Genomic DNA, 144,179 nt, shown 5'->3' with positions numbered 1-144,179 from the left:
ATTTCTAAAAAAACGTGAAGTCTCCCAGGTCTTTGTATCCATGACCCCCGGAGAACTTACCCTATTGTTTTAAAAACACTCCTACCTGGAGCTCTATGGTCTTCAGCGCAAGGCCCTCTTGTGTTTTTTCTGATTCAATTTTGTGAGCTGAAACAATGTTAAAAGAAAGATTCAGAGATATGTTCGTTTTATTTAAAAAAAAGAAATCTCTGGTTCTTTCTTTTAACATTTTGCAGACCACAAACTGCTTTGATAATAAACACTATGAAAATAAAAAGACTCACAGACATGATTTTCTTTTAAATTAAAACCTTATTAAACATTTTTGTAATTAGCACTATTATTAAACATTGCAGTGTGTGAATTTCTGAAATATAGATTTGAATAAACACATTAATGATTTTTGGAGAAGGATGATTTATATATCTATTATGCTATATATGCATTATGTAGATTTATATGCTCACCCCTTGATGAAGCCAATAGGTCCACATATTTTGATGTTGTGACTCTCTTTAACAAAATCGTTAGTCTACCTGAGTGCACCCAGGACATTGAGATGAACGGCTCCCTGCATGTGCCAGAAGGTCGTGTATGGGGCGGGGTTAGCTGCTTGCATGGGGTTGGGTGCAGGGCCTGGTCACATGCCACCCTTCAGCCAATCTTACGATGTGTATGGCAAAAGGTCATGTGTGGGATGGGGCTATACTTGTATGAGAGGGGTTGGATGCAGGACCTGTCTGCCAAACCTCTAACTTAATAACCGTGTGCATGGGGGTTGGCTGCCCTTTGGGAGTTTAAGGCAGGGCCTGGCATCAGAAAAGGCCCTGTGACTGACGACACGCACAAGCAAAGGCTGTGTGCGGCACGCGCAGGCTTTATGTATTATATTAAAAGATAATCCTTTATGTTAAAAAAAAACCTAGAAATTCTCTGAAAAAAACAATGGGTAAAGTGACGTTACAGTTATGAGTTGTAATAATATCTTTCTTTACATTAAAAAATGCCATAAAAATTCAGGGGAAAAAACAAAGGTTAAACTGACAATTTAGTTAGGTGAGAATTTCAGTGACAGTGTTGCATTTCAAACTGAAAAAAACACTAAAACTCACCAGTTATAATTATCCTTAGTAACTATAACTCGTGCCCTAAAGTAACCATAAGTCAAACCCTCCACATGCACAGCTAATTACCCCACATATTACATCACTCGTGACCTGTTCTGTAACATCATTAATATCATCGCTGCAGTATTTCAAATGAAATCATTGATACCTGAACTGTGCATGGCGGCCGTGGGTCACTCATATATTATTAAAGCATCATAAAGTAACACACGTCATTTACAGGCAACACATTTACTGACCACTAGATTTGCAGACAGCTTTACTGATAAAGGTGTCTGGCACACAAATTATAATGTTGGAAGTCGGGTTTCAGTGAATATCCTTTGTGCATCACCCAGTAAAACTGTCTTGATTTGTTTTGATCCTTTTAAAATCTTTGTTCCAATCACGCTTCAGAATTGCAAAATAATGGATTTCATTTTGCTTTCAAAACTACTGATATATTCTGAAATAAATCAGCAGTTAAGAAAGGTAAGATGTTGTGTGTTAGAAAAAATTACACCCTATAGCCTTTCCTTTCACACTCTATTCACACCAGCGAGATTTAAACAAAGTTCACTTTAAAAACACCAATCGCTTTGGAATCAGAGTAAGAAAAGTAAACACCAATCCCCATGTTAACAGCGTAAGCAGGAATTTGTCAGAAGACATAGCCGTGATTTTAACCTATGCCTTTAAAGCACAGTAGATGTGATGAGATAAATACAAAATGTAAAGGCACCGTCATTTGTTACTCTTTCACGATACCCCAAAAATTAACTGGCAGCCCACAGTTAGGGGAATGCAGTTCTATGATATTGATTGATCTACTTATTGGAATATACATGAATTCTAAAATAAATGTTAATCGATTAATTTACTCAAATTCTGTCAACTCTTCTGTGATTTTCTTGCTTTTGGAGTGAGAGTGCTTGAAATATATGTCTACGTGCCTCCTCATCAGGAACGTGTGAGGGACCCGATGTACCACTGTTGGTCCGTCAAAGCTTAAAGTGGTGGGCACAGAGACTCAGCTGGAGGGTTTCAATATCATACCTGTTTATCAATACTACTCATCCTCACTGACTGAAATAAGTGACAGGATCAGGTCCCCTCCTCCCTGGTCCACTAGCGGGGGGGGGGTCAGTATCATACCTGTTTGTCAATACTACTCATCCTCACTGACTGAAATAAGTGACTGGATCTGGTCCCCTCCTCCCTGGTCCACTAGCGGGGGGTTCAGTATCATACCTCTTTATCAATACTACTCATCCTCACTGACTGAAATAAGTGACTGGATCTGGTCCCCTCCTCCCTGGTCCACTAGCGGGGGGGGGGGGTCAGTATCATACCTGTTTGTCAATACTACTCATCCTCACTGGTTGAAATAAGTGACTGGATCTGGTTCCCTCCTCCCTGGTCCACTAGCGGGGGGGGGAGGGGGTTCAGTATCATACCTGTTTGTCAATACTACTCATTCTCACTGGTTGAAATAAGTGACTGGATCTGGTCCCCTCCTCCCTGGTCCACTAGCTGGGTGGGTTCAGTATCATACCTGTTTATCAATACTACTCATTCTCACTGATTGAAATAAGTGACTGGATCTGGTTCCCTCCTCTCTTGTCCACTAGTTGAGGGGGGTTCAGTCTCATACCTGTTTATCAATACTACTCATTCTCACTGATTGAAATAAGTGACTGGGTCTGGTTCCCTCCTCCCTGGTCCACTAGCGGGGGGGGGGGGGTTCAGTATCATACCTGTTTGTCAATACTACTCATTCTCACTGATTGAAATAAGTGACTGGGACTGGTTCCCTCCTCCCTGGTCCACTAGCTGGGTGGGTTCGGTATCATACCTCTTTATCAATACCACTCATCCTCACTGACTGAAATACGTGACTGGAGCTGGTCACCTCATCCTTGGTCCACTAGCTGGGGGGGGGGGGGTTGAGTATCATACCTCTTTATCAATACTACTCATTCTCACTGACTGAAATAAGTGACTGGATCTGGTCCCCTCCTCCCTGGTCCACTAGCGGGGGGGGGGGTTCAGTATCATACCTGTTTGTCAATACTACTCATTCTCACTGATTGAAATAAGTGGCTGGGTCTGGTTCCCTCCTCCCTGGTCCACTAGCTGGGTGGGTTCAGTCTCATACCTGTTTATCAATACTACTCATCCTCACTGACTGAAATACGTGACTGGAGCTGGTCACCTCATCCTTGGTCCACTAGCTGGGTGGGGGGGGTTCACTATCATACCTGTTTATCAATACTAATCATCCTCACTGGTTGAAATAAGTGACTGGATCTGGTTCCCTCCTCCCTGGTCCACTAGCGGGGGGGTTCAGTATCATACCTCTTTATCAATACTACTCATCCTCACTGACTGAAATAGGTGACTGGATCTGGTCCCCTCCTCCCTGGTCCACTAGCGGGGGGGTTCACTATCATACCTGTTTATCAATACTACTCATCTTCACTGATTGAAATAAGTGACTGGATCTGGTCCCCTCCTCCCTGGTCCACTAGCGGGGGGGTTCAGTATCATACCTCTTTATCAATACTACTCATCCTCACTGACTGAAATAGGTGACTGGATCTGGTCCCCTCCTCCCTGGTCCACTAGCGGGGGGGTTCACTATCATACCTGTTTATCAATACTACTCATCTTCACTGATTGAAATAAGTGACTGGATCTGGTTCCCTCCTCCCTTGTCCACTAGCTGTGGGGGGTTCAGTCTCATACCTGTTTATCAATACTACTCATCCTCACTGACTGAAATAAGTGACTGGATCTGGTTCCCTCCTCCCTGGTCCACTAGCTGGGGGGTTCACTATCATACCTGTTTATCAATACTACTCATCTTCACTGATTGAAATAAGTGACTGGATCTGGTTCCCTCCTTCCTGGTCCACTAGCTGTGGGGGGTTCAGTCTCATACATGTTTATCAATACTACTCATCCGCACTGATTGAAATACGTGACTGGAGCTGGTCACCTCCTCCTTGGTCCACTAGCGGGGGGGGGGGGGTTCAGTATCATACCTGTTTGTCAATACTACTCATTCTCACTGACTGAAATAAGTGACTGGATCTGGTTCCCTCCTCCCTGGTCCACTAGCTGGGGGGTTCACTATCATACCTTTTTATCAATACTACTCATCTTCACTGATTGAAATAAGTGACTGGATCTGGTTCCCTCCTTCCTGGTCCACTAGCTGGGTGGGTTCAGTCTCATACCTCTTTATCAATACTACTCATCCTCACTGACTGAAATACGTGACTGGAGCTGGTCACCTCATCCTTGGTCCACTAGCTGGGTGGGGGGGGTTCACTATCATACCTGTTTATCAATACTACTCATCCTCACTGGTTGAAATAAGTGACTGGATCTGGTTCCCTCCTCCCTGGTCCACTAGCTGGGGGGTTCACTATCATACCTGTTTGTCAATACTACTCATTCTCACTGATTGAAATAAGTGACTGGATCTGGTTCCCTCCTTCCTGGTCCACTAGCTGTGGCGGGTTCAGTCTCATACCTGTTTATCAATACTACTCATCTTCACTGATTGAAATACGTGACTGGAGCTGGTCACCTCCTCCTTGGTCCACTAGCTGGGTGGGTTCAGTCTCATACCTGTTTCTCATCCTCACTGATTGAAATAAGTGACTGGATCTGGTTCCCTCCTTCCTGGTCCACTAGCTGTGGGGGGTTCAGTCTCATACCTGTTTATCAATACTACTCATCCGCACTGATTGAAATACGTGACTGGAGCTGGTCACCTCCTCCTTGGTCCACTAGCTGGGGGGTTCACTATCATACCTGTTTATCAATACTACTCATCCTCACTGGTTGAAATAAGTGACTGGATCTGGTTCCCTCCTCCCTGGTCCACTAGCTGGGGGGTTCACTATCATACCTGTTTGTCAATACTACTCATTCTCACTGATTGAAATAAGTGACTGGATCTGGTTCCCTCCTTCCTGGTCCACTAGCTGTGGGGGGTTCAGTCTCATACCTGTTTATCAATACTACTCATCTTCACTGATTGAAATACGTGACTGGAGCTGGTCACCTCCTTCCTTGTCCACTAGCTGGGTGGGTTCAGTCTCATACCTGTTTCTCATCCTCACTGATTGAAATAAGTGACTGGATCTGGTTCCCTCCTTCCTGGTCCACTAGCTGTGGGGGGTTCAGTCTCATACCTGTTTATCAATACTACTCATCCGCACTGATTGAAATACGTGACTGGAGCTGGTCACCTCCTCCTTGGTCCACTAGCTGGGTGGGGGGGGGTTCACTATCATACCTGTTTATCAATACTACTCATCCTCACTGGTTGAAATAAGTGACTGGATCTGGTTCCCTCCTCCCTGGTCCACTAGCTGGGGGGTTCACTATCATACCTGTTTATCAATACTACTCATCTTCACTGATTGAAATAAGTGACTGGATCTGGTTCCCTCCTCCCTTGTCCACTAGCTGTGGGGGGTTCAGTCTCATACCTGTTTATCAATACTACTCATCTTCACTGATTGAAATAAGTGACTGGATCTGGTTCCCTCCTTCCTGGTCCACTAGCTGTGGGGGGTTCAGTCTCATACCTGTTTATCAATACTACTCATCTTCACTGATTGAAATAAGTGACTGGATCTGGTTCCCTCCTTCCTGGTCCACTAGCTGTGGGGGGTTCAGTCTCATACCTGTTTATCAATACTACTCATCTTCACTGATTGAAATAAGTGACTGGATCTGGTTCCCTCCTTCCTGGTCCACTAGCTGTGGGGGGTTCAGTCTCATACCTGTTTATCAATACTACTCATCCGCACTGATTGAAATACGTGACTGGAGCTGGTCACCTCCTCCTTGGTCCACAAGCTGGGTGGGGGGGGGTTCACTATCATACCTGTTTATCAATACTACTCATCCTCACTGGTTGAAATAAGTGACTGTATCTGGTTCCCTCCTCCCTGGTCCACTAGCTGGGGGGATCACTATCATACCTGTTTATCAATACTACTCATCTTCACTGATTGAAATAAGTGACTGGATCTGGTTCCCTCCTCCCTTGTCCACTAGCTGGCTGGGTTCAGCAGACATTGTAAAATCCAGTTTTCATGATGTAAACAAGGATGTACCATGTTACAACGCATAACGTTACAACTACCTACCATTACAACGCGACCATTACAACGCGACCATTACAACGCATACCATTACAACGCATAGCGCTTTGAGGTGCTGGATAGTGGTAAGTATAATTTACTATTCTAACTCCAGTCCCCGTGGACCCTAGGGAAGGTGTTGGATAGTAAATTATACTTATTCCCTATCCTAGAGCGCCCCCCAGCGCAATGCGTTGTAATGGTATGCGTTGTAAAAGTCGCGTTGTAATGGTAGTGCGTTGTAACAAATGCGTTGTAACAGGTGTATACCTATGAAGGGATGTACCATGTTACAACGCATACCGTTACAACTACCTACCATTACAACGCGACCATTACAAATATATCTCAAAGGTTAGTTAAGGGAGTGAGATATGGGGCCACATTGGGGTAGGAGCAGTGCAAAGTGCTGAAAACTCTTTCCTGTGATGGGCCCTTTCTGTCCCACAAAGCACCCGGTTAATGTTGTGCACGAAGAGTTGGGGATGCCTTTCCTCTCAGTTGTACTGGATTTCCGTCCCCTGGCTTTGTGGCTTAATATTTGGGCTAATTAAGAAAATACACTTAGCAAAGATGTCCTACAGGAATGCCTTTCACTTGACCATGTCTCAAGCATCCGATGGCTCCAGTATAGAAGAGTTGGCCTCTCCAGGGTAGGTAGGAACTATTTGCTAAACCTGAGCGCATATGCAAGAGGGACCTTTCTCTGGTCAAAGAGTGTTTTTTAAAGAATGAGCTGCTGTGATAGAGAGGGAACTATTAGCTGTGTAAGCCTAGTGTGCGTAAGTACATTGTGTAAAAACTGTACCAACCACCGAACCTTATCTTCTAGGGCTTAAAAGCATTCATGATCGTTTTCTATTGATCCGGTTTCGGCTCAACATCTTCTATTACCTCATGGCACACCCTCGCGGCTTCCACAGAGGCCAGTGCCTCATGCCCTGTGGCTGCAACGGTGACTCTCCTCAGGAAATGATTCACTTTTTTAATGTTTTGTAGTTTTTATGCTGTCCCTAGAAAGTTATTTATTATTCCAATTCTCAAAAAAGCGGGTTTTAGGCGGGTGAGACCAGCTCTTATCTTTTACAACTGCTCTCTAATGACACTGCTTTGCATACGCTTAACTTTTTATGGGTCGCTGTTAGACTCAGGTCAAGCTGCGTTTAACTTCTGTACTGTAATTCATGAATTTTTATCTTGTGTTCTGATTAACTTGGACATAATATAATTGTCAATCTGTAACTTGGAAGATGTTTTATCATTTTATGTATGAGTTTTATGATTTTCTTATTATGAAACCGAATAAATACAATAATCACTAGGGGATTCATTTAGAGGGTAGCATGGTATCCCTCACAATAACTCCAGGAGTCACAGTTCACACAATGTACATGTTTGGTTCCGCCTACTTCCAACCTTACATGTATCCCCAATCACCTGCCCAAACCTCTCCCTGCTGATGCTAATGTGGTCCTCCGTCATCCCGCAGACCATATTTTTGGCCCCTTTCAAAGTGCCCCTACAATAAAAATGCTGCAGTTGTAAATACATATCAACTACCATTTGTTGTGATTGAAACATTTTATTGAATAATAAAACCTAATAAACATAAGCTGATTATTAAAGCAAAACAAAGCATCAGTTGCCATACACATAAGAGACAAAAGTAGTACATAAAAATCAACATACTGTAACACAGCAAAGTTATGTAGAGCACAATTCCTAATTTCGGGCAATCTTTAAAGTTCAACGATAGAAACGTTCATAAAGAACAGGAAAGGAAAGAAAGAAGGTGGGATACGGTGATTTCATTAATGTAATGCTTCCTAAATATAGAAAAACAAATACTATTATTTTCCTTAAGCAATAAAGTCCGCACATTAAAATACTAAGAGAAAAATATTGAACAAAGAACATTTCATGTGTAATTAGAATTCAATTTGAATATTGTAACCTCCTCAGCATTATTTGACTCGTGATTACAACCTGAATGCTTTCTGGAAAGGAACCGCCTCATGGGGTTCAAAATCACATATTTTCCAACAACAGGATTCAAATGTTAAACTTGAATTTCAATTCAATTTATTGATTTAGGCCTTTTTGGAGATCAACAGTTTTAAATATAAACAAAATCCACACGCTTTTGCAAAATTGTCACCTAAACTTTAATTCAATCCACTTTCTGATTAAACACTTCTCATTCCAGCAAGCATCACAGGATCACTTGTTGTTATCTTCCGAATTAGTAATAATGTTTCGGATGATTTTGAGGGAGGAGATTATCCCGGCCTGGCTAGAACTGTTTAGGTTTAAAGTATTTTATTGAAGCAGGGTAAGGAAGGAAACAACAGAACTACATAAAAATTAGGAAAACCACAGGTGCCCTCAAAATCAGTGCGTATGGTACATTAGATACATCAAAGCAGTTCTTTCGCCACAGTGGGCACTATCATGCTTGGAAACATAGCTCGCGCACCTGTGGATGGAGACAAAAAAAAAAGGGGGGGGAAGGGAAGGAAAGGGAAAAGAGGAAAAAGAAAAAGGGTGGGGGAAACAACCCTTCCCCATTTCTCACCCAACCAACTGCCCCCCAACTCCCACACCCCGTCCCCACCCCCTGTACTGTGCCGTCAACCACTCGCTCTCCCCTCGTAGCAACCTATCGTTTGCCCCCACCACCAGATGCCGGCTTAGACCAGTCAGTTAGGCGGGTCTGGCGGCGGTGTCAGCCGCAACAGTCTAAGATACCTAGGGCAGGTGATTTCTTTGAATTCAGAGCATAACAGAGTATGGAAAGGTGCCCACAGTTCCTCAAAAGTATCTACGTCTCCTGCCACCACTAGAGACAGCTTCTCCATTCCAAGGACATGCCACAATCTGTGCAGCCAGCCGACAACAGCGGGGAGCGTGGTGGAGCGCCAGTGTATAAGTATGTTCTGTACAGCTGACCCCAAAGCTATCGCTATCTGTCTACCCCTTTTAGATCTGAGAGGGTACATCAATCCATTCGGCAATCCCAATAGGACATAGGCAGGGAAGCGGGGTAGCTCTATCCCGAAACATTTGTCAACCTCATTGAGGACCTCCTCCCAGTAAGAAGCCAAAAGGGGACAGTCCCACAAGATATGAGTAAGCGTGCCATTCTGACCACAATTACGCCAGCACGTCCCAGGTATTGAGCTATCCATCTCATGTAATTTCTCAGGAGTGCGATACCAATAGGTTGAAATCTTGGTGAAGGTCTCCGTGAGCCCCGTGTGATAGGCAGAGTGGCGCGCCCGATAGGAGATGTGGTCCCATTCAGTATGACTCAGCACTCGACCAAGCTCCCGCTCCCAGCGCTCCCTACCCGGGTTGTGGATATGAAAGGGGGGGGGGCTGCAGCATCTTATACAAATCGGAGATGAGCTTAGCGTCCGACGAGCGCGTGATCAGCCAGCGCTCGTACGCCGTGATCTCCCGGTCTGCCGTCGTGCGCACTTGAGGCTGTAGCGCCCAGTGGCGCGCCTGCATATACCGCATGCGTTCCGTCTCGGGGATGCCATAATCCCGACGCAAGTCCTGGAAGGGGACGACACCCTCTGGGCCATATAGATGATACAAGGCGCAGCAACGGGCCGCCCGCCAGTGATCGTAGGCGCCAGGCTCCATACCCGGGCCAAAGTCCGGATTGCCAATCAGTGGCGTAAAGGGAGAGGGAAAGGTAGTGAGTTCATGCCTAGTAGCCACTGAGTCCCACACACGAAGCGGGACCCGCATCACAAAAGAGGCATAAAGGTTAGGGGGCCGATGGGCCCGTCTCAGGAAAGGCACCTCTTGCAGCGTTCTGCCTGCTACCGCCTGATCCTGAAACAGCCAGTGTTTCTCCGACTCCCACCGGCTCCACTCCACCACATAGCGCAATTGGGCGGCCTGGAAATATTTCTGCAAGTCTGGTATCCCTAGTCCTCCAGACTCAGGCGCCAGCGTAGCTATGGTCCGTTTGATCCTAGGCCTACGGCCCTGCCACACAAAACGTGCGATGGCCAATTGAGTCTCCGCGAGCCATCCTTTGGGGGGCTGTAGCGGGAGCGCCCTAAACAGGTATAGCACCTGAGGTAGAAGGGTCATCTTCACTGCGGCTACCCTGCCCAGCAGCGACAACGTGCCCTTGTCCCACCGGGCCAATTCCTCTCTGATTTTCGCACTCAAGGCCGTGTAATTGGCCGTGACCATCGCGGGGAGTGAGGGTGCCAAGAGGATCCCCAGATACGGTATCAGGTCCCCAGACCAGCTCAGAGGGAAAAGCCTCTGCAGGTCAGCTCTGGTGGCGCTAGTCAGCGAGATATCGAGGGCAGCAGACTTCCCGAGGTTCACTTTGAAGCCCGCCACCGTGGCAAAGAGGTCTAATTCCGCGATACATGCAGGCAGGGACCTCCGCGGGTCATCGAGTGTCAAAATGACATCATCCGTGTAGAGGCTAAGGGCATGGTGAAACTCTCCCATCCTGACCCCTGTGATATCGGGGTTCTGGCGGACCCTTTGAGCTAACGGCTCCATATAAAGACCGAAGAGCAGAGGGGACAGTGGGCATCCCTGTTGTGTGCCACGTTCTATTGGAAAGTGCCGAGAGCTGCCTCCATTCACCCGGACCACCGCGGATGGAAAACGGTAGCAGTTGAAGATCAGGTGCCGGAACTTCTCACAGACCCAAAACTTGCCCAGGACCTTCTCCAGATAGGGCCAATGCACCCTATCAAACGCCTTTTCCGCGTCGATGGAGAGGAGCATGCGTTCCCCGGGAATCCTGGAGGCCTTCTCAAGAATATGAGTCACCCTCTTCGTGTTGTCCACTGTCTGCCTGCCTGGCACGAAGCCAGCCTGATCCGAGTCGACCATGCCCGGGAGATGAAGTGCCAGACGTGCTGCTAGTATGCTAGTGAAAACCTTCAGGTCCGTGTTCAGTAGCGAGATAGGGCGGTAGGACCCGCAGGCAGTCCGGTCCTTGCCCGGTTTCGGGATCACGGAGACCGTGGCCTGGAGAAATTCGGGGGGATGGCACCCGGCTCCGAAAATGTATTGAAGAGACGCGTCAATAGAGGCGCAAGTTCCTGACAGAAGGTCTTATAAAAAAGAGGGATGAAGCCATCCGGTCCTGGGGCCTTACCCGTCTTAAGCCGGGAGATCGCCGTAACCACCTCCTCGATCCGAATCTCCCGCTCCAGATACTGGGCCTGATCAGGCGTCAACGACGGGAGCGACACTGATTCCAGATAATCCGCCTCCGCCTGTGCGGAGGGAGCCTCGCCAGTGTAGAGGTCAGCGTAGAAGTTACGGAAAACGTCCGCAAAATGCTCGTCCTCCGTGACTGACCCCCCGGCAGGAGTAATCAGCTCTTTCACCCGGTGCTGTTGGTGTTGCACCCTGAGCTTGTGCGCCAAGAGCCGGCCGCACCTGTCTCCACCGGTGTAATACTTGTGCTTCAGGCGAAGCACCGCGTACTCCGCCCGGTCTGTGTCGAGAGCAGACAAGAGTTTCCTGGCGGCCTTCAACTGCCTCCAGACTCTGGGGGCGCCCGTTCGGTGATGTACCTGTTCCAGCTCCCGCACCTGCCTAGTAAGCTCGTCCCTCTTGAGCTGGCGATCCTTATTCTCTGCCGGAGAGATAGCGATAAATTCGCCCCGGAGCACAGCCTTTAGGGCAGCCCATGCACGCGCGGGTGGTGTCGTCGTTGTCGTTAACTCGCTGGAAGTTTGTTATGGCCGCGCGAATCTGTTGCACCGTTGATCGCCTATGCAGCAGCGTGTCCCGAAGACGCCAGACCCCTCTCGGACGAGTCACCGGGGGTAGACTGAAGGTACCCTCCACCGGCGCATGGTCGGAGAGAGAGAGGACCCCCACGTCGGCATTCGAGGCTAGTGCGAACATCGGGCCCGTCACTAGAAGATGATCCAGTCTTGCGTAGGATTTGTGTGCATGAGAGAAATAGTAATATGCGCGGGTCGCGGGGTGGAAGCGGCGCCACATGTCGTGCATATCAAGCTCCTCCAGTCGGGTACGAACCGAGCCCGAAAGCTCTCCCAACTGGTGGCGCCGTTGCACAGACCTGTCCAGAGTCGCATCAAAGACCAAATTCAAATCTCCCCCTAGCACTATGTGCCTATCAGAGGTGGATGCCACGTCTTCCAATGCCCTGTGCAAAAATTGGTCTTGATGGTCATTGGGGCCGTATATGGAGCCTACAGTCAACACCAAGCCCCCCACCTTGATCCTATATGCCAGAAGTCTCCCCTTCTGTTCCGCCACCTTCTGCAAAACCTCCCCTCTGAACCCTCTAGAGAACAAGAGCGCCACACCTGCCGTTTTAGAAGCACTGGAGGAAAAGAGTTGCGTGGGGAACTTGGGGGTGCGCATTCTGGGACAATCCTTGGCCAGCAGATGGGTCTCCTGCAGCAGGCAGATGTCGGCCTGAAAGTTCTCTAACAGAGACAGGACGGCCCGTCTTTTAACCGGGCTATTCAGGCCCTTCACATTCAGAGTAACAACTTTAAGGGCCATCAAGGAGGGGAACCCCAGAAACGCACATGAAGGCGGGCAAGGCCCAGCGGGCGAAACACAGAGGCCACAACAAAAAACCTCAACTCACAGCGAAAGCAAACATCCCTACGGCACAGTACAGTCCCCGAACCCCAAAACCCCCCAACTAAGTGGACCCCCCCCTTCCCCCGGAACTTCGCACACCCAGCTCCACACTGCCCCCAACTCCCATCTCTCCAACAGACCCCCCAACTCGAAACTGTCCCCTGCAACTCCCCTTCCCACCCCCGCTTCTCAAGCAATTCCGAAAAGTCATTGTCCCAGTCCGGTCCTTATCGGACAAGGCCGTGGAAAGTCGATTGAGTGGACGTCCAGCCACCAGCACCCCCGTCTCCCCTACCCCCAGAAACCCCGCACCTGCAATGATGAAAAGCTTAAGTAGACTCCCCCCGGAGTAAGTTCAGGCCGTCAAGGCCACATCACTGTTCGTTGTCGCCCTGGAGGCCTCCTGGATAGCGCTCGACATGTCCGCCCGAATCGTGGGCGAGTCAGGCCGCTCAGGCGGTGGGGAGCGCCTCTCCCCGATCTGCTGCCAGCCGTCTCGAGTGCTTCGCCTGCGGCGCGGTGCCGGGGTGTCTGCATCCGAAGCCGTGATTCCCAATACTGCGCAGACATCCTGGAGGGACCGAAGCTGGTGCAATGTCCCATTCCACCGGAAGATCAAGCGGAAGGGGTGCCCCCAAGAATACTGCGTTTCATGCTCCCGAAGGAAGTCCGTGGCAATTTTGAAAGATTTCCTCTTCTGCAGCGTGACCGTGGATAAGTCTTGATAGAGAGCCACCGGGTGATCCCTGAAGCGGAAAGGCTGCTGCCGCCGCGCCTCGCGGAGAATCCGCTCTTTCAGGGGGAAGTCCGGCAGAAAGGCCAAAATGTCCGGGGGGGGGGCGCCGAGGCTCTGCGAGGGCGGCCCACCCTGTGCGCCCTGTCGATACGGACTTGGAAGTCCTCTGACTCCCCCAAGATTGCGCGGAAGAGGGCCCCCAGGTAGGCGGCCACGTCGTCACCCTCCTCGTTGGACGGGACGCCCCGGACCCTGATATTGTTCCGCCTGGACCGGTTTTCGAGGTCTTCGGCGTGGGCCTGCAGCTCAATCTGTTGCTCCCGCAGCCGCAGGACCTCCTGCTGCAGGTGGGTGATCTCTTCATCTCGGGAATGACCAGCCTCCTCCACAGTGTTAACTCGCTCCCCCAGGGAGTCCACTTCTCTCCGGACTTCCCGGACCTCTCCGGCCACCTCCTGCTTCAAAGTCTGAAAATCCTCTCTCAGGGAGCTAAACAGCGACTCCAGGAACGATCGAGTAACCGGGGGCTCTCCACCGGCAGCGCCTCTGGAATGGGCCGGGGAGCTCGGGGCGGCCTGGCTCCCCCCGCTGCGCAGGGCACCGCGTCCCAACATGTCCGGCAAAGTCCGGTCGCCTCTCCTCTGAATCGCCGATCTGGAAGCACTGCAGCGCAGAGGCCCCGATCAAGGCTGCGCGGCCGGTCCGAGGTCTCCAAAATGGCCGCCCGTTACAGTCAATGGGGCCAACGCCCAGGGAACGAGGCCGACCTCCGTCACGGGTCCTCATGCGATACACACAGTCGAAGGGCAGGCCCGCAGGGCGGTAGGCAAATAGGGTCGGCTCGCCTGGATGTGCAAATACTCCGGAAGCACGACTCTACTCCGCCACGGCCAGGGGTGGGCCGGAGCAGCCACGTGGAGTAGGCCTTCTCGAGCCCCGGTCTCGCGTAGTCGTCGTAGGCCGGCTACGCCTGCGTCGCCTTCTTCCGTTCCGCTCCGCCGGCGAAGGCCGTCTCGGCACCCCCTCAGTCGCTGCGGCGCAGGTACGCCGGCAGGCCACTCGCATTCGCTGGATCACGCCGCCGGGATCCCAAGCCTGAAGGTCTCGCGGCTCTCGGGCCTCCCACAGGCCGATCAGCGGGCACCGTCTCAGTCGGTTTCCGAGCGGAATCACCACCTCGGTGGGACATCTGAGGCTCGTCGACTGCTCTACACCACCACGGGGATCACCAGGTGTGGGTACCGCTCGATCCGGGGGAGATCAGCGGTTGTAAGCGGTGCAGGGTTTCCAGGGGCTCGGGAGCTCATGGCAAGTGCGTCCTCTCAGCCCGCCATCTTGGCCACGCCCCTAGAACTGTTTAATGGGATCTTAGAAGGTACATCTCGCCTGCCTGACTATTGGAGTGATGCAGTTATTGCCCTGATTTTAAAGCCAGGGAAGAACCCAACTCAATGTCTGGCTAGCATTTGTAGTGATGCCTTATGGATGGGTTCAAAGGGCCCTTTCATCAGTTCTGTTAGGACAAAATTTAGGTTCCATGCCGGCGGCGGCATCCTTTTAGGTGGTGCGATCCTTTTCACCCCCTCTAGAATCTCTTTACTGCTTGTGAGGTAAAGAAACTCCTTCCTGTCTCTCCTCTAGTGTAGGCCACTATCGCTGCTAGGTGTACCCTCAGTGAGGATGAACTCAGCTTTGCTTTCAGCAGGTGTGTGAGATACCTTAGCACCGTTGATTCCTTTGTTATCTTTCTGTGCAGTTTTTCCTTATTGCACCATAGTGTGAACCTCCTCCATTTTGCCATATAGCACTTTCGTGTTGTAGGTCTTCTCGCCTCTCATATCACCCGCAGGGTGCTCTCTGGTAGTCTTAGATGTGCAAATTCTAAGTTTTCAGGAGATATGCAGCTAGTCTGAGGCTCTCTGGCTCTGGGTGCAGTTCTTCTCCGTTCTGCATGAAGAGTAAGTCTTTTCTTTTCCCGAACTTGTGGGGTGGCCCCTTTGTCATTTCCATTATTTTTGAGTACCACGTCTGCCTTGCCCACTGTGGTGCCACCAGGATCAGTGTCATGTTGCTGGTTCTACACTTGTTGAGTACCCTGGGTATCAGTGGTATCGGGGGGAAAAGCGACAGCAAATCTTTTTGACCAGCTTATCCATAGGGCATTTCCCTGGGATTGTTCCCCTGGTTGCCTGGATGCGAAGTGTTGGCATTTTGCATTCCGGTGTGTTGCAAATAGGTCTATCGTCGGTGATCCCTAGCTTCTGAATAGCCTTAGCGTTTCCTGTGCATTGAGCTCCCACTCATGGGATGCTGATGTCTGTCTGCTGAGCCAGTCTGCTTCCACATTGTCCTTCCGTGGTAGGTTTATGGCTAGCCGGTCTATCTTGAGTGGGATGGCCCATCTCCATATCTCAAGTTTGATAGTGGTGCTGATTGTGTTCCTCCCTGCTTGTTGATGTAGAACATCGTTGGTGTGTTGTCAGTTTTTATCAACACTCTCTGGTTGTACAGTTTTTTTTCTGGAAGGCCTTCAGGACAAGGAACACGGTCTTCAGTTCCAGGTAGTTGATATGTTTGACCGCATCTGCTGGAGTCCACAGACCCCTCATCCTTAGCTTGTTCATGTGTGCCCCCCATCCCTTCTGGGATGCGTCTATGGTGATGGTCACTGTTGGGGTTGGTGGTGTTAAAGGCTTCCCTCTTGTTATGTTCTCCTTGTTCCACCATGATATCTCCTCCTGCACTGCGTGCGTTACAACAACTAGATCTTTCCAACTTCCTGTAGCTTGTGATCATTGTTCTTGCAGTCATTCCTGGAATGGTCTCATGTGGAGCCGTACATCTCGGACTAGGTGTATGCAGGACGCCATCATCCCCATGATCTTGCTCGCTGTCCTCACTGTCAGAGCTCGCCCCTTCTGGTAGTGGTGTGTCTCCTTCAGCAGAGCCAGTGTTCTCTTGTCGCTGGGGAACACTTTGCTCTGTATGGTGTCAATCTGTGCACTCAGGAAGATCTTCACTTGCTCTGGTTCCATTGCGGATTTCCCCCAGTGAATGGAGAAACCTAGGTTTGTCAGTGTTTCTGTCAGTGTTTCTGTCAACCGATGTGAGTGTTCCTTGCACGTCCTGTGTTGCCTTAAATAGCCAGTTGTGGAGGTAAGGGTATACATGAATCCCTTCCCTCCGTAGGTGCGCTGCCAATGCTGCAAAGCATTTGGTGAAGACCCTTGGTGCAGATTTTAGTCCAAAAGCTAGGGCTGTGAACTGGTAGTGTTCTTTGTTGATTTTAAATCTTAGTAGATGCGTGTGCCGCCTGTTCATGGGAATGTGCAGGTAGGCATCTTTGAGGTCTATGGTGGACATAAAGTCTCCGTCCCTTATCTGAGGGTTGACCTCTTGTAGGGACGTCATTTTTAATTTTTGTGCCTTCATGTACTTGTTTAGGAACCTTAGATCCAGGATGGGTCTTAGCGTTTGGTCCACTTTTGGTACTAAGAAATAGGTTGAGTACACTTCCTTGTTCCTTTCTCAGTATGGGACTAGTTCGATGGCCTCCTTCTGGAGGAGTTCTTTCGCTTCCTCTAGGTGTAGCGCTAGCTCTCTCCCTGAATACGCCTTTCTTTTTGGTTTTCTGTTTGACTGTCTCTTTTCCAGTTCTATGCAGTATCCGAACTGTATGATGTTGAGTATCCATTTGTCTGTGGTTATCTTCTTCCACTCCTGGAGGAAGTGACTTAGCCTGCCTCCTACTGGTGTTACATGCTCTTTGATGTTTTGTCCGTGTAACCCTCTATTTGTCTTGTTTTGCCCCACCCTTGGAGGTGCTGTGTGGGTGGTCACGTCTTGCGTGACAGAGTCACTTTGAGGTGGGTTGTTGGTCCCCTCTTCTAGTTTGTCCACGTCCATTCGCCCTCCCGCGAAAGGACTGGCCCCTAGGCTGGTACTGCCAGGTTTGCCTTTGCTGTCCCCGTTGTGGTTTCCTGTCTCCCTGGTGGGACTGCTGGAATGTCTGGTGTGACGTTCCTTGCTGGTTTCCCTCTCTTCCGTTCGGTCTCCGTGTCAGGGTACCCCTTCTCTTCCCCCTGAATTGTAAGGCCCCCATGGACCTTGCAGTTTCGTTTTTTTTCTTCAGCTGGGTGAGCTTTTAATCCACCGGCGCCCCAAACAGTGTCTCTCCATTGAAAGGGGTGCTCAGAATGTTGTGATGTGCCTTTGGTTTGAAGCCTGAGATCCTGAGCCAGGCCTGCCTTCACTCCGTGATTCCTAACATCATCAGCCTGCTGGACGGGTCAGCCCCATCCAAGGCTGTTTTGAGGCAAGAATTCGCTATATTCTTCCCCTCCTCCACAAGGTGTGAGGCTCTTTGTTGGTACTGGTCTGGGAGGTGCTTGAGCAGCTGTCCGATCTCATCCAGAATTTGGTACTGGTGCCTGTTAAGTAGGGCGTTTGAGTTAGCCATGCGTCAGTGCACCGCTGCATTTCTTCAATCAATCAATCAATCAATCAGAGTACTTGTAAAGCGCGCTACTTACTTGTGAGGGTCTCAAGGCACTATGCGGAGGAGGGGTGCTGCTACTGCTCGAAGAGCCAGGTCTTGAGGAGTCTTCTGAAGGCGAGTAGGTCTTGGGTCTGTCGTATGTGGGTAGGGAGGGTGTTCCAGGTCTTGGCGGCGAGGTAGGAGAAGGATCTGCTGCCGGAGGTCGTTCGTTGGATGCAGGGGACAGCGGCGAGGGCGAGGCTGGCAGGGCGGAGCTGGCGGGTGGGGGTGTAGAAGCTGAGTCTGCTGTTCAGGTAGGCTGGTCCGGCATTGTGGAGTGCTTTGGGTGCATGGGTGAGGAGCTTGAAGGTGATCCTCTTGTCGACGGGGAGCCAGTGTAGGTCTATCCGGTGGGGGGGGGGGGGATGTGGCTGCGGCGGGGGACGTTGACGATCAGTCGGGCGGAGGCGTTTTGGATGCGTTGTAGTCGACGTAGGTGGTTGGCTGGGATTCCTGCATAGAGTGCGTTGCCGTAGTCCAGTCTTGTTCTGACGAGGGCCTGTGTCCCCGTTCTTCTTGTTTCGGTAGGGATCCACTTGTAGATTCTGCGGAGCATGCGGAGGGTGCTGTAGCAGGAGGAGGAGACGGCGTTGACCTGCTTAGACATGGAGAGGGAGGAGTCAAGGATGAATCCTAGGTTGCGTGCATGGTCAGTGGGTGTTGGTGCTGTTCTCAGTGTGGTCGCCCACCATGAGTCATCCCAGGCTGAGGGGGTGGGTCCGAGGATGAGGACCTCCGTCTTGTCCGAGTTCAGCTTCAGACGGCTGCTCTTCATCCAGTCGGCGACGGCCTTCATTCCCTCATTGAGGTTGGTTTTGGCGGTGTGTAGGTCCTTGGTGAGAGAGAGGATGAGCTAGGTGTCATCGGTATAGGAGATGATGTTGAGGTTGTGTTGGCGTGCCACTTGTGTGGGGGGCCATGTAGACGTTGAACAGCGTTGGGCTGAGAGATGAGCCCCGGGGGACGCCGCAGATGATGTCGGTGGCTTCGGATCAGAAGGGTGGGAGGCGGATGCTCTGGGTTCTGCCGGAGAGGAAGGACGTGGTCCAGTCAAGGGCCTTCTCTTGGATTCCGGCTTCTAGGAGGCGTGTCTTTAGAGTGCGATGGCAGACCGTGTTGAAGGCGGCTGACAGGTCCAGGAGGATAAGGGCCGATGTTTCCCCGTTATCTAGTTGGCGCCGGATGTCGTCTGTGGCGGCGATGAGGGCTGTCTCGTGCTGTGGTTTTGTCTGAATCCGGACTGGGACGGGTCCAAGATGTTGTTGTCTTCCAGGTGGCGGGCCAATTGCATGTTGATGATTTTCTCAATGACCTTTGCCGGGAACAGGAGCAGGGAGATGGGCCGGAAGTTCTTGAGGTCCGCCTTGGGCTTCTTGAGGAGGGCGTTGATTTCGGCATGCTTCCAGCTTTCCGGGAATGTCGCTGTTTCAAATGAGATGTTGATGACCTTCCGTAGTTGGGGTGCGATGGCTGCGTCTGCTTTGTTGAATACGTGGTGTGGGCACTGGTCTGACGGAGGTCCTGAGTGGATGGAGTTCATGACCTTGCGTGTCTCGTCGTCATTGACGTTGGACCAGGAGATCAGGCGGTTGGCGCTGGAAGTGTTTACAGGGGAGGTGGAGTCTGGCGTAGTCGGGGTGGTCGTGGTGTTGAAGCTGTCGTGGATGTCAGCGATCTTGCTGTGGAAGAAGATGGCTAGTGAGTCGAACAATTCTTGTGAGGGCGGGATGTCGTTGGCACTGGGGTTGGAGAGTTCCTTTACGATGCTGAAGAGCTCCTTGCTGTCGTATGTGTTGTTATCCAAGCGGTCTTTGAAGGAGGATCTCTTGGCTAATCTGTAGAGGTGGTGATGTCTGCGGGTGGCGTGCTTGTGAGCTGCATGGTTGTCCGGTGTGTGTTCGTGGAGCCATATCTTCCCCAGTTTCCGGCATTTCTTTCTATCTTCCTCCCGGTTACGTCGATCCTCCTGCTTTCTTTGTCTGGTGGTGGGCCTGATGTTGTCAGCACAGTTGCCCTTTTTCTAGTAGTTGCCGCAATAATGGAGTCTACTGTGACGGATCCTTGGATGTACGGGGTTCTTTGGAGGCGTGCTTGTACTTCTTCTCCGTCCTTGGCGTGACGGACCTGCATGTTACTGGGTCTTTGAAAGCCTCCCTCCTTTGGTCCACGACACTCTGAAACATGGGGAGGAACTAGCTTCTGGTCTGAGTGGGGAGCAGGGTCTCCAAGAGGAAGTCTGCCTTTGGCTTTTCCTCCTCCAATCTGACTCCAAAACCTGTTGCCGCGTTCCTGATGACCATATTATAGGCTCCAATGTCTTCTGGCGGCGAAGGCCTCGAAGGGCACATGTCCACGGCCTCTTGTGGCCTTTCAGTTGCGAGGTCCTGCCATTCCAGGTCCTGTGTCCCCGAGGATGCCGAGCCGAGGGTTGTCCGCTGGTCATCGTCCAGCTCCTCCTCGTAGTATAGGGCCTCCTCCTCTAGGTGTTCCTGGGGCTTGGGAGTTTTCGGAGGCCCTTCGGCGTCAAACTCCTCTTTTTCTTCTATTTTGACGATCGGCGTCTACGGCTTCGACAAAACCGTGAACCTCTTCATTTTTTTGTCAAACTCTTTTTTCCTTTGCAGGTGCTATCCATTTCGGCCTCGAGCCGTCTCTTCCTCCCCTGGAGCTTGGCGGCCTGTTCGGCGTCGACCGTTTCGGCAGATCGTTTCCTCGCCGCCATCAGCGTCGGCGTCGACCCGGTCTTCGGGTCATTCTCTCTCGACGTCGAGCAGTCCTTTTCGGGGACTTGCTTCGATGACCTTGGCATTTCGCCGGTCTTCGCCGCCTGGGAGTCCTTTTCGAAGGATCCATCCGCTGGGCTGTTTGTCCTTGGATGCAGCTGCAGCCGTCGAGATTTTCGGCGCCAGTGCTCCCTTTGAGGACTTAAGACTCTGTTTTTTGAGAGTCTGACTCAGACCTTCAAGGGTCTGTCAGGGGTTTGGGGGTCAATGACTCTCCTACCTCTTTAGAAGTGTTCTTATTGGACTCACCGACCGTGTAGTCATTGGCTTCACCGGTGACGTTATCCTCCTTATTGCTGGAGAGTCCCAGGTCCCGAAGCGACGGCGGTTTGCCCTTGCCTTGCATGTTGTAGTTGGCCCTTCTCTGTCTCTATCTAACCCGGAGAGTCTTCGGTGAGAAGGCCGAGCAGGCGTTGCAGTCCTTGCTCTCATTGTCGACAGGCAGGCAAGGTTATAAACCAGGTGCTGCTCCTTCTGTGCGTATTTGTGGTAGCAGTTATGGCAGAATTTAAAGGGTGTCTTGTCCATTCCTGTGCTCAGGGGGCCCCCTGTGTGCGCATTCTCCGTTGGACGTCGAAGTTCTCCTTCATCGTCCCGGCTTGGTGGTCTAGTCCCTTGTTGACTTCTCCAAAATTTTCAGTTGAAAATTCGCCTTTTCTGCGTCTTCTTCCCTCCAAAAATTCTGGAGCTCCTAAGAGACGATCCAGACCCAACGGCGGAAAATAGAATCTGAAGATGGCGCCCAAAGGTGGGAGCTTCCGCAGGAAGCAGGCCGACGTCACAGGAAGTAACACCAGAAGGTGGGACGTCAGCGCCCACCTGGGCTACAAAAAAAAAAAAAGAAAGAAAAGACTACGATTCCGGACCCAACCACTAGACCGCGGAATAATGCACAGCATAGTGAATCCAGAAAGATTCACTCTGGAAAAATTGTAGTTACCAGACAGCTCAAGAGCTCTAGAACGAGCCGAATCTACCCTCCAAGACTCTACATAAGAATAAAATGGAGTTAGAATAACCAAGTCCTTTTCCATTCCACCCTACCCCACAGCACTGCCACCAACTCCACCACAATAACCTTGAAAACCATAGCTCCTATCCCCAAAGCACCGTCATCTGTTCCCACAAAACACTGGCCCTTTCTGCTTGTCCTAAAGCTACTCCCCCACACTGCCACCTACCCTCAAAAGAATACATGGCTACACTGTCTGGATAGATGTGTTGCAGCAAAGTTTGTACTATGTTGTGACTTGGACACCGCCAATCGCTTTGGTCAGGCGATTGACATGAGTGTGGAACTTCGATGCATTGCCTGGATTAGGTCTATATGCTTCTCTAAAGATACCCAAGCATCGTTAATGGACAAGCTATTTGATGGCGCTCGCCTTTTAAGCAAGAAAGTGGACTAGGCCCCAGACAGATTCCTTGGGTCTGTCTGCCTCCGCCACGCAATTTCATCACAAATCTCATCCCCTTTTGGCTACAGTAGGGTTTTTCAACTCTGCCAGCGACAGACCCTGCTACAAACCCATCAGGTCTCCCAGTTCTTTCATGGCCATGGCACACAAAGGCAACGTCCAAGACATCATGCAACTGAGTGACCTGCTGCTACAACTGGTGCAGCTGCAAAACCTCGTGGTGTCCTTCCAGACACTGACTCACCCTATTGTAGGCAGTATCCAACATTTTCTCCAGTGAATTAGATTATGCCAGTGGCAGACCCCTCTCCCTATTCCACTCAGACTTAACAGTGGTGACGGATGTATCACTTCTGGGTTGGGAAGGTCATATGGGAGACAGAGATTAGGGAACTCTCGTCACCGACAGAGCCCCAACTCCACATCAAGCTGTTGGAGTAGGGAGAATTTCACTTGGCGATGCAGGTCTTCTGGCCCACCATCACAGGAGGGCTGGTGCAGCTTCTCACAGACAAGACTGCCAATGACGATGGTCTCATCAGGAAATGTCACACAAACGTGTTTGACAGCGAGCCGAGGATTCACTGGCTGCAGTTGTTTGGCCCGACGAACGGGCGCTGGAACTGCTTAGTTGAATTTGACTTCCTCCCAGGTACACTGCCCGAAGATACAGAAGAATCCTTACTCTGTTGTATTGAATATAGTTGAGAAGCATATGGGAGAGACGGCGATCTACCATCCTGATGAGACCATGGTAATTAACTGGAACGGTCGAAACATTGACTATACAGGGATTATGTCTTCTGAGAATCGCCTTTGCTTAACTTGTATTGTACAATGGTAATTTACAGCCCTGCTTTTGTGTACAAAATGTGGATCGGACTGTTTTATCATCATATCACTTTCATCTTGAGCACTGCGCAGTCATCACTCAACAATTTATATATACACTTGCTGCTGAGAATACAATTAGAATTTTGGGAAATGAAAAGGCCTCATCAGAATTCTAATCATGATAAAAAAGGTGTATTAATATCTGCCCAGGACCTGCATATGTGATACAGACCTGTGAGATAATGAACTCATAGACCTCTATAGTTGTTCACAGTGCTCTGGGAAGTGCTGTTATGCGTCTACGCTTGTCACTTCTGGAGCACAATGACGTCAACACTGAGCTGCATGATACCTCCTGCGTGCAGCAGGACTGCTTTAAAGTTTGAGGATTCAGTCTGGCGTGTGGGAAATATTCATAAGGTGAGGAATCTGCAGGTAAAGGAGTATCCACCAGAAAGAGCGTTACAGACGGCAAGTAACTGGTTTGTTATGTTTTCCTGCTGTTGTATTTTATCTAATTCCGGGTGGTGAACTCCGCTCGCAGAGATTTCCATACTCCGCGGAGCTTGCGGAGTTCCTAAATAATCCGTACCGTGAAGCGTAGCAAGGTTTTTTTCCACACCCGCGCTCTTCAACGTCATGTACTGGAGTAAGGAAAATCCACCTCCTGATGAGATTTTTCCTTACTCGCGATTGCCAAGGTCTAGTTGGCGAGCAAAAGCATCTTCCTGGCGAGATTCGTCATCGGATTTCTCAATGCAAGTGGTAGCCGCAGGTCACAACCACTCGCGTTGAGAAACTTTCCTTCGCATTGACAAAGCTGCAGCTCAAGTAGAAGCAGCTGCACCCTCTTGCACTACACATGGTGCCATTCACGATAAATTTTACAGGGCGGGACAAACAATCGGAGATTAAAATCACCACGAACGGCATGACCCTAACGCACTCCGCTGCTCGTAGAACTCCGCATAGTGCGGCGCAGTTTTTTGACACTTCGCAGAGTTCTTCATTGAGGACCACCACCTAGGCTTAATCTTATCATGAAAATCTAGATTTCAGTCATATGTTAAGAAACAAGGGTGAGTAGAAACCTTTTGGGTGGAGAAAATTTAAGACATTTATATTGTGAATGTTTTGGTAATTAGTTGATTTTTGCAAGTACTAACACTTCTCTTTGTAAAATAAATACCTTGAGATTTTTTAAACTTTCAGATACTCAAATTGTGGATTTTGTTGCAATTAAAACATGTTCGAGGCCTGAAATATCTTTGGAGGTTGCATGCTGGCAGCCTAAGTTATCCTGCAAGAGTTGCTTGATTAAACCACAATATGTGCTATCTCATGTAGTCAGGTTGTTAGAAGCTTTTCTGCAACTCAAGATATGCCTTACTTTTCGCCTGGTTTGGATGCATTTCTCATGTTTAGTGAGATTTTCTTTCTGAGTATAACGTTTCCGGCTTTCCCCTCCTGTAGAAGGCTTTAGTCCAGTGTGAATTCTCTCATGTCAAGTGACATTGTATTCATGATTAAACCTTATCTGACATTCAGAACACACATAAGGCTTTTTTCTCCCGTGTGAGTTCGCTCATGACAAGTGAGAAGTAATTTGCAAACAAAACTTTGCTTGCATTTCGAGCACTCATAAGGCTTTTCCCCAGAGTGGGATCTCTCATGAAGCATAACACTGTCTTTCGGATACAAGCTTTTATAGCATAAGGATTCTCTCCAGTGTGGAGTTTCTCATGGTAAGATAGCGTTTTTCTCTGCAGCTTTTCTGTCATTCAGAGCACTCATAAGGTTTTTCATCAGTATGGAGTCGCTTATGGTTAGCGAGGCTGTGCCTATCAAATAGGAATTTCTGGCATTCACAGCGTTGGTAATGTTTTTCCCTGTGTGCGTCTGCTCATGTAGTGTGAGATTGCATTTAAAATTGATGCTTTTCTGGCATTTGGAGCACTAAATTATTTTTGATGGTGAGTTTTCTTATGATGCATGTAACCATCTCTACCTCTGAATCTTTTCTGACATTTAGAACACTGATAATGTTTTTCCCCAGTGTGGATTCTCACATGTGCAGTGAGATAATATTTTTGGCTGAAACATTTTTGGCATTCGGAGCACTGATAAGGTTTTTCCCCAGTGTGTGTTCTTATATGCTGAATGAGACGTCTTTTTTCACTGAAACATTTCTGGCATTCCGAGCACCTATAAGGTTTTTCCCCAGTGTGGGTTCTTACATGCTGAATGAGACGTCTTTTTTGACTGAAACATATCTGGCATTCAGAGCACCTAAAAGGTTTTTCCCCAGTGTGGGTTCTTATATGGTGATTGAGACTGATTTTTTCACTGAAACATTTGTGGCATTCAGAGCACTGATAAGGTTTTTCTCCAGTGTGGGTTCTTATATGCTGAGTGAGATAGCATTTTTCACTGAAACATTTGTCGCATTCAAAGCACTTATAAGGTTTTTCCCCAGTGTGGGTCCTTGTATGTTTAATGAGTCTTCTTTTCTCAGAGAAACATTTCTGGCATTCAGAGCACTGATAAGGTTTTTCCCCAGTGTGGAATCGCACATGTGCCATTAGAAGTGATTTAACTTTGAAATCTTTTGGGCATTCAGAGCACTGATAAGGTTTTTCCCCAGTGTGGAATCTCACATGTGCATTTAGAAGTGATTTAAGTTTGAAATCTTTTGGGCATTCAGAGCACTGATAAGGTTTTTCCCCAGTGTGGGTTCTTATATGCTGAGTGAGACTGAGTTTGTTTATGAAACATTTCTGACATTCAGAGCATGAATAAGGTTTTTCCCCAGTGTGGGATATTGTATGTCGAGAAAGTCTTCTTTTGTCACGGAAACATTTCTGGCATTCAGAGCACTGATAAGGGTTTTCCCCAGTGTGGTTTTTTATATGCAGCGTGAGATGCCTTTTTTCATTGAAACATTCCTGGCATTCAGAGCACTGATAAGGTTTTTCCCCAGTGTGGGTTCTTATGTGCTGTGTGAGACTACTTTTTACACTGAAACATTTCTGGCATTCAGAGCACTGATAAGGGTGTTCCACAGAATGGGTTATTGCATGTCGAGAAAGACTTTGTTTGTGACAAAACCTTTCTTGGCATTCAGAGCACTGATAAGGTTTTTCCCCAGTGTGGATTCTCACATGTGCAGTTAGAACTGATTTAAATTTGAAATGCTTTGGGCATTCAGAGCACTGATAAGGCTTTTCCCCAGAGTGGATTCTTGTATGTTCAGTGAGTCTGCTTTTGTAAATAAAACATTTCTGGCATTCAGAGCACTGAAAAGGTTTTTCTCCATTGTGGGTTTTTCTATGATGAGTGAGATTGTTTTTGTCAATGAAACATTTCTGGCAATCCGTGCACTGATAAGGTTTATACCCAGTGTGGGTTCTTCTATGCCGAGTGAGACTGCTTTTGTCAATGAAACATTTCTGGCAATCCGTGCACTGATAAGGTTTTTCCCCAGTGTGGGTCCTTGTATGTATAGTAAGTCCTCTTTTGTTACTAAAATATTTCTGGCATTCCGAGCACTGGTAAGGTTTTTCCACAGAGTGGGTTAATACATGTCGAGAAAGATTTTGTTTGTTACAAAACCTTTTCTGGCATTCAGAGCACTGATAAGGTTTTTCCCCAGAGTGGATTCTCATATGGTCAGTGAAATAAGATTTACGGCTGAAACTTTTTTGGCATTCAAAGCACTGGTAAGGGTTTTCCACAGAGTGGGTTAATACATGTCGAGAAAGACTTGGTTTGTTACAAAACCTTTTCTGGCATTCAGAGCACTGATGAGGTTTTTCCCCAGTGTGGATTCTCATATGCTCAGCGAGATAAGATTTACGCCTGAAACTTTTTTGGCATACTTTGCACGGAGAGTTTTTTCCCCCAGTGTGGATTCTCATATGCTCAGTGAGATAAGATTTACGCTTGAAACTTTTTTGGCATACTTTGCACTGAGACAGGTTTTTCCCAGTGTGCATTCTCTCAAATTCAGTGAGATGAGATTTATGGCTGAATCTTTCTTGGCACAGGTAACTTTTTTCCCCAACTTGGGTTATTTTGCTTTGATTGAGGTGGGTTTGAACACTGAATTTGTTCTCACAGCCCGTGTTTTTATAAGGTGTATTCATTGAGTTACATTTAATTTTCTCTTCCTTATATGCCACGGTAAGAGTGAACCCGATTTTAGAGTCGGGCTTGTTTAGATAATGTTCAGTATTTTTCTCTAAAAGAAATTGTGTGTTTTACACTTGAATTGAGCAAAATATGTCTGGAAGCAGCCCTGTAACACCTGTCGAAATGTTTCTAGCAGATAATAGTCTTTTGGTTATAGCCTCTCTGGCAGCAACTTATTTTGTGACTGACGTTTTTCTCAAATCTATTTGTATAGGTGCTTAGCAATACAGTAATAAGGTGTTAGTCTGATATTTAATTATTAAACTGAGAAGTACCTTTTTGCACTGATGTAATGGCAGTAACCGAGAACATTAGAACATGCACAGTACTATTGTGGATCACCAGTCACAGAACATCAGTTCCTTTTACCCTTTTTATGTTTGGTGTAAGGTGTAGTTCTGAAGACGAGGATTTATTTACATTAGCAATAGCGCAACGGTGCTCATTTAATCAGTTTTTATACATCACTCCTGCACAGCAGATAATGTCGAGGCGATTTACATAGAATTACAGAACAGAATACATTAAAAAGGAAACATTCTGAGATGGTCATGAAAACAATAAAGTGGTAGATTTTTAAGGTTTTTGCCAGAGTGAGCAGAGTGGGTCGTGGTGTTCTATCCAGAGGCAGATAGTCTCAAACTTGCGTAACTGGTTAAAAACGGTTGTTGAACAAATGTGATTTTCCAATCTTTTGATTGTTTGCTTGTCAGCTTTGGAGTCTTCTATTAGCGTCTTTTCTTTGATGGTTTGCAGAAGAAACCTTTTGTTATAACTTTCTTGTATGCAGTGTCTGCTTCCCCTCTGGAATTACATGATGCTTTAGATGAACGTTATTCTGTCATGCTGAGGCAATTTGTCTTTCTGATAATATTTCAGATGAGGATGCTGTGATTGGTCTTTCTGGCATTATTTCTGATGCTGTGTGCACAGATATGACTTTGCTCTGGGTTAATGAAATGCAAAATTAGAGACTTCACTTGCAGGTATAGTACTTTCCTCAGCTCCAACTTCCTCGCCACACCTAGGTTTTGGAAATTGTTTACACTTAGAATGCTGGATGTCCTTCAGTTTTTCAGAATAATCCTTCTTATGGCACTAACATTCAGTTGCCTGGTGCTAAATCTTGCTTTCTTCATGCGTAATTTCAATCACCTATAGTATTAAAATTAAATAGTTAATACATGTAGATTTTCCCAAAAATAATTTACAAGCAATATCAATGCAGAATTGCAGAATTTTGAAAATGTGAGCTGTTCTTCAGACAGAGCAGAGGATAGAATGGTAGCCTGAGAATACTTGGATGAGTGAGGATTTGTAGAATTTATTAAGCTCAAAAGGATACATGCACCCTATGGAGTTGTAACATAGAATCCCAAAGGCAGACATTAAAGTCATATGCACTGGCACCAAACAGATATTTAAAAAAGAATACTATTAATTAATTTTTAATGTAGATTTCTGGGATGGGAATTTCTCCTCCACGGACAACAGGCGTTTGCCTCTGCCCTGAGTTACCACCTACTTGTATCTGATATCCTGACTTTTGAGTTCTGTCCTCTGCCGCACGCAAATCTATTGTGTATTGCGAGGACTATGCCTAGACCTATCCCTCAACTATGGTCCTTAGTATGAATCAAGGGCAATGAAATTAAGGCGTACTTTCATGTGTTCATTTTATTCCACCTGATTATCAGTTGTTAGGTTTTTCTGCACCTGGATGTACCGGGTGCAGAAAAAATAGGACACCCTTTTTTTCCAGACAGAAATTTTTTACTGAAATGACCCACCAGACTCTGGGTGCAGCAGAAGCAGCCAAGACTTATGCTGTTTTTTTACTAACTGGGGGAAACACACAATTCTTCCGGGAAACAGGAAAGAGACCCAGACAAGACTGACTCATCCTGTGAAAGGGTAAGACGCTTATGACAGAGCATACAAGCAACGGGGTGACTGGAGTGACAGAACTGCACCTATACTATATTCATGATACTCCTAAATGCCCCAGAGGCACCTGTCTGCAGCACATGGTACTCTGGCATGCCAGACTGTCCATAAAGATGATTTCAGAGCCGCTACGCACATAGCAGTGGGAATCACAGACCATTCGCTGGTGGAGGTGCAACTCGATAGTCTGGTTGTGGACTTCATGCTACCCCCAAGGGTTGATCTGTGTTATTTAAAAGACGTTCAAAGCTCGTATGAGAGATGGAGCAGACTTCTATTTTAAGGGGAACAGGCGGCATGTTGAATCAGCTTGCGTGCTATAGGATGAATTCAAGCCAGTGATCCTTGAGGACACTGACTACAAGGGGACAGAAATAGTGGGAGAGACTTCCTGAAAGACCTGACCCTGCCAATGCTAACGAATGAGGACCGAGACGCACTAGACCACGACCTGACAGTAGACTAAATATATAAGACAATAGGAACCTTGCAAACAGGGCACGCGACGGGGCCTAATGAGCTTCCCTTAAAATTACATAAAAGCATGATGGATGAAATCAGTGAGTACCTCCAGAGTAGGTTTCAGACTGCCTGAAAATAAGGGTGTCTCCCAGAGGACCAAAGAACGTCTGAGGTGGTGGTCATCTCAAAAAAGGACAAACCAGTAACTGAGTTTGGGTCTCATAGACCTACTTCCCTGCTTAATTTTGAGACTAAGGTCCTTGCATAGGCCCTAGCGATCTGCCTGCGGACAGTAGCTTTATGCCACACGAGGGAACGCGCTTAAATCTCTGACACCTTATTGGAGTACCACATGCAACAGGGGATTCCTTTGCTGAACCAGTGGCGCTGCTGTCATGCTCTTGTATGTGGCCCCTCTAGCATGCATGCGCGTCAATAATACAGTCTCCCGAGTCTTTGCCGTCCGACAGGGATGCTCCTTGTCTTCTATGCTCTTTACACATGTGTAGGTTCGCCAGGACCTCTCATATGGGGTATTCCAGTTGATCAAGAGTGGGATGAGAGAATCTCCCTCTACGCTGATGTTTTGGTGTAGGATACGTAATCAGCCTTCTCGAGTGAACAAATCCTACAAATCTTTCACATATTTGGAGATTATTAAGAATATAAGATCAATTGGAAGACGTCCTTAATATTCCTGCTGGTGGCAGGGACCCTGCGGCTGGACTCTACGTGCACAGTTAGGGTGGCACTACATGGCTTTAAATATTTGGGCGTGTTCATTTCAAGAGAGCCACAGGCAGGAACATACTCCTGAAATTAGACCGGCTTCGCTGGGATGCCCCACACTTGCGGACGCTCCCGCTCTCCTTACTGGGCCGAGTGGCCCTATTTGAAGTGATGACCCTCCAGGGTTTCCTGTACATCGTGCAAAACACGTCCTTTAAGATCCCACCAGACATTTTCTTTTAAAAGGTAGACTGAGAACTTCGGCTCCTGTTGTGGGATGGTGGCTCTTCAAGCTGAGTAAGGTGCAGAGGGGAGTTCAAGGTGGACCAGCGGTCCGGAGCATTCGCAAGCATTACTGGGACACGCAGCTGATGGCAGTCAACAACTGGGTTTTTGCGGACCGTGAGGATCCTTCTTATGGGGTAGATAGATTGGCCATGGGCAAGAAAGGTTACCCCACACCAGTGCAGTATCGAAGAAAGTATGAGTGCACCCTACCTACCCATACCCAAACAGTGGTAAGGGTGTGGAGAGAGGCTACCAAGTGTTTAGGCTGAGAAGGTAAGCTGACTGAAATTACTCCACTGTATGATGGTGATCTTTTAAGTGCAGTGGGAGGATTGCAGGGCTTAACAAAATAGGGACTGATTAGCTTAGAACGCCGGGCGATGTGTGGAGGGGACAGGCACTTGTGTCCTTCACGATCCTACAACAAATGTATATTAGGTGACTAAAGACGGTTCTGACATTTGCAGGTGGGTCATGCTCTGCAAATGTAAATGTAAATGTCAAGGTATTTGTAGAGCGCGCTGCCACCAAGCGGTTTCCTGGCGCTATCAATCATACCGCTATGGAACCCCTCCTGGCTTTCCCTGTGAAGTGTCCACTCGTGGGCACCCCCAGGGTGAAGCCAGGCATCCTAGCGCTGTTGGGGCCGGTGTAGAGGTTAAGCAAGCTATTGCCCAGAGTTGCAGCGAGAGACCCATGATTAGACAAGGCACGAGGCGAGAATTGTCAGGTCTGAGGAAATTGAGCCCAAGACCCGCCGATGCGGGAATTGAACCCTGGTCCCGGGCCAGAACTCTGCATCAGGGTCTGCCGCTCTAACCATTGAGCCACACTCCTCCGAAAAAGCAATCTCAACCATCTATAGGAAGTTGATCTACAATTCTCTGGATCCCTTGGGGATGTTTCAGGCGGCCATTCACCAACGTTTGTGTTTTTCAAAAACAAGCTTTCAAAGCTGGAGTTGATTTTTAAAAACCAATAACTAATCACCCTCACACCCCTGGAACTTTCTCCCTGATTAATTTACTCATAGGAAGTGGGATTCATTTAAAAACAAATTCTCATCATGACTGCCAGGTATTCCCTGGTGGTCCTGAATAAGAGAAAAATACATCAAACAGCCTCATCTAGAGAGGAAGGGCCGTCCGATGTATTTACATCAATGCCACTCAAGTAAGGCTGGACAAATGACAATCCAGCTGACTTGCATTAGGTCAGGCAGACCATCCGTTTGTTGGACATGATACTCCACCACGCTTGTGAAGGAGTACCCAGCTCACCAAACTCTAAATCAAGACCTTTATCTTGTCTGTGCTATGCATGTATCTATAGTTCTGCTTCATTATGTCCATCAGTCTTTGTATTAGTTACCTGGTATTGAGGCTTGTGTGTTTAGTACAGCGTAATCTTACGGTGTGTGGGTTTATTGGAACCCTGCGGTTTAATCTGCACTTGTTGTTTATGCGGTGTTATCACACCCTTGTAATTATAAAAAGTATGTTACAGGCGGCCAGGGATCTCTTGCCCGTGACTTCTGCGGAAGTAATGGTGCACAGTTAACAGCAGCAACATTGCAAAGTGTTAAGAGCCTGATTTAGAGTTCGCTGGCAGGGTTAGTCAGACACAAACGTGACGGATATCCTGGCCGCCGTATTACAAGCACCACTGAATATAATATATGAGAGCCTCATTTCTTTCTTTCGTACTTTCTATTTCCCTTGTTTTTATTATCTTTACTAGCTGTACCCGGTCACGCGTTTCTGTGGCTCAGTCTGGTTAAATGGAAAAGAAAGAAAAGGACAAGCGCATGTTTCTAATATGTTTAATTTCACAATGCTTGTGGGTATACAATATTTTTTGTTGTTCCATTGTCTGTGCAGATGTAGAGATTGTCTGGTTTGCCGACTCTAGACCACACAACATATAATTGTCCCTGTGAAAAGCAATCTGTGTCTAGATCTAAACCGCACAATTAAAAAGATTGGCCCTGAGCTTTTTAAAACATTTTTTTTAAACAAACTGTATCGAAAACCACAGTTTGTAGTACATGTATCATAGCAAGTACGCATTTTTTTTTGTTTTTGCTGCTTGTTATCCAGTTTTTACCGATATCAATTTGATACATGTTTAAATCACATCACATCAGTTATTATAACAAAAACAAACAGTACAGATGGTAGCTTTTGGACGCATCCTTAATATATAACATGTAACAGAACCGCAGGTCGCGGTTTCATCCTGTTCTTTTAAAATATGTTGCCAACTGAACCAACTCCTCCCCCCTTCCTCCAACCACTTCACGGTCTGCCATCCTGACACCAACTGTCCATCCTAATATATGTAGACTATTGTCTCTATGCGTCCCTTGTAGTTGTTGCGCATCAACCAAATCAATAAGGTCTGTTCAGGATTTCGATTAAAAACACGCACATATTCGACACACGTGTATTTGAATCCAACGTTGTGCATATAAAAACACGCACGTTTTGAAATCCAACGTTGTGTCAAAATTTCAAAGCAATCAGTGGAGTACTTTCGGAGATTTTAGATTTTGAACAACGAACAGTTACATTTTTATTTATATAGATAGATTTTACTTTTTTTTGTCCTCTTTCTTATTTCTTTTTCTGTTTCTCTCTATTCCTGGCTTATCTCTCATTCATTTCTTAATTTAAGAATGCTTAGCCTCCTAAAGCATTTTATTAATTCATTTGTATTTCTTCTTTCCTGTCATGGGGATGACTGCACAGATATCCTTACAAGTAGGATCTTTTGAATTCTGCATGAACCTGTTTACTAATGGTCCTAGTCGAAGGTGTCATTTAGAAGTTAATTATATGTTTCTTATGTGAGGTAGGGTGGGTATGTGTGAGAATGCGTGTGAGTGAGAGAGCGTGTGTGTCTGTGTGTCTATGTTATGTTATGTTATTTGTACTTGTAAAGCGCACTGCTACCCTAGGGTGTTCTGCCGCTGAGTACTGGTGACCTGGGGAGCATCAGCTGTTTAGTGGGAGAAGAATCATGTTTTCAAACCCTTGCGAAAAGAAAAAAGGTTTAGCGCATTTCTGAGATGGCACGGAAGTTCATTCCATGCTTTGGAGACACAGTGGAGAAAACTTCTGCCTCCCCAATTAGTTTTCTTAAAGGTGGAGGTTTGGACTAATTTGGATCCGGAGGAACGTAGGAACATACCATGTAAGTCTGGTTTTAAGAAACTCCGGACCAATCCCATTAACCGCCTTAAAGACGACACAAAGTGCCTTGAAGCGTGATCTAAGTGGAACTGGGAGCCAATGCAGTTTCTTAAGTTCTCCTTTGACCGAAGCAAACCTACGGGTTCCCGTCAGCATTCTCTCTGCCGCGTTCTGGACCAGTTGCAACTTGTTCATATGTTGTTTCTGAACATTAAGATAGAGGCTGTTGCAATAGTCCAGATGGGACATAATGAGTGCAGTGACAACCGTCCTTAGGTTGTCTGCCGATAGGAAGAACTTGATTTTTTTGCTGAAGATACCTGATTCACTAGGTCCCCCATGGTGAGCTTGTTATCCACCATGACTCCCAAATTCTTAGCTTTCCTAGAGAGTGTAGGGCACGATCCCAGATCCTCCGGCCACCAGTCTGGGGTCCAGACCCAGGGATTATTGCAAAATTTTAACACCTCAATTTTAGCTGAGTTGAGTTTTAAACAGTTGGACGACATCCAGGTGGACATAGAGCTCATGCAATTATAGAACCTCTCCCCCGCCTCCCTTTCCGCACCCTCCATCAGTGATAGCACAATTTGTGTGTCATCAGCGTAGGAGGTGAGCTGGAAACCAAACAACTTGATGACACTGGCCAGGGGTACCACTTAGATGTTAAAAAGCGTAGGGCTCAACGCCGAGCCCTGTGGCACCCCACAGGGAAGTGAGGAGGGTTCCTAAGTGTTGCCATCTAAATCTACTGTCTGAGCTCTGTCAGACAGGAAGGAATGTAGCAGTTTCCATATTGAGCCCTTCACACCAATATCAGAGAGCCTGTTCAGCAGGACCCTATGGTGGACCGCATCAAAGGCCTCGGATAGGTCCAGGAGGATTAAGATGGCATTACCTCCACTATCGACGGCTTCTCTGATTTCCTCGGTTGATTTTTATTAAAGCCAATTCCGTTCTGTGACAAGCTCTAAATCCATATTGCGATGGGTCCAAGGAGTTATTGGCAGAGATAAAGTTGCTGATTTGGCTATTTATTTCTTTTTCCAGTAATTTGGCAGGTAGTGGAAGCCTAGAGATAGGACGATAATTATTCGGGTCCTTAGGGTCAAGAGATTACTTCTTTAGAAGAGGAAGCACAGAGCCTTTTTCCAATTTTTGGGAAAAATTGCGGACTGTAAAACTGCATTAAGCAGGGGTGTGAGAGCCGTTCCAAAAGTTTCCGGAATTTGCTTAGCAATTCCAGCAGGACACGGATCACTAGGGCCACCCGATTTTAGCACAGACAACAATTTGACCAAATCTGCTTTCTCAATCGGGGTGAAATGCTCCAGTAGTTCTGCCGCGGCACCTAAGCTTCATGATTCTGTTAGAATGAAATCAGTCTGAGTATCATTGATTAGACCATTGAGTGAGGTAAAAATTGTTTCTACTTTGGTTTTAAAAAAGGCAGCTATTTTATTACAAAATTCTGCATCCCCCGGTTTCTTTGGAGCGGCAGGGTTAGCTAGTTTAGAAAAATCATTCCACTTTTAAAAAAGCCTTCCTTGGAGTCATCAGACCCGAATAACTTTCGTCCAATTTCCCAGCTTCCTTTTCTGGCTAAGGTTACTGAGGCATATGTGAAGTCAGTCCTGGCACAATCTGTCGAGCATTTCAAGTGGTGGAACCACCGTTTGATTCTCACACACATGCTATTAAACACGGGGTTCCTCAGGGCTCTATATTGAGCCCTGCACTTTTTAACATCTTTGTACAGCCCCTAGTCCTGCTGGCAAAAAGCAGAGGGTTGTCATTGGTTTCATACGCCGATGACTCCCAGCTAGTCATCACTTTTTTCGAGGAACTGCCAAGACAATCTCATCACATTGAAAGAGGACTTGGTAGCTATCTCTGACTGGATGGCAGCTAGTTGTTTACTGCTGAATGCTGCCAAGTCAGAAATTCTAGTGCTGGGTAGAGACAGCTCCCTTTGGTCAGAACAGTGGTGGCCTGTCAAACTTAAACCTGCACCCCAGCCAAAGAAGGCTGTAAAATATTTGGGCTTTTCGATCGATAGCGAACTTTCATTTGATGTGCAATCCAAGGCCCTGTCTGGATCCTGCTTTGGTCTCCTAAGAGGGTTGAGGCCCCTACTTGGCTATTTTACACCAAAAGTTCGCCAAATCATCCTTCAGGCTACAATTTTGTCAAGGCTGGACTATGGGAACTCCTAATATTTAGGCGTCAACAAGTCCTGTATTGTCCGCCTGCAGAGAATCCAGAACCCAGCAGCTCGCGCCCTGCTAGCTTTGCCCAGATCTTGCTCAGTCTCGCACCTTCTGCCTAAATTGCACTGGCTACCGATAGCGAAAAGAATCCAGTTTAAGTCTTTGTGTGTGGCTCATAAAATATTGACCTACCAAGGACCGCAGATTTTGGCGAATCTGCTGGCCCATTATGTAAAGAACCGCCTTTTGCTTTCGGCTAATGCGGGCTTGGCTTGCACTTCCCGTTTTCTCAGACCTAGAGCGGGCAGTCGACCATTTAAAGTTCAGGCGGCACGCCTCTGGAACTCTCTTCCTACATCTATCAGAGGACTCCAGAACCATCTGGCCTTTTGTAAGGCGTTAAAGACCTGGCTCTTTCCAGCTTAGGCTCTTCTTATTCCTTTGAAGTGTTTCAGCCATGGCTTAGTTAGCGCTGGGATACCCCGTCACTGGGCAGCTATGCGCTTTATAAAACTTAAAACATTAAAAATAGTTCTAAACAATGCTTTGGAATTGGATTCGGCAATGGTATTTTGTAACGAGAAGTACTCTTTTTTTAGCTTTCAAAAGAGCTTGCTTGTAAGTGAAAATACAAGTTTTGTAATTCTCCTTCTCTGCTTTGTCATAAAATTTCCGCCAATTCACCTTGTAGCAGGGTTTCCGTTCTCCCACAGAACTGTGCACAGAGATCTAGAACCTGGGTGAGTGAGGGTGACCCACTACTCACCTTTGTTTCAGAAATCCCCTTACCAAGCTAGCTACAGTGTCTCATCGGTAGTAATAACTTACCAATGACTTAGACAATCCAGAACATGAACTTAGAGTACCTCAGGTATCGTGGAACACATGAACACTCTTTCGTTATATTATCACTCCAAACCGAAACTGGGAGGCAAAGAATACACGTGCAAGTTTGAAATGTTTATTTTTCAATGCAGCATTCTCAAACGCAGTATCTTGTATAATATCAATATACATATTATAAAAATCAGAGTCAGCAGCATAGTCACTAATCCATAGTAAGCAAAAGGTGATAGCATTTTATGATGCAAAAATCTATAGAAATCTGTATCACCTATATTTCGCGCACCCTAATTAGCATATTATATTATATCTAAGAAGGTCTCATCTGGGTTCTTAGCAGGGCGGACCCATACCTCTAATTCTCAGTAGGAGGAGATCACATCAACCGCTACCAGCTCTCAGCATGCTCAGCATCAAGTGTGTTGATTCATTCCCTGTAACTATATCTTAAACCCACGTAGAGCCAAATGTTGGCACAAACATTATTTGTGTTATGACTAACGTGGTGCGAGGATCAGGCCTTCAGCAACCTTGTGTTAGGTTATTCTGAGAGTGTGCAGTTCTCAGTGTGCAGACAGTTGTACCAAGTGTACCAAGCACGACTGATACCAGGGCAATAACATATTATTCTCAAATAAATCACATCTTTCGTCTAGGTTGAAAGCTACAATAACAATTAGGTGTCATGTGCAAACCGAAGCAGAAAGAAAATATGGCGTTTTAAACATTTAATAAGCACATGCTAACTTAACACAATATATAGAAACGTAGTAACCATATGACACCCCCCCCAATGATCCGAGGACGGTTAAAAGAGAAAAATATAAGCCAATACTCTATGAGAGGCAACACATGAAAGCAGAGTTCAATGATATTGAGCCAAGCTAAATGTATTTAAATGTATGTAAAATTTAAAAACACAAAAATGTATGTATGAATGCCTATAGTGGCCACACAAAATATAAAAAGTCGAACTTGAGGCCTACTTTTAATTAATAGGCCTAGAACATCTGAAAAAATCGAATGTTCGTATTGAAAAAGGCACCATTCAGAATTACTAAAAAGTCACGTGCCATAATGATGGAAGTCTTCAGAGTCACTCATCGTTGAATGAATATGCAAAATAGGTAGCTACAGCTTCCAACATGAAATCACTGCCATCATCCGAAAACAGTTCAGCCATCCAATTAAGCAATGGGAAAGAACATACGTGCTCCTCCAACACCGATTCCTCTAGCAACCTCAGAGGACAACTCAGTGGGTTCTCGAGAACACTCTGTGCCAGAAAGTCATGCGCCGCTGCGAATATATCCCACTGACCCATTAGTCCATGCATCGCTGCCACAGCCATAACCCTTCCGCCAGAACAGACCAACTCGTGAGCCACTAAGGGGTTCATCAGCTGATCAAAGTTGACGTCAGGAGAAGTCGGTAAACAGAGACACAAATCAATGGCCCAGTCGAAATCACAGCTCAGGCAATGAAACACGGGCTGGACACATGTGAAATAGGAAAATCTGAAGGATAATCCAAAAGCCGTGCTTAATGTCGCAAGCGGCAAGGATCCATAATAATCAAGCATCCGGTTGCGAAACTGCATCAGTAGGGGCTGAGCGTTTCCTTGCGCAGGATGGGCATCCATGTTTTATAAAATAAAATATCACCAGAACGCCTGCAGCCAAAGCCAGCAAAACAGGAAATCCGCCAAACAGGCTAGCGAATATAGAATGAAAGATAATACCAAATACTTTTTCAAATGTAGTCACGAGACCACTGCTAACCATTTTAAAAAAATGAGCCAGGCTCGTTGTGGAGGAGGCATTGAAGATTTGATGAACCAGCTCGCAAAAATGAGACGGCAAATCAGTACTTAAAAGTGCCTGTACTTCTGTGCGTGTGTTTGCTATGTGAAGGACATAAGTTTCGCGGGCAGAGCTCAGGGCCACCTGCTTTTGAGACAATAGGGCTCTTATACGGCCTAAACCATTGAACTCAGCTCTCAAGGTTGGTATTCTTGGCCAAATTAAAACTTCTGAATTCCCATGCGTGGGTGGATACAACACATTCTTGCAGCAAACCACCCTTTCTGACACTGTAACCACATAAGCGATACCAGCCTCTAACCCACAACAAAGCTCGTTATTCAAAAGTAAATAACTTCCGTTGGACAACAAAGTGAACGTGGGAACTATTGCCGGAACTGGTGTCCCTTTCAAAACACAGGCCAAATTAGGTTTGTCCTGATTACAAGAACCATGCAACTGGATGTGTCTGCATATTAGTGAACGGTCAGGCGACTGTGTACATTCTTCACCATTCAGATTCACTTCATTTCCCTCCTTTAGACATCTGTAAGTGTATGGTAAAGACCATGTCTCATGGAGGAAAGCGCTGCCTAATGGTTCATATCGCCCAATGGCTATATATTTCATACAATTTGTAACTTTATACAAAGCAAATGGTAACGTTATAACACCATGGATAAGCCATGTAGCAGCAGTCACTTCAGCCACTGAAAATGGCAGGGATTCTAATTTTTCAATATGTAACATAGAAAATGTTGCATCTCTCATTGATAGCATGCGCTGTTTTTCAGTCAGATTAAATGGGGCAAATAGTGACGAGACGTTCATAAAATTCCATGGCACTCGACCAGACTTAAGAGTCTGTAGTGTCCAAGCAAACTGCATGACAGAACGCAACTGATTTTGACCATGATATAACACGGACACTTCATCATGTACAATGTCAACAACAGAAGACACAATATTGTTCAACGTGTAAATTCCGGAAGAAAGCGTGTTAATGCTGTTATCCACAACTGCAAGCACCTTCTCTAAATTTGCTTGATCAATAGCTCTCAGGCGTTTAGCAGCCTCAACCTGGGTAACTTTCCAAATTTCATTGTAAATTGCATACAGCCATCGTTTAGATCTACCTTTAGCCGGGCCTTGTATAAAGTCGTTCAAATCCACATTATCATTTAATAAAGACAGATGTAGTTTAACTGCAGCTAATGTGGAATGTTGTAACCAATTCTGACACAGCTTCCCCACAGAATAAGTCGTGACAGTATAGTCTTCTTCAAAACGGGGATCGAGTCTGACTTTTGTGAACCCCGTAGCCAAACCCAAAAAACGGCGTTGGCAAGAATCAGCACTCCTATGCCACACCAGCTAACCTTTGGAATCCAAACTGGAAATGTTAAAGGACGAATTGTGTAAAAAAGTTTGCAACTCGTGAATGGACAAATCAGTAGAATTACCCCAACCTGTATATTCCTCTAAATTTGGGATGGTCGGTGTATTTAATTTTTTAGAAGTAGCCAATCCAAAGCATGTTGTTTGCAAAATAGATGAATTTAAAAACAACATGTGATTCGGGATGAGACATGCACGGTGCAAAGCCTCAGTGCCTTGTACCTGCCAATCTTTGGTACCCCAAACCGATTTAAGGTCAATTGTTCCTTTCCAAAATTCGTAGCCATCTACAGCCAATCTGTCTAGAAAGGACTTCGAATACAGCAATTTTGTATCGGTAAGTCTAACTTTGGACATGGACTTTTGTGTCATTTTAAAATAAAATGACTCGGGATTAGATTGATTAAAGTCTGTAAAATAGGTGTATTTTTTCAGAATCGTATTGGAACTGCCACCAAATGGAGTAGGGCAATGTTCCCATTGTGTATAATTTACAGTTACCCTCCTGGGATTTGTCTTATGTAAAAAATGATTACCATAGTGTTGAAAACAAAACAAATCACCATAATTAATAGAATCTGTGTACAGATCCTCAGCATCGAAGGCAGCATAATACTTCAAATCAGAGAATAATGCTTCTACGGCCTGAATATCCCAATCATCAGAACGTATAATCTGTTTAATTACATCTCCCATTTTTACTCTAAGCACATTTGGAACATTAATCACTTCCGTGGGCCCATGTATCTGAAACCTAACCGCATTCCACACAATCCCATCAAGGACAGACCAAGCAGTAATGTTAACGGTATATAAGTTTCGTTTCAGTCTGTGCGCAGAATGTGAAGAAGAAAGAGGGGCCAATGTTCCATTAAGGTACTGAATTCCTGTTCTTTCTTTAACGTAGTGACCATCAATCAGGCGGAAAAAATAAAACACAAAACCAATTGACATAAAAAGATAGAATGAAAATAGGATCAACCAAATGTATGTCCAAGTCGGAATTAAAAAATGTTTTTTAAACAACGTGGCATATCTTGCAATGTTTGTGGGTTTCTTTAAAGGTTCCGAAACAGAGTCAAAAGAGAATCTGGACTGGCCTGCCAAACGGGTCTGTAAATCAGGCATCGATAAATCAGCAGGATAAGTGTAGTTTTGCTCATCAATGTTAGTATCAGGAATAGTATTTAATAAAGGACTGGATATGGCAGGCATCTCGAGGGACACCTCCTGTTCTGCACCAGATGTAATAGCCAGCACAGAGTGCCTCACCATGGAAGGACAGGATACAGCCGGTGTCATGCTATGAAGAATCGGCCACCCTGTGTGTCTTGACATTGTCAATAGAAATAAATCTGTTTTCCTTACGACCTGGAAGTGGTGGTAAAATGACTGTTCTTGTGCTCTTCACTCCAAGTACTCGAACCAGTGCTCGATATGAGGGACCAAACTCTTTCTTGTTATCGATCTTCTCTCGAACCAGTTCTCCAACTTGGGGTAGCCAGCCAACTACCGGGATCTGCAGCGCATCATCCGATGTGGAGGGCAAATGTTCCTTTGCAAGACTGTCTCTGGTCTTTTGTAGATTCTGTAAAACATTGCAATGTTCATCTACATCAAAGGACGTGGCCTGGGCCTTGCTGTCTAGCCCATCGAGGTCAGGTACATACATCTTGATACCAAAGAGCATTTCGTATGGGGTCCGCCCACCCAGAGACCTTCTAGGGAGATTATTAAGCGCACGCTGCACGCCTATGAGGTGGGCTAACCAGTTTCTGCCAGTGCCTATAACTCAAGCTGTCAAAGATTGCTTTAAGTCGCGGTTCATTCGTTCAACTACACTATTACCCTCAGGTCTGTAGGGACTCAAAAATTTGACTTGGACCCCCATCGAAACCATAGCATCCTTATACGCCTTAGAGGCAAAAGCCGGACCCTGATCCGAATGGAAGGTACCACAGGCAAAAATTCCCACAAAGACTCGCAAATCCTTAATGACAGTACGTGAATCAGCGCTCCGATGTGGCCATACCCACACAAAGCGTGTGCATGAATCTACTGCTACTAAGATGTACTTGTATGCAGTATCAGAAGAAAATGGACCGCAGTGATCCAAATAAACGCATCCAATCGGTTTATTCGAGATGTACAACTGCGTCTGAGGCGGACGCGCAGCAGTTGAAGGTTTAATCTGCTGGCAAATGTCACATTTAAGAACATAATCGCGCGTCTGTTTGTACAGTCCCCGCCACCAGAACCTTTGTTGTAGCTGAGTTACAGTGGCTGAGACGCCCGCATGCGCAGACGCCACACCTTCATGCACCGCTGTAATTAAAGCAGCTCTGCGATCCGAGTTGGGAACTAGACGTTCGCCAACTTCAGGGATTTTCACATAAGGAACCTTATCGGGACTTAAGTGGTATGTGTATTTAGAAGGGAACCCCGCAGGATATTTACTTCCCTTCTCCGTAGCAGCAACTGCTGCCAAAATGTCATCATCTATTTTGCTTTTGGACCTCGTGACCGCTGCAACTAAGTATTTTGATACCGCTGACTTCGCTGCTTCATCAGCAAGCGAATTGCCAACAGCGTGGACCCCCACGCGCTGATGACCGAGAGTATGAATCACAAACACGAGTGGCAGCTTCTCTTTCAGTTCCGCCACTCGGACCCAGATCATTTTATGTTTTATTGTGCTACCTTTGGAGTCACGAAATTCATTTTGAATCCAAAAGAACAAGTTCTCATTGTAAGACTGGACACAGTAGTAAGAATCACTTACGATCAAAGTCGTCACACTAGGATCAGCGTATTCCAATGCAAGCATCAGTGCACGAAGCTCTGCCAATTGTGCGGTGCAGTCCCCAAGCGTCTGAGTATGCACAACACTGGACTTGAACTCATCGTTCACCATGGCCCCGACCACAATGGCGCAAGCGGAAACGTAGGCATGTTTAGAGCCATGCGCAACCTGCGCCGAACCATCAGTGTAAATGATGCAATGGAAGTCCTCCAACGGCCGCATTGCTAATTGAGCAGGATGAACAAATTCATACTGTAAATACTCCTGCGACCGTAAAGTGGGGTCAAAAATAAACGTGACAACCTGGGACGTCAAGGATGCAGCCCATTGAATCCACCGAGGGTGCAAAGCTTTGGAATTAGGTACACTGGCTTTCGTAACCGCCTCTAAGGCAGGACACGGGGTAACAACCAACATGCGCTTTCCTTGTGACAGGGCACGTTCCTTAAGAATTGCCATCTGTACAGCCGTTAAAACTTTCTCCACAGTGGAAAAACGCAATTCAGCCGAAGTGTACAAGTGTGACTTGTAAGCAATAGGTACTGTGTCTCCTTCATTAAAAGTCAGGTACGTGAAACCCACCGCCCCAGGGATAATTCTTATCACCAGGTTGGTTTGGTTATCACGAGTCTGTAAGTATTCAGAAGCGAGCAAATCAGCCTGCAAAGACTGCAGAATGGCTGAATGCTCAGGCAGCCAGCATGATTTGGAAAAAGTTGGTTGTATCAAAGCATACAAAGGCTTGATACGCTGGGCATATTCCGGAATGTAAGTCCTCCCGAAATTCAGAAAGCCCAGTAGAGATTGTAATTTTTTCAGTGTTGTCGGAGAGCGCAACTGTGCGCATTTCTCCAGGAAGTGGGGTGCTAAACCCTTCCCTTCGTTGTTAAGCTCGTAACCTAGAAACAACACTGTGTACTCTGCAATGTGCGATTTTGCAAAGTTAAACTTGTAACCTATGTCAGCAAAGTTACAAATTATGCTATTTACCCGACACAGATGCTCCCAAAGATCGTCGTCTGTGAGATAAATGTCATCCACATACGAACAAGCAACTGGGTCGAAGCTCTCCAGCAGAGAGACAATGCGTGCGGAAAACACTCCAGGACTGTTCTTGTAGCCCATTGGGAGTCGCCTAAACATTTTTTGCACACCGCCGCATGTAAAACTGGTCCATTGGGAATTTAGACCGTCTAATCTATGGGCATAAAAACCATTGGAAATGTCAAGCGTGGTTTTGAACCGTTTACGCTCAAGACTATTCACTAACGCAGAGCCATGAGTATTCTGTACTGCGCAGTTACGGCAATGCGAGTTCAAATGCCTATAATCCAAAACCAAACGATATGAGCCGTCCGGCTTGTTTACAGTAAAAAGGGGATTATTCATCGGTGACACACACGTTTCAATTACACCTTGATATTCCAATTGTTCAAGGATAGCCGCGACTGAAGCTTTTGCTTCACGCCGTATGGGATATTGAGGTTGAGGCTGTGGCTGAGACCGTAAAGGAATCTCGTGGCTTGGTGACAATTTATCCCAGCCACATTGATTGCGGTACACAGCCGGCGCAAGCGCCAGAGCCCACTCTTCTGCAAAATGCAGCGCTTCCACTCTTGGCACAGTGTGCTGGGTAGGATTACCTCCTCCCCTCGCGGAGCTGCGAGAACAAAAGGTGGGGGCCAGTCAGCCTCCGAAAGCAAAATATCATACGTAGACGAGAGATTTTCCCAAAATACCCCTTTTACAGTTCGCTGCATGTCACCTTCAATTAATAGGACAATTTCAAAAAGACGTTCAGGGGGAGCAACATGCGTATCAGCAGTTTCAATCACAACATAAGAATCAGTCGCTGTCACCTTCAACAGTGGACGGAGGGCCTCTCTCACTATGGTAATCTCTGCTGCGCTGTCCAGCAAGGTCAGAGCCCACGTCAGATTCCGAAGCCGCGTTCTCACTATCTGGGGCATAACGATGCGCGGTCAGGGCAGCGACTTTCTTCGTAGCAAACTGTGGTCTCTTGGGCGTAGAGCCTTCCTGCTGATCTCCACCGGCACGCGGGCGGGGCTGACCACGTCCTTGCTGGCCACCCCGGCCCCTGCCGCTCCCTCCACCACCGGTTGACGGAGCCGATGAGTCCTGAAAAGGAACGAGGAGAGCGTTGGTCAGAAGCCTGAAACCTCTCAGGCGATTTAATCATCGCGCGGTCGCGCAAATCATAAACTCGGTCCGTCTGCGCAGGCAACGGAGACGCAGGAGCAAAGACCCTGTGTTTGTTGTTGTTGTTGCTTACCCTGATTCTGCTTTTTAGGCCAATTTTGTTTCTTGGACTTTTGTTGACCACTAGTGTCCGATGTCTGACCCTGGGGCTGCTTCTTCTCCTTATCAGGAAAAGCTTTAACCCCCATCGCATTGCGGCCTACCATTTTGTAAGCAGCCACAATTATCCTTGCTAACCGTCGGGGTCGTTCGGCCTCGGGAACCAACGCCAATGCGTTAGCAACCTGAAAGTTCACTGCATCCCCCTTGACATTTGCAAGGATCAGATCGCAAACTACATCAAAGGAGCCACACAGGCGCATACCCAATTCAACAGCCGACTCCGGTCCGTGGTCGTCTTGAACACGTTTAAGGACCCCACCTAGATTGGTCACAGACGGGGAGCCATAGCACCTCGAATAGACCGCTGCAAAAGTCTTGCCCCAGGTCTCACAGTCAACAAGGTCAGGAGCCAAATCCTTCGGTAAACTTAGTGTAAGAATCCGGTGCTTATCACCCGGACTCGTGTTGGGAAACACAGCTTCCAGCTGGCCGAATTTCTCAGCAAGCCAGAACGGAAAATCATCCTTTTCCTGGGGCTTTTTACCCATCACGGAATTTACCATGACCGGATTGATTTTCAGACCAGCATGCTCTGCACGAAGCTGTGCGCCCCTAGGGGCCGCGTCCTGAACATTACGGCTAGTGTAATGAACAAGCGCTCGAATCACTTCCACCGCGACTTCATGAAGCCGCCGCAGATCAGCCACGTTACAAGTGGCTCGTCGAGGGTGAGGAGTTAACCCAGCCAAAGCGGGCCAAGGAGTGCCCGGAATGGACAAAGGACCTAACCTCGAAGCGGTTAAAGCGTGCGGTAGGGCGCCACCAAACCAAACTCCATGTTGCCAAGCATCAATAGGAACTTCCAGTGCCCTGTACGGAGCGTACGCAACTGGTACATCCGAAGCAGTGTATGAGTGGAACACACCAGAAGTAGCGTCCACTGCCGGAAATGTCACCCACGAATAAAACAGTTCGTACGGGTAAGCATGTTCCGCACTCACCACCAGTACCACAGCCAAGCCTTCCAAAGGAACATCATACATCCGCAAATGATCACGCACCGCAATGCGACTATGCTGCGGGATGTCCACGGCTTGTGCCATGTCAGCACAGGAAAGCGAAAACGCAAAGATCACTTTGTAGCACAACTGGGTAGTAATTCAAAGAAACCGTTTTAGATAGATTCAAGCTTGAAAAGACCCATTTCAAAAATAGGTAGGTTTTTCCGACACTGCCGTTTTCCGGAAACGGGACTGAAGGCGTCCAGGTTTGAATGATATACTACTCGAGTGTCATGATATAAGGCCAATCAACGTATGGGCGCCATGTAGCAGGGTTTCCGTTCTCCCACAGAACTGTGCACAGAGATCTAGAACCTGGGTGAGTGAGGGTGACCCACTACTCACCTTTGTTTCAGAAATCCCCTTACCAAGCTAGCTACAGTGTCTCATCGGTAGTAATAACTTACCAATGACTTAGACAATCCAGAACATGAACTTAGAGTACCTCAGGTATCGTGGAACACATGAACACTCTTTCGTTATATTATCATTCCAAACCGAAACTGGGAGGCAAAGAATACACGTGCAAGTTTGAAATGTTTATTTTTCAATGCAGCATTCTCAAACGCAATATCTTGTATAATATCAATATACATATTATAAAAATCAGAGTCAGCAGCATAGTCACTAATCCATAGTAAGCAAAAGGTGATAGCATTTTATGATGCAAAAATCTATAGAAATCTGTTACACCTATATTTCGCGCACCCTAATTAGCATATTATATTATATCTAAGAAGGTCTCATCTGGGTTCTTAGCAGGGCGGACCCATACCTCTAATTCTCAGTAGGAGGAGATCACATCAACCGCTACCAGCTCTCAGCATGCTCAGCATCGAGTGTGTTGATTCATTCCCTGTAACTGTATCTTAAACCCACGTAGAGCCAAATGTTGGCACAAACATTATTTGTGTTATGACTAACGTGGTGCGAGGATCAGGCCTTCAGCAACCTTGTGTTAGGTTATTCTGAGAGTGTGCAGTTCTCAGTGTGCAGATAGTTGTACCAAGTGTATCAAGCACGACTGATACCAGGGCAATAACATATTATTCTCAAATAAATCACATCTTTCGTCTAGGTTGAAAGCTACAATAACAATTAGGTGTCATGTGCAAACCGAAGCAGAAAGAAAATATGGCGTTTTAAACATTTAATAAGCACATGCTAACTTAACACAATATATAGAAACGTAGTAACCATATGACAACCTCTGCAGGAGAGGCCCGTTTGGGAGTCCATTTTTTGTGAGAAACAAGCTGATCACAGGCATCCAAAAGCCAATTATTATAAATGGTCGTGGCCTCCTCCACATCCAGCGGGAGCTGGTACATTGAGTTTTCCAAGACATTTCCCAGTCCCAGTCCCTCCACATCCAGCTTGTCTGAGTGTGAGTCTCAATATAGTATGCAAAAATAACAATTGATGGACAGAATGCAGAACAAAGTCATACATTCACCCCAGTACAGAGATCTAGGCCTAAATCCATCGTTTTTTTGCACTCCACACCACCCCAGTTCAGACATGGCCATATGCAAATCGGTTTGACCCTGTGCCTCATGGGAACAGTCCTGCCCGAACTGCCAAGCCATGCCTTCCCTGGACCGGAAACAAGCTTCCGAGGACCGGTTTCTGGCATTTCAGCCGTCTTCAGCCAGAATAGCTTGACTACAGTGGTGTGGAGAGCATGGGACTCACGTCTGAGCATACCCATCCCTCTCGGGGAGACAAATGCAAATCTCAATATAGTATACCATAGTGTGCAGAGAGTCCAGTGGATTCCCAGGGATTTTACAGAGGTTAAAGTAGATAATACTAATGCTCGTTTGTGGTAGTGTGGGGGAGCAGTTAGATGTATCCGGGGGTACTGTTAAGTATTTGTTGTACACACAGTGGCAATAATGACACACACTGTTGTACACACAGTGGTAATAAATGACACACACTCAATGAATAAATCTGATATCAATTTATAAAATGATACTTGGTTAGATTTATTTTGCAGAACCACAGAATTTCATCTTGAATAAATATGTTTTGCAATAGAAGTACTGTCCAATATAAAAAGTGGATAATTCGTGCAATTTTCAGACTTTGCAAAGTTAACCTATGGAGTGAAGAAAACATTCAACATACGTATAGGCAACATCCACTTACAAGACCATTCTTCGGAAGTTAAGGTCAGTATTGGACAAGGTTCAGTTCAGAACCAACAGTGCACCACCAGCGGCACGTGGGTGCCGGGGTGCAGTTGCAAGTTCAAGGTTGGAAACCCAATACAGGGGGACTAGGGCAATCGGACAGAGGCTGCTTACAGGTAAGTAACAGCGGCTTGGGGGAACTAGGTGGTCAGGAACTGAAGTTCATGGACTGGGGATGCCACCTAAAAACTTGATTTAAGGGCGTTACAAGGGAGTGACAGGTAGTGTCCAATGGGCCCTCTGCCTAGGGTGTCTACGCACTCTAACATGCCCACCTTCTGTGAGATCCGACTTAGCGGATGGGTGCAGGTTTGAGTGTTTGTTATTTGGATTTGCCGTGGCTCTGCTCACTGAGATTGTTTCCAGAAGGAGCTGAATGAAGTATAGACTTGCCCCGTGTGAACTGGCATACGCAATTGGGACATTTGAGTGGACGCCCTCCTTTTTTGAGGACGTGTACACCAGTACCCGTGTCCTGATGAAGCCTAAAGAAATATTTGGCCGAAGCGCGACCGCGTCTGCGTCAACACCATTCTAAGGAGTCCCCTTATATTGATTTATTGTGTTTCGTTTCTGGCGCCTTCTTCTCTATATTTTTGTGTATAAAGAATTTACAACTTAGGCGAGGAGAGGATTTCCTTTATAGCTTATATCACTTAAGGTTATAGTGAATACTGTTCATCCTAATTATTTTCCTTTCCTTTTGTAGGGTACACATTGTTTGTTTATATGTAATGATTATAATATATTTGTATGATGTATATATATATATATTCACTGAAAAAACCAAAGGTTATAGAACCATATATAGTTAGGGATTAGCATTTACAAAACCTTATTTTACTCGCATAAAACCATTGAAATTCCATATATAGTTAGTTGCACTAACTATATATCGCGGACCCGCAATCCACTGCTAATGATGTCACATATTACATCATTCATGACATGGTCAGTGACATCACTGATGACATCTCAAATGACATCACTGATGACATCACTGATGACAACACCCAGTGACTGTATGTTTCTGTAAAGTTAAAATATGTCTTATATATTGAAGAATGAGTGGATGTATAAGTGTCTGGATGAAGGATTTAGTAGGTGCATGACTGACTGTATGAGAGAATGATTAAATGTGTCTCACTGAGTGCATGGGTTAGTGACTAAAGTGTCTTAATTTGGCAATCATTATATATGTTGTTCTGTAAACTGATGGATATCTCAGTGCTACATGTCAAAGTAAGTACATATGTAAAACACAGTCCATGTGAGAGTTGACATATATAAATAACTGAACATAAGAGCCAGTGAATGTGAGAGTGGTTGTATGGATCATTGTGAACTTGTATCAGGGATTGTATAAGAGAGTAAATATGTGTCAGTATATGTTTGAATAAGTAAGGTGTGTATAACTGTATAGTTGAGGAAATGGAGGTGTGATTGATTCTTTGCATGACTGACTAGGTGTGTGAGTAACTCCATGGATGTGTGACAGTCTGTGAGTGTCTGTTTACACTGAGTGTATCTAAGGTTATATTACATTCTGAAGATGTTCATTGTATTATCACATAAATGATATCATCAGTGATGTGATCAATAATGTCAAATGAGATGTCAGTGATGTCATCAGTGATGTCATTTGAGATGTCATCAGTGATGTCATTTGAGATGTCATCAGTGATGTCATCAGTGATGTCACTGACCATGTCATGAATGATGTAATATGTGACATCATTAGCAGTGGATTGCGGGTCCGCGATATATAGTTAGTGCAACTAACTATATATGGAATTTCAATGGTTTTATGCGAGTAAAATAAGGTTTTGTAAATGCTAATCCCTAACTATATATGGTCTATAATCTATGGTTTTTTCAGTGAATTTTCAAGGTTTTGTAAATGCAAATTCCTAACTATATATGGTCTATAACCTATGGTTTTTTCAGTGAATTTCATTGGTTTTTTAAAAGCTAATATCTATAGCTGTAAAATATATTCTTTATTACGTGACGTATCACGTAGCCCGTGAGACGCCTCATGATGCATCGCATAACCGTGACAAATCGTCTCTGCAGCGCAAACAAAACCGCAATCGCAATTTTTTTTTTCTTTTGCCCCGCGGGGAACTTTAATAGCCCCCTCATCAACCCTAGGGGTTCAGGAGGAGTCTACCTTACCCCTTTCCTTCATTTCCACCTTTTTTTTTTCCACCTCTTGTCTCTCGATCCCACAGAGAGACAAGATGGCGGCCGCTCCAGACTGTTTACAATGTTAACAGCCAATTAGCTTCACCTCAGACTCCGGTTACACTGCCGGTTAGCTTCCCGGTTAGCTTCCTGGTTAGCTGCCCGGTTCGCGTACCAAGACGCGTCTCTACGGCAAAAAAAATCGGAATTTTTTTTTTTTTTTGGGCCCCGCGTAGCTCTATAATATCCCCCTCATCAATCCTAGGGGGTCAGAAAGGGTCTACCTTGCCCCCTTTCCTTCATTTCCCCCTTTGTTTTGGCCTCCTCTTGTCTCTCGATCCTACCGAGAGACAAGATGGCGGCCGCTCCGGACTGTTTAGAATGTTGACAGACACCGGAGAGCCAATCAGCTTCGCATCGCAAAGTTCCGTTACGCGAAAAGTACGCGAACCGGAGCGCTACCCGGAGCGCTGTTACAGATATATATCTTTTTTTGAACGTTAATTTCTCAAAATCCACTGAAGCACATATATTGAGACCTAGCAAAGGCACATCGGGCTAACAGTCCCTACAATTTTGCCAAGTTTCGTGCAAATCCATTCAGCCGTTCGAGCTAAAAGTGAGGCCAACCGCCCTATGGAAAAATGAATGGGAAAAACGCGTTTTGGGACCCCCCTTTTTTCTCGGTCCCCCCTCAACGAAACCCCCTCAAATTTTCAGGGGCTGCTCAGAAACAAAATGTGCCATTTTCCTGAAAATTTCAGCCAATTCCGTCCACAAACGCCAAAGTTATTAGACATAGAATTTTCAAAAGTTCCATAGAGAAAAAATCCTAACTATATATACCTACTGGCTATCGCCAGTAGGTAATATTGTAAATATGTATAATCTATATATTATTTTTGCTGTTGTGCCACCTTGTCCTGTGATGCGTATATCTGTGTTTGTAAATTTGTGAAATCATATGCTTTACAAATAATTGGACATTACAAGGTAATTAAATATATCTTGTGTGTAACGTTTGTTGTCGAATTGATCCCTCTATACCCCCTTTGTTCTACTTTTTCATCCTTGTGACGTACCTAGCCCAGGTTTGGGAGGGTTATTTGGGCAGAACCCCTGCATAATTTTTTCACCTTCTGTGAGAGGACACAGTCCTAGCCCTAACTGGATAAGTCCCATCATCTTCAAGATGGCGGGCACTGAAAAGTGTGCTTGACCTAGCCTCCAGCACCCGAGAGGTGGAGTTGGCAGAGGGGGGCTCATCTCCTCTTCTATCAAAGGTTTCCCACCTGTCCTGCTGCCAAAAAGGGGTGAGGACAGGATGGAGGCCAGCTCCTTCGAACAGGAGAGGCTAGGGTCGCATTACAAAGGAGGCAAGACCTCTGAAGCTCCCCACCACGGATGGCTCTTCCTGACCAGGGGGGATGTGAACACCTCCACCCAGGAAAGGCATTGTTCTCAGCCTCAGAGTGCGCAGGCACTCTCCCCTGAGGTCAGAACACAGTCTGGTGGTAGCAGGCTGGCTCAGGCCAATCAATGACCACACTAAGGATTGGTAGGTTTCAGGGGACCCCTCTAAGGGGCCCTCTGTGTGCAATTTTTAATAAAATCGACACAAATCAGTGCAGGTTTATTGTGTTGAGATGCTTGGTGCCAAACATCACATATTTCAGTGAGGCCATGGAGCTGCGAACTCATAATGACGAGTGTCCAGCCTATGTACTTACTATGACTTCCCTGGTCACTTACAATATTCAGGAATCGATTAGGATACTGCAGGGGCATCAGGGGCATTTCATGCAGATATGCCCTCACAGGGGGAGAGGATGTGGTGCAGCAGCAAGAGCTGCCGACTCGGGAAATGGGGTTCCGGGCTCAAGTCTCTGCTTCAGCGCAACATCCTGTGATTCTGGGCAAATCACTGTATCACCCCGTGACCATAGACAGCGTCTGGAAACCATCACGGGTGATGAGCCGCACAATATAAATCTGCGAACTTTAAATGTAACTCCCTGCCTGAGATATGGGTAAGACACCCCTCTAGCAGTGTTCATGGGTATGGCACACAGGTTGGCTCAGGAACCTAAATAGTGTTCAATCTGTAAGACAAAACCACAAAGTTAATGTACAGAGTATGACAAACCTAAATGATACGGATGTAAAGAACAGGAGAAGAAATATTTGCAAAGACACCCTACTCAGTGCTCAGACATATCAGATTTCCGTGCACAAGCCAAAGATCTTTCAAACAAACTCAAGATGCGCTGCCACCCTGGGCATCTTATAAAAAAATCTTTGAGACGAGCATCAAACAACCATCGGGAGGCTCTTTTAGAGGTACCGGTAGAAAAACCACCATTGAACAAATTGGTATGTGTCACTACGTTCAATACTTCCTCGTCTAAACTTCAAAAGATTATCAGACAGAAATGGAAGATCTTGAACAGTTCTGGTGAAAAGATTCCTCTTCCACTTTTTTCATTTAAAAGAGGAACGAATCTGAAAGATGAGTTAGTCCACACCAGACCTCGAGAGACTCTAGAAGGCTCCATATCCACTTTGTGGAACCTACCTCCTGTACAGGGCCATCACCCGTGCGGGAACTGCTCAGTGTGTCCTCAAACTAAAAAAACCCTATCGGTGGACATAGGCACAACTCGACCCTGGCTACTCAAACGCCACACAAATTGCAACAGTGATAAAGTGGTGTATCTAATCACATGCCCTTGTGGTTTAAGATACATCGGGATGACAACAAGGAAAATAAAACTGCGCATCCAAGAACACAAGAGTACGATCCGACGCAGTAAACAAGCCACTCGGCTTACGTCCCATTTCCTTGAGAAGAAACACCAGGCAGAGGACATGAAGTGGGTCATTTTGGAACAACCATACATACCCAAGCATGTCACAGACATATCCCTTTTTCTATTGAGAAAAGAACAAAAATGGGTGTACAAACTGAAATGTGACACAGAGGGTTTGAATGATGAAATCCCATGGCTTCACCTTTAATGAACACCTCTCCAGTTGTACCCACATATAGACTTTAGGGATCTCAGCTATAGCTGACCACAGTACTAGCACACTCCGACATCTTTTTGAATAGATGCACACGGGGTTACATAACACCTTTTCAAGTACATACATCCTACGAGGTGCAAGAAGGTATTTGGTGTTGTTTTCATACTGTCTGGCCAACATTCTCGGCTAGCCTCAGCGGCCACACTTATGCTTATAAGACGACCTGTTGTCTTTATAACATTCACTCTTTCTTCCCCCTTGACTATATATTGTGGGGCTATTTTCAAGAGATATAGCGCTTTTGCTATATCTATTGATGACTAAGCATGACAACCACAGGGTTTATCAGGACAACGAGTAAACTCAAGTTTCCCTTGTACATTTGGTTGACACACGTTCACTTTTGCAGGCATTTACTCCCAAAGGTACTGCTAGACTAGCTTTCCCGCTCTTGGCACTGGGGTTGTTATATGTTGTACTAAGGCTCGACATGGGAACTGACCGTTTCTATGTGGAGACAATATGTGCAGAGATGGTTTAATCGTGCCATCTATATGCCACATAGTGAATTTGCTTTATTGCACACAGTAAGGCAAACAAAAGCTGGTTCCGTAGTCCATTGGTCTACACCGGACCAATTACGGTCTTCGGAACTGTTGTGGTTATACTTTGAACTAAGGCTCGACATCTCCATTGAGATCGCGGGCAATCTGCATAACGGAGAGACACATACAAGCAAGCACAACTTCCCGGTCTCATGGATACTGACCGTTTTTGTATAGAGACAATATTTGCAGAGGCCATTTATATGCTACGAAGCGAGTGTGTTCCACCACACGCAATAAGGTAAACAAAGAGGAGTCCGCTACCCATTGGTTAACATCGGAACCAATCACGGTCTTCGAAGCATACTGGTTGGCCAATCAGGGCCCGCTTTTCGTAAAGTGGCAGCATGCATAATCGACATCGTTTTCTCTTCGCAATGCAGTGACACGAATGGTTGCTAATAGAACCTATCACCATTGAGCAAGGTAGTTGCTCTCTGTGAGGTCCGCGGCCGCCATATATCTTACGACGGCAGACTAAGCAGCTTCACCTCCCCCTCGGCTCACGATAAGGAGCGAGGCAACGACGGAGAGGTGAGAGCGCACATCCTCTCGTGTTCTTTTTTCTATGGGCGCTTTTTTCTAGGAATCATGGAGGCTGAAGAGGACTTGAAACGAGCAATTTCGCCTTTAAACCTACTGTCTGATCATGAGATAGTTTTTCTTTTTTCTTTATCTATGCGACTTTTTCTTCTCATTCTCAATGCGATCTTGCCATACTTTAGAGCATTGACTGGAGCATAAGCGCTAATGCCCCCCTTTTTGAATATCCCTAGGTGGGGCTCTAGCAATGGGGTTCCTTCCTCACTTATTCTGGGACAAAACTACTCATGACGCTGAGCCTAATATAAGGGTCAGGTCCTTGAAATTGATGCATTACTTTCTAAACAACAGGGTTTTGCCATCTAGAATCTATAGCCTCCTAAACTGCTATATATTGTGTGGCTGTAGGTGTATTAACTATTATTGTTGACTGTTCTAAGTCTAACACTGGTTATCTGAAACGCATGTTTTGCTTACTTTTTCTTTTTCAGTGCGTGGCCTCCTTCACTCTGAGCCAGTGCCAGGTGAGGTGAGGTTGTTCCTCCCAACAATTTGGGTGAGTTGAATAATAGAGGACTAATCAAAGCATTAGTAATATGCGAGAGTCCCTGTAACTTACAACAAGGGTTGTTAGTTTTTTCATTTTTATTATTTTTTCCACATACAGGAGAAGAAATACCATCTTCCTTACTAACAGGAAGTGGAGTGGTTCTGTAGTTTTCACAGTGAGTACAACGTTGCAGTAGAGTATCATAGGTCCTGAAGAAAGCCTATATAGGCTGAAACATGTCGACCAGTTCACTATCATGGTAAATAGCAATTCCTTGCATGCTATTTTCTCACACTGCATTTTAATCATACCACCTTGATGGTCAGACCCAATAAAGTTCTCTATATGACATCAAGTTAGGTATTTTTAACACACTTGGATTACAATTCATCCTTTTTCTCATTTCTTTCACAATATTCTGAGCACTGCAACTTAATACCCCCCCTTTTTGCAACCTGCATTGGGCCATCTCTAATGGTTGAGGGTCAACAGAGTGGTCCAAGGTTTGCTAGCCTCAGGTGTTCCTGAGGAAGGGCATCCTGGACACCACAATTTTCAACCAACCACCCAGATGATGATGTTCCGCTAATGAGCGGGCTGATGGGTATTTTTCTGAGCACTGAGTAGGGTGTCTTTGCAAATATTTCTTCTCCTGTTCTTTACATCCGTATCATTTAGGTTTGTCATACTCTGTACATTAACTTTGTGGTTTTTTCTTACAGATTGAACACTATTTAGGTTCCTGTATACAGACTTCTGGTATCTCTTGTGTTATTCATTGCTAAGTTGGGGGACAAGATACCAACAGGTCTTTAAACAGTACTCCCCTCAGGCCCCTTTTCCACTGCTTGTTATTTGACACAGGTTGGCTCTTCAGTTTTGTCTGCACCAAGACACTCAGGCCGCTGTGGCAGTGCGCATGTGCTAGGTGAGGGGCCCCTTAGGGTGGCATAATTTGTGCTGCAGCCCTTAGGGACCCTCTTTAACCACACAGCACTTGGTACCAGGGGTACCTTTTACTAGGAACTTATATGTGAGCTATAGGGGTGCCTATTATGGAAATGACGGGAACAGTTTAGGGAAGGAGATCTGGCACAAGGGACCTGGTTGGCAGGGGACTCTGTGCACTTCCAGTCGAAACCACAATATTTTCCAGGCAACAAGTGGGGGCTAATTATGTCCAAAAGAGGCACGTGTATTCATGACACCCTCCCCCCACAAATGAAAGAGGATGAGAGTAACCTTCCTCTATAGAGCCTTCATCGCCCTCTTAGTGGATAATGTGAGTAATGCAGGCCTGGCCCTTAAGTGGCTTACGTCTTTCCAAGAGGTTCGCACTCAAGCTGTACGCTTTGCCCAATTCTCTACCTCTAAAGTCAAATTGACTTGTGGGGTGCCGCAGGGCTCCTCCCTGTCACTGCACCTTTTTAATCTGTATCTGTATCCTCTAATTCAATCCTTAGGCTAAAGAAAGGTATGCACTTTCAACTACGCTGACGATCATCAACTGATCTTGGAAATCGACAAGTCTGCAGCCTCTGTTAGTAACTTTCAAACTACCATGTGACATATTGGTAGCTGGATGAACAGTAACCACCTGCATTTAAACCCAGACAAAACTGGCCCTGGAACTCTAATGTTTGTCCGACTGAGTTGGGAAACCCACCCCTACCATCTAGATCAAGTAAAAGACTTGGCATCACAATTGCTGCGATCTGTCTATGAAATCCCAGATTGGGACGGTGGTCTCTACCTGCTTTTTTCAGCTCCGGAAGATCAGGAAGATGAACAGAAGTTACTTACCTGTAAACCGTGGTTCTACAGTATTGCTATCTTTTATAGATTCACATGCTTGAATAATTCCCCAGAGCCGAAGTGGGAGTCCTACGGTACATAGAATAAATAGCAATATAGCAATAGCATAGCGAAAGCATAGCGGAAAGTGCAATAGGAAGTATTGTAACATAGAAGTTAATAGGAAAAAACGTGTCACTTTAATAACTTGTCCAAGTCATTAGATATGGTCCAAACTCCAGCCAGTCAGGGAACTGCACCCTCTGGAACCTTCTCCTCAGAGGCTCAGGTTTTCCGATTTTTGAGCACAAGTGTGGCATAGGAGCCAAGGAGAAGAGGGGAGCCTCTGAGCGGAGGTGGGTGGGTCACATGTGAATCTATGAAAGATACCAATACTGGAGGACCACAGTTTTCAGGTAAGTAACTTATGTTCTTCTCCAGTATTGGGGTATCTTTCATAGATTCACATGCTTGAATCAGAGTAGATAGCAGTAATTCGAGAATTGTGCATGGTAAGTCATAAGTAAATCGTAAACAGAGTACGAGAGAATACATATACCTATATTACAGTATAGCAGTAAACATGGGCACATCTGCAAAAGTAGAAATGTATACATATATACAATGTGTGCAGGAGAAGGTAAGAAACAGAGGCTCACCTTACTTAAAAAGATTACGTAGCATTGCTTGCCCCACAGCTGTGTCAGCATTGTTGGCAGCTTCCAGACAGTAGTGCTTGGTCGCAGCTCTGCAAATCTGATGAAGAGGCACACCAGCAAAGAGAGAAGTAGAAGAAGAGACTGCTCTGGTAGAGTGCGCTTTAATCATTACATGAAGTGTCTTGCCTGCTTGCTGATGGCAAAAGGAAATTGCTCTAGATATCCAACGTGCAATAGTCTGTTTAGCAACTGGAGGTTCTTTACGCATCCTGCCGTAGGCTATGAAGAGCTGATCAGTTTTACGGATACTGGTTGTTCTTTGCAAATAAAATTTCAAACAACTCTTAACATCCAGAGAATGTAAAGTCTTTTCTGCTGGCAACTGTGGATTAGGGAAAAAAGTCTTTAGGATGACCGGTTCATTCAGGTGGAAATCAGATGGAACTTTAGGAATTAAGGCCTGATTAGTGCGGAGCAACACAGCGTCTTTGGTGAATTGAAGAAAAGGTGGTTTGATAGTAAAAGCTTGTATCTCGCTGACTCGAAGTAAGAGCTAAAAGCAGTGATGTCTGCCAGGAGATGAATTTAAGATCAGCGCTACGAATGGGCTCAAATGGGGACTTCATGAGTTGTGCCAACAAAATGTCCAGATGCCAAGGAGGAGGCGGTGTCGAATTTTAGGGAACATCTGAAATAAGCCTTTGAAAAATTGTTGAATAATTCTTGAAGAATAAAGAGAATTGGCGCCATCATGCCAATATCTGGAAATTGCAGCCAGAAAAACCTTCAGGGTAGAGTGAGAGAGTCCGGATTTTGCTAATTGTAAAAGGCAGAAGCTGCTCTGGCATAGAGTGAACAGGGTGAACATGTATTTATTTCTTTTATTTATCATCATTTGTAAAGCGCAACTGACACTCTACGGGTAACCTGGCGCTGTGATTCAGGCGGTTAGCTTAGGGCCGAGATACTGTGTCCCCTGCCAGGAAGGAGTTAGCAGGATGCCAAGGAGCATACTTGAGGGTAGAGCCGGGTTTTTAACCTTTTTCTAAACTGCAGGATGTTGTCTATTTGTCTTGCATCAAATGGAAGAGTATTCCAAAGGCGGGACGCTGCCGCACTGAAGGCCCTACCTCCGGATTTGACTTTCCTAACTCTAGGCACCCTCACCAGATTAGCCGATGAGGAGCGCAGCGCTCGTGGAGGGACATACCATGTCAGTTTCTCCTGCAGAGATTTAGGCCTGTGACCATGTAAAGCCTTAAATACTATACATAGTGCCTTAAATCGTATCCTCTGCGAGACTGGCAGCCAGTGTAAATCTGAGAGTGCCTGGGAGGCGGTGGAGCGGCGTGGTTGCACTAGTACCAGTTTGGGCGCCATGGTCTGTGCTCTCTGCAATCTCTCAATCAGATATTGCGGGGATTCTAGTAACAGGGCATTACAATAGTCCAGCTTACTGAGGATGGTGCTCCGGACTATCAGCGCTCTGTTCTGTTAAAAGAACATCGGAAGTATTTTCCAAAATGCTCTGATCAGAGTAAAACAACTTCCAGCTGTTTTGTTGACATAGTTTTCTAATGTCAATCTCCTATCAACCATGACTCCCAGATTACGTACCACAATACTGGGAGCCAATGGAGTAGCAGGGGATGTTGGCCAAAACTCAAGCGAAAGTTTAAGAGGGATTTTACCTACTGCATCTCTGTCTGAGTTAAACTGAAGAATTTGAATTTGAAGCTTCACATCAAAGATAGAGGCGTTTCAACTTGCGTTTGTAGGTTTTGTTAGTGGAGGGTGCTCTAGCGTTAGTGAGGACCTCCCTGCAGTCCGGAGGAATAATCAAATTAGCAAACTCATAGTGCTCAGGCGCCAGGCTGCCAATCGCAGAGAAGTTGGATCCGGATGGCAGATCAGGCCGTGGTTCATAGTAAGAAGATTCGAAATTGGGCGCAGCCAAATTGGATTGCACTCCGACAGAAGGAGAAGCTCCGTAAACCAGAACTGGCGAGGCCATCTGGTGGCTATGAGAAGAATGCAGCAGGGTTCTTTCCGCATTTTCCAAAGTACCCTTGCGACTAGAGGAATCAGTGGAAAAGCGTGAGCATATATTTTTGACGCATTCCTGCACGATTCTGAGTGGGGAAGCCAACTTGCATAGAATGTGCATTTGCGGTTCAGGTTGGTCGTGAATAAATCCAGATTGGGGTGTCCGCAAAGCTGAAAGATGCGGTTCAGTGTCGGCTGATGAAGTTCCCACTAGTGGTTTGACGAGACCGACCTGCTCAGGGAGTCCGCTAGAAGGTTGGACACCCCCGGAACATGGACTGCTGTTAAAGTGATCTGATGTTGAATTGCCCAATCCCAAATTTACTGAGCTTGTAGGGATAGCAAAGTGGATCTTGTGCCCCCTTGTTTGTTCACATAATGCATGCTTGTTGTGTTGTCCGTTTCGGACCAACACTGAAGCTCCTTGAATGAGGGTGCAAGAGGACTTCAAAGCCAGGAATATCACCAGTAACTCAAAAAGGTTTATGTGCCAAGTTCATAGGTGGGTGTCCCATTTCCCCTTGACTGCGAGGGCTTAAAGATGCGCTACCCACCCTTCGAGGGAGGCGTCTGTCGTGAGGATGAAACTTGGAGTGTCCACTACAAACGAACTGCTGAGATGTTTGGTATGAGAGTCCACCATAGCAATGCTCTTCGTATCTGAGACGTGATGTTGATGACATTGTCGAAGGACCCTGAGACTTGTTGCAATTGATAGTCGAGTTCCTCCAGTCGGGGTCCCATTTTGAGGCGACAGTTGGGAATTAGGGGAATACCGGAAGACAGCATCCCCAGAAGCGATTTGAACTGTTGAACAGAAACATAATGTTATGTGCCCAGGAGAGTTGCCAGTTTGGAAATCAGCTGTTGTCTTTCGTTTGAGACAAAAGCCCTTGTTTGCTGTGTGTCTATGATGGCCCCCAAGAAGGTCGTCACTTGAGAGGGGGTGAACTGAGACTTCTCCAGATTGATGGAAAGACACAGAGACAGGCATGACTGAGTGTGTCTGGTTGCGACTGCGAACGACTGCGCCTTTATAAGGCAGTAGTCGAGTTAGCAAAATATTTGGACACCATCTAGACCAAGATCTTCTGCCAACGGTGCCAAGACTTTGGTGAACATTCGGGTGCAGAGCGAAGGCCAGATGGAAGGACTTGGAATTGGAAATCTCTGCCAGCCGCTCTGAAGCGCAGGAATTTTCTGTGCCTGGGTAGAATAGGGACATGAAAATAGGCTTCTTGAAGGTCCAGCGTTGGCTTGTAATCCCCTTGAGACAGTAATTGAAGCACTTCTAGAAGAGACAACATCCGGAAAGTTTGCTTCTTGAGGAACTTTTTGAGGGAACGAAGGTCCAGAATAGAATCTTGAATAGAAGCCTGCATCCCTTTGAATATTTGGGACAGTTTGATCGCTCCTTTCTTTAACATGAGATTGATTTGGCATAAAAGTTCCTTCAGACGGGCAGGAGGAGGACCTCTGTGGGGAGAATTTGGAGGGAATTTCACAAACCTCAGCAGGAGGATTTCCCTCTGTACTGCTTGTAAGAGGCAGCCTGGAGCTGTCGAAACGACTGCTGTTGCAGGGAGGAGTAGTAACGCGGTTGGTCCTGATAGGGATGGTACTGCTGGTATTGGTTGTAACCTCCCCGAAAGGAAGAGGAGGAGCCACGACCCCTCGCACCCTCAAAGGGCTGCTCTTAAAACTGTACAGTAGACACTACACACGGACCCAAGAGGCCTGGAATTTAGACTTTGACATTCCAATGGAAGATCAAGACTGGCAGCGGGCCTGTGAACTAACGTGCATGGTTTCTAGTAATGCCCATTTTCGACTGATACTTTATAATTTTCTACGAAGAACCTACTTAACGCCACAAGACCTTTATCGAAAAGTCGTGTCTTGCCCAGATTTATGCCTGTGCTGCAACACTGTGAGGGCTGATTTCTTACATTAACCATGGCCCTGCGATGCAATACACTCCTTCTGGCAACTAGCTGTCGAAGAAATGGTGCATGCCACACAACTAAGTATTGAGCTGACACCCAAATGATGTTTATATTGGTATTATATGTCTATGTATACTCTGAATGCCAGGTTGTATGTTGACAAAATTAATATAAAGTTCTAAAAAACAAAAGCCATTACATTGTGGGTGGTAGAGGGTAGTGAAGCGGTAATTCACGCCACACTCCTTGGATATGTGTTTCAAGTAGCCAGACATGAGGTTGGTACCTCGGTATGACACCACCCCCTTAGGGAAGCCCACCCTGGTAAAGATGCTAATGAGGGCTCTAGCCACTGCAGCAGCAGTGGTAGTCCTGAGGAGAATAGCCTCAGAATACCTGGAGGCATGATCTACTACCAGCAGAACTGTTCCCTGATGCTGTAGGGGGTCAAGGGGACCAACAATGTCAATCATTGCCTTTTCAAATGGAACGCCAACAACTGGAAGCGGGATTAAGAGGGCCTTTGGGTGCCCACCTGTCGTGCCACTGGCTTGACAGATGGGACCGAAGTTACAAATCTACTTCACCTTCTGGCCAAGGTGTCCAGCTACGGGGATGCAGGTGGACCAGAGGTATACTTCTTGTTTTTACAGCCAGAGTCTCAAGGTCAGTGCCCAAGTGACCTACAGCCATGGCACCAAGCCTTCTTAGGATCCCAGTTCTTACCCTGGTACCCACCCTTTGGCAGGTTTTTGGGGGCCTGAAGTAGAATCTTTCTTTTTCGGGTTACCCCATTTCCCTAGGGTCGCTTTCTGGCCTCTTTCTTTTGGTCTCCCCCAACCAGCAGGAGTCTTGGTCACCCTAGTTTTGACCCAGTGGTCTGCCTTCTTCCCCAACTCTTGAGGAGAAAGTGGACCAAGGTCTACCAGGAATTGATGTAGCTTCCCTTGGTAACAATTACTTAAAAGATGCTCCTTCATTAACAAATGATAAAGCCCTTCAAAGGAATGCACATTCTTACCTACTAACCAACCTCCTACTGATTTCAGTGAATAGTCTACAAAATCTACCCAGGCCTGGCTCTGGGTTTTTTGAGCCTCCCTGAAACTGGTGCTATACTCCGTACTGAATCCAAAGCCCTCACTTAGGGTACCCTTCATGAGGTCATAGGATTCAGCCTCTTTCTCACCGAGTGTCAGGAGTCTTTCACTGCACTTTTCTGAGAATATTTCCCACAGGATAGCACTCCACAGCTTCCTGAGGACCTGCCTGCTAAGACAGGCCCGCTCAAAAGCAATGAACCACTTGGTGATATCATCACCCTCAAATAATGTTGGGCCAATCCCTCTGGGGTTTTTAGGGTCAAATGAATCTACTTTCTCCTTATTTATGATTGTGATGCCACCAAAGATGGGTCCTAGGCCAAACTCCTTTCTCTCTCTTCTGTAGCTAGGAGTTAGGCTTCTAGAGCTGCCCTCCTGGCTAGTCTTTAAAGAGCACGCTCTTCGTCTGAAGAGGCTTCTTTGTCGTGGGGTGTCACGCGGTCACTCCTACTGTCAGTATTTTGATCTGTAAGATCAGAGTCATCCTCTGGATGCTCTTTGTCATATTCCGCCAAACGATCCTGGAGCCTTGCTTTGGTAGGATTTTACCCAGTCCTGAGCCTATAGGTTTTACCCAAGCCTCTGCGCTATTTTATACTTAAAGGCATAAGGTGTGAGGTCGATTCCCTCCACCTGTATCAGCTCTTCTGAGTGACTACTTCTAGCACTCAGTGTCTTTGAAAAGTTTGGAACCATTTTGGAAAGGAAAAAACCCTAATACTGGTTTCCTAACTACAGCAAGAGTTTGACTTTTGAAACAGCTGTACTCAAGGGGACCGAACCAGGGCCCTGACATATTTCAAAATTTGGAAAAATAGTCAATTTGCAAAACTACAATTTAATGAAAGGCAATTTCTGGATTGAATCTTGTTGTCACTTATTGTCAGGGTGGTCCAGCAAATGCAAAGTCGTGTACCCTACCGCTGCGCCACCAGTGTAGGAAGCTGGCTCTCTATATACTATACCAAAAAGAGGTAGAGTGTGTCGTGTACCCTACCGCTGCGCCATCAGTGTAGGAAGCTGGCTCTCTATATACTATACCAAAAAGAGGTAGAGTGTGTCGTGTACCCCACCGCTGCGCCACCAGTGTAGGAAGCTGGCTCTCTATATACTATACCAAAAAGAGGTAGAGTGTGCCGTGTACCCTCCCGCTGCGCCACCAGTGTAGGAAGCTGGCTCTCTATATACTATACCAAAAAGAGGTAGAGTGTGTCGTGTACCCTACCGCTGCGCCACCAGTGTAGGAAGCTGGCTCTCTATATACTATACCAAAAAGAGGTAGAGTGTGCCGTGTACCCTACCGCTGCGCCACCAGTGTAGGAAGCTGGCTCTCTATATACTATACCAAAAAGAGGTAGAGTGTGTCGTGTACCCTACCGCTGCGCCACCAGTGTAGGAAGCTGGCTCTCTATATACTATACCAAAAAGAGGCAGAGTGTGTCGTGTACCCTACCGCTGCGCCACCAGTGTAGGAAGCTGGCTCTCTATATACTATACCAAAAAGAGGTAGAGTGTGTCGTGTACCCTCCCGCTGCGCCACCAGTGTAGGAAGCTGGCTCTCTATATACTATACCAAAAAGAGGTAGAGTGTGTCGTGTACCCTCCCGCTGCGCCACAAGTGTAGGAAGCTGGCTCTCTATATACTATACCAAAAAGAGGTAGAGTGTGCCGTGTACCCTCCCGCTGTGCCACCAGTGTAGGAAGCTGGCTCTCTATATACTATACCAAAAAGAGGTAGAGTGTGTTGTGTACCCTCCCGCTGCGCCACCTGTGTAGGAAGCTGGCTCTCTATATACTATACCAAAAAGAGGTAGAGTGTGTCGTGTACCCTACCGCTGCGCCACCAGTGAAGGAAGCTGGCTCTCTATATACTATACCAAAAAGAGGTAGAGTGTGTCGTGTACCCCACCGCTGCGCCACCAGTGTAGGAAGCTGGCTCTCTATATACTATACCAAAAAGAGGTAGAGTGAGCAGAGAGTCCAGTGGATCCCCAAAGGCTTTACAGAGGCTCAAGTAGATAATACTAATGCTCTCTTTTGTAATAGTGTGAAAGAGCAGTTAGGCTTATCCGAGGGTAGTCGTAAGCATTTGTTGTACACACCGTGGCAATAAAAGAGACACACACTCAATGATTAAATCTGAGACCAATTCATAAAAATGACACCCGGTTGGATTTATTTTGCAGAACCACAGAACTTTGTCTTAGGTAAATACATTTCGCAATAGAAATAATAATATACATAATTTTCAATATAAAAGGTGGACACTGCAATTTTCAGACTTTGCAATGTTAAGCAATGGGAGGAAAAAAACATTAAACATACGTATACGCAACATTGACTTACAAGACCAGTCTTCGGAAGTTAAGGTCAGTACAGGGCAAGGTTCAGTTCAGCACCAACAGTGCACCACAAGCGACAAAGGGGTGGGCGGGTACATGGTGCAAGTTCAAGGTCAGTCACTGAATACAAAATAAAGGGGACTGGGGCAATCGGACAGAGGATGCCTACAGGTAAGAAGCAGCGGCTTGGAGGAACAGTTTTCGGGGCTGAGGCTAAAACTGAGCAGGGGCCAAGACAGCACCAACACTACAACTCTAGCGGCACAGGGGCGGCTGGATGCAGGGTGCCAACACAGCATCAGGTGCCCAATGAAAAGCAATGGAAAATCTGAAAAAGGCTGCAGGCTCCAGCCATGAGGCCGATCGAAGGAAACCAAAAGCCATTGAGGTAAATTATGATGCTCAGGAACATAGGAACACCTTTTGTCCTCTTCAGCTAGGCCCAGGATGGACGGGTGAAGGGGTGCCTTTTGGTGTCAGAAATGGCTAACCAGTGCACATCGCGGTTGAGGGGTCTTCTTGCAGAAGCTGCAGGCAACTTCTAGGAGTCCAGGAGAGGTCAGCTCATGGTGGAGTTGGGCTCTTGAGAGCAGGAGAACCTTGCTGAACAGGTGGGCCACTTGGACTCGGGCTGGTGGCATTGGGTGCAGAGGTAAAACCAGGGGGGCAGGCTGCGCAGTTCTTCAGGTCACAGAGTCTTTACTTTGAAGAGGGTTGCTTTGTGAATAGGTCTGCTTTTCTCTGGAGACCTTGGTCTTTATCGAAGGCAGGCAATCCTCCCAAGGTTCTGGAGGTCGCTGGGCTGCAAGACGAGTTGACTTTTGGTTCAGGATCATCCAGGGATGCAGACAGGCCAGTAGGGCTGGGACCATGCCCGTAGTTCTCTACAGAGCCTCACCAACAGAGAAGGCTGCAGTGCCCGGCTCTTCTTAGGTCACCAGGAATTGAAATTCAGGTTCTGAGGATGCCACCTAAAATCTTGATTTAAGGGTGTTACAAGGGAGTAAAAGGTAGTGGCCAATGGGCCACTTTCCAGGGGTGTCTACACCTTCTTATCATGCCCACCTCCTGTGGGAATGGGGACATAGTTCTAGCCCTGATTGGATAAGTCCCACCATCTTCAAGATGGTAGGCACTACAAAGTGTACTTCTCCTCGCCTCCAGCACCTGAGGGGTGGAGTTGGCAGAAGGGACGGGGGGGCACACCTCCTATTCTATCTAAGGTTTTCCACCTGTCTTCGCGCCAAAAAGGAGGTGAGGTCAGGAAGATCGTTTGCTCCCTCTAACAGGAGAGTCTGGGGTCGCATTACAAAGGCGGCATGGCCTTTGAAAATCCCTGCCACAGATGGCTCTTCCTGACCAGGGGAGGAGTGAGCACCTCCACCCAGGAAAGGCATCGTTATTGACCTCGAAGTGCACAGGCACTCTCCCCAGGAGGACAGAACACACTCTGGTGGTAGCAGGCTGGCTCAGGTCAGTCGATGATCACACTAAGGATTGGTAGATCTTGGGGGACCCCTCTAAGGGGCACTCTGTGTGCAATTTTTAATAAATCGGACACTGCAATCGGCACAGGTTTATTATGCTGAGATGTTTGGTAGAAAATATCCCATATTTCAGTGAAACCTTCATGGAGCTGTGGAACTCGTAATGACAAGTGTGAAGCCAATGTACTTACTATAGAGCTTCCCTGGTCACTTGCAATATCCCGGAATCGACAAGGATATTGCAGGGGCATATCTGCTCATGCAGATATGCCCTCGCAGGGGATATCCCTAAAGCAGCGTGCACTATAAGGCCTGCTAGAGGGGTGTCTTACCTATATCTCAGACAGTCCCTATGGGCATCGCATACAGGGATGAGTGGCATGTCGACTCTTCATTTTTGTCTGCACCAAGACACGCAGCTGCAGTGGCAGTATGTATGTATGTATGTATGTATGTATGTATGTATGTATGTATGTGCTTGGTGAGGGGTCTCTTAGGGTGGCATAATTTGTGCTGCAGCCTTTAGAGACCCTGTTCAACAACAGAGGAATCTTTTACTAGGGACGTATATGTGAGCTAATGGGGTGACAATCGTGGAAATGACTGGTACACTTCAGGGAAGGAGATCAGCTCAGGGGACCTGGTTGGCAGGGACCCTGTGCACTTCCAGTCAAAACTATATCATTTAGCAGGTAAAATGTGAAGGCTAACCATGTCCAAAACAGGCCCTTTCCTACATTGAGACATTTTTCCTAGGACAGCGAAAACTCTACAGCAGGTCTTGCTCACAGTCCTTATACTGTGACTGCCACTACTGAACATTAATCTTCAACTGTTAAAGCAGGGCCAGGATCTGGACAGGGGCCAATGAACAGGAGGGCAACTCACCAGATAATAAAACTATTCTGTCTTCACACTCACTTAGAGAGAACAATGCCATCCCATGTATTGCAGGAAAAAGAGGCCACAACCCTCAGTGAAACACTCACTGCTCAGATGTGAGTCGTTAATAAGAATAAAATTAACATAACGCGTCCCTGGGGACCCCACAGACACAGTTCCTACCTGTACCAAAAATGCTTGGGGTTCCGCAGGTAAACCTAACAGTGCAACAAAGTCTTAGGGCCCTACAGGTAAACCTTTCCTAACCCAGTGCTACAAATGCTATGTACTCACTGCAGCAGGACTGGGCGCTCTAGGGCAGCAATTAAGTTGCTTGGCATTCATCTACCCTTAGCTAAGCCACGTGATAAAGGCAGTAGATCAGGATGATTCTCCTCGATCAGAAGTAGCTCTCACTATCGAAAAGGTGGAGTCCCTGGTATAACACAAACGCAGACATGCGGTTAGGCTCTACCAGGACATGTAGTAAACTAATAATGTATGTATCTGTAGGATTAGATTGCATTGCAAGTTTATTCTTATGTCACTATTTTCCGCATACTACATATAATATAGATTCCTCACATGCTCACCCTGATGAAGGGAGAACCCCCAAAATCAATTGGGCAGACTGAATTTGAATTTACTTGCGGACCAGTGGATTTTGAAAGTGATTCTATGAGAATAAATATGCTTAAACTGGAATACAGGTGGATTTGCTTCCAAGGGAAGGAGACATTGATGCACTTTTACGGGAACAAGCTGGGGAGCAGGAGACGCAGACCTGATCTAATCTGGCGCTATATAAACAACTGTAACTAAATACATCTACCTTCTGGCACGCGATGAGTGGATTTCATAAATACTACAATAATGAATGAAAAATACACTGCATGCATAGACAAGGTTTGCTATGTAACATCTGGACTCCTGTAAACCTAAACAAACACCAGTAATCAGACACTAGGGACATCACCTGAAGCTCCTAAGTTTTTCCTGTTGTTTGGTATCTTGTTTTTAGAAGGTGGGTTTTTAGGATAAGCTATTTTTAGGTATGTCTTCTTTTATTCCAGGATGGGCACTAGTTTTAGCATTGTCATCTCTTATACTCTGCATACCAAGTTGCTGACTTTCTTTCACGCATTCCTCATTTCCCCGAACAGGAAACGTCTGGGGGTGGGGTGTGTCAGGTAGCCCTTGTGGTAGACGATGGGATAGAGGATAAGGAGTGCCATGCCATCCCTTCGTATATTTCTCCCCTCCTATATTCACAGTCCCCTTTTACCAGTTGTCTGCTTTGCTGTCATCAAGAAGTGGAGAGAGGGGAATCGGCAGGCGGCCCCTTTAAGCCACTGCTGAGGACGGACATCAGAGGATACACGCTTAAAGAAGGCGGGTGGAGAGCGCGTCAGGTTGGTCAGTAGTTGATCCAGCTGCACGCAGCACAGGAACGCGAGGCGGAGAAACCAGCGGGGGAAGACCGGAAAGACAGAGAAGGCCTAACAGCCTTCTGAGAGAGAGAACTGGAGCCCAGAGGAGGTCACAGTTTGTTGGTGAGCGTAAAACCCGAACCTGGCAGAGGAGGGAAAGCCGAAACAGAAGACCAGATCTCACTGAAAGACGTGGAGTCACCACACCATGGCCCCAGAGTGACGTGACTCTTCAAGGTGCGTGGGCGTCTACGGGGCTTTTGGAAAGGGGCTGAGTCAGAGAGGGACAGGAGGGGAGGCTGAGGGTTGAAAGGGACCCATGGAAAAGGAAATAAGTGAGACAGAAAAGAAAGACAAGCGCAGAAATCATCGGCTACTCTTTTTCCTTTGGTTGCTCCAACCTCTACCCCCTCCCTTGACATTTATGCATAGCTATTATTTATCCCTCAAATCCTTCCTTGATTAAACCCTAAAGCAAAAACACTTACCTGAGTCTTTTCCTTCTGTCCGAGGGACGACGGCGGCCGAGGCTCACCTAAGGGACTGAAGTGGAAGACCCTGTGAGAAAGAAGAATATAACAGAGACAATCAATCATTGTGATTTCCTATAATACTAATAAAAAGTGCATACAAGAAATTATTCAATGCAGTGTGCTCCTTCTTGACCGACTCTTCTAGAACAGGGAGCTACATACTTTCCCTACAGGGAATGGGAGACAGAAACACAGAGACCAACAGACAGACACACACGGGAAAGCATAGTAGGAAAACGCATACATAGTTGTTCTATGCTTGCATATGTACATTGTTTTAGAAAGATGGTGGAACTATTTATTTTGTTCAATATGCTTATACTGCTAATTACTTTTATCTGATTCTATTATCATTGCAGCACATAAATTCTATACCAGAATTACGACGGTTCAATAAATAATGAAAATGCTAATGTTAGGTTATTTTAATTTGATATCGCACATGAATTACCCCTAAGCAGAAACTACTTCAAGGAGAAATTTAGGATTGGTACGTAGAACTACTCTATCTTAGTGAAGTTAAAAGAAAGGCTCTTGTATAGGTAATGCCTGAAGTTCTTCAACTCTACGGACACTTGTGCATTGGTTCAAAAGGCAGGCCCATTAGCCTTGTAAGGACGGTTTAAGTTCCACTCTGGAGCAGGGGGAATACTTGGCGGTATAACCCTTTTTAATCCTGGTACTCTGAAGAGAGATAGGTGTTGTCTATTTTGCAAGTGTGCAGCTATGACTCCTAGGTGTAAACAAATGGGTGTGTAAGTGAATCCACATTGCTGTAAATGCAACAGATAACAAATGATGTTCTGCACAAACGCATCAAGATGATTGATATTGTTGTTGTTACAATAGGCAACAAAATGTTTCCATTTGCTGCATAACATGCTCTAGTAGCCGGCTTTCTAGCTTCCTTGAGAATATTCATACAGTCTGGTGGTAGTTGTAAATAACCAAACTCTATGACTTCAGGAGCCAAATCGCTAGGCTGAGTTCTCTGGGAATTGGACGTCCGACTTCCCCATGGCTCTGAGTGAGGAGACAAGATGTGAGATGTAGCTTTTGATGTGGAACCACAGAGAGTTCTAACAGGGTGGTGTACCAAGGTTGCGAGCCCATGTGGGGGCTATTAAGATCAGTGTGAGGGACGTTTGTCTGAGTTTACGAACAAGTAATGGAATTAGCAGGAGAGGCGGAAAAGCGTAAGCAAATATAACTGACCAAATCATCCATTGGGCATTGCCTTTGGATGCTGGTTGTGGGAACCTAGATGCAAAGTTTGGGAATTTTGCGTTGTGTACTGTTGCAAACAGATCTATTTGTAGAAAAGCCCATTTTTGAAAGTAGGGAAGAAGAACTTGGGGATGAAGTTCCCACTTGTGTACTTGCTGCCTGTGTCTGCTAAGCAGGGCTGCAATCTGAAGGCCTACCTCTGGGAGGTGTTCTGCTAGGAGATAGATTTTCTGGTGAATCCCCTAAACCCAAATGCTTTGTGCAAGACACGACAGCTGGAAAGAGTGAGTCCCTCCCTGTTTCTGTAGGTAGTACATTGCCGTCATGTTGTCAGTGTGAACTAAGACAGTCTTGCCTACAAGTTGGGTGAGAAAAGCTAAGGAACACTGCTAGAAGTTTCAGGTAGTTGATGTGGAGACGTTTGTGCTTGTCCGACCGCGGCCCCTGGACTTTGTAATGTTGAAGATGGGCACCCCAACCGGTTAACGATGTATCTGTGGAATCGGGTCTATGAAAGGCTGCCCTTTTGCTAAGTTTCGAGGGTTCCACCACTGCAGCGAGCGATGGTTGTGGCGGTCTACCAACACTAGATCGGTTAATTGACCCTGGGCCATATGTACAACCCTTTCATTTTGCGCCTCGCAATTTGCGACTCATTGTGAGTCACAAATTGCGAGGCGCTAAATGAAATGTACAGTAGTTGTTATTACACTGATTTGCAATTCCCAATGGGCTCGCAAATTGCGAGGCTCATTAATATTAATGAGCCTCTCGCAATTTACGAGCCCATTGGGAATGCCAGCCCTACCAGGGATGGTGGACTGCTGGGCTCAGCAGACCACCATGTCTGGGACTGCTTTTTAATAAAGTAGCTTTTTTTTTTTAATGCTGACGTTTTTCTTAAAGGAAAACGGGATGCATTAAAAAAAATTGTTTTTACGTTTTAGTTTCATAGTTTCATTCTTTAAGGGCAGGCAGTGGTCCCTGGGACCACTGCCGGCCCGTAAAAAATATTTTTAGACACAGTCACAAAGTGGAAGGAGTCCCCTTGGGCCCCCTTCGAAATTGTGACTGCATTACCACCCTCTTGAAGAGGGTGGTAATTTGCGAGTGTTTTGCGACCGCAATTGTGGTCACAAAACATTCACACATAGCATTTCGAACGCAATTAGGAAGGGAATGCACCTTTCTAATTGAGACTCTCACTTCCTAAATAGCAAATGAACTCGCTATTTTGGAATTGTACATGGCCAACAGCGATTTTGCATGTGCAAATGGGTTTGCAAACCCGTTTGCGCATGCAAAATAACATCGTACATCTGGCCCCCTGTGATTGATTCCACTGACTCGCTAGACATTGTGGCAGAGGACGCATATGAAGCCTTGCATGAGGTACGATTGCAACGCAGGATGCCATCATTCCCGGCAGATGCATGAAGACTTTGGCTGGTAATGATTGGTTGGGTTGAAATTGTAATAGTGTGGCCTGGATATTGTGAATCCTGGCTATATTGGGAGTGGCTAGAGCTTTGAGAGTGTTGATGGAGGCTCCCAGATAAGATTGTACTTGTGCCGGATACAGGTGAGATTTGTGTGCAATTATTGTAAAACCCAACTGGTGAAGTAGATGTACTGTTGTCTGATTGTGTAGTGTCCTTGGTGAGAGAGAGGATGAGCTGGGTGTCATGGGCATAGGAAAACACGTTATGGGACCCTCCTTTTTTCTCGGCCCCCGCTTCAAATGCAATATTTTAGACCCCGGGATTTCTCCTTCCCACGTAGCTCATTTTTAAACAAGCACAGGACCCCACGCTTCGTTTTTATGTTTTTTTACGGCGGATCCATGCACCCAACGTAAAACTCTCAATTTACAGATGCACGGATCCACTGAGGCCATAGATATATATGTACTTTTAATTGTAATTTTCTCAGAAACTACTGAACAGATTTACACCATATAAGCAAAAGGCACGAGTCTGAACCAAGGACTACAACTTTGCCAAATTTGGTGTAATTCCGTTCAGCCGTTCGGGCTGTAGCCGCGATGAACGGTACCTATGGAAAATTGCATGGAGGAAACACGTTTTGGGACCCCCCATTTTTCTCAGCCCCCGCTTCACGAATCACCCCAAGACTTTCAGGATAGGAGCGAACCGGAGCGCCCCACCAAGTTTAAAAATTTCACGAAGATTCGTCAACCGGCGCCACAGTTATTCCAAATAGAATGTTGTGGATTTCCTATGGAAAATAGGACCTAACTATAACTACCTACTGGCGACTGCCAGTAGGTAATATATATATATATATATATATATATATATATTACAAATCCTGAATTAGATACCACGTCTTGATTCACGCGCAGGAACCAAACAGGACACGGACCCAATATTCTCTTGGTGCTTATCTCTTTATTTTAGCCAGATGTCAGAGACGCGTTTCGCGGCGCGAACGCCGCTTGTTCGCTCGACAATTACATTTAGTCATGAAGGCTATTTAAAGTGACAGTGCTTTCAAAATTGTGAATCACGTGGTAACTTTTTGTCATAGACATGGACGAAATACTATATATATATATGTATATATGTACACACCAATCTCTCTCCCAAGCCTTGGAAAAGAGTGTGGCCATGCTCCGGGGGACTGGAAAAGGTGCTTTATTTGAATGAAGTTGCGCAAGCATTGAAAGGAAATTGCTGAAACGCTTGGCAGACTCGTTTCGTCCTTAGAATGGACTCTTCAGTGCCTGTTTCAGTTTGTTCTCCTTTGAGGGGCTCTTTGCTGCTGTAAAGTTTTATCTTGCTGTGACCACTCCCAAGTCACGTGGTTACGCCCCTTATTTGCCTCACAGGTGTGTGAATCTCCTTGCGCTGTGCCTGCTCCCCTGATGCATGCTGGATACTGTAGTTCACCGCAGGGACCCATGTAGTGCAGGGACCAACCAAACACCAAGTGATGCCTCCAACGAACCGTCGGTCAGCGCTCCACAGCCCGCAGCGGTCAAAGGGCGGGTAACAAAGAAACTCCTCGGTCCCCCTTCTCAGGCAGATAGTTCTGCCTCCTCTCTCCCCATGCACTGAGACCAGCACCTGGGGGGGGCGACCCGATTTGCTGTTGCGCAGCAAAGTACCAAGTTTTTGCAGGAAAGTCTCGTAGCACCAGAACGAGAGGGCGCTCACCAAAGCCAGCTCCTGCTAGCCAGCCTACACATACACACCAATCTCTCTCCCAAGCCTTGGAAAAGAGTGTGACCATGCTCCGGGGGTACAGGAAAAGCTGCTTTATTTGAATGAAGTTGCACAAGCATTGAAAGGAAATTGCTAAAAAGCTTGGCAGACGCGTTTTGTCTTTAGAATGGACTCTTCAGTGCCTGTTTCAGTTGGTTACGCCCCTTCTATGCCTCACAGGTGTGTGAATCTCCTTGCGCTGTGCCTGCTCCCCTGATGCATGCTGGATACTGTAGTTCACCGCAGGGACCCATGTAGTGCAGGGACCAACCAAACACCAAGTGATGCCTCCAACGAACCGTCGGTCAGCGCTCCACAGCCCGCAGCGGTCAAAGGGCAGGTAACAAAGAAACTCCTCTGTGCATGGAGAAAACACGTTTTGGGACCCCCCATTTTTCTCAGCCCCCACTTCACGAATCACCCCAAGACTTTCAGGATAGGGGCGAACCGGAGCGGCCCACCAAGTTAAAACAATTCACGAAGATTCGTCAACCGGCGCCACAGTTATTCCAAATAGAATGTTGTGGATTTCCTATGGAAAATAGGACCTAACTATAACTACCCACTGGCGACTGCCAGTAGGGGATGGAGATATATATATATATATATATATATATATATATATATATATATATATATATATATATATATATATATATATATATATATATATATATATATATATATATATATATATATATATATATATATATATATATATATATATATATATATATATATATATATATATATATATATATATATATATATATATATATATATATATATATAGCTTTAAGTGGGCCGGGTCTGTGCACCGGCAGTTTTTTGGGGGCCCTCGAAACGGGTCTCTATCGGGCTCTATTTTCCCGGCTGGCAAAGGTAGTCCGTTCTTTATTTTATTTTTTTCAGACCCGTTTCGAGGGCCCCAAAAAAAACTCCCGGTGCTCAGACTCTGCCTCTGCCCACTTAAAACCCTGGCGGTTGCTGCTCGGAAACCTGTCTGTGACATTTTGCACTACTGCAGTGAGAGCTCAGTTTTCTCACTCAGTAGTGGTCACGGCATGACATCCACGGCACGACGTCATGCCAGGTGAGCTTTGTTGGAGGAAGGGAAATCCTTTAAGAGAGCCATTTTCTCTCAGGATTTCCCTTCTCTCCTCTCTTTCCAGCGCAGCAGCAACGTCGTGGTGGTTCCAGCTCGGGACTTTCAGCATCGCAGCACAGGAGCAACGTCGTGGTGGTGCCAGCGCGCATCATCCAGCGTGGATGATGAAAAACTGAAGAGGCAGAGGCCCCCAGGCAGCCTGCTCCAGCACGATCTACCCGACCTTCACTTGATGAATTGGCGCCGTGTTTAGAATTGGAGAGGTCGGGGAAATTAGTTTCAGCATTTTTCACCTGTGGAGTCTCATCCTTGATCGGTAAATGCAGTGGATTATCCCCACAGTTTGCTTATAAACGTTTTTTTGTTTCAGCTTGCATAACGTGTAGATTCTAGTCACAAACTTGCATCTTTGTTTTTTATGCGTGTTTTGTTATCGACAGACAAGTGCCTCCTGGCAAGGGACTGTACTCTGCAACGAATTGTTTTGTCACTTTTAGTTTCTTGATGCTTATCTTTGAGTCTGAAATGTATATTATCCAAATGGTACGTCGAAAAACTGTACAGTTTTAGTTGGGAGAAAGTCACGGGGTGGGGGCATTAAAGGGACTGTACAGGTGGTTGGGGCCTGCATCTGGGGTGAAGAGGTGGAGATGGCCGGTGTCTGTGCTGGTGGGGTGGGGATGGCCGGTGTCTGTGCTGGAGAGGTGGGGAGGGCCTGTGTCTGTGCTGGAGGGGTGGTGGGGGCCTGTATCTGTGCTGGAGGGGTGGTGGGGGCCTGTATCTGTGCTGCAGACGTGGTGGGGGCCTGCATCTGTGCTGTAGAGGTGGTGGGGGCCTGCCTCTGTGCTGGAGAGGTGGTGGGGGCCTGCCTCTGTGCTGGAGAGGTGGTGGGGGCCTGGATATGTGCGGGAGGGGGGATGGGGGCCTGTGTGCTGTAGAATTGGTGAGGGCCTGGATATGTATAGGAGAGGGGAGGGGGGCCTGTGTCTGTGCTGGGGGGGGGGGGGGTGGTGAGGACATGTGTCTGTACTGGAGAGGTGGTGAGGGCATGTATCTGTGCTGTAGAGGTGGTGAGGGCCTGTATCTGTGTTGGAGAGGTGGGGAGGGCCTGTGTCTGTGCTGGAGGGGTGGGGAGGGCCTGTATGCGTGCTGTAGAGGTAGTGAGGGTCTGGATCTGTGCTGGAGAGGTGGCGAGGGCCTGTATCTGTGCTGGAGAGGTGGGGAGGCCCTGTGTCTGTGCTGGAGGGGTGGGGAGGGCCTGTATCCGTGCTCTAGAGGTGGTAAGGGCCTGTATCTGTGCTGGAGAGGTGGCGAGGGCCTGTATCTGTGCTGGAGAGGTGGGGAGGGCCTGTATCTGTGCTGGAGAGGTGGGGAGGGCCTATGTCTGTGCTGGAGGGGTGGTGAGGGCCTATGTCTGTGCTGGAGGTGTGGTGAGGGCCTATGTCTGTGCTGGAGGGGTCGGGTCGACTTGCGTCTGTACTGGAGAACTAAGTAATGTCCTGATTTGTTACCTTTGCCTCAAATTGTAAAGCGCTCTGGTATCCTGCGGGATCAAGTTTGTGCTATTTAAAACTTTATAAATTAATTTTTCTTTAAATCCTGTGAGCAGCAGTTAAACCCTAACAGGGCTTTATATCCTGCTCAGTTTATCAAGAGGGCAGCTCCCAGGCAGTTGGAGAGCTGAAGGCCATGCACATCCATCATTGTTATTTTGCTGAGAGGGCACAGATAGCAGTCGGATTGCCCTGTAGTTTTTCGAATTTGATGTCCTCTCTGAGCCATGTCTGGCAGTAAAAGGGGGTTTTAGCAGGATGCGACGTCATGATTTTCTTAAGCACACAATGCTAGTTATCTTGATTTAGACCACGCCCTACTCTGATAGACCACGCCCCTACTCGGATAGGCCACACCCCTTTAAGAGATTAGCCACTCCCCTTTTAGAGCACCCCCAGTTTTTTTCCCACTTAAAGCCCTGTATATATATATATATATATATATATATATATATATATATATATATATATATATATATATATAAATATGATTGCTCAGCTTTCCCAAGAATAATCCCAGCCGGGTTTGGAAAAAGATACAGCACTCTCGGGGTTCCTGGTACTCAGCAGCAAGGATTTATTAGTCCAAACAGACGCGTTTCGGGAGAAACTCCCTTCGTCAGTGTTTACATGAAAACGCGTGAAGCGCCAACATTATATCACATTTTTTCATTGGTAACGGACATAAACATAAACATAGGACTGACGTGAGTGTTTTTGTCAGCACCATCTTGTAATGTGTAATGTACCAGTGTGGATGTTGATATTACATCAGCCTGCATTTACCTTGATGGAAAATGTTCGCAATTGTTTTGTGAGCATGGATATGGTGCATCTGGTACTCCACAATTTTATGGGGGAAATTCCTTTAATTTAAAGCACAGAAGATTGTGCATATCAACTTGAAGACCAAACGGTCTACTCGTCGTGATCTTGCCCTGGATCGGCGATTGCAGCCAATGAGGCTGCTAGTTACCAAAGAATACATCATATCCATGGACCTTCACATAATCACATCATTAAGGCTAGCTCCAAACACCCATCCAGACAATTTCAAATCCCCTCATCCAGTAAATTATTTCTCCAGATTCAGTTAAATAAAGTTCAAAATAGCAGAATCCAAAAATACAAAGGTCATGCAAGTACAATTACACGGAAACCCACAAATATCGTTCAGCCCAGGTGAGATGATAATTCTTCCCCCATATTCAGCCCTCCAGGGGCCTTAGTCTCCAGGTCTATAATATATCGGGATTCTAATCTCCTGAGCATCTGTAACTTGTTGCCTCCTCGTGGATTTTCGGATATACAGTCCACACAGAAAAACCTCAACAGGTCCCTGTTGCTATTGTGCTTTATGGCAAAATGCCGAGCAACCGGATAAGAGAAATCCCTATTTGCGATCGCTCGCATGTGCTCAAGCACTCTTAGTTTTACCGGATTGATTGTGCTGCCAATATATCTCATTTGGCAAGGACACATCAAACAGTGAATCGCATAGTCTGTGTGGCATGACATAAATTTATTTATCCTCTTTCCACCCTTACAACCTCTCACCTCGAATGATAATGTTCGTTTACTAGATGCGCAGGCCTTACATCTCCCGCAAGGGAAGAAGCCCTTTGCATCATTCAATGTGCCCTGATTCTTGCGTGTGGGGTTTAGGTGGCTCTGAACCATGTAGTCACGCAAGCTTCTGGCCTTGCTAAAGGTAATTAGTGGAACAGTTAGCATATCTGGACCAATAATGTGGTCAGTCTTTAGAATATGCCAATGTTTTTGCATTATAGATCTCAGTTTCCATGAGTTGGTCGAGTAGGGAGTAATCATGCGGAATTGACCATCAATATTTTAACGTGATTATTTCTCAAAGAGAGAGTGTCTCGGAAGTTTTCTTACTCTATTGAGGGCATTGTTCAAGAGGTTACGTTTATATCCTCTCTCAGAGAATCTGTCCATACTTTCCCTAGCTGCCTGTTCAAAATCTTTCTCCAAGGTACAGTTACGTCTTAACCTGAGTAGTTCTCCGTAAGGAATGCTGTTAATGAGTTTTTTGGGTGTTTCCCGCAGTTGGCTTGCGGTACAGTGAGGTACATATCTTATCGTCTCTCACGGTAACTTGGAGGTCTAAGTAGTTGACCTGCTCTTGACTGATATCCCCCGTAAATCTCAGATTACAATCATTGTTGTTCAATAATTGAATGTACTGTTTTGCCTCTTCTACCGACCCATCCCAGATTAGGAATAGGTCGTCGATATACCTATACCAGGCAACCACCTTGTTGTTAAATGTTTCATGTTCCGGGGCCCAGGCTACCTGCTCCTCCCACCAGTCTACGAACAAGTTCGCATAACTGGGGGCGGAGCAGGAGCCCATCGCTGTACCAGACAGTTGTTTATATATTTGATCCTGAAATAAAAAGATGTTATAATATAAACAAAATTGGATCAACTCCAGCAGCATTTTGTTGTGCATAGCAAATTTCAATGGTTTCTTATCCAAGAAATATTTCACAGCATATAGGCCCTTCTCGTGTTCGATACACGTATAAAGACTCGTGATGTCTAATGTCAAGAGTACATAGGTGGGATGCCATTGTAGGTTCTCAATTTTTTCAATGAACTCGGATGTGTCCCTTATATATGACTTCAGAGAGAGCACAAATTCGAACAAGTAGTGGTCTAGAAATTTGGACAAGTTCTCAGTTAAGCCCCCTATAGACGAAATGATCGGTCTTCCAGGTGGGTTGTTAATGTTCTTATGGACCTTGGGGAGGTGATAGAACGTTGGTAAGGTGGGATGCATAGTTTTTAAAAACAAATATTCCTCCAATTCTATCATTTGCTTCCCATGCCACTTCTTCAAAAGGTCATGCAGCATGTCCACGCTTCCATGTTGAGCCACCACAACCAATGCACATCAACCTACTTGGTAATATACATTAACTGGTTAGAGGGCGTTTTCTTTAAGCAAGCTGAGGAAGGAATCTTCGCCGAAACGCGTCCTTGCAATAAAGAAGCTTTGAAAGGGGCTCCTGTGTGTGCAGTGTTTCTTCATTGGAACCGGAGCGTGAATATATATATATGTAGGTATGTTATAGTTAGAACCTAGTTTCCACAGGCAAAACATTTTTTGATTTGCAAATAACTTTGGCGTCGTTTGTCGAATCTTCCTGAAATTTTCCCAAAAAGATGTCTATCCAGGTCAGCTCCTATCCTGAAAGTTTGGAGGAGATTCGTCAAGCAAGGGCCGAGAAAAAAGCGGGGTCCCAAAATGTGTTTTCTCCATGTTCATTTCCATAGGAAATTTTGCGACAGGCTACAGCCTGAACTGCTGAACGGAATTACCCGAAATTTGGCAAAAAGGTAGAGCTTGGTTCAGAACGCGACCTTTTTTTAAATGGTGTAAATCCGTTCAGTAGTTTTTGAGAAAATAAAAAAATAAGAGTAAAAAAATCAATTTCCTATAGGAAAATTTGTGCAAGGCTACAGCCGAAACTACAGAACGGAATTACCCCAAATTTGGCAAAAAGGTAGTGCTTGGGTCAGAAAGCAACCTTTTTAGGTCTCACCTGAGCCAGCGCATGCCCTGCACTGGCGAGACTTTTAGTAAGTGGGCTTCAGAAAATTCTACCACTGTGGCCTAGAGCTTGCGGTTACGCGCTCGGGCGCGCTCTCACGAGCAGAGGAGCTATTTGGCTTTCCTCTCAACTCATGGGTCATCAGCTTTCAAAATACGAGAGCTTTCTGTCACATTCCTGAAGTTGATAGATTCCTTTTCATTTGCCTATATATCCCTACCTCTCTTCTACCCCTCTACCTCTACTCTACCCCACTACCTCTACTCTACCTCTCTTCTACCCCTCTGCCTCTCTTCTACCCCTCTACTTCTCTTCTACCACTCTACCTCTCTTCATCCCTCTACCTCTCTTCTATCCCGCTACCTCTCCTCTACCCCTCTACCTCTCTTCTACCCCTCTAGCTCTCTTCTACCCCTCTACCTCTCTTCTATCCCTCTAGCTGTCTTCTAGCCCTCTACCTCTCCTCTACCCCTCTACCTCTCTTCTACTCTTCTATCCCTCTACCTCTCTTCTAGCCCTCTACCTCTCCTCTACTCCTCTACCTCTCTCTACCCTTCTACCTCTACTCTACCTCTCTTCTACCCCTCTACCTCTCTTCTACCCCTCTAACCCTCTTCTACCCTCTAACCCGCTTTTACCCCTCTACTACCCCTCTACCCCTCTAATATCCCTCTTCTACCCCTCTACACCTCTTGTACCCCTCTACTACCCCTCTACCCTACTACCCCTCTAACCTACTATCCCTCTATTACCCCTCTACCCCCCCTCTACCTTTTCTACCCCTCTACCTCAACTCTACCTCTCTTCTACCCCTCTACCTCTCTTCTACCCCTCTACATTTACTCTACCTCTCTTCTACCCCTCTACCTCTCTTCTATCCCTCTACCTCTACTCTACCTCTCTTCTATCCCTCTACCACTCTTCTACCTCTCTACTACACCTCTACCCCTCTTCTATCCTTCTACCCCTCTACCTCTCTTCTACCGCTCTACCTCTACTCTACCTCTCTTCTATCCCTCGACCTCTCTTCTACCCTTCTACCCCTCTACATCTCTATCCCACTTATACCCCTCTACAACGCTACCCTTTTTCTACCCCTCTACTACCCTTCTACCCCTCTTCTACCCCTTTTACCCCTCTACCCCTCTTCTACAGCTCTACCCCTCTACCCCTGTTCTACCCCTCAAACCCTCTAATAACCCTCTACCCCTTTTCTACTCTTCTACCCCTCCTCTATCCCTCTACTACCCCTCTTCTACCTCTACACTACCTCTCTTCTACCCCTCAACCTCTACTCTACCTCTCTTCTACCCTTCTACCTCTCTTCTACCCCTCTACCTCTACTCAATCTCTCTTCTAACCCTCTACCCCTCTACCTCTCTTCTACCCCTCTACCCTTCTTCTACCCCTCTCCGACCCCTCTACCCCTCGTGTACCCCTCTACTACACCTCAACCCCTCTACTACCCCTCTACCACTGCTCTCCTACCATTCTACCGCTCTACTACCCCTCTTCTACCACTCTACCCCTTTTCTACCCTGCTACCCCTCCTCTACCACTCTACTACCCCTCTACCCCACTACTACCCCTCGTCTTACCCTCTACTACCCCCCACTACCACTCTACTACCCCACAACCCCTCTACTACTGCTCTACAACCCTCTACTACCCTTCTGATGCCCCTCTACCTCTCTTCTACCCCTACTCTCTACTACCCCTCTTCTATCCCTCTTACACCCCTCTACTATACCTTAACCCCTCTACATCCCCCTCTACCACTGCTCGCCTACCCCTCTACTACCTCTCTTCTACAGCTCTTTTACCCCTCTACTTCTTGTACCCCTCTACTTCTCTTCTACCCCACCCTCTACCTCTCTTCTATGCCTATACCTCTCTTCTACCCCTCTACCTCTCTACCCCTCTTCTACCCCTTACACCTCTCGACCTCTACTACCCCTCAAACCTACTACCCCTGTAACCTACTACCCCTCTACCTCTCGTCTACCCCTCTACCACTTCTACCCCTCTACCTCTATTCTACCTCTCTTCTACCACTCTATCTCTCTTCTATCCCTCTACCTTTCTTCTACCCCTCTACATTTCTTCTATCCCTCTACCTCTCTTCTATCCCTCAACATCTCCTACTTTTCATCCCCTCTATCACCCCTCTTCCCTTCTACTACCCCTCTTCTAACCTTCTACCCCTCTACTACCCTTCTACCTCTCTACCATCCCTCTTCTACCCCTCTACCACTCCTCTACCCCTACCCCTCTTTTATCCCTCTACTTCTCTTTTACCCTTCGACTTCTCTTCTACTCCTCTTCTACCCCACTACCTCTCTTCTACCCCACTACCTCTCTTCTACCACACTACCTCTCTTCTACCCCTCTACCTCTACTCTATCTCTCTTCTACCCCTCTACCTCTCTTCTATGCCTCTACCTCTCTTCTACCCCTCTACCTCTACACTACCTCTCTTCTGCCCCTCTACCTTTCTTCTACCCCTCTTCTATACCTCTACCCCTCTTCTACACCTCTACACCTCTTCTACCCCTCTACAACCGCTCTATCCCTCTACTACCCCTATACCCCTCTTCTAACCCTCTACACCTCTTCCCTTTCTTCTACCCCTCTACTCCTCTATTACCCTCTACTACCCCTCTACCTCTCTACTACCATTCAACAGCTCTTCTACCTCATTCTATTAGGGCCCAGAACCATTTTACTTAGTGATGTCCATCTGCACACTTTCCTGCATCTTGTAGTAAATTGAATATTGACAAACAGAAGTGTTATTTCCAGAAACAGTGAGTTCTGCAGCTTGTCTGTGTATCTTTTATCTGCACCTCACAGACTCCTCACATTCCTCTTGAGAGAAGATCCTGCCTCCTACTCATTAGTGTCGTTTCAGTAACTGTTTCTATCATGTGTTCATGTTTCATTGACTTGTATTAGGAGAAAAGTGTGTAAAAATACATTGTGTAGCATTAGCATTATATACTCAAATTGCTTTAGGGTGGATGCTCTCGTCCATTGCAAAGACAATTGTCACTTGTTAGTTTGCTTGGCCTTTTTCTATTTTTGCATTAAAAGTATTCAATGTAATCTGCCTGTTACTAAATAACTGACTTGAATTGTGTCTTGCTGATGTGAGCTGTGGAATTGTTCGGTGTATTGTGTCTGCCATGATTTTGTTCCTCAATAAAGGTTTTTGAAAACTTTTTAAAAAAAGAAAAAATATTTATTTTCCATTAAATGTATGATAGATTTGTTGGCCTCCCAGTGTGCTGTGTTTTATTTTACATATCACAAGAGATGACGAGGAAAATGACAGTCCAGTATACACATTCTTCATATAAATCAACTCACAGTATACTGTTCTGGAGGTTCAGTCCCACAGACATTATCTCTAACTGAACGCAGGCAACCTAGGAAGCATGTGCTTTTCAAACCAGTTGCCCTCTGATGCGGCACTATTGGATAAGTCAAAATGTCCTGAATTTTAGGAGGGTTACCGTATCTAGTGCACTCTGTTAGACAGTGCTCACCTGTGGTAGTAAGATGATAATAGGCACCTTATCACCTATGCACGGTGCAGGGCTTTGAGTTACAAAGCTCCTCACGCTGTGGAGAATATTAGGTCACATTTACCCATTTTCCCATATTTGGTCATGATGAAATGCCAACTGATTGCTACATGACTACACAGGGCATGAACAAAGTTGACCTGAAGTATAGACCCCAGCTTACCAGCAGGTCCATAGGTGATCGACACTTTCACACAGTGATAGGGGCCATTAGTGCCTCAATTTCTCTGCCACTGTTTTTAATCTCAACATGGACCAGGAAGATCACATGAACTATATTGCGGCAACTGGCCGATAGTTGATCTTATATTCATACTTTCACCAATCTCACATCTTATGACACAACATCCTCTGTCCTACTATGCTCATCCCGAGTACTTAATAAAAGATCTCCGACAAAGTGTCCTCTTGTGGTGCCCGCCAGGCATTGTAGCGCCGGCCTGGTGAGGAGTATAGCCCATTGATGAAGCATGTCACCTTCAAGTGAGTGAACGCAATTGTCTTAAAAACACATGCTTCCTAGGGTGTCTGCGTTCAGTTACAGATAATGTCTCTGGGACTGAACCTCTGGAACAGTATACTGTGATTTGATTGCCCCTCTGACCTACCGGTCATTTCCGCCTGCCCTTTGCTGCTCTGAGCTGCCCAGTGACCTGCTTGTTGTTTGTGGCTGCCTTCTTTGACGGACTTCGCCCCATCCACATTGCGGAGCGCTGGACTGTCGGGACTGCAGTTCCCAGGAGGCAGCGCGCTCTCACATTTCCATCAGGCCAACGAGGATAAATTAGCGTTGGGGCTCCTGTGGCGCAGGACAAGGGCGGGCCCGTCAAAGGCCAGAGGAGGCCAGGTAGCGCCACCCCCCTTGAGTCTGAAACAGGACACCTCCCATAGGGACGGACGCTAGACCGAGAGTGGCAGTAAGTAAACAGCCGGATACACATTGTGGACACGTCCTCCAGTGAATGAGTGGAAGTAATAGCTGATTACATCAGTTTTAGCAGTTAGGGAGGCAGCGCCTTGTGCTTTGTGGACTCTGTTTCATTTTTAGTGTCTTTCGTATTGTATGTAACGTAGGACCTGACCATAGTTCTATAGCACATCTGCGCTGTAACCGGTGGGAGTATCGAACACCACTCAGTAAGCGGAAGGTGATTCCTGGGATAGGGGCAGGGTTAAGGGGGACCATTGATGCATTTCTTCAAAGAGCAGAATCACTATTAGTCCACGAAATTCAGCTCACAGAAAAAAGATTGTCGCTGGATACACTGCTAGAACATAAGCGATCATCAATGGGCCCCATAGCGAGGTCTAAAACACCAAGTAAAAGTATCCTCCAAGGTCCATCAAAGCAAGATAGAGGCAGCATCACTAGTGCTATGGTTCATGTTCCCATATGACACAGGAGGGTGGCTCACTTATGTACCCTGATGACCCACTTATAACGGATTCTGACCCTGACTGGTCTCACATTAGTTTTGAAGAGGTGGAGAAGAATTCCAGCGCGTCCACTCCAGTGATTGACAGGCCAGAACAAGGGCCATCAGAGTTGGTAGCCTCTAGGGCCAACTCAGGTATAGGAACCATAGTAAGGGGGGCGGAGAAGTGATCACAAAATCAAAAGGTGCAATAAAAGACACATGTACTACGCAGTTGGTATCACCTCTAGCTAACACAAAGACCCGGGGCACACGATCGGGGGGAGGGGGCCGATTGTTTCAAAGCCAAAATCAAAACAGAAGGGTGCCGTAAAGATCAGCAGAGTGAACACTGCCGTGAGACCCATTTGTAGCACGCAATGTTCAAACTGTGGGAAGATGGGGAGCGGACAATGAATGGAAGATCTATTAAGGTTAAACGTAGAGCTCCTTTTTTCCACCCATTTGGGACCGGTGCTCGAGAGAATTAAGGTTATTGAGGAAAAACCATCTCGGCTATGCGATCAGGGGAATAGTGTGCCAGGTAGAATTAGGGGACCGGAGGAGGGGGGAGCAGAAGCCTCATCAGACTCAAAGCACACAACTAGTTATGAGGGTCAAGGAGGGGGGCACAGCGAAGGCGGGCGATTGGGCAAAGACAGTGAGGGCACCAACAAGGGTGCCTTGGCGGGTAAAACGAACGGGACTACCCTAAGCATAAACAGAATGGGGCCACCTAATACGGTTTGTCCTGACACAGCCCAGAGGGGCTCGGAGGGAAGAAGGGCAATAGTCAGTGAAGAGGAGTTAATAATAGCGGACGCTGTGCCGAGCACTTGGAGTTTACAGACATTGGATCTCCCCCCAAACTCAAGCCCCTATACAGTGGTCCTTGTAGGGGTTCCTACTAACGGGGATGAGAGGGAGGAATCCCCGCGCACTCTAATTAACAAGACAGCACATTGGCTAGTCAAAAACACGGCTTTCAATGTCACACAACACAGACATATTCTGATGGCAAGGAGGGTGGCTTGGATCGGAAGTAGCAGAAAGAGCTTTGCGGGTGATTGTGTGATTTTGAATTTCAGATATCCAGAGTTAGTCAATGAGCTCCTCCATAGTCAATCCAGTGGTCAATACCAAGGGGATGGAGGGTCCAGTATCAGACTGCTCCCCTTGGCTTCTTTCTATAGGGATATGTCCCATAGTAATATGCAAGGTGACCATAGGAGGAATAGGATTGCATCAGATGGGAGGGGGCAGCTAGTTTTACTCATTAACCGATTTGCACCTCTCCACTGTGCTTCAGCCCTAAATGAAATAGATTGACTGGTGGGGGGGTTGAAAACGAGAAAGCACGAGGGGGGAGGGGTCACTCATAATAGGAGACAATAAAGGTCCAGGGCGCACACAGTCAGATGATTTCAATGCCAATGTGAGAGTTATAGAGCCCGGTGGGAGAAATGTGGAGAAAGATGCAGGGAATTTGGGTGAAGTTCCTGTAATGCCCACTAACCCTACAACTGTCACGGCAGGCAGTCAAATAGTGGGAGAGATTAAGATCATATCCTGGAATGTAGCGGGCTTAGCCTCAAAAATCAAAAATCAAAACTGGCTAACGTATATTAAGAAACATCAAATAATCCTCCTACAAGAAACATGGGAGGTACATAGTAACACCCAGGCAATAGAAGGCTACAAAATGTTTTTCGTCCCTGCACGTAAGTCAGCGCCGGGGAGGGCACAGGGGGGGTCTGACTATTTATGTCGATCTCAGACTCTCAGGAAGGTGGAGTGAACTTAGATGGGCCTCGGACTGCACACTGGGGCTCACATATCGTAATAAGGGTTTTATTTAACTGTTGTAAATTTCTATAATGCCATTACTCCAGGACAAACTCTCCAAAGCCTAAATGAATTAGGAGCTCGGCTGGCAGGAATGGAGGAGCAAGGGCACTGTGCTCCCAGCTACTATTAGCAGGGGATTTCAATTGTCACCCATGCCCCTTCCTAAGAATAAATGAGGGGAGCAGGTCGGCTTGCCCGATTGTAGAGGGGTGGCACCTGAATCACCCAAGGGAATGAGGAGCGCTGAATAAGATCCTGGGCAGGCATGCCCTAACATATACCATGGATTTGATTGGTGGGGAGGGCAATAGCAAAGTCACCCCTACTTTCAAAGGCAGGGCGAAGGGCACTATCATTGATTTTATTTTCGTTACACCCATGTTAAAGTGTCAGGTTACAAAGTTTGAGATAGAGGTTAGCATTTCCAGCGACCATAACCGGCTTCTCCTGTGCATCATAGATCCAAATACGGTACTTCTATCACAATGTAGGGGGGCCGGAGGTTTGATTAAAGCCACTGACCAAGGTAGGAGACTAAGGTGGGTCAACACGGACAGAGAGGCGTTTTACAGAATCTTACTGACACAGGCCGAGTCCAATGTTTGGAAGTGTTTGGACTTGGAGTTTGAGGGGGCAGACCTGATCAAGGCATTTGAGGGAGCGGCCAAACAAATTGATTGCTTACTTAGGGGCAGGAAGATCAACAAGGAACACAGTGCACCAAGGTGGTTAGATCATGACTGCACCCTCGCCTTGAGGGATCTGAAATCGGCTCTGAAATGCGTACCTAGGGACAGAGGGAAGGTATCAAGCTGCAGGGCTAGGTACAATAAAACACTAACCCCCACATGCATCAAGCATTTTTGTAGTCGCAAACGGTGCGATTCCTTAAAATCGGCCGTTTGCGAATGCAAAAGTGCTTTTTGGGATGCATGAAGCAATTTTAGAATTCGCAACATTTATTGCGAGTTCTAAAATTGCGGGTGCTTTTAAGAAGTCGCAGATGTGCGATTTCTTAAAAGCAATGCATCAATGTTTTTGAAAGTGAAAATTCGCAAATAGGGAGCCAAATTTACCGAGTGGTTGAACCACTCGGTAAATTTGGAAAAAGTGTTTAAACAGCCGAAAATGTTTTTTTTTCAACATTCATGTTTCACACACACATGTCCTTAGGACATGTGTGTGTGGAACATGATGCGAAAAATACATTTCAGGGGTGCATGGGGGGGTCCTTTGGACCCCCCCCTGCACCCATGAAATTTTCTAAGTGCCACTCGCAATTTCCATTGATTCTTATGGGCCTTTTGGGCCATAGGAATCAATGGGAAATGCGAATAGAAGTTGCATAATATTAGCGATTCGGTAAAAAATGCGAATTTTACCGATTCGCTAATATTATTAGAAATTGATCATGCATCCCGTTTTGCGAATTCTAAATTGCGTTTTGCTATTTTTCGCAATTTAGAATTCGCAAACGGCCGGGATGATGCATGTGGGGGTAAGATGCTGCAGAACCGTATTGCAGAACCAGGCATTGGAAAACTTGAGAGAAGCGGCCGAGACAAAGGACTCGACTGCTTTTTGGAGAGTTGTTAATGAACCATGCTTTCAGGATTCAAATAAACACAAGCTGGCCTGCCACATCCTCCCATAAACCTGGCTTGAACATTACAAGGGGCTGTATAACCATGGTAGCATTGAGAACTAAAAAGTTGGAACCCACCCCAGATTACCTTTTCCTTGGGAGAAATAAAGGCGGAGATTGAGGGGCTAACCCGTAATAAGGCCCCAGTGCCGGATGGGATTCCACCAGATCTCCTCTTAAGCCAGAAAGAACTCGGGGTGCAAATACCGCAGTGCAAACAATGATGCCAATATCCTGGTGTACGGCCACAATAGTCCCCATATTTAAATAAAAAAGGGGACAGAAATAGCCCTCAATGCTATAGGCCTATTTCATTAATTGATGTTACTGTGAAAGTGCTCAGTAGGGCCATTCTTAACCGATTGATTGATTGGGCGGAGGAACATGAGATCATTACGGATACCCAGTATGGGTTTAGGCACGGCCGCTCCACCACAGATCAATGCCTTAATTTATACCTCCTGGCAGCCAAGTACACCGTAGCCAGTGAGGGGACGGTGTACATGGCTTTCATGGACCTCACCGCGGCATTTGATTGAGTAAATCGGAAGAAATTGTGGGGACAATTGGGGGCCTTGGGAGTTGACCCTTGTCTGGTAAATATATTACGGACACTGCATCAGAATACTTCTGCCCAGGTCAGATTTGATAAGGAGGGAAAAGTCACAGACCACGTCCCATGCTCAAGGGGAGTGAGGCAGGGATGTATTTTGGCCCCCTTCCTCTTTACTTTATATATAAATGGTTTGACCCAGGCGCTGGTAGCTCTAGGGGTGGACTGCCCGCAGATGGGTAGGAGAGGGATACCGGTGTTACTGTATGCAGATGACACGGTACTCTTGGCCCGCACTGCACCTGGACTGCAGCGCCTCATAGATGGCTTTGTCCATTTTATGGATAGCTTAGATTTGTCACCGAACCTCACCAAATCATATGTTATGGAGATAGGGAAAGGACCATCCAGCAAAACTAAGTATACAATAGGCACACAGGGACTGGAAAAGGTCAAGTCATTTTCATATCTGGGGATCGTGTTTGAAAGTCGCCTTAGTTTTAAAACCCTTGTGGAGGAGAAATGCAATAAACTAATTAACTCAACAAGGGCAACTATGAATTTTGCAAAGAGGCGAGGCCGATGGGCTCCGGAACAAATCCTGAACCTCTACAGTTCTGTAAGCTGTGCCAAAGTTTTATATGGGAGTGAGGTCTGGGGCTTTATAGATCCGCTTAAGTTACAAATAGAAGAAAACAAATATTTGAGGTGGGTACTGAAAGTCCCACAAAGCATTTCCTCCTACATGGTTCATGAGGAACTGGGTATAACCCGTCTGTGCGATAGGCTGCAATGGAAGCCCCTCGCATGCTGGATTAAGGTATGGACAAACCCAGAGGCGGCGTTAAGTCAACAAATAATATCAGACTGCATTGCACGGGCACGGGGTTACAATATTCCTTGGATTAGACACATCAAGGAAAACCTGTTAGCCATGGGTTGTGTTGAATATTTTACCCACCAACCAAATTGCTATCTAAGGATAAGGGCCGTATTAAGTCAGAATTTTTAAACAGAGCCAAGTCAAATAGGAAAGCAAGAGAGCTGACTAAGCCATCAATAAGAACTCATCAGTTAACAAAGTCGTGCCTGGGCATGGAACCTTATTTGTGTCTTATTTACAATCCTCAAGACAGATTTCTCATGACCCGTTTCAGGCTAGATTTGTTACACCATACTTTGGCGGTTCCAGCAGGGTATACAAAGCATTTGGAGAGTAAGGGCTCCTGTGGCTGCGACCAACGGTCTCCACAGGATACGCTCCATTTGGTCCTACTATGCCCAGTTTACGCTTACCCTAGGGGACTATTTTTAAAAGGTATTTTAAGGAAGGCCAAGTTCAAACAAGTTAAGTGTGGCGATTACCAGGAAGAAAGGGCTGCCTTCCAGTTATGCGAGGATAACGGGGAGGAGACAAACAACTACAACTCCCAGACTGCCTTGGGGGAGACTCGTTTGTACTAAGCCCCTCCTTCCCCAGAGAAGGGTGCTTGTCAATTGTTTGTGCAGTGCGAGTCGGAGGATAGGCGGAAGGTGTTCCCCGCCGGATCCCAGCGAGAAGAATTGCAGCATCTAGGAGAGTACTGTTGTACAGCGCCAGAGGGAGAAAACGGAGAACTCCAAACGGACCTTTGTATCAAGTAAGAAGGAGCGCGGGCTCGCCTCCTTCCTTGTTGAAGATTTGAAATACTTGGATTACTGTAGGCGCAGCGCCTAGCAGAGTAGCCACGGAGTTTCGCTTAACGCATCTAGCGTTAGGGAAAACCGTGAGAAATACAGTTTGCATTATTGCGCGCGTGCAGTCATCAACGCGTGCAGTCTACAGGCTGGTAGACTTGAGGAGGACTAAGGATTAAGCACGGCCGCGCATGTAGAGTCCTGATTAGAGTCCGAGTATTGATTGAGCAGCGATAAAGCCGGATCGGATATCTGTGACAATTTTGAACTGCCTTGTGGGACGTGTAGTCCTAGTTGTGCAACTAACAACGAAAAGAGAGAAGCCTGAGCAGTATTGGCGCTCAGCCTTTTGTTTTGTTTATCTTTAGTTTAATTGCGGACGAGTCACTCTCCTATGACATTGGGAATATATCCTCTTTGGTGAAGGACACGAGCAAGGGAAAGGGAGAGGCAGTGTTTCCTTTTCTTAAGGTCCTGTATGCAGAAAGTGTGGTGAGTGGAGTCATCATCCCCCTTATTGGCATAGTGAAGTATCGTATACACGTGAGAAGTAATCGTGTGTTTGTTTCGCCTTTAGATACTGGAAAGGTGTCACGGAGCTGTCCCCTAGACCCAGTCCATTCCAAAGAGGGAGAAACGAAGATAGAAAGATCGCATTCCCGCTCTCCTCCGAGGCTTCTTCTCTCCTTTTTTCCCTTCTATGCACGAAGCCAGACAGAGGTATATAGTTTCCCTGTTGGGGGCGTGTATCGAGGGGAATAGAGGATCTAGCATCTGATATCGTCTCTGCTGGGAAAAGACAGAAGGTTAGTGGCGTAAATGTTCCTTGTGCTACTGCCGATCTTGACAGATTGACAAGCCCAAGTAACAAGACCCAGCCTGGACGATGAATGTGGAAAGTGTACTAAATTCTGTTGTGGAAAGCCTTGCGGCGCTACAACAGGAAGTTACCACGTCTCGTACCGAGAGTCAGGTCCTATATAAGGAACTAGGGGTTCTTAGAAAGGAGATGTCCGAAATGTCCATGAGAGGGGGCAAAGGGGCTTCGTATATCAAACCAGCCACTTTACAACCTCCATCTTCCACCGTGTCTCCTGGGCCACAGGGAGCTGAAGGGGGTGGGTTCACGGTGTCATCTCCCTCCACACCCTCCTCTTCCGATGCAGTTCCCACTGTCCATGTCATACAAAATACCGGGATCCCACTTGCCCCTCCAGAAAGGTTCTATGGGGACCCCCGTAAATTTGAAACGTTCTTAAACCAATGTAGATTGCATTTTTTGTGCAAGCCGGGGGTGTTCCAAGAGGATACAACAAAGACAGCGTTTATGATGTCATACATGGGAGGTAATGCAGCGAGTTGGACAATACCCTTATTGGAAAGAAATGATCCTGTGTTACACGATTTTGATGATTTTTGTTTGGAACTACGACGTTTGTTCGACAGAAAACTCCATATGTTATCTCTGGATAGAGAGCTGTTAACCCTACGGCAAGGGTCTCAAGATTTGCTATCATATATAACTTCCTTCAATCGACTTGTGGTCGAGACAGAGTGGCCTACGGCAAAGAGAATATCTATTTTTTATCAAGGGCTCCGAGGGGAGCTAAAAGACGTCCTGGCGCAAGTGGTACAACTCCCCACCTCTTGTGAAGAATTGATCGACTTAACTGTTCAATTGGACCATCGCCTATTGGAACGAAGGGGTGATAGAGGCAGAGGAGACGGTCGCTTCTTCTATCCACGTCTTCGAGGTACTATGGAAGATCATCCTAAGATGCCAGAGGGAGTTGAACCCATGCAAATAGGAGGGCTTCGGGGACCCCTTTCAAAGGAAGAGAAAGACAAACGAAGAAGACTGAAACAGTGTCTATACTGCGGAAAGGGTGGTCATTTTGTGAAAGATTGTCGAGCCAGAAGTGCGTTTCCTGGAAGATCAACGGCTCCCCCTTCTCAGGCTGTCATACAAACGGGAAGACCGGCGGAAAACTAACATGCCCAAATCAGGAGGAGGTCGCTGCCTTGGGTTGTTCACCATTAAAGATCTCACCTACACTTGCAAATACATTACATCCTGCAGTGGCTCACATGAATTTAAAAGTAACTTTATGGGTCAATACCCGTGACGCTATGGAGATTGATGCTCTGCTAGATTCCGGAGCCACTGGTAACTATATCGACCAAGAATACGCCATGAAGATTGGGATCGTATGCGAGAAAAAGGATAAACCGGAGCTGGTCAAAGCAGTGGATGGAACGGTTTTGTCATCTGGCCCCGTTTCTTACCATACCCAAGCATTGTTGATGCAGACGAATCAAAATCATCAGGAGAAGATCCAATTCGACTTGATTGATGCCCCCCAGTTCTGTTTAATATTGGGGATGCCGTGGCTGACTCTTCACGATCCTCAAGTTAGTTGGGCAGCACGTACCATTACCTTGTCCTCGGCGTTTTGTAAGGCCAATTGCAGAAAGGACGTGTCTGTTAAGGAAGAACAATCAGCTACGCCTTCAGTCTGTCTGGCTTCTGGATGTTCCATAGGACCATACTGTTGTGCCACCGCTCTTCCTGATGAGTACCAGGAGTTCAGTTCCTAGTTCGACAAACAAAAGTCTACTGATTTGCCTCCACATCGCGTCTACGATTGTAGAATTGACCTTGTTCCTGGTGCTGATATTCCCTGTAGCCGAGTTTACGCTCTCACTGAAAAAGAGTCTGTGTATTTGCGGAATTACCTCGATGACAATTTGGCTACGGGGTTCATTCGTCATTCTACCTCGCCAGCTTCCTCGCCGATGTTTTTTATTCCTAAGAAGGACTGCGAGGAATTGAGACCATGCATCGACTACAGGGCCATTAATCGAATGACAATCAAGAACCGGTATCCACTACCGCTTATACCTGTACTCTTGGATCAATTGAAAGGGGCTCGATTCTTCACTAAACTCGATCTCAGAGGAGCGTACCATCATGTTAGAGTAAAGAGTGGAGATGAGTGGAAGACCGCATTTAGGACAAAATTTGGATTGTTCGAGTACCTTGTGATGCCGTTTGGGCTCTGCAACGCCCCTGCAGCGTTCCAATATTTCATGGATGAAGTATTACGCGGGTGTCTGGAGACATTCTGCATCGTGTACATAGATGATATTTTGATCTATTCATCTACACTTCACGAACATGTGGATCACGTAAAGGTGGTGTTGGGGCGATTACAGCAGAATTCCTTGTATGCCAAGCTAGAAAAATGTCTTTTTCATGTGAAGGAAGTGGCCTTCCTTGGTTATATCATCTCGGCCCAGGGCTTCCAAATGGATTCTAGCAAAGTGGAGGCTATTCTCGGATGGAGTACACCCAAGAACGTGAAGGCGGTACAAAGTTTCCTTGGTTTCGCCAACTATTACCGCCGGTTCATAAAGGATTTCTCCAAGATCATTCAGCCGATATCCAGTCTATTGAGGAAGAACACTGTGTTTGGGTGGACCCTTGAAGCGGAAAGATCATTTCAATATCTCAAGGAACAGTTTACACAGGCTCCTATTCTACGCCACCCTGATTCGCAGTTGCCTTTTGTCTTGGAGACTGATGCCTCCATGTATGCTATCGGTGGGATATTATCACAACGCCACCCCGAAACAGGCCAGTTGCATCGCGTGGCCTATTTCTCAAGAAAACTTTCTCCTTGCGAAACAAATTATTCTGTCACGGATAAGGAGCTTCTTGCAATCAAGAGGGCATGTGAGGAGTGGCGCCATTATCTGGTGGGAGCAATGCACACTGTCGAAATCTATACCGACCACAGAAACTTGCTATTTTTGAAAACAGCCAAGGCCCTTACTCCCAGGCAGTTGAGGTGGACTCTGTTCTTCTCGGACTTTGATTTTGTTATTAAATATAAACCAGGACCACAAAATGGTAAGGCTGACGCCCTATCTCGAATCGGGGAGACGGCTGAACAGAAAACAGAGAGTGAAGAGGAACCTCCACTTATTCTCCAAGAGTCCCGCCACCCCTCTCCTTTCATCGCCTTGGTGTCAACTCCTGAATTCTTGGATGATGTCCGAGTGGCTCTTGCTGATATGGATATACCGGAATGGGTGAAAGAGGATCCTGAGCATCGCACAGTGAAAGATGATCTTGCCTATCAGGGATTAGCCATCTATGTCCCTACTGAACCCTTGCAACGGAAGGTGTTGCACTGGATCCATGATTCACCTTTAGGTGGCCATTTGGGTATCTACAAAACTATTGCAGGTGTGGAACGTAGCTTTTGGTGGCCAAAATTGAGAGCAACAGTAAGACTCTATGTGATGAACTGTGCCGTTTGTATACAGGGGAAGGCAGTGCATGTTAAGCCGGTTGGCCTTCTCAGACCTCTCCCGATTCCTCCGAAGCCTTGGCATACGGTGTCGATGGACTTTATTGTTGAAATGCCACCCTGTGAGGGCAAGACTGTGATCTTAGTGGTCGTAGACCATTTGACTAAAATGGGACATTTCATTCCTCTCAACGGCCTGCCTACTTCTGTTGAATTGGCGCAGGTGTTCTTGCAACACGTCGTCCGTGCCCATGGGATACCTTGTGTGCTCATCACCGATAGAGGCACTCAATTCACCTCTTGCTTCTGGAAGGCCCTCTGTCAGACCATGGATGTTGATGCGCGACTCTCGTCATCTTATCACCCCCAGACGGACGGCAAAACAGAGCGCCTGAATCAGACGTTAGAACAATACCTTCGCTGCTTTGCCTTGCAAAACGATACTGAATGGACTACCTTGATCTGGATGGCTGAATTTGCTTACAACAATGCCATTCATTCCACCTTGGGCTGTTCACCTTTTTTTTGTCTTTTTGGTTTTCACCCTAATGCACTACCCTTTGAGGTTCCTGTGCACTCCCCGGTGCCCAGTATACATGAACACCATGCACATTTGAGAGCAGTACTAGTGGGGGCGCGACATAGCTTAGTGGACGCGCAGTCTTCTCAGAAACGTTATGCTGACAATCGAAGGTCTTCTGCTCCTGCATATGCAGTGGGGGATAGGGTGTGGCTTTCCACAAAAAACTTACATCTGAAAGGAGAGAACAAGTTGAAGCCTAGATATGTGGGGCCTTATAGCATAGAGAAAATCATTAACCCTGTGGCGGTGCGGTTGACCCTCCCTGATACTTGGAGGATTCATCCCGTCTTTCACGTTTCCTTGCTCCAACCCTGTCCCGTGAGTACTAGGCTGTCTGATAAACCCCTTCCAGTGGATGTTGATGGGCATGAAGAGTATGAGGTCCAGTCAATCCTTGACTCCCGTATGGTGCGAGGGCGGATTCAGTACTTGGTCGAGTGGAAAGGGTATGGCCCTGAGGAGCGATCCTGGGAACCAGTGGGTTATCTCCATTGTCCTGAGTTGGTTGCGCGTTTTCATGACTTGAATCCTGGTAAGCCTGGGCGACCGCCGGGACGGCTGTCCTCGGGAGGGGGTTCTGTGGCGATTACCAGGAAGAAAGGGCTGCCTTCCAGTTATGCGAGGATAACGGGGAGGAGACAAACAACTACAACTCCCAGACTGCCTTGGGGGAGACTCGTTTGTACTAAGCCCCTCCTTCCCCAGAGAAGGGTGCTTGTCAATTGTTTGTGCAGTGCGAGTTGGAGGATAGGCGGAAGGTGTTCCCCGCCGGATCCCAGCGAGAAGAATTGCAGCATCTAGGAGAGTACTGTTGTACAGCGCCAGAGGGAGAAAACGGAGAACTCCAAACGGACCTTTGTATCAAGTAAGAAGGAGCGCGGGCTCGCCTCCTTCCTTGTTGAAGATTTGAAATACTTGGATTACTGTAGGCGCAGCGCCTAGCAGAGTAGCCACGGAGTTTCGCTTAACGCATCTAGCGTTAGGGAAAACCGTGAGAAATACAGTTTGCATTATTGCGCGCGTGCAGTCATCAACGCGTGCAGTCTACAGGCTGGTAGACTTGAGGAGGACTAAGGATTAAGCGCGGCCGCGCATGTAGAGTCCTGATTAGAGTCCGAGTATTGATTGAGCAGCGATAAAGCCGGATCGGATATCTGTGACAATTTTGAACTGCCTTGTGGGACGTGTAGTCCTAGTTGTGCAACTAACAACGAAAAGAGAGAAGCCTGAGCAGTATTGGCGCTCAGCCTTTTGTTTTGTTTATCTTTAGTTTAATTGCGGAGGAGTCACTCTCCTATGACATTGGGAATATATCCTCTTTGGTGAAGGACACGAGCAAGGGAAAGGGAGAGGCAGTGTTTCCTTTTCTTAAGGTCCTGTATGCAGAAAGTGTGGTGAGTGGAGTCATCATCCCCCTTATTGGCATAGTGAAGTATCGTATACACGTGAGAAGTAATCGTGTGTTTGTTTCGCCTTTAGATACTGGAAAGGTGTCACGGAGCTGTCCCCTAGACCCAGTCCATTCCAAAGAGGGAGAAACGAAGATAGAAAGATCGCATTCCCGCTCTCCTCCAAGGCTTCTTCTCTCCTTTTTTCCCTTCTATGCACGAAGCCAGACAGAGGTATATAGTTTCCCTGTTGGGGGGCGTGTATCGAGGGGAATAGAGGATCTAGCATCTGATATCGTCTCTGCTGGGAAAAGACAGAAGGTTAGTGGCGTAAATGTTCCTTGTGCTACTGCCGATCTTGACATTAAGGTGGTCCTACTGTTTCTGAAATTGTCAGTAGAACCTTTAAAAACTTTTCTGTGTAGTACATTTTCTAAGATTAGCGATGAAACTCAGAGCCAGTAGCGGGGAGGAATAATGGACCTGTGTGTTCAATATTTGCTCCGATTTGCACTATACTATGGATGAAACATTTTTAACCGGGTACCTCCTTGTCATTTCTATAAGATCATCCCTGTGCCGAATCATTTATATTTTATGTATTGTTGTTAAACAGGTTTTTAGTATGTTTTTTATAATGTATGAGATATTGTTTTTTAACACTGTACTTTTATGGTATTGCTTTATGCCGAATAAAGTATATTTTGAATTGAATTGATTGTGTTTTATTTTAACAAATGTACATAGCAGATATTGGTGCTTGCTTGTTTCACAAAAATGATCGGATACCTGCCTCGGAGCGTATTCACATTAAGGGTTGAATAAGGATTGGTCCCATTGCCCATCACTCCTTAATACCCCTTTACTTTTAATAAAGCAGTGAGCCTGACCATTAAAATAATCTCTAATGGACTCTACTGACTTTTTTTAATACACACACACTCACGCTCACTATTGCACTTTTTTAGGCCCCTCACACGCATACACCCGTTGGCTCGGAATAAAAGATCTCCGCCAAAGTGCAGCCCCCCATGCTGCCCGACGGGCATTGCACCGCCAGCCTGCCGTAGGAGCAGGATACCAATGATGACGCTGGACGGCCATCGGTTGGGATGACAGTAGTCGTCCTGCCGGTAACCTGTGTGAGGTATCCTTATATTCCGAAAAGGGTCTACACCATGCACTTACCTTTTCATAATCAGTGAGAGAAAAGCTAACCTGAGCTAATCCATTGGCTCCCACCGGGGAACTCTGTACAATCTCTTTGTTTACTACCTGCCTCGGAGCGCACTTCTTACAGACAAGTATGGGGTTATCATGATGCTGCTACAAGCTCCTTACCTGTGTGAGTTATCGGGAACGATGCAGGGGGCAGACCCAAACCCGCCACACATGGAGATCAATGACAAATACTGAAGAATTAACTGAGCTTCCAAGCTGGTGGCCATTACTTAATTAACCTTGAAAATAAAAGACACGTTTTTAGTATCCTGTTGACTCATGACCATAAAAAACAAAGATTATAAATTCAATATTGTGCCAAATACTTAAAAAATGGAACTGGATGTGCTGAATCCGATGTTGTCCTAGGTCCTGCGTGACACCTTCCACCACTATTGCTTATGGAACTTGTAGTTTTATTTTCCTCATTAAAAAGATGGGCTCTAAAGTCCCAGTGTTCTAGGCGATATTGCTTAAAATAAGAGGCCTGATGGAGGGTGAAGCATGACATGACTCTGCTTAGCAGTGAGACGAATGACAGTTCCCCAGCCCTTTCATTCTTTGACAGACAGAGGCTCGTTGGCCATTCATATTTTTTTGCAACGACAAAGAAACTTTTATTGCAGCTCCTGTCAACTGAAGAGATAAAACCCCTGGGCATGTTTAATTAACTACCGACAAACATGAACTATCAAGAACATGAGTTTCTGGAAAACTATCAAGCACCCAATCAGAATCAGCCGCCCTTCACACCCAGGAATCCTTGAGGCTTGGCTTTGGAGAGGATTAATTGCACGTGGTATAAGCAGTGGCGTTGGTGCATAGGGCCGAATGGGGCGTTGCCCCACTAGCCTCAGGAGTCGGGACGGGGAGGAAGACAAGAGAGCCACGTATCACACGCACGCAAAGCAGCAGCGTCAAATCAATGAACTGCTCACTGCCCCGTGTGTCACAAATTCAATTCAGTCAGTCTGACTCTTTCGTTTTTTTTCGTCAAGGGACGGCCAATGACGAGGGCACAGCAGGTCAGAGACATACCTCGCATGTGCTGGCCGGGGCGAGGAATATTGCTCACCCTGGAAGCACATCCGGAAAGAGTGATGTCACCATGAAGGGAGTGGCATAATAAAGGGGAAAATGCCTGGTTTCAAATGGGTACAAAAACGGGTGGTGATGGACGGAGCATCTGAACCAATCAAACACTCACACCCAGTCAACAGATCTGGGTTTAATCCATCACCGTTCTTTAGCCCACTCTGCCACCCCAGTTCAGACATGGCCATATGCAAATCAGTCTGACCCTATGCCTCATGGGAACAGTCCAGTTCGAACTGCCAAGCCTTGCCTTCCCTGGACCGGAAACAAGCTTCCTAGGACCGGTTTCTGGCATTTCAGCTGAACAAAGCGGTCCATCACCACCCCCTTTTGTACCGCTTTGTTCGCCATAAGTTGGAAGGGTATGCTCTGACATGAGTCCCTTGCTCACTTTGCCACTGGATTCAAGCAAGCCTGGCTGAAGACGGCTGAAATGCCAGAACCCGGTCCTAGGAAGCTTGTATCTGGAGCGGAGACACCCGCGAGCAGCAGGTTAACAGCAGCAGCATGTGCGCACTTCTCTTCTGCTGCATTGTTTTCCTGCCCCGAGGAAAGGGATGGCTTACTTAATTTAACTACAGTAGATGCAGCTTCATTTTGCATACGTTATGCCACTTGATTGGTAAAAGAAAGAAATGAAATACTGCTATTCCAAAAGTTGGCAGGTGTAGCTGTGACGTTAAATGGGAGCTGTGTTGATGTGTCTGACTGTTTTTGTATCAATACATCTGTCTCCCATTCCATGTTTCCATTGAGTAAAAGACAGCCTGTTTCTGTTTACCAATCTATGTACAAGCATTTGTAATGCAATAGGTCTCGCAATTACACAAGTTTAAGCTATTTGTATTGTAAATGACAATGCCTTTTATTTATGTTTTAAAAACAAATCAAAAATGAAAGGCATTGTTATTTGTAATGTCAATAGCTCAAACTTGTGTAAATGCGAGACCTATTGCATTGCAAATGATTGTTTTATAAAAGCGCCCCATACTGCTCTTTCACTTTAATGGCGACCAACCCCTTTCTTTAGACACGGCTCGTCTAAGAAAAGGGGCCCGGCCAAAATTAAAGTTAATGCGCTGCATGGGCGTTTTACAAACAGGCATTTGCAATGCAATAGGTGTCGTATTTTCCATCCACTCAGCTGTTGCTTCTTCCCACCTGTTATTAGCGCCTAGAGACCTGACGGTGATTTGGCGCTATATAAGTCAAAATTAACATAACTTAACAAATGCTAGTTTCAATTTACCATGAGCAATATCGACCTTTTTAAAACAAACTCTTTTCCGTGTGCACCTTTTGCATTTTCGTGCTAAAGCAATACATATATTTTTGATAAAACAAAGAGGGTGGTGTGGTATGCGCTCTAGTCTACGGCGTGTACGCGATGACGCGTCACGCCATAGACTGGAGCGGTAGGCGCACGCATGAGCAGATAAGCGCGAGTGAAAGGCGCGAAGAGGAAAAAGCGGAGTTGGCGACCGGAGCTGTAGGAAGTAGACGCTCGGCGCCCTAAGCTCTTTGGCACTTTGTACAACTTGAATAAACGCTAGTTCTACACCTTGCACTGGCTCAGAGTACTCCTGTGGGGGAAAGTAAGGACATTACAGTGGCGACGAGGCTGGGACCTGAACTCCACCAGGCGCAGTGGATGACAGCAAGCACCCCCTACAACCACACACAGGAGCCAGCAAGGCAGGACATCTACAGGAAGAGCAAAGGGCGTGGCAGCAGCGCAGCAGCACGGTACAGACCCTAACACCAACCTCATAAGCCAGGTTAGTGCTGCCCAAGATACTAGGAACCCTCAGCCAGCAACCTGGCAACCAAGGGAGCCACCCCCAAGCTAGAGGACGGGGGGAAGACCGAGCAAACCGCGCAAAGTGCGAGGGACAATACCCCAGGTAGTCCAAGGGGCCAAGGCGACACGGCAGGGAGCGCAGGAATATCCGGTGAGCCTACCCAACGAAGGGCCCAGGAGGGAGACCCTAGAGGCGACGTCAGAATGGCAAATCAAGCTTCAGCCCTGATGGCACCCGTCCCCTTCCTACCTAGACCAGGAGAACCCCAATTAAAATGGGAGGACTGGAAAGAATACTTTCTCAATTACATTGAGGCTCTCGGAGATGAAAGTGAAGGGGAATACACGCCGGAAAGGAAAAAGAGACTGTTGCTCCACAACTTAGGCCCAGAAGGGGTGAGGGTGTTTAAGAATCTCGTACCCAAGGAGAGGGGCGCAGCGGAGACAGATGTCTTTGTGAATGCGCTGGACGACTTGGACAGCCACTACCGCCCAGCAGTTTGTGTCTCCATAGACCGCTATAATTTCCAACAGAGAAAACAAGAGGCGGGAGAATCCATTGATGACTATGTGGCGGCACTCCGACGCCTAGCTATCACGTGTCGGTATGGGGCCCTGCAGGATGAATACATTAAGGACCAAATCGTGATGCACACTACCAGCAGAGCAGTCCAGAACAAGTTGTGGGCGATGAACGAGACATCCCTTAAAGAAGTGGTGGCGATGGTCAAGAAGGCAGAAATGTCTAAGCGTGGTGCAGACGCGGCAAAAAGGGAAGGTGGACCGAGGCAGATGATCAACAAGATTGATGAGGCACCACAGTCCAGCAAGTCCAAAAGCACATATGGGGACCAGAGGAAGGACACAAGAGGGACTGGAAAACAGACGGCCCGCTCCAGCCCTGGGAACAAATTCGCGTGTTACAGATGCGGCAGCACAGCGCACGCGGCTCAGGACAGACGTTGTCCCGCGTTCCGCGCCAGGTGCTCGTTCTGTGGTTTGACCGGCCATTTTGAAAAGGTGTGTCGGAAGAAAGGGTCGAAATCCACCGTCAAGTGTATCGACTCGGCCACAGCAAACTTGAGTGAGGAGGAAGAGCCGGAAGACGAGGATTTGGTTCTGTGCATAGAGGACCAGGTGCTGGATGTAGCTGGGAAGCGAAGAGACAAGCCCCGCACGGACATGCTCATCGGGGGTGTGAAGGTACATGTGGCCGTCGATTCAGGGTCCCCCTGGACCATTGTGCAAAGATCGATATGGGAAGAGGACTTCGCACCGGTCGTGGGGCCCGAACTAATGCCGCCGGACATCAGACCCATCTCATATACAGAGAATTCCATCCCCCTGGTGGGGTGCCGGGACTTCGTGTTCGAATTCAGAGGACGGTCGGCCACGTGCACCCTATATGTAGCGGAGAAGGGGCCATCGGTGTTGGGATGGAGAGACGCAGGAGATCTCGGCATCATACTCAATCCAGGAGGGAAAGAGCAGATACTGTTAACGGATGAATGGCCCCTCTCGAAAGATGAAGACTGGAAAGCGGCATACCCCAAGGTCTTCGAGGGCACAGTCGGCAAACTGGACAAATTCGTACATAAAATAGTCCTTAAGGAGGGGGCAGTACCAGTTGTTCATAAGGTCCGGAACATACCTATATCCACGAGTGAGGCGGTGCAGCAGGAACTGCTGAAGTTGGAAGAACAAGGCATCATTGAGCCAGTGGACAGTGCGGAATGGCTATCGCCCTTGGTGGTGGTCAAGAAACCGAATGGCAAGGTCCGGCTCTGTGTGGATCTCAGAGAGCTCAACAAAAACCTCATCGTGGAGAGGTTCCCACTCCCCAGGATTGAAGAGATGCTGGCGAGGACGAAAGGTATAACCCACTTTTCCACAATAGACCTCACGTCAGCATACTACCAAATAGAACTGCATCCGTCAAGTAGGAAGTACACATCCTTCATAACGCCCTTCGGATGCTACCAATTCCGGAGGATGCCCTTTGGCTTGGCGTCCGCCGCGGCCGTTTTCCAGAAGCTAATGCACAGGCTGTTTAAGGACATCTCGGGGGTGCAGTATTTTCAAGATGACATTTTAGTGATGGGCTCCGACAAGACAGAGCACGATAAGAAACTGCATCGAGTCCTAGGAGTGTTGCAAGGGAAGGGCTTAACGGCGGAATGGAGCAAATGTAGAATTGGGACTCACTCGGTGACCTACTTAGGACATGAGATAGGAACACACGGCATCTCGCCGAAGGAACAAAATGTGAAGGCGATCAGGGATGCCAAAGCCCCAGCGACCAAAGAGGAAGTGCGGTCATTCCTTGGAATGGCCGAGTATTACAGCAAGTTTGTCAGACATTTTGCCACTCGAACCTACAGGATGAGACAACTAATCAGAAACAATGCAAAATTCGAATGGGACGCAGAGGCTCAAGTGGAATTTGAGACAGTAAAAGACTGCATTAGCCAAGCTATCCCACTGCAAGGGTACGTCCCCACCGGCAAGACCATAGTGACGACAGATGCAAGCGACAAGGGCTTGGGGGCTGTCCTGGCGCAGGAAAGAGAAGATGGATCCAAGGAAACGGTCAGCTTTGCGTCCCGTGCGCTGTCCCCGACGGAACAAAGGTACAGCGTAATTGAAATGGAGATGCTGGCGGTCACGTGGGCCTTGAACAAGTTTCGGCAGTTCATATGGGGCACCAGATTCAAGCTTCAAACGGATCACAAGCCACTCATCAAAGTGCTGACGTCCTCGGGCCACGACACGGCGACCCCAAGAATCGCCAAAATGACCTTGAAATTGCTGGATTACACCTACGACGTAGAATATCTTCCAGGCTCGCAAAACAAGGTGGCTGATTTCCTCAGCCGGGCCGCGGCGATGGAGGAAGCGCCGGTGGAGGCCCCGGACAAAGAGGAGATGGTGGCCAGCATGGAGGATCACGAGATGTCGATTAGTGAACTGGAATGGAAGGCGGCCTATGACCTAGATGTGGAGAAGGTGGAAGTAAGGAGGCACCTCACAGGGGGTTGGCCGGACAAAAAGAAGCTCTCGGAGGGAGTGCGAAGATTCTACGAGATGAGAGAGGAATTGTCCTTGAGCGACTCGGGAATATTCTTGTACAGAGGAGAACGAGTTGTGCCCCCAGTGACACTGATACCCAGGCTGTTGAAGTTACTGCATGAAGGACATTTGGGTATTGTGAAAACCAAGGCGCTGGTCAAGCAGATGTATTGGTGGCCAGGAATGGATGCCCACATAGAAAGACAAGTGCGGGAATGCGGGCAGTGCCAAGGAGCGGACAAGGTGCTCCGCCCACTCAGACCTGCATTGGGGAAGTTTGACGCCCCGCGAGGCCCCTGGGAAGATGTGGCAGTAGACATTCTGGGGCCCGTCCTAGACAGCAGAGGAGTGAATAAATACATATGTGTGATAATAGACAAATACTCCAAATGGCCCGAAGTGGACATACAAGAGTCAATGGACACCGACACGATCTTGAGATTCCTAACATCGGTGTTCCTACGAGAAGGCATACCCAGATCCATTCTCAGTGACAATGGACCGCAATTTGTATCGGACAAGTGGGGTCGATACATGAAAAGGAACGGGATCGAGGTGAAACACACTGCCGTTTATCATCCGGCATGTAACGGCCAGGTCGAAAGGTTCAATCGGGTGCTCATGGGCTCCATTCAGGCAGCCATATCACAAGGAAAGGACTGGGAAGTGGAAGTAATGAGCATGCTATGGGCTTACCGGATCACGCCCTCAGTAGTGGGGTACAGTCCGTTCCAAGTGCTAAGAGGACGGCATCCCTTCACCCGGGACAACGTGGCATGGAGGGAGAAGACCATCACCAGCAAGTGGTCCCCGGCGGTGGTGCAGCACAACCTGGAGAAGGCCCAGAAGATCTACGCAGCACACTATGACAAGCGACGCAACACAAAGGATACCGTGCTGGAAGAAGGGGAATGGGTCAGGATCAAACTCCCTACCCTACAAAAGAAAGGGGAAAGTAAATTCAGCCAGCCCCTACAAGTTCAGGAGGTACGAGGCAGGGCGGCTCTTCTAAGTGACGGCAAGGTCTGGTCACAAGACCGCATGGCCAGAGTCAATAAAATAATAGTATGGCCCAAAGCTGAGGCGGAAGAGAGACGGATGGACTTCCAGGAAGCAAGACCCCAATCGGGGCACAGCACAGAAGACCGCGGGGAAGGTGTAGGTGAGGACAATGAAGTGGATGGCCCGGGGGCAGTGTCCACTGACGGAGATGGAACGCCGGCGAATGCAGAGCAGAGAGCAGATTCCAGAGAAGATGGGAGGTCCCAAGGAGAGACAGAAGTGGGAGAGAACATGCCGGTAAGACACACCCGCAGCGGGAGGGCAGTCACTGCGCCCTCTCGTTATAGAGACTTTGTGATGGATGGACACTAGTTTTGGTGCCACCTCCCGAGGTGCCCCACATAGACTCACACTCCTGACGGGGGACACTCAACTTGCTGGGGAGGAATGTTTTGTTGTTGTTATATTAAAGGGGGGAGATATGTGGTATGCGCTCTAGTCTACGGCGTGTACGCGATGACGCGTCACGCCATAGACTGGAGCGGTAGGCGCACGCATGAGCAGATAAGCGCGAGTGAAAGGCGCGAAGAGGAAAAAGCGGAGTTGGCGACCGGAGCTGTAGGAAGTAGACGCTCGGCGCCCTAAGCTCTTTGGCACTTTGTACAACTTGAATAAACGCTAGTTCTACACCTTGCACTGGCTCAGAGTACTCCTGTGGGGGAAAGTAAGGACATTACAGGTGGCACATAACTCAGCAGGCCACAGGTTGGTCATTTAGACTCAAATGTGCAAATGGCAGGTCAATACACATGTCCAGCGCTTACAAATCCAAGGGCGTGAACACACATCTTTCTCTGGGTTGGGGCAATGCACCAGTGAGAAAAGACCAGGTAGAATGCACTACTTTTCACAGTTCTCCCATTAGAATCTAAATAATGTTGATAACTATGCAGTGTAAACATCTTGTAGAGTTAAGCACTTAAAGGAAATAGGCCCCAGAGCTGTGAACACTGTCACAACTAATGTGTTTGCACCATTTGCTTTGTGGAAACATCGAGCTATTTTATTTCTGTAAGAAATAACACTAGAATCAGTTCCAATTGTAAACATTTTGTTACATTTTGCAGAAAACATTAGATGAAAGAATGCACTCAACTATACCTTGAACAAGAAGCCAGGTGCTTTGAAATTCCGTTTAACTGTATCCACTCTTCAAACACCCGCCATGGGGCCCCCTGAGCAACCAGAAACTGAGACACCTTGTCCCAGACCCACCTGGACACCCAGTGATCTGTCAATGGCGCCTGTGCTAAACAACCTATCAGCGCGGGCTAGAGGCTATGCATTAACTGCGCATGCGCTGAGGATAGTCTACCTGAATTTGCATATTGATTAACAACTGCGCATGCGCGGAGGACTGACCTGACTAAAGATTGCCTAGTCATTAACAACTGCGCATGCGCGGAGTTCTGCCATTTCGTTCCCACTGCGCAGCACCCGAGAGAGGGTTACTGAGGGTCTGTTGGATGAACCACCTGAGCATGCGCTGAGGACAGACACGGCCGCGAGTGCGGGTTGAAGATTGTCTATTTATTAACAACTGCGCATGTGCGGAATACTGACATTACGATCCCACTGCGCAGCACCTGAAGGAGGGTTACTGGGGGGGGGGGGGTTTGATGGGTGAACCAATGCGCATGCGCGGAGGACAGATAGGCCCGGGGGCCTTATATTAACAGCTGAGCATGCGCAGAGGACAGACACTGTTCTCTGGCTTATATTAACTGCTGAGCATGCGCGGAGGACAGACACTGCCCCCTGTACCTGAGCACAAGAAGTCATCGAATGAAGTGCATTGGAAGAAATAAATATCAGAAATGTCTATATTTTGAACAATTAGAAGCTCTAAACATATAATGGGAAACTACTGAAATGAAAGGTCACTAACATACAACCTCTTTCTAATATATGTGAAAAATAGTACATTCTACCTGGTCTTTTCTCACTGGTGCATTGCCCCAACCCCGGGAAAGATGTGTGTTCACGCCCTTGGATTTGTAAGCGCTGGACATGTGTATTGACCTACCATTTGCACATTTGAGTCAAAATGACCAACCTGTGGCCTGCTGAGTTATGTGCCACCCTCGTCGTTTTATCAAAAATATATGTGTTGCTTTAGCACGAAAATGCAAAAGGTGCACAAGGAAAAGAGTTTGTTTTAAAAAGGTCGATATTGCTCATGGTAAATTGAAACTAGCATTTGCAATGCAATAGTTCTTGCATTAACCAGAGTTTTGTGAATGCGAAACCTATTGAATTGCAAATGCCTGTTTGTATAAACTCCCATGCAGCGCAGTAACTTTAATGTTGGCCGGGCCCCTTTTCTTAGACGAGCCGTCTCTAAAGAAAGGGGTGAGTTGCCATTAAAGTGAAAGGTCAGTATGGGGCGCTTTTACAAAACAATCATTTGCAATACAATAGGTCTCGCATTTACACGAGTTTGAGCTATTGACATTACAAATAACAATGCCTTTTATTCGTTTTTAAAACATAAATAAAAGGCATTGTCATTTACAATACCGATAGCTTAAACTCGTGTAATTGCGAGACCTTTTGCATTACAAATGCTTGTATATAGATTGGTAAACAGAACCATTATGGGATAAACTAAATACCAATTACATTACGGAACATTATCTGTTTTCCATATAAATAACAAGTCCTTTCACTTTGTTTTCGACAGCGGGGTTGAAACTATTTCCTTCAAAAATACAAGATAAATATTTTCTTGTGCATTTATAGAACCCAAAAGATATAAAGACTGGGGTCGAATAAGAGAGTATCACCCATGCCACGTGAGGCTGGGTCTGAAGTATAACCAGCCAGAAGGTACGTCTCTGAGCTGGTATACTGATTTGCATTAATTTTGTATTGAATTGTTAACTTTGTGCCCCAATACAACACTCAATATTATACTATAACTTGGTTATTTCAGGCATAAAAGTTTACAAGTTTCTAAAATCAGGTAAGCCTGAGTATAAACACTCAGCATCGAAATGAACTAGACTGATCACCAAATATATTAACACATATCGACACCGGCGACAAAATAGACCCGGCACTGGCACTTATAATAATTCACGAAATGAAGCACTAAAACGGTAATAGCAAACGCCGGGGAGAGCACTACGCCGTGGAGTGATCAGACAGACTCGTGCCGCTCCGCAGCTGTACTGACACAAAAGTACAATAATAAACTGACTGTACAGTTCTAAGTCAGTCACGGCTCTGCCTGACGCGCAGCACTTTGCCCGTTGGGCTGATGTAACTTAAGAAACACTTACTTGGACTAGACGAGTTCAGACTGCTGTCTCTTCCCGGTCCGTGACCGTCCGGTCAGCAGTGCACCCAGACTAGTTATGCCACACAATGCACATGAAGGACAGGTTGCCGATGATGCCCACGGCGAAGATGATCAATGAGAGCAGCATCACGGCATAAGCGCTATACGAGTTCTCCGTCATGGGGTAGAGTGGGTTCGGGACTTGCGGGCGCTTCTGGTCGGCCGTGATTCGGTTCCCCAGGGTTCCCGCTCTCAACCCTGTCTGTCTCTGAGGCCTCGCCATGCCTGACTTTGGACGGGTCTGTGATTGATGTGAGTAGTGGCTTGGTAGGCCTCAGGTGGCTCATACTGCTGCACGGCCTCACATCTGAAGTCCCAGGTATTTACAGGTATAAATGCTTGTTTGTGTGAAATGTATTCCCTGCTGGAGGCGGCGGTTCCGTCAGTGGCCACTAAAGGGTGCTCCTCGCCTGCTGATGAAACCCACTGAGCCGCACATTGGATGAAAGGGAGAAGGGTTTCCTCTTCCGGTTCAGCGGCGGCAGAGACAACACCAGCAGCGGTGCTGACATCACTTCCGGCCTCTCCTGGTGTGTTCAGCCTGCTGCAGAGGAGGAAGGAGCAGTGTCTGGTGAGCAGTTACCTTCATCTTTCGACCTTCACAGACCCCCCTCCCAAGACACCAGATCTGCCCCCCCCCCAGCCCCAGGGGGAGGAGAGAGCCTGGACATATCTGCGCAGGTCTCTGCTCAGGTAGGAGATTGTCTGCACCTTCTGCTGTGTTTGTAGAAATAGACTGAATAATCCTGGAGGTATTCTCTGCAGGTTTGCTATGTGTGACATTTTCATAATTTTAGTGTAATTTTGAGTGACATTTCAAGGACTAAGAGTGACACTTTCTCGCAAGCAAAAATAAAGAAATTAAACATATAGGGAAACATAATATTAGAAATTACACCCATTTGACCAACAAGAAACCACTGCAAGGTTTTAAACCTACTGCAAAGCACCAGAAATTGAAAAACGGGTGTGCCCTTGTAACCATCAGATCATAGTGTTAAACGAATGAGTAACCATGATATGAAACACGTTTTTCAGAAGCAGTTATGTATTAAAGTTCTGTGCACATACGGTAGACATACACCAAGGTTGGGCAGGAGAACAGGCTGAGGCAGGAAAACATCTAAGCTGGGCTGCTAGAGCCTGGTTGGAATGATTGATGTGTTAGCAGACAGATCAACAGAAAAGCCAATTACCAACATATTGCCATAGCCAGGCTTTGCCGACTAGGCCCCTGACTCCTCCCTTGCTATTATGTTATGTTATGTTATTTCCATTTCTAGAGCGCACAGCTGCCCCAGCAAAGGGGCGTCTCGGCGATATATCTGGGGAAGAAACACAACTCACTCAGGGTGAGAAAAGAGTTCAAGCAGTGAAACCCTAAGATCCAGTGGGAAAAATGAAAATCTTCACGGCTCTCCTAAATGCTAGTAACTCATCCATGGCACGAATATGGGCAGGGAGAGAGTTCCACAGTTTAGGTGCGAGAACTCTAAAAGAACGACCACCTGCTCTGCTTCTCTTTAAACATGGAACAACGGCTACATTTTGCTAAATTTATCTAAAAATTGCTAAATATTAATGGTGCGCAGTTGCAGATCATCACAGTGTGGACTCCAGGGCCTCTCTGTCCCACGGGGACCCGGCCCAAACAGGATGCAAGGCCCCAACAAAAGTCTCATCTCAGCCCTCAGTAGTGTTGCAGGTTGGGCAGAAGAAAAACAACTTGATTCCTCTCTCAGCCAGCCTTTGACCACTGGGCACCCACTGGATCCCCTCAGGGAATCAATCAAATGCAATCGGTCTTGTCTATGAGGCTTATTGGGTCTACCAATCCATCATGCTGTACTCTTTACAGCATGAGCACAAAGAGGGAATAAAGGTGTGATAGAGCCTAAGTGATCCTTTATATGTGTCATTATGCAAGGGCCTTGTGCATGACCATGTTTCCAAATTGACTCAAGAGCCTCTTTTTGACATTTTGTTACGACAGGAATCGGTAAATCGCTATGTTTTTAAATCGCTTTCCCCAAATTTTTTATTTGAAGTATAAAATTAAAAAGCAGTAATATAAATACATAGGATTGAGGTGGGGGCGGAGGGGGGAGCAGCACTCAAGGGAGAGGAATACTGTGGGATCGTGAGGAGCATTCAAACGAACGACAGCAAGAGGGAGCCTGGGTGAGAAAGAGCAACATGGAGCCGCTTCCGTGCTAGAGAAGGATTATCAATACACGCTGCACAATTGTGATACTTCCTGTTCTATGGGAATGGCACCTAAACATGTTGCATCACTTCTATTTGCATGTCACTAGTATGCATGACTAAGCAAGGCTTAGTCATGCATACTAGTGACATTGGTGGGTCTCAGCTGAGTCGGCAGCCAGGAAGTGTAGTTATTTAAAAAACTATGACTACTCTCTCGGGCCAAAACGAAATAAATCATCACCCCAAAGTGGATACTTTCCAATGCAGCCAGCAGCACAGATGTGCTTGGGTCTCAGCAACGTATCTTATAACATAGAATCAACACCCAAAGTCAGTACCAAACACGCTAACTCGACAGCAGCCCCTCCGGGGATTGATTAGGCAAGCCTAATGCTGAGGCACCGCAACAGGCGCTGTAATTGTTATTACAAGACGCGTTGGACGGCTCAGCGCTTAAATTACACAGCTGAGTCCTCCCTCTCAACCCACACACCTGACCCACACCTAACGGCATCACCCCTGGCCGCTGTTCTCCCACACCCTGCTCTCCCCCAAACCCTGCTCCCCCTGTCCCCACTCTACCTGTAGCTGAGCCCAGCATTTCCAAGATGCAAGGACTCACACCCTGCTCTCCCCCCAAACCCTGCTCCCCCTGTCCCCACTCTACCTGTAGCTGAGCCCAGCATTTCCAAGATGCAAGGACTCACACCCTGCTCTCCCCCCAAACCCTGCCCCCCTGTCCCCACTCTACCTGTAGCTGAGCCCAGCATTTCCCATGATGCAAGGACTCACACCCTGCTCTCCCCCAAACCCTGCTCCCCCTGTCCCCACTCTACCTGTAGCTGAGCCCAGCATTTCCAAGATGCAAGGACTCACACCCTGCTCTCCCCCAAACCCTGCTCCTCCTGTCCCCACTCTACCTGTAGCCGAGCCCAGCATTTCCAAGATGCAAGGACTCACACCCTGCTCTCCCCCCAAACCCTGCTCCCCCTGTCCCCACTCTACCTGTAGCTGAGCCCAGCATTTCCAAGATGCAAGGACTCACACCCTGCTCTCCCCCCAAACCCTGCCCCCCTGTCCCCACTCTACCTGTAGCTGAGCCCAGCATTTCAAAGATGCAAGGACTCACACCCTGCTCTCCCCCAAACCCTGCTCCCCCTGTCCCCACTCTACCTGTGGCTGAGCCCAACATTTCCAAGCTGCAAGGACTCACACCCTGCTCTCCCCCAAACCCTGCTCCCCCTGTCCCCACTCTACGTGTAGCCGAGCCCAGCATTTCCAAGATGCAAGGACTCACACCCTGCTCTCCCCCAAACCCTGCTCCCCCTGTCCCCACTCTACCTGTAGCTGAGCCCAGCATTTCAAAGATGCAAGGACTCACACCCTGCTCTCCCCCAAACCCTGCTCCCCTGTCCCCACTCTACCTGTAGCTGAGCCCAGCATTTCCAAGATGCAAGGACTCACAACCTGCTCCACCTGTCCCCACTCTACCTGTGGCTGAGCCCAGCATTTCAAAGATGCAAGGACTCACACCCTGCTCTCCCCCCAAACCCTGCTCCCCCTGTCCCCACTCTACCTGTAGCCGAGCCCAGCATTTCCAAGATGCAAGGACTCACACCCTGCTCTCCCCCCAAACCCTGCTCCCCCTGTCCCCACTCTACCTGTAGCTGAGCCCAGCATTTCCAAGATGCAAGGACTCACACCCTGCTCTCCCCCAAACCCTGCTCCCCTGTCCCCACTCTACCTGTAGCTGAGCCCAGCATTTCCAAGATGCAAGGACTCACACCCTGCTCTCCCCCAAACCCTGCTCTCCCTGTCCCCACTCTACCTGTAGCTGAGCCCAGCATTTCCAAGATGCAAGGACTCACACCCTGCTCTCCCCCAAACCCTGCTCCCCCTGTCCCCACTCTACCTGTAGCTGAGCCCAGCATTTCCAAGATGCAAGAACTCACACCCTGCTCTCCCCCAAACCCTGCTCCCCCTGTCCCCACTCTACGTGTAGCTGAGCCCAGCATTTCCAAGATGCAAGGACTCAGTCCCCAGATGTCTTGGTTCAGGGTCCGGCTCTCAAGGCTGGTCGCTGGGTCGGTCCTGCCATTAGTCACCGCAAATGTGGGGAAGAGCAGAGGCCAGGCATGGGGAACACCATTGTACGAGTGCCGGTATCCACTGACTACTGGCCTGTGTCGACTGTTAAGCACAATACTTAAGCGAGAGATGCGCTGACATGGGGATCAACACAGGGGGGTGAAGGAGGAAGACAGGGATCATACAAACCCAGATCGGTTGAAGTAGGAAGGCAGGTTGCGGCAAGGGCTTTATAACAGTGAAAGCATATTTATAATGAAGCAGAGTAAAGAGAGTTCACCATCCAGGCTACACTCACTGGCTTCAACGACTCTGCCCTCGGAGGTTCAGCAGCTGCGTGAAGAGACTGGTGTGCTCCTATGTGCTGAACAACTCCTGCGCTACGCCCTGCCACGGGCGGATAGGTCACTCACTCCTGCGCTACGCCCTGCCACGGGCGGACAGGTCACTCAACTTCTGCGCTACGCCCTGCCACGGGCAGACAGGTCACTCAACTCCTGTGCTACGCCCTGCCACGGGCAGACAGGTCACTCAACTCCTGCGCTACGCCCTGCCACGGGCGGATAGGTCACTCACTCCTGCGCTACACCCTGCCACGGGCGGACAGGTCACTCAACTCCTGCGCTACGCCCTGCCACGGGCAGACAGGTCACTCAACTCCTGTGCTACGCCCTGCCACGGGCAGACAGGTCACTCAACTCCTGCGCTACGCCCTGCCACGAGCGGACAGGTCACTCAACTGCTGGCGCGGTGGGTCGGCTCCCTCCGGTGCGTGATTAATTAATTTAAATTAACCGTGGTGCCAGCATGCTGAAACTTTCACTCCAGTCACTGGCGGCAGCAGGAGGTGTGTGCTAGAACAATGCTTTTCCTAACCTCCTGACTTTGAGTCACGGAAGCATCAATGTAACAAATTGCGCTGCCAGTGGCAAATCTTCGTGTACATCATTCATGTTAAATGGTAACAGAGTAGCAGCTATAGCTGTAGACTCTGAGCCGGCCCCGGGAGCAGAGTGCAGGGCGCGCTGCTACTCCTCCCTTCATCTTTAGTTTCAATACTGCTCAGTGGTGTATGATTACTAGGGCTCCTGCTTGACAACTCAGGAGGCCCTATTATGAGCGACAATGCATTTCAGTGCGGTGATATGGACCACCACACTGAAATGAGTTAGTCTAACGCCTGATGCGTGATACTTGGCAGAACCGGGCTGAGCTGGACTCTTCTATCCCGGGGCCCTGGGGCTGAGCTGGGCTCTTCTATCTGGGGGCCCCTGGGGCTGAGCCGGGCTCTTCTATCCGGGGGCCCTGGGTGTTGGACTTGGCCCGTCTGGCAGGTCCACCCCTGAAGTTTTGTGCTTATTATATGTGTCCGGGGAATGGTGATTCCCCTTCTGAGTGTGTGTGTGGTGAGAGAGACCTGCCTCCCATAGGAATGCATGGGGAATGTATGTGGCTCTGGTAGTTCCTGATGCGTGGGGCGTGCCGGGTCGTGTTTGGTATGTGTGCGCTCGTGAGGTTGAATGCTACAAGATGATGTATGCGGCATGTGTGTGACTAGAAGGGAAGTGCCACTTCTAGACCTTGGTGTGTGTGTGCAGTAGGTGTGCTGGCGCCTGATTGGCTGAAGCCGGCCGGACCTTCCCCCACCAGGCTGGCTCCACCCCCCTGGGGTGCGTCCAGTGTCCCTAGCCTGGCCAGTAATAAGAAATTCCTTATAACCAGTTCTAGCTGGTTCTCTCCCTGCCTGCCCCTTTGGAGACAAGGGATGCTCATGTATAAAAGGAGGGTGGGCCCTCCTCTCTCTCTCTCTTCTTCTTCCTGCTTGTCCTGACAGGAACCCTGCCAGGGGTGTGCTGCTGTTTGGGCTCAGGGTGGGCTTGCCTCCCTGGGCCCTGCCCAGCTCCTGGACTCCTGATGGCCCTTACTTGCTAGGAGCTGCTGTGCTCCCCCTGAGTCCTGGACTCTTTGCTGGACTTTGCTGCTTCCCTTCACCCTCTACCGCGCTGGGAGCGCTCTATTTTCCCCCTATAGCGCTTGGAGCGCTGTATCTATACTCTAGCGCTTGGGAGCGCTGGATTCATCGAGCCGGTGCCACCCGGCATTTGCTCTGCTCCACGGAGGTGCCGGACGCCCAGCGAGTGTCTACCTCGCTTTGTTTCCTTCCTGGCTGCCTTATCGAGGGAGCCGGGCCCTCGTCAATTTCCCCTGTGTTCACCGCCGCAGCCCGGGACCCCGCGTGAAGCCCGCCCCCGGGCCGCGCTCTGATTGGCGGCTGGCCCGATGACGTCCCCGGGCCGCGCTCTGATTGGCCGGCGGCCCGGGGAGCTGCAGACACCAAGACGAGCATGCAGGGGGCGGCGGGAGCCTACTCCGCGCCCCTGCGTCCCTCAAGATGACTGCCGCTTCCCCCCCGGGGCCCACCAGGAGTGAGAGGGCGCCCCGGAGAGCGAGAGAGACCGGCGCGCTCGCCGACCGGTGAGTGATGCAGGAGGGGAGGCGGAGCATCGGGCCACATTGCCGGTGGCCGCCCCTCCCCTCCCGCGTGGGCAAACCTGTGTTTAGAGGCCCGCGGGCCCTCCAGTAATGCCGGGTCCCCCGAGGGGGACCCCGTCTGGCATACCTTGCCCCCCTGAGCCCCGAGAGGCTCCCTCTACATTTTTGGGCCCTCCAGTAATGCCGGGTCCCCCGAGGGGGACCCCGCCTGGCCATACCTTGCCCCCCTGAGCCCCGAGAGGCTCCCTCTACATTTTTGGCCCTCCGAGCCCGCGAGGCTCCGCCCAGATATTCCCTGAGCCCCGGGAGCCTCCCGCTGCATCTGACCCCCCAAGCCCCGAGGAGGCTCCAACGTGTCCTTGCCCCTGACCCCCGAGGAGGCTCCCTCACGTGTCCCTGACCCTGCCTGGGCCCCGAGAGGCCCCACCACGTGTCCCTGACCCTGCCTGGGCCCCAAGAGGCCCCACCACGTGTCCCTGCCGAGCCTGCGAGAGGCTCCACCATGGCCCCCCTGTCCCCCCGAGCCTGCAGGGCTATGTCCAAGTCCCTCAGCGGCCCAGCACTTCGTGGGCCACTGCCACGTTTAGGTTTGCCCCGGGCCCCTTGCAGCCCACTGTGGACATCGAGACTCTAAGGCGCCCTCGCCCTAGGAAGGCCATCTGGCCTAGGGGGCGCTACGGACTATTATCAATGGGATGCTGAGAATTCTTATGTGTGGCCCTGCTGATGGGGGCCTCTGTTGTGTTATGTACCTTGCCTCATGTATGTCTATGCTGGTTAGAGTGAGTTCTAGTGCTAGTCCTATGAGACCCCGGGGCGTGATGTATTCTAATGCTAAGCTCCTGGTGATTATGTGTTCTAGTCCTAGTCCGAGGAAGCTCCCAGTTGTTATATGTTCTAAATGCCAACTCCATCATGTGCACCTTTCTGGCAGTGGTCCCTTGGCCCTGCTCTGTACCTTCTTCCCTGTAACCCCTGCCCGTGCCCGTGGCACCTTGTACAATGTGTGTTCCTATGTGTCCTGCTTAATACAAAGACTATTTTCATATATACTTTGCGTGGAGTTCCGTTTGTGGGAGGCCTGGGATGTTGCTGTTGGTGGGTGCGTGCGCAAATGCTTCACACATGTCCTCCGAGATAGGCCTGACTGCCCGCGCCGCGTTACCTAGAGGGCGAGCAGGGGTCGACTTTACATAGGAGTGGCGGTCTCTGACTGGCTGTGGCGCAAGCCCTGGCCGGCCGGGGGTCCCATGTCCTACACTGGTGGCTAGCGGTGGGATCCGGACTTGTGTTTGCGCAGTACCACAACGGTAACTGGCCTCCCTACAAAACTCTGCATCGTAAATGGTCGCAAAAAAAGGAGATTATTGGTTGTAAGAGGTTCCTTAAATGTCCGTTCTGTGAAAAATGTATTCTGGTACGCTATGAGTTAGGTGGCCCTAGCTCGGGAGGGTAGATCGACTCCCTAGCGCAATGTGTTTTTCTGGATTCACCAGAAGGGTGGGATCCAGTGGTGGCAGCGTAATTGTGTTCAATGTGTATGGTCCATGTCCCTTCCCTGGAGTAATGATACCTGCGCCACATGGGGTCAGGTCAGGTTGCTAAAAATGTCTGTTCTGTGGAAATGTTTAATGATCGATAGAAATACCTGTTCTGTGGAGAGTTTTATAGGTTACTTAAATGTCTGTTCTGTGGAAAAAGTGTGCGTGTACACCGTTAGTTAGGTGCCCCTAGCTTGGGAGGGTAAATCACCTCCCTAGTACGATATGGTTTTCTGGATTCACTAGAAGGGTGGGATCCAGTGGTGACTGCGTAGTTGTGTTCAAACGTGTATGGTCCTTGTCCCTCCCTTAGAGTAAGGGTACCTGTGCCACAAGGGTCCGGTTGAGGAATCAGGGACGGTAGAAAACTGCCTTACCAGTCTAGGGGACGGTGTGTGGATGAATGTTGAGGTGTGCTGAGTAATGGAGTGTAAGTTCTCTGGGATGGGGAGCTTGCTGAATCAACGATAATCCTGTCCTTCCTTACCCCGCTGAATGTGTTTTAGGCGTCAGGTGTCGCCCTGGCTGAATTTATGTTGAGTTGTATCCCGGACAAGGAAGACCTGCTGGCGCTGCCGCGGCTTGCCTTGGGGAGAGCTGAACACTGAGACCTGATGGCGCTGCCGCGGCTCATCTTGTTGTGTTTTAGGCGTCAGGTGTCGCCCTGGCTGAATTTATATTGAGTTGTATCCCGGACAAGGAAGACCTGCTGGCGCTGCCGCGGCTTGCCTTGGGGAGAGCTGAACACTGAGACCTGCTGGCGCTGCCACGGCTTATCTTGTTGTGTTTTAGGCGTCAGGTGTCGCCCTGGCTGAATTTATGTTGAGTTGTATCCCGGACAAGGAAGACCTGCTGGCGCTGCCGCGGCTTGCCTTGGGGAGAGCTGAACACTGAGACCTGCTGGCGCTGCCGCGGCTCATCTTGTTGTGTTTTAGGCGTCAGGTGTCGCCCTGGCTGAATTTATGTTGAGTTGTATCCCGGACAAGGAAGACCTGCTGGCTCGGCCGCGGCTTGCCTTGGGGAGAGCTGAACGCTTAATTCCCAGGTGGAAGACCAGTGGAGGGAGGAAGTTCCAAGACTGGTAGGAAAGTGTGTTCTGAGGGTGTTTCTCCTGGGAGAGCACGTAACCTCAGAAGTAGAGGTAGGGTGGGGCATTCTTGCCCGTGACCTCTGGCAAACCTGAGGGTGCGGACCCTGGGTGGAAGGAACAGTGGTAGTCGTGGCTACACTGAGAAAGGGAGTGGAGAATGGCTATTGTGGGCCAGGGGTTACCACCCCCCACTTCGGATTAGCAGGGACCAGTGGTATCTGGATGGCTTAGGGCCTGGTCCTAGTCATGGACAACTAAGGAGTACCAGGTGGGTAGCCTGGTTGGGCCTATGTCTTCATTTTTTTTATTTTATTTTTTTGACTTTTATTATTTTTAGTCTGTGTATGTCTATCGGTCCGGCGGTGCGGGCCGCGTCCACGTTCTATCGCCCTGCAGCAGGGAAGTCCATCACGGTAGTGATTGGTCTGCCCTGCGTTTGGGCTGGGAGGGTCATGTGTGGGACTTGGCCCGTCTGGCAGGTCCACCCCTGAAGTTTTGTGCTTATTATATGTGTCCGGGGAATGGTGATTCCCCTTCTGAGTGTGTGTGTGGTGAGAGAGACCTGCCTCCCATAGGAATGCATGGGTAATGTATGTGGCTCTGGTAGTCCCTGATGCGTGGGGCGTGCCGGGTCGAGTTTGGTATGTGTGCGCTCGTTAGGTTGAATGCTACAAGATGATGTATGCGGCATGTGTGTGACTAGAAGGGAAGTGCCACTTCTAGACCTTGGTGTGTGTGTGCAGTAGGTGTGCTGGCGCCTGATTGGCTGAAGCCGGCCGGTCCTTCCCCCACCAGGCTGGCTCCACCCCCCTGGGGTGCGTCCAGTGTCCCTAGCCTGGCCAGTAACAAGAAATTCCTTATAACCAGTTCTAGCTGGTTCTCTCCCTGCCTGCCCCTTTGGAGACAAGGGACGCTCATGTGTAAAAGGAGGGTGGGCCCTCCTCTCTCTCTCTTCTTCTTCCTGCTTGTCCTGACTGGAACCCTGCCAGGGGCGTGCTGCTGTTTGGGCTCAGGGTGGGCTTGCCTCCCTGGGCCCTGCCCAGCTCCTGGACTCCTGATGGCCCTTACTTGCTAGGAGCTGCTGTGCTCCCCCTGAGTCCTGGACTCTTTGCTGGACTTTGCTGCTTCCCTTCACCCTCTACCGCGCTGGTGGCGCTCTATTTTCCCCCTATAGCGCTGGGAGCGCTGTATCTATACTCTAGCGCTTGGGAGCGCTGGATTCATCGAGCTGGTGCCACCCGGCATTTTCCCTGCTTTTTGGAGGTGCCGGACGCCCAGCGAGTGCCTACCTCGCTTTGTTTCCTTCCTGGCTACCTTATCGAGGGAGCCGGGCCCTCGTCAATTTCCCCTGTGTTCACCGCCGCAGCCCGGGACCCCGCGTGAAAACCGCACCCGGGCCGCGCTCTAATTGGCCGGCGGCCCGGGGAGCTGCAGACACCAAGACGAGCATGCAGGGGGCGGCGGGAGCCTACTCCGCGCCCCTGCGTCCCCCAAGACGACTGCCGCTTCCCCCCCGGGGCCCCCCAGGAGCGAGAGGGCGCCCCGGAGAGCGAGAGAGACCGGCGCGCTCGCCGACCGGTGAGTGATGCAGGAGGGGAGGCGGGGCATCGGGCCACATTGCCGGTGGCCGCCCCTCCCGCGTGGGCAAACCTGTGTTTAGAGGCCCGCGGGCCCTCCAGTAATGCCGGGTCCCCCGAGGGGGACCCCGCCTGGCCATACCTTGCCCCCCTGAGCCCCGAGAGGCTCCCTCTACATTTTTGGGCCCTCCAGTAATGCCGGGTCCCCCGAGGGGGACCCCGCCTGGCCATACCTTGCCCCCCTGAGCCCCGAGAGGCTCCCTCTACATTTTTGGCCCTCCGAGCCCGCGAGGCTCCGCCGAGATATTCCCTGAGCCCCGGGAGGCTCCCGCTGCATCTGACCCCGAGCTCCGAGGAGGCTCCAACGTGTCCTTGCCCCTGAGCCCCGAGGAGGCTCCCCCACGTGTCCCTGACCCTGCCTGGGCCCCGAGAGGCCCCACCACGTGTCCCTGACCCTGCCTGGGCCCCGAGAGGCCCCACCACGTGTCCCTGACCCTGCCTGGGCCCCGAGAGGCCCCACCACGTGTCCCTGCTGAGCCTGCGAGAGGCTCCACCATGGCCCCCCTGTCCCCCCGAGCTTGCAGGGCTATGTCCAAGTCCCTCAGCGGCCCAGCACTTCGTGGGCCGCTGCCACGTTTAGGTTTGCCCCGGGCCCCTTGCAGCCCACTCTGGACATCGAGACTCTAAGGCGCCCTCGCCCCAGGAAGGCCATCTGGCCTAGGGGGCGCTACGGACTATTATCAATGGGATGCTGAGAATTCTTATGTGTGGCCCTGCTGATGGGGTCCTCTGTTGTGTTATGTACCTTGCCTCATGTATGTCTATGCTGGTTAGAGTGAGTTCTATTGCTAGTCCTATGAGACCCCGGGGCATGACGTATTCTAATGCTAAGCTCCTGGTGATTATGTTTTCTAGTCCTAGTCCAAGGAAGCTCCCAGTTGTTATATGTTCTAAATGCCAACTCCATCATGTGCACCTTCCTGGCAGTGGTCCCTTGGCCCTGCTCTGTACCTTCTTCCCTGTAACCCCTGCCCGTGCCCCTGGCACCTTGTACAAGGTGTGTTCCTATGTGTCCTGCTTAATACAAAGACTATTTTCATATATACTTTGCGTGGAGTTCCTTTTGTGTGAGGCCTGGGTTGTTGCTGTTGGTGGGTGCGTGCGCAAATGCTTCACACATGTCCTCCGAGATAGGCCTGACTGCCCGCGCCGCGTTACCTAGAGGGCGAGCAGGGGTCGACTTTACATAGGAGTGGCGGTCTCTGACTGGCTGTGGCGCAAGCCCTGGCCGGCCGGGGGTCCCATGTCCTACACTGGGGCTGAGCTGGGCTCTTCTATCCGGGGCCCCCAGGGCTGAGCTGGGCTCTTTTATACCGGGGCCCTGGGGCAGAGCTGGGCTCTTCTATCTGGGGGCCCCTGGGGCTGAGCTGGGCTCTTCTATCCAGGGGCCCCTGGTGCTGAGCTGGACTCTTCTATCCCAGGGCCCTGGGGCTGAGCTGGGCTCTTCTATCCCGGGGCCCTGGGGCTGAACTGGACTCTTCTATCTGGGGGCCCCTGGGGCTGAGCCGGGCTCTTTTATCCGGGGGGCCTGGGGGGCTTTCCTTCCGCCCTGGGGGTGTTTGTGGGCATCATTTGTGTTAAAGACAGGATCTGTGCACTGCACTGCATATTACTGCACTCTGAGGAATCTTTGCACACTGTACGGCAGTTTACAACACTTTGAGAATAACTGTGAACTGCATTTCTGTTCACTATCCTACGAGAAGTCTGTGCACACTCCAGGGATTTTTACTACACTCTGAAAAATCAGTGCACACTTTACTGGTATTTACTACACTAATTATTATTATTATTACTTCATTTCTAAAGCTCTCTAATGCCTGAAAAAGACGCAGGGCGCTGAACTTAACAGAAGGTCATTCCTCCTGCCAACACTTACAGAGTAAGCAAGCAGGTTTATAGCAACTTCCTACACTGTCCAAGGTCCGCGGACAGGCAAACTGTCCCAGAGATGCACCCCTTGTACCATGAACGCCCTCCCCACCCCAGGAAAGTCTGAAGACTAGCTTCTGCAGACCGTGGCAGACCACCAGGGCAGCACTAGAGGACTTTTTGCACAAATACTCTGGACCTCTGACCTCCTGGTCGGAGCCACTTCTCTCCCCCCGCGCAGCTCCACCGTTCGGGCACTGCCCTTGGTGCCAGTGACCAACCAACCTGCTCGCAACCCTCCCCCGCACCTTGAGACCCTCACCGGTGAGTAGTGCACTCTCAAAAAACCCTGATTGATTGATTGATTTACATACATTATAAACGGCCCAGTGCCCAATACAGAGAGATTTAAAAGGGATTCTTTAGGCACCGGTAATCAGTGCAGTGTTTTTTAATGCAGACGAGGATGATGAATCTTGAGACATCTGTATGAACTGCAATGGTTTTTACTGAAATCCATGCACACTGCACTGCTGGGTGCTGCACTGCAGGAAATCTATGCACACCACACTGATGGGTGCTGCACTGCAGGAAATCTGTGCACACTGCACTGCTGGGTGCTGCACTGCAAGAAATCTGTGCACGCTGCACTGCTGGGAGCTGCACTGCAGGAAATCTGTGCACACTGCTCTGCTGGGTGCTGCACTGCAGTAAATCTGTGCACACCGCACTGCTGGTTGCTGCACTGCAGGAAATCTGGGCACACTGCAGTACTGGGTGCTGCACTGCAAGAAATCTGTGCACACTGCACTGCTGGGTGCTGCACTGCAAGAAATCTGTGCACCCTGCACTGCTGAGTGCTGCACTGCAGGAAATCTGGGCACACTGCACTGCTGGGTGCTGCACTGCAGGAAATCTGGGCACACTGCAGTGCTGGGTGCTGCACTGCAGGAAAACTGTGCACACCGCACTGCTGGGTGCTGCACTGCAAGACATTTGTGCACACTGCACTGCTTGGTGCTGCACTTTAGGAAATCTGGGCATACTGCACTGCTGGGCGCTGCACTGCAGGAAATCTGGGCACACTGCACTGCTGGGCGCTGCACTGCAGGAAATCTGGGCACGTGCACTGCTGGGTGCTGCACTGCAGGAAATCTGTGCACACCGCACTGCTGGGTGCTGCACTGTAGGACATTTGTGCACACTGCACAGCTGGGTGCTGCACTGCAGGAAATCTGTGCACACCGCACTGCTGGGCGCTGCACTGCAGGAAATCTGTGCACACCGCACTGCTGGGTGCTGCAATGCAGGGTGCTGCACTGCAGGAAATCTATGCACACTGCACTGCTGGGTGCTGCACTGCAAGACATTTGTGCACACTGCACTGCTTGGTGCTGCACTTTAGGAAATCTGGGCATACTGCACTGCTGGGCGCTGCACTGCAGGAAATCTGGGCACGTGCACTGCTGGGTGCTGCACTGCAGGAAATCTGTGCACACCGCACTGCTGGGTGCTGCACTGTAGGACATTTGTGCACACTGCACAGCTGGGTGCTGCACTGCAGGAAATCTGTGCACACCGCACTGCTGGGCGCTGCACTGCAGGAAATCTGTGCACACCGCACTGCTGGGTGCTGCACTGCAGGAAATCTGTGCACACTGCACTGCTGGGTGCTGCACTGCAGGAAATCTGTGCACACCGCACTGCTGGGTGCTGCACTGCAGGAAATCTGGGCACACTGCAGTACTGGGTGCTGCACTGCAAGACATCTGTGCACACTGCACTGCTGGGTGCTGCACTGCAGGAAATCTGTGCACCCTGCACTGCTGACTGCTGCACTGCAGGAAATCTGTGCACACTGCACTGCTGGGTGCTGCACTGCAGGAAATCTGTGCACACCGCACTGCTGGGTGCTGCACTGCAGGAAATCTGTGCAGACCGCACTGCTGGGTGCTGCACTGCAAGACATCTGTGCACACTGCACTGCTGGGTGCTGCACTGCAGGAAATCTGGGCACACTGCACTGCTGGGTGCTGCACTGCAGGAAATCTGTGCACACCGCACTGCTGGGTGCTGCACACACTGCACTGCTGGGTGCTGCACTGCAGGAAATCTGTGCAAACCGCACTGCTGGGTGCTGCACTGCAGGAAATATGGGCACACTGCAGTACTGGGTGCTGCACTGCAAGACATCTGTGGACACTGCACTGCTGGGTGCTGCGCTGCAAGAAATCTGTGCACCCTGCACTGCTGAATGCTGCAATGCAGGAAATCTGGACACACTGCACTGCTGGGTGCTGCACTGCAGGAAATCTGGGCACACTGCAGTACTGGGTGCTGCACTGCAATAAATCTATGCACACCGCACTGCTGGGTGCTGCACTGCAGGAAATCTGTGCACACCGCACTGCTGGGTGCTGCACTGCAGGATATCTGTGCATACCGCACTGCTGTGTGCTGCACTGAAGGAAATCTGTGCACAGTGCACTGCTGGGTGCTGCACTGCAGGAAATCTGTGCACACCGCACTGCTGACTGCTGCACTGCAGGAAATCTGGGCACACCGCAGTGCTGGGTGCTGCACTGCCAGAAATCTGTGCACACCGCACTGCTGGGTGCTGCACTGCAAGAAATCTGGGCACCCTGCACTGCTGAGTGCTGCACTGCAGGACATCTGGGAACACTGCACTGCTGACTGCTGCACTGCAGGAAATCTGGGCACACTGCAGTGCTGGGTGCTGCACTGCAGGAAATCTGTGCACACCGCACTGCTGGCTGCTGCAAAGCAGGAAATCTGTGCACACCGCACTGCTGGGTGCTACACTGCAGGTAATCTATGCACACTGCACTGCTGGGTGCTGCACTGCAAGACATCTGTGCACACTGCACTGCTTGGTACTGCACTGCAGGAAATCTGGGCACACTGCACTGCTGGGTGCTGCACTGCAGGAAATCTGGGCACACCACACTGCTGGGTGCTGCACTGCAGGAAATCTGGGCACACTGCAGTGCTGGGTGCTGCACTCCAAGAAATCTGTGCACACTGCACTGCTGGGTGCTGCACTGCAAGACATCTGTGCACACTGCACTGCTGGGTGCTGCACTGCAAGAAATCTGTGCACACAGCAGTGCTTTTTACTACACAGATCTGTGGGAACTGCACTGCTTCTAACTACAGTGAGAAAGGTGTGCAAACTGTACTGCTTTTGAGTAAACTACGAAGGGTATTTACAGCCTAAAGAGAAAATTAAAGCTCCCTGCACTGCTTTTTACCACAGTACTGGAACAAAGTCTGCTGCCCCGTCCATCTATGCACGTTTCTTAAGTACACATGTCCAAGTGTGTGTGCATGCATGAGTGGCAGCATGCTCCACTTGCCTTCTTAAGACTGGAGGAAGGATGGTGTGTGCATACATGAGTGTCTGCATGCTCCACTTGTCTTCTTCAGACTGTAGGAAGGGTGGTGTGTGCATGCATGAGTGTCTGCATGCTCCACTTGTCTTCCTAAGACTGTAGGAAGGATGGTGTGTGCATACATGAGTGGCAGCATGCTCCACTTGTCTTCTTAAGACTGTAGGAAGGATGGTGTGTGCATGCATGAGTGGCAGCATGCTCCACTTGCCTTCTTAAGACTGGAGGAAGGATGGTGTGTGCATGCATGAGTGTCTGCATGCTCAACTTGTCTTCTTCAGACTGTAGGAAGGGTGGTGTGTGCATGCATGAGCGGCAGCATGCTCCACTTGCCTTCTTCAGACTGTAGGAAGGATGGTGTGTGCATGCATGAGTGTCTGCATGCTCCACTTGTCTTCTTCAGACTGTAGGAAGGGTGGTGTGTGCATGCATGAGTGTCTGCATGCTCAACTTGTCTTCTTCAGACTGTAGGAAGGGTGGTGTGTGCATGCATGAGTGTGCATGCTCCACTTGTCTTCTTAAGACTGTAGGAAGGATGGTGTGTGCATGCACGAGTGTCTGCATGCTCCACTTGTCTTCTTCAGACTGTAGGAAGGATGGTGTGTGCATGCATGAGTGTCTGCATGCTCCACTTGTCTTCTTAAGACTGTAGGAAGGATGGTGTGTGCAAGCATGAGTGGCAGCATGCTCCACGTGTCTTCTTAAGACTGTAGGAAGGATGGTGTGTTCATGCATGAGTGTCTGCACGCTCCACGTGTCTTCTTCAGACTGTAGGAAGGATGGTGTGCGCATGCATGAGTGTGCATGCTCCACTTGTCTTCTTAAGACTGTAGGAAGGGTGGTGTGTGCATGCATGAGTGTCTGCATGCTCCACTTGTCTTCTTAAGACTGTAGGAAGGATGGTGTGTGCATGCATGAGTGTCTGCATGCACCACTTGTCTTCTTCAGACTGTAGGAAGGATGGTGTGTACATGCATGAGTGTCTGCATGCTCCACATGTCTTCTTAAGACTGTAGGAAGGATGGTGTGTGCATGCATGAGTGTCTGCATGCACCACTTGTCTTCTTCAGACTGTAGGAAGGATGGTGTGTACATGCATGAGTGTCTGCATGCTCCACGTGTCTTCTTAGGACTGTAGGAAGGATGGTGTGTGCATGCATGAGTGTCTGCATGCTCCACTTGTCTTCTTCAGACTGTAGGAAGGATGATGTGTGCATGCATGAGTGTCTGCATGCTCCACTTGTCTTCTTCAGACTGTAGGAAGGATGGTGTGTGCATGCATGAGTGTCTGCATGCTCCACTTGTCTTCTTCAGACTGTAGGAAGGGTGGTGTGTGCATGCATGAGTGTCTGCATGCTCCACTTGTCTTCTTCAGACTGTAGGAAGGGTGGTGTGTGCATGCATGAGTGTGCATGCTCCACTTGTCTTCTTAAGACTGTAGGAAGGGTGGTGTGTGCATGCATGAGTGGCAGCATGCTCCACTTGTCTCCTTAAGACTGTAAGAAGGACGGTGTGTGCATGCATGAGTGTCTGCATGCTCCACTTGTCTTCTTAAGACTGTAGGAAGGACGGTGTGTGCAAACATGAGTGTCTGCATGCTCCACTTGTCTTCTTAAGACTGTAGGAAGGATGGTGTGTGCATGCATGAGTGTCTGCATGCTCCACTTGTCCTCTTAAGACTGTAGGAAGGATGGTGTGTGCATGCATGAGTGGCAGCATGCTCCACTTGTCTTCTTAAGACTGTAGGAAGGATGGTGTGTGCATGCATGAGTGGCAGCATGCTCCACTTGTCTTCTTAAGACTGTAGGAAGGATGGTGTGTGCATGCATGAGTGTCTGCATGCTCCACTTGTCTTCTGCAGACTGTAGGAAGGGTGGTGTGTGCATGCATGAGTGTCTGCATGCTCAACTTGTCTTCTTCAGACTGTAGGAAGGGTGGTGTGTGCATGCATGAGTGTGCATGCTCCACTTGTCTTCTTAAGACTGTAGGAAGGATGGTGTGTGCATGCATGAGTGTCTGCATGCTCCACTTGTCTTCTTAAGACTGTAGGAAGGGTGGTGTGTGCATGCATGAGTGGCAGCATGCTCCACTTCTTTTCTTAAGACTGTAGGAAGGATGGTGTGTGCATGCATGAGTGTCTGCATGCTCCACCTCTCTTCTTAAGACTGTAGGAAGGACGGTGTGTGCATTCATGAGTGTCTGCATGCTCCACTTGTCTTCTTCAGACTGTAGGAAGGATGGTGTGTGCATGCATGAGTGTCTGCATGCTCCACTTGTCTTCTTCAGACTGTAGGAAGGATGGTGTGTGCATGCATGAGTGTCTGCATGCTCCACTTGTCTTCTTCAGACTGTAGGAAGGATGGTGTGTGCATGCATGAGTGTCTGCATGCTCCACTTGTCTTCTTAAGACTGTAGGAAGGGTGGTGTTTGCATGCATGAGTGGCAGCATCCTCCACTTGTCTTCTTAAGACTGTAGGAAGGATGGTGTGTGTAAACATGAGTGGCAGCATGCTCCACTTGTCTTCTTAAGACTGTAGGAAGGGTGGTGTTTGCATGCATGAGTAGCAGCGTGCTCCACTTGTCTTCTTAAGACTGTAGGAAGGATGGTGTGTGCATGCATGAGTGTCTGCATGCTCCACTTCTTTTCTTAAGACTGTAGGAAGGATGGTGTGTGCATGCATGAGTGTCTGCATGCTCCACTTCTTTTCTTAAGACTGTAGGAAGGATGGTGTGTGCATGCATGAGTGTCTGCATGCTACACTTCTCTTCTTAAGACTGTAGGAAGGATGGTGTGTGCATGCATGAGTGTCTGCATGCTCCACCTCTCTTCTTAAGACTGTAGGAAGGATGGTGTATGCATGCATGAGTGTCTGCATGCTCCACTTGTCTTCTTAAGACTATAGGAAGGGTGGTGTGTGCATGCATGAGTGCCAGCATGCTCCACTTGTCTTCTTAAGACTGTAGGAAGGATTGTGTGTGCATGCATGAGTGGCAGCATGCTTCACTTCTCATCTTAAGACTGTAGGAAGGATGGTGCGTGCATGCATGAGTGTCTGTGTTGGACAGGCCACACGAAGGGTTCGCTCCCTCCCCGCATGACAGGGCCCGGACACCGGCCCTCTAGGTATTACCCACCGAAGCAAATCACACCCCGTCCCCTACGGGACTCCTGCCCCCGGACATCTCTGTATTATTGGGCCGAGCCACTGTCAGCTCCATCGCCCGGCCCGGACGCCATCCTGGACTGTAGGAAGGATGGTGTGTGCATGCTCCACTTGTCTTCTTCAGACTGTAGGAACGATGGTGTGTGCATGCATGAGTGGCAGCATGCTCCACTTGTCTTCTTCCGACTGTAGGAAGCATGGTGTGTGCATGCATGAGTGTCTGCATGCTCCACTTCTCTTAAGACTGGAGGAAGGACGGTGTGTGCATACATGAGTGTCTGCATGCTCCACTTCCCTTCTTTAGACTGTAGGAAGGATGGTGTGTGCATGCATGAGTGTCTGCATGCTCCACTTCTCTTCTTAAGGCTGTAGGAAGGATGGTGTGTGCATGCATGAGTGTCTGCATGCTCCACTTCTCTTCTTCAGACTGTAGGAAGGACGGTGTGTGCATGCATGAGTGTCTGCATGCTCCACTGGTCTTCTTCAGACTGTAGGAAGGATGGTGTGTGCATGCATGAGTGGCAGCATGCTCCACTTCCTCTTCGTCAGACTGTAGGAAGGATGGTGTGTGCATGCATGAGTGGCAGCATGCTCCACTTGTCTTCTTAAGACTGTAGGAAGGACGCTGTGTGCATACATGAGTGTCTGCATGCTCCACTTCCCTTCTTAAGGCTGTAGGAAGGATGGTGTGTGCATGCATGAGTGGCAGCATGCTCAACTTGTCTTCTTAAGACTGTAGGAAGGACGGTGTGTGCATGCATGAGTGTCTGCATGCTCCACTTCCCTTCTTAAGGCTGTAGGAAGGATGGTGTGTGCACTGCATGCATGAGTGGCAGCATGCTCAACTTGTCTTCTTAAGACTGTAGGAAGGACGGTGTGTGCATGCATGAGTGTCTGCATGCTCCACTTCTCTTCTTAAGGCTGTAGGAAGGATGGTGTTTGCATGCATGAGTGTCTGCATGCTCCACTTCTCTTCTTAAGGCTGTAGGAAGGATGGTGTGTGCATGCATGAATGGCAGCATGCTCCACTTGTCTTCTTAAGACTGTAGGAAGGATGGTGTGTGCATGCATGAGTGTCTGCATGCTCCACTTGTCTTCTTAAGGCTTTAGGAAGGATGGTGTGTGCAAGCATGAGGGTCTGCATGCTCCACTTGTCTTCTTAAGACTGTAGGAAGGGTGGTGTGTGCATGCATGAGTGTCTGCATGCTCCACTTGTCTTCTTAAGACTGTAGGAAGGGTGGTGTGTGCATGCATGAGTGTCTGCATGCTCCACTTGTCTTCTTAAGACTGGAGGAAGGATGGTGTGTGCATGCAAGAGTGTCTGCATGCTCCACTTGTCTTCTCAAGACTGTAGGAAGGATGGTGTGTGCAAGCATGAGTGTCTGCATGCTCCACTTGTCTTCTTCAGACTGTAGGAAGGATGGTGCGTGCATGCATGAGTGTCTGTGTTCGACAGGCCACACGAAGGGTTCGCTCCCTCCCCGCATGACAGGGCCCGGACACCGGCCCTCTAGGTATTACCCACCGAAGCAACCCACACCCCGTCCCCTACGGGACTCCTGCCCCCGGACATCTCTGTATCATTGGGCCGAGCCACTGTCAGCTCCATCGCCCGGCCGGCCGCCATCCTGGACACTGCACCACGAGGCCGCGTGGCCTCAACTCGACCCTAACCCTGGGCCTGGCCAGCCCCGACATCCCGGCACCACCAGCCACCCAGGAGGTGAACAGACCACTTGGCGGGTCAATGGGAGAAAGAAGTGTCGATGGCTCTCCCCCGCCAGGTGCCGATCGCCCCCAGCTTCCCCGGGCGCTGGCTCCACCCCCCTGCTGGGTGTCTGGACTCCCTCATCCCGGACCTCCCGACCTCCAAGTGCGAGGGTCCGGACATCAAAGGGCGCCAGACCTATAACTGGGGCAGCTCCAGAGCAGGAAGGCAGTTGTATCCTGGAGTCGAGAGACACCGTGAAGAACTCATCCTTGACGGACTGCTGGCACTGCCGCAGGCCTGCCTTGTGAACTATCGTTCTGCCTGCTGGCGCTGTTGCAGCCTTCTGCAACCTTCATCCTCGTCGGGACCTGCTGGCGCTGCCGCGGACCGTTGTAACTACCACCTTCATCGGGACCTGCTGGCGCTGCCGCGGACCGTCGCTACCTACGATCATCTCGGGACCTGCTGGCGCTGCCGCGGCCCGTCCTCCTAGAACGCCGAGCTCGAGGATTGTGAGCTACCCATCATATCATCGCACCTACCAGATTGGTAACAAGACTGTCCCGCTACCCCCTTTTCCATCCAAGAGATTAGAATCGAGGGGACCCCTGAGTCCAGACCTCCTTGTACCATTCTACCGTACTTAAGGATTGCTTATAAAGAACGTTAAACCTTATCTTTGTGTGGTGTACATCTGTGGGGGGGAAGTTACTCGTCTGTACGATCGCTGGAGACGGCTCTCCCCGGAGACCTCTCCCCTTGTCCTCGGCCGACCCTCCAGGTCCGTCTAACAGTCTGCATGCTCCACTTGTCTTCTTAAGGCTGTAGGAAGGATGGTGTGTGCAAGCATGAGTGTCTGCATGCTCCACTTGTCTTCCTAAGACTGTAGGAAGGATGGTGTGTGCATGCAAGAGTGTCTGCATGCTCCACTTGTCTTCCTAAGACTGTAGGAAGGATGGTGTGTGTATGCATGAGTGTCTGCATGCTCGACTTGTCTTCTTAAGACTGTAAGAAGGATGGTGTGTGCAAACATGAGTGGCAGCATGCTCCACTTGTCTTCTTAAGACTGTAGGAAGGATGGTGTGTGCATGCATGAGTGTCTGCATGCTCCACTTCTCTTCTTCAGACTGTAGAAAGGACGGTGTGTGCATGCATGAGTGCCTGCATGCTCCACTTGTCTTCTACAGATTGTAGGAAGGATGGTGTGTGCATGCATGAGTGTCTGCATGCTCCACTTGTCTTCTTCAGACTGTAGGAAGGATGGTGTGTGCATGCATGAGTGTCTGCATGCTCCACTTCTCTTCTTAAGGCTGTAGGAAGGATGGCGTGTGCATGCATGAGTGGCAGCATGCTCCACTTGTCTTCTTAAGACTGTAGGAAGGATGGTGTTTGCATGCATGAGTGTCTGCATGCTCCACTTGTCTTCTTAAGACTGTAGGAAGGGCGATGTGTGCATGCATGAGTGTCTGCATGCTCCACTTGTCTTCTTAAGACTGTAGGAAGGATGGTGTTGGACAGGCCACATGAAGGGCCGCTCTCCCCCGGCCCAACCAGGCCCGAGCCCGGTCACGCAAGTACCACACACCACCATTGCACGTCCTCCGTCCCCTCAGGGACCCCTGCCCTCGAGCATGTCGACCTCGTGGGTCCGATCCACTGCCGGCCCACGCGCCCATCCTGGGGCGCCATCTTGGACACTCCACCACGAGGCCACCTGGCCCCCGATCGACCTCAACCCTGGGCCTGGCCCGGCCTCAGACATCCCGGCACCACCATCCACCCAGGAGGTGAGCGGGCTACTTGGCAAGTCAATAGGAGAAAGAGGTGTCGATGGCTCTCCCCCGCCAAGTGCCGCTCGCCCATCGCCTCCCCGGGCGCTGGCTCCACCCCCCTGCTGGGTGTCTGGACTCCCTCATCCCGGACCTCCCGACCCCCAAGTGCGAGGGTCCGGACATCAAAGCACACCAGCCCTATAACTGGGGCAGCTCCAGAGCAGGAAGGCAGTTGTATCTTGGAGTCGAGAGACGCAAAGAGGAACTCATCCTAGACGGACTACTGGCGCTGCCGTAGCTCTGTCTTGTGCACCATCGTCCTGCCTGCTGGCGCTGCCGCAACCTTCGCAACCTTCATATCCTTCATCGTCGTCGGGACCTGCTGGCGTGGCCGCGGACCGTCGTTTCCTTCGTCCATCTCGGGACCTGCTGGCTCCGCCGCGGCCCGATCATCTAGAACGCCGAGCTCGAGGATTGAGAGCTATATCCATCTTTTGGTAACAAGACTGTCCCGCTACCCCTTTTCACAACCCAGAGACCAGAATCGAGGGGACCCCTGAGTCCAGACCTCCTTGTATCATTTCATCGTAACTTAAAGAATTGCCTATAAAGTCTTGTTGAACTTTAACCTTGTGTGGTGTCCGTCTGTGGGGGGGGGAAGTTACTTGTCTGTACGATCGCTGGAGACGGCTCTCCCCGGAGACCTCTCCCCTTATTCTCGGCCGACCCTCCCGGTCCGTCCAACATTGGTGGCCAGCGGCGCGATCCGAATCACCGCATAAACGTACAGAGAGTAGCTCACCCCACGACAAAATCACAATGACAACTAAAGAAAGCGGATCAACCGAGAAGTTCCAGATGGAGAAATTGGATGAGTACAGCCATCGTGAACTAAAACAATTCTGCATCGAACTAGGTATCGCTACCACCGGACTAAGTACCAAAGACGATTTTAAGCATGCCCTAGAATCTTGGGCAGAAACCGGGGCTGCCGGAACCCCCGATCAAAGCACCGCAGCAAAAACCACCACGGCCCCTGAAGAGCGAAGAACGGGTCTCTCGCAAGACGAGATCCAGGAAAGAGAAAAAACCCGACTACACGAGCTGGAAATGGCCCGACTCAAAATGGACGTTGAACTTAAGTTGGCCGAACAAAAAATCAACTTAGAGCACCTGCGTCTCCGAGAAGAAAGAGAGGAGAAACAGAGACAAAGGGAGCTCGAGGAAAAGAAACTGGCGTACGAACACGAGCGGAACCTAGCTGAGATCAACCTACGCAAGCAGAATAAAGGAGTAGGGGTGCCCGAGCAACCCCACACCCCAGGGGCAACAGAGAAAAAGGTACACATCCCCAAGGATGTCGTTCGAGAATACTTCCGAGAGGACGACATCCAGCAATGGTTTAAGGCCTATGAAATCGCTATGACTGCACACCGGATCGATAGAAGCGATTGGGGAGCCGGTCTATGGGGGAGATTCCTCAATGAGGGCCGCGATGCCCTACTACAGCTCCCGGACCACCAGATGACCTCCTATGACCATATGAAAGCTGCACTCCTCACCCGCTATGGCCTCACACCCGAGATGTACCGTCAGAGGTTCCGAGACTGCACCCGCATCCCGGGTACAACTTGGGTGGACTATGTAAACTACTTTAGCCGAGCCTTCGAGGGCTGGATCAAAGGAAGCAACGTCACAACCTACGAACAACTGTTCAATCTTATGGTATGGGAGCATCTGTCGAACAATTGCTTCATTGAACTCCGCCAGCACCTCCTCGACAGCAAGTTAACGGATCCCCGGCAGCTCGCAGCCGAAGCTGACCGATGGGAGATCACCAGAGTGGGCCGGAATGGGTCCTACGAACAGAACCGGAACAACAATGGTCAGCACCGTCCCCGAGGAGGAGGAGGGGGCCAAGGACGCGGAAGAGACAACGGCCCGGTCGCCCCCGCTACCAGCACCACCCCCCCGGCCAACCGGGGCAGCACCCCGGCGCGACCGGGATACCGAGCCAATGTTACGTGCCATCGATGCCAACGAGTCGGCCACTACGCAAACGACCCAAGCTGCCCCCAGTACCAGAGCCCAAGGCCCCGCCAAGTAGCCGCTGCTGCTCTAGGGGAGGAACAGATCACAGAGGAACAAGAGGAATATGAACAAGAGCATCAAGAATGGGAGCCAGCCGCCATGGCTCTAGCCTGCTTAGGGGGGAAAGACATGGTCCCGCGGGTCCCCCTACCCGCTAACACCCAGAAGTACAGCCAATGGGTGAGCATCAATGGACGCCGGGCCGAAGCCCTTCGTGACACCGGGGCCAGTGTAACAGCCGTCCGCTGTCACCTGGTGACCCCAGAACAGTATCTACCGAACATTCTCTGCCCTGTACGTTCGGCCGATAACTCAGAAAGTCTGTGTCGGATGGCCTGCGTCCCCTTCGAATGGGGAGGGGTCTCCGGCATGTTGAAAGTAACGGTCGGAGACGATGCCCCCGTAGACTGCCTCCTGGGGAATGACCTTGAAAGCTCTCCGTGGGCAGCCGTAGAACGAAGAGAACACCTGGGGATGTTAGGCGTCCCGGACTGGGCGTGCGTCACCACCCGGTCCATGGCCGCCCGTGCCAACCACCGCCCAGAAGAACCCGAATGGCCGGCGCCACCGCCTCCGGTCGCCCCAGCCGAAACCACCGACCGTGACGTCCCCCCCGAACCAGCTCAACCTTCCGACCTCGCTAACCTCGACCAGTGGCCTCAAGAGGGGGGGCCCACGCAAGAACAATTTCGCCAAGAACAGAAAACCTGTCCCTCCCTCGAGGGACTCCGCCAGCAAGCGCTCGCCCAAAGCGCAGGGGATACCTCCGGAACTCACTGGGTCTACTGGGACAATGATCTGCTGTACAGTGAGCAAAGAATCGCAGAGCTGGGGGCCAGCCGAGTACTAGTGGTGCCACTCCGTTTTAGAGACTTTCTGCTAAACCTGGCCCACGATGTCCCCCTGGCAGGACACCTGGGACAAGATAAAACCTACAGTCGCCTAGTGACCCACTTCTTCTGGCCCAAAATGAGGCACGATGTACACCAGCATTGCCGATCTTGCCCCACGTGCCAAGCCAGTGGAAAGAGCGGCCGCAAACTAAAGGCCCCCCTGCAACCTTTTCCCGTGGTCACCACCCCGTTCGAGAGGGTCGGGATAGACATCGTGGGGCCCCTGGACCCGCGCACAAAACAAGGCCATCGATTCATCTTGGTGCTAGTGGACCACGCCACCCGCTACCCTGAGGCTGTTCCCCTGCGGACTGTGACAGCCCCGGTAGTCGGCCGGGCTCTGATGGGGATCTTCTCCCGTGTGGGCTTCCCCCGAGAAGTCGTCAGCGACAGAGGCACGAACTTTATTTCTAAATATATGAAATCCCTCTGGCAACAGTGCGGGGTTACCTACCGATTCACGACCCCCTATCACCCTCAAGGGAACGGACTCGTTGAGCGGTTCAACCGCACGCTAAAAGGGATGATCGGGGGGTTGGAAGAGCCCCTCCGTCGCCAGTGGGATGTACTGCTGCCGTGCCTCCTCTTCGCCTATCGGGAGGTCCCCCAGAAATCCCTGGGCTTCAGCCCGTTTGAACTGCTATATGGACACCCAGTGCGGGGACCGCTCAGCCTAGTCAAAGAAGGCTGGGAGATGCCCCCGCTAAAGAACCCTCCAGATGTCTTCCGGTACCTCCTAACCCTCCGCAACCAGACCCGGCGGTTCAGGGAGCTGGCGAAAGCTAACCTAGAGGCCAGTCAAGAGGACATGAAAAAGTGGTATGACCGGAATGCCTCATCCATTGAATTTGAACCTGGCCAACAGGTATGGGTGATGTCCCCCACCGAGCCATGCGCCCTGCAAGACAAATGGACGGGGCCCTTCAAAGTAGTCGAGCGCAAGGGCCCTGCCACCTATCTCATCGACATGGAATCTTCCCGGAACCCCCTCCGGGTCCTCCACGCTAACAGACTGAAGCCCCACTTTGTGCGTACAGAACTCAGCCTCCTGATGGCCACAGACAATGGGGCTGAAGAAGACTCCGAGCCCCTCCCTGACCTCCTACGGACTCGGGAGCAAGACGGCTCCGTGGATGGGGTCCGACTCTCGGAGGCCCTCACCAGAGAGCAACGCCAGGAGTGTCAAGTCCTCCTGTCACAGTTCGCCAGCCTGTTCTCCCTCACCCCAGGTGTCACTTCCTGGTGTGTGCACGATGTGGACACGGGGGACAGCCCCCCTATCCGTCACCGGGCCTACCGCGTGCCAGATCGGGTACGGGCCTGCATCCAGGAAGAAGTAGCCAAGATGCTCACGCTCGGGGTCATCGAGCCCTCAGACAGCCCCTGGGCCAGCCCTGTAGTACTGGTCCCCAAAGCAGCTGCCCCCGGCACCACACCAGAACTCCGGTTCTGCGTCGACTACCGGGGCTTGAATGCGGTCACCAGGACAGACGCACATCCCATCCCCCGGGCAGATGAACTAATCGACCGCATGGGAGCTGCCCGCTACCTCAGTATCTTCGACCTGACGGCGGGCTACTGGCAGATCGGCCTCACACCCCGGGCGCAAGAACGTTCTGCCTTTTCCACCCCCGATGGCCATTACCATTTCACAGTCATGCCCTTCGGCATGAAGAATGCCCCAGCAACATTCCAACGGCTCGTCAATCAGGTCCTGGCGGGGCTCGAAGGATTCAGCGCCGCCTACCTAGACGACATCGCTGTATACAGCCACCATTGGTCCGAGCACCTCCACCACCTCCGAGCAGTGCTGCAAGCCCTTCAGCGAGCTGGCCTCACGATCAAGGCCAGCAAGTGTCAAATTGGGCAAGGGTCTGTAACCTACCTCGGGCACCAGGTGGGAAGCGGCCTGGTGGCCCCTCTGCAGCTAAAAATTACCGCCATCCAGTCCTGGCAGCCCCCCATCACCCAGACCGAGGTACGAGCCTTCCTGGGCCTCACGGGCTATTACCAAAGGTTCGTGAAAGACTATGGTACTATAGTGGGGCCCCTCACAGAACTCACGTCAAAAAATCAGCCCAAGAAAGTCAACTGGACCCCAGAGTGTCAAGCTGCCTTTGAACAATTGAAAGCCGCCATGTGTTCCGCCCCTGTGCTCCAGGCCCCCGACTACAGCCGGGAGTTCGTCGTCCAGACGGATGCCTCCGACCATGGCATTGGGGCAGTCCTGTCTCAAGTGAACCCCGAAGGCCTTGATCAACCGGTGGCCTTCATCAGCCGGCGACTCCTACCACGGGAACAACGCTGGAGCACCATAGAGAGGGAGGCCTTCGCTGTGGTATGGGCCCTCAAGAAGCTCCGGCCCTACCTTTTTGGCACACACTTTCGGGTGCAGACCGACCACCGACCCCTGCAGTGGCTGATGCAGATGCGGGGGGAAAACCCAAAGTTACTACGCTGGTCCATCTCCCTACAAGGTATGGACTTCACAGTTGAACACCGGCCTGGGCCAGATCACGCCAACGCGGATGGCCTGTCCCGGTTCTTCCGCCTCGACGAGGAGAGTCCCCAAGAGGATGGGTAACTCTCCCCGCCTTCAGCTGGGGGGGACGCATGTTGGACAGGCCACATGAAGGGCCGCTCTCCCCCGGCCCAACCAGGCCCGAGCCCGGTCACGCAAGTACCACACACCACCATTGCACGTCCTCCGTCCCCTCAGGGACCCCTGCCCTCGAGCATGTCGACCTCGTGGGTCCGATCCACTGCCGGCCCACGCGCCCATCCTGGGGCGCCATCTTGGACACTCCACCACGAGGCCACCTGGCCCCCGATCGACCTCAACCCTGGGCCTGGCCCGGCCTCAGACATCCCGGCACCACCATCCACCCAGGAGGTGAGCGGGATACTTGGCAAGTCAATAGGAGAAAGAGGTGTCGATGGCTCTCCCCCGCCAAGTGCCGCTCGCCCATCGCCTCCCCGGGCGCTGGCTCCACCCCCCTGCTGGGTGTCTGGACTCCCTCATCCCGGACCTCCCGACCCCCAAGTGCGAGGGTCCGGACATCAAAGCACACCAGCCCTATAACTGGGGCAGCTCCAGAGCAGGAAGGCAGTTGTATCTTGGAGTCGAGAGACGCAAAGAGGAACTCATCCTAGACGGACTACTGGCGCTGCCGTAGCTCTGTCTTGTGCACCATCGTCCTGCCTGCTGGCGCTGCCGCAACCTTCGCAACCTTCATATCCTTCATCGTCGTCGGGACCTGCTGGCGTGGCCGCGGACCGTCGTTTCCTTCGTCCATCTCGGGACCTGCTGGCTCCGCCACGGCCCGATCATCTAGAACGCCGAGCTCGAGGATTGAGAGCTATATCCATCTTTTGGTAACAAGACTGTCCCGCTACCCCTTTTCCCAACCCAGAGACCAGAATCGAGGGGACCCCTGAGTCCAGACCTCCTTGTATCATTTCATCGTAACTTAAAGAATTGCCTATAAAGTCTCGTTGAACTTTAACCTTGTGTGGTGTCCGTCTGTGGGGGGGGGAAGTTACTTGTCTGTACGATCGCTGGAGACGGCTCTCCCCGGAGACCTCTCCCCTTATTCTCGGCCGACCCTCCCGGTCCGTCCAACAGATGGTGTGTGCAAGCATGAGTGTCTGCATGCTCCACTTGTCTTCTTCAGACTGTAGGAAGGATGGTGTGTGCATGCATGAGTGTCTGCATGCTCCACTTGTCTTCTTAAGACTGTAGGAAGGGTGGTGTGTGCATGCATGAGTGTCTGCATGCTCCACTTGTCTTCTTAAGACTGTAGGAAGGGTGGTGTGTGCATGCATGAGTGTCTGCATGCTCCACTTCTCTTCTTAAGACTGTAGGAAGGATGGTGTGTGCATGCATGAGTGTCTGCATGCTCCACTTGTCTTCTTAAGACTGTAGGGAGGATGGCGTGTGCATGCATGAGTGGCAGCATGCTCCACTTGTCTTCTTAAGACTGGAGGAAGGATGGTGTGTGCATGCATGAGTGTCTGCATGCTCCACATGTCTTCTTCAGACTGTAGGGAGGATGGTGTGTGCATGCATGAGTGTCTGCATGCTCCACTTGTCTTCTTCAGACTGTAGGAAGGATGGTGTGTGCCTGCATGAGTGGCAGCATGCTCCACTTCTCTCTGTCAGACTGTAGGAAGGATGGTGTGTGCATGCATGAGTGGCAGCATGCTCCACTTGTCTTCTTAAGACTGTAGGAAGGACGGTGTGTGCATACATGAGATCCTGCATGCTCCACTTCTCTTCTTAAGACTGTAGGAAGGATGGTGTTTGCATGCATGAGTGGCAGCATGCTCCACTTGTCTTCTTGAAACTGTAGGAAGGGTGGTGTGTGCATGCATGAGTGTCTGCATGCTCCACTTGTCTTCTTAAGACTGTAGGAAGGGTGGTGTGTGCATGCATGAGTGTCTGCATGCTCCACTTGTCTTCTTAAGACTGGAGGAAGGATGGTGTGTGCATGCATGAGTGTCTGCATGCTCCACTTGTCTTCTTAAGACTGTAGGAAGGATGGTGTGTGCAAGCATGAGGGTCTGCATGCTCCACTTGTCTTCTTAAGACTGTAGGAAGGATGGTGTGTGCAAGCATGAGTGTCTGCATGCTCCACTTGTCTTCTTCAGACTGTTGGAAGGATGGTGTGTGCATGCATGAGTGGCAGCATGCTCCACTTGTCTTCTTAAGACTGTAGGAAGGGTGGTGTGTGCATGCATGAGTGTGCATGCTCCACTTGTCTTCTTCAGACTGTAGGAAGGATGGTGAGTCCATGCATGAGTGTCTGCATGCTCCACTTGTCTTCTTAAGGCTGTAGGAAGGATGGTGTGTGCAAGCATGAGGGTCTGCATGCTCCACTTGTCTTCTTAAGACTGTAGGAAGGATGGTGTGTGCAAACATGAGTGGCAGCATGCTCCACTTGTCTTCTTAAGACTGTAGGAAGGATGGTGTGTGCATGCATGAGTGTCTGCATGCTCCACTTCTCTTCTTCAGACTGTAGAAAGGACGGTGTGTGCATGCATGAGTGTCTGCATGCTCCACTTGTCTTCTTCAGACTGTAGGAAGGATGGTGTGTGCATGCATGAGTGTCTGCATGCTCCACTTCTCTTCTTAAGGCTGTAGGAAGGATGGTGTGTGCATGCATGAGTGGCAGCATGCTCCACTTGTCTTCTTAAGACTGTAGGAAGGATGGTGTTTGCATGCATGAGTGTCTGCATGCTCCACTTGTCTTCTTAAGACTGTAGGAAGGGTGGTATGTGCATGCATGAGTGTCTGCATGCTCCACTTGTCTTCTTAAGACTGTTGGAAGGGTGGTGTGTGCATGCATGAGTGTCTGCATGCTCCACTTGTCTTCTTAAGACTGGAGGAAGGATGGTGTGTGCATGCATGAGTGTCTGCATGCTCCACTTGTCTTCTTAAGACTGTAGGAAGGATGGTGTGTGCAAGCATGAGTGTCTGCATGCTCCACTTGTCTTCTTTAGACTGTAGGAAGGATGGTGCGTGCATGCATGAGTGTCTGCATGCTCCACTTCTCTTCTTAAGGCTGTAGGAAGGATGTTGTGTGCATGCATGAGTGGCAGCATGCTCCACTTGTCTTCTTAAGACTGTAGGAAGGATGGTGTTTGCATGCATGAGTGTCTGCATGCTCCACTTATCTTCTTAAGACTGTGGGAAGGGTGGTATGTGCATGCATGAGTGTCTGCATGCTCCACTTGTCTTCTTAAGACTGTAGGGAGGATGACGTGTGCATGCATGAGTGTCTGCATGCTCCACTTGTCTTCTTAAGGCTGTAGGAAGGATGGTGTGTGCAAGCATGAGGGTCTGCATGCTCCACTTGTCTTCTTAAGACTGTAGGAAGGATGGTGTGTGCAAACATGAGTGGCAGCATGCTTCACTTGTCTTCTTAAGACTGTAGGAAGGATGGTGTGTGCATGCATGAGTTTCTGCATGCTCCACTTGTCTTCTTCAGACTGTAGGAAGGATGGTGTTTGCATGCATGAGTGTCTGCATGCTCCACTTGTCTTCTTAAGACTGTAGGAAGGGTGGTGTGTGCATGCATGAGTGTCTGCATGCTCCACTTGCCTTCTTATGACTGTAGGAAGGATGGTGTGTGCAAGCATGAGTGTCTGCATGCTCCACTTGTTTTCTTCAGACTGTAGGAAGGATGGCGTGTGCATGCATGAGTGTCTGCATGCTTCACTTGTCTTCTTAAGACTGTAGGAAGGATGGTGTGTGCATGCATGAGTTTCTGCATGCTCCACTTGTCTTCTTCAGACTGTAGGACGAATGGTGTTTGCATGCATGAGTGTCTGCATGCTCCACTTGTCTTCTTAAGACTGTAGGAAGGGTGGTGTGTGCATGCATGAGTGTCTGCATGCTCCACTTGCCTTCTTATGACTGTAGGAAGGATGGTGTGTGCAAGCATGAGTGTCTGCATGCTCCACTTGTTTTCTTCAGACTGTAGGAAGGATGGCGTGTGCATGCATGAGTGTCTGCATGCTCCACTTGTCTTCTTAATACTGTAGGGAGGATGGCGTGTGCATGCATGAGTGGCAGCATGCTCCACTTGTCTTCCTAAGACTGGAGGAAGGATGGTGTGTGCATGCATGAGTGTCTGCATGCTCCACATGTCTTCTTCAGACTGTAGGAAGGATGGTGTGTGCATGCATGAGTGTCTGCATGCACCACTTGTCTTCTTAAGACTGTAGGAAGGATGGTGTGTGCAAGCATGAGTGTCTGCATGCTCCACTTGTCTTCATAAGACTGTAGGAAGGATGGTGTGTGCAAGCATGAGTGTCTGCATGCTCCACTTGTCTTCTTTAGACTGTAGGAAGGATGGTGCGTGTATGCATGAGTGTCTGCATGCTCCACTTGTCTTCTTAAGGCTGTAGGAAGGATGGTGTGTGCAAGCATGAAGGTCTGCATGCTCCACTTGTCTTCTTAAGACTGTAGGAAGGATGGTGTGTGCAAACATGAGTGGCAGCATGCTCCACTTGTCTTCTTAAGACTGTAGGAAGGATGGTGTGTGCATGCATGAGTGTCTGCATGCTCCACTTCTCTTCTTCAGACTGTAGAAAGGACGGTGTGTGCATGCATGAGTGTCTGCATGCTCCACTTGTCTTCTTCAGACTGTAGGAAGGATGGTGTGTGCATGCAAGAGTGTCTGCATGCTCCACTTCTCTTCTTAAGGCTGCAGGAAGGATGGTGTGTGCATGCATGAGTGTCTGCATGCTCCATTTGTCTTCTTAAGACTGTAGGAAGGATGGTGTGTGCATGCATGAGTGTCTGCACGCTCCCCTTCTCTTCTTAAGACTGTAGGAAGGATGGTGTGTGCATGCATGAGTGTCTGCATGCTCCACTTGTCTTCTTAAGACTGTAGGAAGGATGGTGTTTGCATGCATGAGTGGCAGCATGCTCCACTTGTCTTCTTAAGACTGTAGGAAGGATGGTGTTTGCATGCATGAGTGTCTGCATGCTCCACTTGTCTTCTTCAGACTGTAGGAAGGATGGTGTGTGCATGCATGAGTGTCTGCATGCTCCACTTCTCTTCTTAAGGCTGTAGAAAGGATGGTGTGTGCATGCATGAGTGTCTGCATGCTCCACTTGTCTTCTTAAGACTGTAGGAAGGATGGTGTGTGCATGCATGAGTGGCAGCATGCTCCACTTGTCTTCTTAAGACTGTAGGAAGGATGGTGTTTGCATGCATGAGTGGCAGCATGCTCCACTTGTCTTCTTAAGACTGTAGGAAGGATGGTGTGTGCATGCATGAGTGTCTGCATGCTCCACTTGTCTTCTTCAGACTGTAGGAAGGATGGTGTGTGCAAGCATGAGTGTCTGCATGCTCCCCTTCTCTTCTTAAGACTGTAAGAAGGATGGTGTGTGCATGCATGAGTGGCAGCATGCTCCACTTGTCTTCTTAAGACTGTAGGAAGGATGGTGTGTGCATGCATGAGTGTCTGCATGCTCCACTTCTCTTCTTCAGACTGTAGAAAGGACGGTGTGTGAATGCATGAGTGTCTGCATGCTCCACTTGTCTTCTTCAGACTGTAGGAAGGATGGTGTGTGCATGCATGAGTGTCTGCATGCTCTACTTCTCTTCTTAAGGCTGTAGGAAGGATGGTGTGTGCATGCATGAGTGTCTGCATGCTCCACTTGTCTTCTTAAGACTGTAGGAAGGATGGTGTGTGCATGCATGAGTGTCTGCATGCTCCCCTTCTCTTCTTAAGACTGTAGGAAGAATGGTGTGTGCATGCATGAGTGTCTGCATGCTCCACTTGTCTTCTTCAGACTGTAGGAAGGATGGTGTGTGCATGCATGAGTGGCAGCATGCTCCACTTGTCTTCTTAAGACTGTAGGAAGGATGGTGTGTGCATGCATGAGTGTCTGCATGCTTCACTTCTCTTCTTCAGACTGTAGAAAGGACGGTGTGTGCATGCATGAGTGTCTGCATGCTCCACTTGTCTTCTTCAGACTGTAGGAAGGATGGTGTGTGCATGCATGAGTGTCTGCATGCTCCACTTGTCTTCTTAAGACTGTAGGAAGGATGGTGTGTGCATGCATGAGTGGCAGCATGCTCCACTTGTCTTCTTAAGACTGTAGGAAGGATGGTGTTTGCATGCATGAGTGGCAGCATGCTCCACTTGTCTTCTTAAGACTGTAGGAAGGATGGTGTGTGCATGCATGAGTGTCTGCATGCTCCACTTGTCTTCTTCAGACTGTAGGAAGGATGGTGTGTGCAAGCATGAGTGTCTGCATGCTCCCCTTCTCTTCTTAAGACTGTAAGAAGGATGGTGTGTGCATGCATGAGTGGCAGCATGCTCCACTTGTCTTCTTAAGACTGTAGGAAGGATGGTGTGTGCATGCATGAGTGTCTGCATGCTCCACTTCTCTTCTTCAGACTGTAGAAAGGACGGTGTGTGAATGCATGAGTGTCTGCATGCTCCACTTGTCTTCTTCAGACTGTAGGAAGGATGGTGTGTGCATGCATGAGTGTCTGCATGCTCCACTTCTCTTCTTAAGGCTGTAGGAAGGATGGTGTGTGCATGCATGAGTGTCTGCATGCTCCACTTGTCTTCTTAAGACTGTAGGAAGGATGGTGTGTGCA

At 48.6% G+C, this 144,179-nt stretch overlaps 1 protein-coding gene and 1 long non-coding RNA gene across 2 annotated transcripts; both read right to left on the bottom strand.

Moving 5' to 3' along the window:
* Positions 1 to 25,164: 25,164 nt before the first annotated feature.
* Positions 25,165 to 27,363, bottom strand: LOC147667174 (uncharacterized). The gene is made up of 2 exons (XM_086948871.1): positions 25,493 to 27,363; positions 25,165 to 25,408 (listed from the first exon to the last, which is right to left on the bottom strand). The coding sequence occupies exons 1-2, from the start codon at positions 27,346 to 27,348 to the stop codon at positions 25,165 to 25,167; spliced, it is 2,100 nt and encodes a 699-aa protein (XP_086804997.1). The 5' UTR covers positions 27,349 to 27,363.
* Positions 27,364 to 27,811: 448 nt separating this feature from the next.
* LOC147667173 (uncharacterized) lies at positions 27,812 to 106,996 on the bottom strand. Its single transcript, XR_015304488.1, has 4 exons — positions 106,843 to 106,996; positions 98,835 to 98,953; positions 69,741 to 69,810; positions 27,812 to 28,549 (listed from the first exon to the last, which is right to left on the bottom strand). It is a non-coding gene; the product is annotated as an uncharacterized LOC147667173 (long non-coding RNA).
* Between the last annotated feature and the right edge of the window lie 37,183 nt (positions 106,997 to 144,179).

The sequence above is a fragment of the Lissotriton vulgaris genome, unplaced genomic scaffold (genome assembly GCF_964263255.1).
Source record: "Lissotriton vulgaris unplaced genomic scaffold, aLisVul1.2 SCAFFOLD_2610, whole genome shotgun sequence".
Classification (NCBI taxonomy): domain Eukaryota; kingdom Metazoa; phylum Chordata; class Amphibia; order Caudata; family Salamandridae; genus Lissotriton; species Lissotriton vulgaris.
Note: the sequence above shows the minus strand (reverse complement) of the source record. Positions and strands in the feature narration are given on the sequence as shown.

Coding starts and splice junctions, on each gene's coding strand:
- LOC147667174 (XM_086948871.1), bottom strand. CDS start 27,348: ATGAATACACCTTATAAAAACACGGGCTGTGAGAACAAATTCAGTGTT. Junction 25,409..25,492: donor ACTGGGGAAAAACCTTTTAG/GTGCTCTGAATG, acceptor AAAACCTTATAG/GTGCTCGGAATGCCAGAAAT.